The sequence below is a fragment of the Nelumbo nucifera genome, chromosome 3 (genome assembly GCF_055504915.1).
Source record: "Nelumbo nucifera cultivar China Antique chromosome 3, China Antique-T2T, whole genome shotgun sequence".
NCBI classification, from domain to species: domain Eukaryota; kingdom Viridiplantae; phylum Streptophyta; class Magnoliopsida; order Proteales; family Nelumbonaceae; genus Nelumbo; species Nelumbo nucifera.
This window is the reverse complement of record NC_142651.1, coordinates 38,740,242-38,884,420: the sequence shown is the minus strand read 5'-3', so window position 1 is coordinate 38,884,420 and position 144,179 is coordinate 38,740,242. Positions and strand designations below refer to the sequence as shown.

The 144,179-nt window shown below is 39.7% G+C and overlaps 3 protein-coding genes and 3 long non-coding RNA genes across 7 annotated transcripts; 4 read left to right on the top strand and 2 right to left on the bottom strand.

The window, feature by feature from the left end:
* Positions 1-16,140: 16,140 nt before the first annotated feature.
* LOC104604062 (uncharacterized) lies at positions 16,141-20,980 on the bottom strand. 2 transcript variants are annotated; one of them, XR_736323.3, is made up of 3 exons: positions 20,639-20,980; positions 16,688-17,766; positions 16,141-16,566 (listed from the first exon to the last, which is right to left on the bottom strand). It is a non-coding gene; the product is annotated as an uncharacterized LOC104604062 (long non-coding RNA). The 2 variants fall into 2 exon arrangements; XR_016084324.1 differs by having other exon boundaries at positions 16,688-17,803; positions 20,639-20,964.
* Positions 20,981-46,576: 25,596 nt separating this feature from the next.
* On the top strand, positions 46,577-51,535 carry LOC104604105 (luminal-binding protein 5-like). The gene is made up of 8 exons (XM_088900258.1): positions 46,577-46,828; positions 48,426-48,693; positions 48,780-48,994; positions 49,098-49,340; positions 49,650-50,129; positions 50,277-50,431; positions 50,565-50,647; positions 50,764-51,535. The coding sequence occupies exons 1-8, from the start codon at positions 46,579-46,581 to the stop codon at positions 51,263-51,265; spliced, it is 2,196 nt and encodes a 731-aa protein (XP_088756384.1). The 5' UTR covers positions 46,577-46,578; the 3' UTR covers positions 51,266-51,535.
* An 8,701-nt stretch (positions 51,536-60,236) lies between these two features.
* On the top strand, positions 60,237-112,823 carry ABCF3 (general control non-repressible 3). The gene is made up of 18 exons (XM_010268293.3): positions 60,237-60,553; positions 61,486-61,701; positions 62,054-62,246; positions 62,463-62,671; positions 62,818-62,976; positions 74,355-74,483; positions 74,580-74,681; positions 74,814-74,960; positions 75,649-75,711; positions 75,980-76,026; positions 76,175-76,234; positions 76,480-76,562; positions 77,184-77,278; positions 83,239-83,325; positions 109,818-109,905; positions 110,218-110,303; positions 112,237-112,299; positions 112,431-112,823. Exons 1-18 carry the CDS (start codon positions 60,350-60,352, stop codon positions 112,554-112,556), a joined length of 2,157 nt encoding a protein of 718 aa, XP_010266595.1. The 5' UTR covers positions 60,237-60,349; the 3' UTR covers positions 112,557-112,823.
* A 7,232-nt stretch (positions 112,824-120,055) lies between these two features.
* LOC104604106 (uncharacterized) lies at positions 120,056-124,232 on the top strand. Its single transcript, XR_016083576.1, has 2 exons — positions 120,056-120,566; positions 123,718-124,232. It is a non-coding gene; the product is annotated as an uncharacterized LOC104604106 (long non-coding RNA).
* Positions 124,233-128,425: 4,193 nt separating this feature from the next.
* On the top strand, positions 128,426-142,349 carry LOC104604064 (putative alkaline/neutral invertase F). The gene is made up of 4 exons (XM_010268296.2): positions 128,426-129,087; positions 131,316-131,753; positions 135,875-136,433; positions 142,051-142,349. The coding sequence occupies exons 1-4, from the start codon at positions 128,608-128,610 to the stop codon at positions 142,347-142,349; spliced, it is 1,776 nt and encodes a 591-aa protein (XP_010266598.2). The 5' UTR covers positions 128,426-128,607.
* On the bottom strand, positions 141,570-143,231 carry LOC148801133 (uncharacterized). Its single transcript, XR_016083503.1, has 2 exons — positions 142,457-143,231; positions 141,570-142,372 (listed from the first exon to the last, which is right to left on the bottom strand). It is a non-coding gene; the product is annotated as an uncharacterized LOC148801133 (long non-coding RNA).
* Between the last annotated feature and the right edge of the window lie 948 nt (positions 143,232-144,179).

Sequence of the window (144,179 nt, the reverse complement as noted above, 5' to 3'; positions counted from 1 at the left end):
TAAAACAAGATACCGAACTGAATTTTCAATTAAAAATCCTGTGCTATCTCATTAATGTTCTTTCGGATAAATAACTCAATATATTCATACTTGTTAAAGAATGGATACAAAAGAGAACTCTTAAAATGCTAAGTTGGAGATGAACATGTCAAATGTACAAACATTTTTTACAATTTTAAAACAAAAATAAAAACTAAAAAAACTAGAAGTATAAATGGTTATTAATTATCGGCTAAATCGCCAATACAAGGTTGAGTAAATAGGCATGGGGATGGACTGAAATGCTGTAACTGTGAGATTCGACACATAACTAAGTTGTTACTTCCCCATTTGTATCCGATCACCGGTCTACAGTACTTAAAAAACTAATGAACTCACTTTAAGTATATAGTTATAGATCTCTTTTAACACCTGCAAGAGCACATATTTAAGCCTAATGCCCCCAACTAATCGCCAAATCACTAGTCTAAGCCTAGGATATATACCCATCATAGGATACATAAACAATAGAAGGATTAATGAAACTTAAGAAAAAGTTTCATTTTTTTGTTTGTCATTCGGTCATTCCCCTGAATCAAAAAACCATAAACCATGGTGTATTCAGTCTCTCTCTCTCTCTTTCCTTCCATCCATTTTTCCCCATCACAAAATGTATAGATTACAAAATCACATTTCTTTTTGTCTGTCATCTCCATATACCCTTCCCCACCTCCACCTCCCTCCCCCTCTCTTTTCATCTCTCTCCTCCTGCCCATCCTCTTATAAACTGCATTACAAAACCATCTCCCAATCCAGCAAACTTTTTTTGAAGCACAAAGAAAAACTCCTCTTTCTCATCCCTCTCCGCATTAATTGTGAAAAATTTAGAAAAAGTAGAATAAATCCCTTATATTCAAATAAAATAAGGGAAATGTAAGAAATTAAAATAAAATAATCAACAATTGAACTTTCTTGGTAAGATATTTGAACTATTGAAGTATAAGTAATCGATTTAATGTATAGTAGCTAAAATTTCAGCTGAGTTGGTTTAGCATAACCCTTCAGATGAATTATTGTAAAAATAATAGTATAAGAAGACAAAATGGAACTATAAGAAGGCAGAATGGAACTATATTGAGAGTAGATTTGGCTTCACAAAACATGGTTTATAGATATCTATATGGGGACCACCTTGCCAAGTTAGAAGCCATTAAGCTTTGCCTCCGCCTCTAGTAACGCCGCCACCTCCGTCTACCTTCGCCTCCGCCTCTAGCAACGCTACTGAAAATGAGTGGAGAGAGAGATGGTAGTGATGGCGAGTAGAGGAATGATCACCAGCGCCGCTGCTGTCACCTTTGCCTCTGGCCACCTTCGGCAACGTTGCCGGAGGCGGAGGCAGAGGTGGGCGAAGGCGGCGGCGGGCGGCGATTCTAGTGCATAAACAGTATTTTTACCCTTTATTAATATTATTTTTAAAAATTTAATTTATTTTTGAAAATTTTTAAATATATTATTTTTATTAATATTAAATCCTAAAAATTGCCCTTATATACTATAATCTTTAGGTTATGCTTGGTTTGAAGAAAAAGTTAGGGAAAGATTAGAAAATCCATATAAAGTTTGTAAAGATTTTCTTTCTTTTCCGTACTTTTTCCTTCGAACCAAACGTAGCGTTAGGGTTTGGTTTTGAATCCCCTGCAATTTTAAGGTTTATTAATGTTTTGTTGTTCTGCTTTGTGCGAGGGTTATCAATGACAGTGGTTGTGTTCCTTTGAACAGCTGGGTGGGTGGGACAACATTTGGGTTTTCTCAGCTGCCCATTGTCTTGTTTGGTGGCTTCTTTTTTAATTTTTTTATTATTTCTGAAATCTTGTTCTTTCTACCTAGGAGAGATGGGTATGCAGTCGATGGTCGCTACAGTTGTGGTTGGGTGTGCTTTTATGGTTCCGTTTCAGTTGTGCTTTTATCGGTAGTTGTTACAGATCTATGATAGCAACCGTCGTCCGTTTTAGTTGCAGCTATGGTTCTCTCATTTTTTGTCCTTTTTTTTGCTGATTTTTCTAGAATTTCTTTTGCAGGTTCGGATTTTATTTGAGTTTGTGTTTTGCTAAGAACTATCTATAGTGGGCATTCTCAAGATCATTGTCTCTTTCTCTCTCTCTCGATTTCTCTACTCAACAGTATCGCATTTCATTTTCTCTACTCAATAGTTTCTGTTGATTTTTGTAGGGTTCTAACTGACGTTGCTTTTTTCAGGTTTGGATTTTCCTTGCTCAAGTTTTGTTAGAAGAGTTTTAGTTATTTTAAGGGCTACAAATCAATATCAATCTTCAATGAAAGGGAACGACAATGTTTTCCTCTATCTGTTGCAGGACATGATCACTGTTTTCCTTGGGTTAGCAAAGAACAAATAGGCAATGCTTTCTTTTGTTTGTTTGTTTGTCTTTCTCTTTATTTTTTATATGAGTTTAAAGATTTTTTGAAATTTCTTAGTAATAGAAAAAATCAATTAAATTCGAGGGAAGAATAAATGAAAAATGGCTTGCAAATCCTGTAATTCTCCACGGTTGTGGGCTTTCTGGTTTTATGAAAAATGCCTATTTTTTATGATTTCCATTTAATCTAATTTCTCGTTTTAAGTTTGTTAAGAGAAAATGGAAAAAAAAAAGATCAATATTAACTGTTTAATACGGTCTTCAATATCATTCCATGTTTTGTATTTGTTGTGCTTGATTTTTCTCAGTTTTTGGTTACTTTTCTTATTTTTGACGAATACGATGTTTTCATTTGTTGTTTTTATAAGGTGAAATGGGTGAAGAACCCCACCTTACGTTTTACACGTGGCTCATCTCTCTCTCAATCTCAGGCTCTCCCCCCTCTATCGCACCCCATATCTTGTTTACCGTAATCGCTACTCCCCTTCTGAATCATGATCCTTTTCGCTCTGACGTTCATTGTACGCTGGGCGAAAGTGGAGATCAATCTTCAAGAGAGGTGGGATTGAGATGGGTAGGTTGGGAGTCACGAAAACGGCAATCTTCAAGAGACGTGGCTGGTGGGCAGTGTGTTGTGAAGTTCTTACCTTCATAAATAATTTGAAAGAAATGTTTTAATAAAATATAAATAATAATATTAAAAGCAACTTTTGAACTTTAATATCAATAAAAATAAAATTTTAATAAAATATCAAAATAAGTTAATCTTTAAAACTAATATTTAATAAGGGTAAAATTACTATTCAACTTCTTCTTGTATAAGTGCTGCCGCCTCTGACAAAACCCCGCTTCTGCCCAACACCTCTCCTGACCATTCTAACGTAGCCAATACGTACGTTATAATTGTCGGAGGTTTTGGTGAACATCCAACGGCTCATGTGAAACGGTTCATTTATGCCGTCGATCATCTAATGATACACAGAAAGGCCTTAGAGAAAGCCTAGAGGGGTGGGGCTGTAGAGAATTGTATATCTGTGAAAGGGGGAGGAAAAAGACAGAAAGGCCATCGTGTAACGCATTGGAACGCCATTTTGTTTGTGCGAAAGCTTCGGCTTTGCCTTCTTGAGCTTGAAAGACCTGTCTCTGTTTCTGGATGCTAATCATCCCGTTTTTTTGTTAATGGGTCCTCGGTTTAAAGGTTGTTCCATCTCTTCTTTTCTGTTTTTTCGCAATCTTTCTTTTTCCTGTTTGCTGACTATGGTTCAGAGAAAGTTTGAATTCAAGTTGGTGGGTTTTGAGCGATGAATTGAATGATGTTTGTTTTTGAAATATTTTCTCGATGAACTCGTGTAGAAGATCTGAAGTAAGGAAAAAGATATAAAAGATGGATCTCTTGTTTTCTGTTCTTCTGTTCTTTTGCGAAAAACTTGGTATGCTTAAGCTATAAGATGGAGATTCAAAGGTTTCGGAGATGTGGCTACTGTTCTTAGACATTTGTGGATTAATGGGTGATGATGTGCAATCCGGTTGGTCCTAGCTGCCGGTCACCTTGCATTTGACAGAGCCGAAAATGCCTAAAACAAGGAAGAAATTGGAGACTTCCGGGGAGGAACCCGGTTGGAACACTCTGAAGCTCAAGTCACTGCTCTAGAGAAGGCAAGGGAAAATGACAAATTTCAAGACCAGAAAGCATACAATATCACATACCTCCTTCTTTGGGGGAAGGGGGCCTTTTATAATCACCCTGGTACACTCACTCCCATATCTCTGCCAGATCGGGCATCATCACCTCCGCCAGATCGGGTGTCATCATTTCTGTCAGACGCCAATTCGGGTGTCATAACTTCTGCAAGTTGCCAGTTCAGGTGTCATGGTCTCTGCCAGTTGCCAGTTCGGGTGTCATAATCGCCACTGTCCTCGTCAGGGCCGTATCTACCACGTCTGAGATGGTGGTGGCAGGTGGCCGTTGGAGGGCGGCTGTCATGTGTCGGACCTTTAATCAGTCAGGCGCCCCGCCTCCGTGTACGGGCTTCCTGGGCGTCAGGTACGGTTGTTCAGTCAAGCGACTTGGAGCCGAAGTGGTGTGCGAGGTGAAGTCTTGAGTTCGAATAGAAGTGTGGCTCGAACTGCCCCCGGGGTGGGTCAGCTCGGGTTTTTGCCCTTTGTGCTCCTTGTAAGCCTCAGGACCTTCAAGGGAGAGCTCGGGACTCATTTTCTCGGAGCTCGGGTTGTGGGCCCGCTACCATGCCGAGCTGGCGCTTCTGCCAGGTCACTTCTCGGTTGCTTCCACGTGTCGCGTGGCCAAGGGGTTGGGCCAAATCTCCCTCCATCAATTGCCCCCCACTCCCCGTGCCCGGGGTCTTGACCCGGCGTGGGGAGTTCACGGGATGATGGGTGGATTTGCCTCCTAACGCTTTGGCCTTGGTTTGGAGCTTTCTCCGATCTGACCTGCTTGTGTCTTTGGCCCGATCAGGGTCGGCTTGGTTCGACTAGGGGCCAATCCCGAGTTGCGCACAGCTCACGCGCGGGTGCCAAACGATTTTAAATTTTTGAACGTCGAAAACGCGCGCTAAACTGACTTCTTCCTCGGGGGGCGCGTAGCCAGTTTTGCGGGGTGTCGTTGGATGGTTTTGATCTTGGCCGTTGATGCGCGAGTACAATGGCTATAAATAGTGGGGGGCCCCTGGTCACTTTCCTTCGCCATTCTTCAGCATCCGTTTCTTGAGCTCGGTCCAAGGCTGTCATCTCGCATCATTTTTCGTAGTCCGGTAGCTTTTCCCGGTGAGTCCTCGGCCCTCTTTTTGATTCAATGTCTAGCTTGGGTAGCTTAGATAGTCTTATGGGGGGGTCAGATGCTGGTTCTACAAATCGAGCTGCTGCCCCTGACAACCTTAGTGAGTCCGAGGTGGGGCCCAAAGTAGAGCTCGAGGAAAAGCTCAAGTTCGAGCCCGTAGGCCGAGTTACCTCGGGAAGCTTGGCATCCACCTCCCGTCGAGGTCGGGTGCCAGATAAGTTCGGGCCTTCCACTATGACGCCCGAGAGACTTTGGTCCCTGGTCGCTCAGTACAACCTGCCCGGGGAGTATACTTACATTTTACCCTCGGGTGACTTCCCTTGGGAGCACGGTCCGGACGAGATCGTGATATTCTGGGAGCAGCTTCTTGCCGGGCTGCGCCTTTCCACGCTCTCATCGTCGAGGTCATGAATCACTTCGGCGTTACTGTTGGTTAGCTCCACCCGAACTCCATTCGTAACCTTGTTGGGACCATCTCCCTTTGTTGCGAACACTGCCTTCCCTTGGACCTGGAAATCTTTTCCGCCATTCTTATGCTCAAGAAACAAGCGGGTCCCCTGCTCGGGCGTAGGCGGGCCTACTACTTGTCACCTCGTCCGAGGTTCAAGCTCTTGCATGATCTTCCAAATAAGGTCCCGACATGGAAGTGGGACTACTTCGTGGTTCAAAGTGCCATGGGATGGACGTTTCCTACCGAGTGGGGATTGGCTGTTCCTGACCCCGGTGCCACATTGGATGAAGAAACGGAGAAGGGCCTCCAGGACTGGGTTCGGCTTGGACTCAAATGCGAAGTCTACCTGACGAAGGCCAAGCTTATCCAAGCCGGTCTGAGTTCGGGTAGGTTTTTTGCTTCAGAGGCTTGCTTTTGCTTTGTTTTTATTCTCGTCTATTGACACCGAGCTCTTTTTGCAGGTGTTATGGAGGCAGAGAAGACTCGAGGTGCGAACTTGTTCGATGGTATGAGGAGGAGGAAGCGAGCTGCTAAGTGGGTTCGTGCCGACCCTTCCCGGGTTGCGGAGCTCGAGGCACCGAGAATGGAGCCTCCTGGGGAGCCCGAGGTGGCCCCTCCATTTTAGGAAGCGGCAGGGGTCCCCTATGCCAAAACAACTTATACCCGAGCTGTGCCTTCAGGCTCGGGAAGTCAGGATGAGGTTGGGAGCGTGCTAACGCCGAGCAACACTCTTCGAAAAAGTAAGAAGGCTACTTGCCCTGAGGAGGTCGCGGCATGGGCCGATCTTCCTACAAATCTCATAGGCGCTCGTGCTGCATCTCACGCCATGGTGGTAAGTCGGAGTAGTGTTTTTTTTTTCTCGTTCTAGCAGGTGAACTCCTCTATCAACGCTTTGGCAATCCAGGCGGAGAGGGGCTTGAAGCGAGCACAAGCTGCCGAAGTGGCTCCCCGTGCTGCGCGAGCCGAGCTAACGAGGTCTTGGAGGAACAATGAGGCCTTAGGAATGGTGGTGAGACACATGGCGGACCTGAAGCTAGACCTGGAGGATCAAGTCGAGTACCTTCAGGATGATATTAGGGAGAAGACAGAGATCTTCACTCAGGCCGTCGAGAAGGCAAAGGTGAAGGCTGTTAATGATTATATCGCTTCGCCGCACTTTGACGACATGATGATGGGCTCGTACAGAAGGGGTTTCAAGTTGAGCCGATGGAAGATAAGGAACACGTACCCCGAGCTCGACATTAGTGACATAAGCACTTCGCGCATCACTCCAGAAATGGCTGATGTTGCTGATGATGACGCGGATTCTGAAGACGAAGCGGAACCTCTTGGTATTGTCGAAGTCCCTTCTGAAGGCGAGGAAGAGGTACCTCCGGGCCTGTGAGCTCGTTGCCGTTGTTTTTTGTTGTTTTGTTTTTGTTTTTTTTTTTTTTTGAACACTGTAAAGCAAACATTTAGCAATGAAGTACTTTTTCTGTTCAAGTGTTGTGCAAATATTCTCCTTTTGCTGCAGTGACTATATTTCCGAGCTGCATGGACATAGTAAGGCTATATGCTCGATCTGTACTCTGCCTGGGTAAAGGAAATATTAGTTCAGTAGGCCTGGCTTGGAGCGAGCTATACACCCTGGGTTTCATACCCGTGCTACCTGTTCGCTTGGTATTAACACTTAGTTTTTGTTGATGAGGCCTCGAGATCATCCTCAGCTTGGCGCTTTAGCCCTTGGGATATTTTTCTAGGTTTTTTACCCTTGCCGAAGAGGCGACTGAGTCTTGTAGTGTCGAGGTCTTTGTTACCTCAGTGTTCTGACCCTTAGGCTCTGGGAGCGGCTCACAGTTTGCCCAGTTTGGTAGCTTATAGGTAATATCGCCTTAGGTTGACGATGTTCCAAGCTCGGGGTATTTGTTTACCCTCCAGGGTCTCGAGCTCGTATGCTCCTCCGAGTGTTCTCTTTACTTGGTAGGATCCTTCCCAATTCGGCCCGAGTTTTCCAACGCCGAGCTCGGGTACCATGACCTTCCGGAGACCAAGTCATCGACGCGGAAGTTTCGTCTCTTAACTCTGGCGTTGTTGTACGGAGCTACCCTTTGCTGCTACGCCGCGGTCCTGATGTATGCGAGGTCCCTTACCTCGCCAAGTAGGTTGAGGTTGGTACGTAGCTCGTTGTTATTAGTATTGTCGTTGTATGCTTCCAACTGAAGTGAGGGGATTTCAATTTCGGCTGGGATGACTGCCTCCGTGCCATAGGTGAGGTTGAAGGGAGTTTCTCCGGTGGCGGTCTTCTCTGTAGTTCGGTATGCCCATTGGATGCTGGGCCGCTCGTCTACCCAAAACCCTTTAGCTCGGTCTAGCCTGGCCTTTAGTCCGCGGAGGATAGCTCTGTTCGGGACTTCTGCTTGACCGTTTGCTTGTGAGTGCACAACCGACGTGAAGTTTTTCCGGATCCCCATGTCCTGGCACCACCCTTGGAATTTGATGTCCTCGAACTGCTTGCCATTGTCGATGATCAGCACCTGATGTAGCCAGAAGCAGCACACTATGTTCTTCCAGAAGAAGTTCTGGACGTTTCGTGCTGTGATGGTTACGAGAGTTTCAGCTTCAACCCACTTGGTGAAGTAGTCTACTGCCACTACTAGGAACTTCCTTCCTCTTGTTGCTAGCGAGAATGGCCCGAGTAGGTCGATACCCCATTGCGCGAAGGGCCACGGGCTGGTGAGGTACTTGAGGTCGGCGGCGGGCTGGTGGTGAATATTGGCGTGCTTTTGGCACTTCTCGCACTTCCTGACTAGCCCGACGGCGTCTGCTTTCATTGTTGGCCAATAGTACCCCTGTCGTAGTGCTTTCTGAGCGAGGGCCCTGGCCCCCAGGTGTCCGCCACATAAGCCTTCATGAATGTCGTGGAGTACGAGCTCGGCTTCGGGAGGTCGCAAGCAGCGTAGGTAGGGGAGCGTGTAGGATCTTCGGTACAGTCGTCCATCTATCATGACGTACTTGGCTGCCCGGCGCTCTACCCTCCTGGCGGTGTTGCGGTCTACGGGGAGGGTTCCATGTAGCAGGAAGCTCGCAAGTGGATCAATCCAGCTCGGTTCTGCTTGGGCGACAGGAGCGACCTCCTCTGCCTCTCGGAGAATACTAGGCCGAGGTAAGTCCTCTATGTACACAAATCTCATGGTGTTGTCACTGGTGCTGGCTAGCCGGGACAGGGCGTCGGCCTCAGCGTTTTCTGACCTCGGGATTTGCTTGATGAAGTGTCACTGGAAACTAAGCAGATCCTCTTTTACCTTTGCCAAGTAAGCGATCATAGTTGGCTCGCGGTTTTCGTATTCCCCTGTAACTTGGTTTACCACGAGCTGGGAATCTTTGTAGATAACTATGTGTTTTGCCTTTACTCTTGTGCCAGGGCTAGCCCGGCTATCAACGCCTCGTATTCTGCCTCATTGTTGGATGCCGCGAACTCGAAGCAAAGCGCGTACTCCAGTTTCCTGCCACTCGAACCGTGGAGAACTACACCGGCTCTACTGCCCTGCTGATTTGAGGAGCCATCTACATGAAGGATCCAGGGCTCTTCATCCCAGTTCGCGCTTGGGCTAACCAGGAGAGATACCGAACAAGGTGCGGCCTCACAGGGCTCGGACTCAACCGACCTGGGAGCGCCGAGCTCACCCGAATTGGGAGCCTCGTGCTCAACCGAGCTGAGGACCTCGGAGCTAAATGTGCATTCTGCAACAAAATCCGCCAAGTCTTGAGCTTTGATAGTGGTTCGTGGCTTGTACTGGAGGTCGTACTCACTGAGTTCAATGGCCCACTTCGTCAATCGACCATAGACCTCGGGCCTGAGTAATTCTTGCCTCAAGGGTTTGTCGGTGAGGACGATGATGGTATGGGCTTGGAAATACGGACGGAGTTTGCGGGCCGCAATGACCAGCACATAGGCTAGCTTTTCTATCTCCGGATATCATGTTTCTGCTCCCTGCAATATTTTACTAACATAGTAGATGGGTCGTTGGACCCGATTTGCTTCCTTTACCAGTAACGAACTGACCACTTCGTCGCTTGCCGAGAGGTACAGTTCTAAAACATCGCCCTCTTTGGGTCAGGTGAACACTGGGATACTGGCAAGGTATTTTTTGAGCTCATCAAATGCGAGCTGGCATTTCGGGTTCCACTCGAACCCTTTGCCTTTTACTGCCTTGGACATGAAACGACTGCTGACTTGGACATGAAACGACTCAGAGCGGCTATTCTGCCGTTTAGCCTCTGAATCTCTTTCACTTTTCGGGGTGGTCTCATATCTAGGATGGCTTTTATTTTGTCCGGGTTGGCCTCAATACCACGCGGGTTGACGATGTACCCTAGGAACTTACCCGAGGTGACACCGAAGACACACTTGTTTGGGTTTAGTTTCATGCTAAATTGACGCAGAATTTGAAAGACATAATGCAAGTCTTGTATTAATTCCTGCGAAAACTGTCTTGACGACCATGTCGTCTACATAACATTCTATCTTTGTGCCAATTAAGGGTTGAAACAGCTTATTCACAAGCCTTTGAAAGGTTGCCCCAGCATTTTTCGGTCCGAAGGGCACAACCTTGTAGCAGTACAGGCCGAACTCGGTTATGAAGGCGGTTTTTTCCTCATCGGACGGGTCCATCCTGATTTGGTTGTAGCCCGAGTAGGCATCCAGGAAGCTTTGCAACTCGTGTCCCGAGGTCGCGTCCACTAGGCGGTCGATCCTGGGGAGGGGGAAGCAATCTTTTGGGCAAGCTCGGTTCAGGTCGGTGTAGTTGACGCACATGCGCCACTTGCCGTTTGCTTTTTTTACCAGAACGGGGTTGGCTACCCATCTTGAGTTGTGAACTTCCCTTATGAAGTCTGTTGCGAGGAGCTTCTCAACCTCCTCATCGACTGCCCTCCAGCGTTCTGGGGCTAAGTTGCGTTTCTTCTGTCTAATGGGCCTAACTATAGGGTCAGTATTCAACTTGTGAGTTATAAGGTCAGGGTTTATACCGAGCATCTCTGCCGTGGACCATGCAAAAACGTCTAAATTTTGGAGTAAGAAACTTACCAGTTCGGACCTCAAGGGTTCTTCCAGGGATGCTCCGAGATACAAATGGGAACAGTTTCCTCCATTGGTGCAGCTCGCTCTTCATTCTGTTCCACCGGTCACTCCAGTTCGGGGTCGCCGGTTACCTTTGCCTTTCCCTTGAGGGCGGCAACGTAGCACTTGCGGGACTCGAGTTGGTCGCCCCGCACTACCCCAATGCCGAAGTCCGTTGGGAACTTCATGGCCAAATAGTAAGTGGACACCACGACTTTTAAAGCGTGGGTGATCAACCGACCTACTATGGCATTGTAGGGGGAGGGGGTTGCGACCACCAAGAAATCGTGACTGAGTCTTACCGTGCTGGGCCACGTGCCGACTTCCACAGGTACTGTGACCTTTCCTAAGGGTCTGACCTCTTCTCCGTTGAAGCCGACTAGTGGGGTGTTCGCGGGCTTCAAGTCACTCTCTCGGAACTGGAGTTTGTTGAAGGCCGCTTTAAAAAAGATGTCTGCCGAACTGCCGGAGTCAACGAGTACGCGTCAGACTTCGAAGTCGTTGATCTTTACCTTTATGGCAAGTGCATCGTCATGGGGGTAGTGGACCCCGCACACATCGTCTTCGGTGAAGAATATGGGGTCTTCCGTCCTAGGCCGCTTTGGGGGATTTTGTTCTTCTCTCGCGGCCTCCCAGGTTGATGCCCGAGCTGCTGCTGAGGTGCATCCCGCTATGATCGATCCTCCAACGATCACGTGGATTGTTCCCCGAACTGGTCTTTCTTCCGGGGGCTGCTTCTGCGGTTCAGCTGGTCGGCTGCTGAACTCGGGAGCATCTCTGCTGTGCTCTCCCTGCCGACCTATCTTATTACTATTATTATTGTTATTATGCTGTACAAAATTCCTTAGGTACCCGCAACGGATAAGTTCTTCTATCTCGTCGCGGAGATTATTACAATATTCGGTGCTATGACCGTGGTCTCTATGGAAACTGCAGTACAAGTTTTTATTCCTCTCCTTTGGGTTTCCCTTCAGACGAGGTGGCCATTTCACGTACGATCTCGGCCCGCTTCGCGTTTAAGGGCGTGTAGTCCGTCCGACCTGCTAAGGGAGCTCGGAACGACTGGCTTGGCTTCGTCTCCCGAGGGGGGTCTTTCCTTTTCTTGTCATCTAGGTTGGAGGGCTCGCCTTCCCTCTTCATTTTTTCGATCCCGCTTTCAGTCCTTTGGTTGATCTCCTCCCCTGTTCTTATAAATTTGTCAGCGAGCTTGAGGAATTCAGCCCTGGTCGCGGGACTACCATGTGCCACCTGAACTCCTTATGTGTCACACCTCTCTTGGCTGCCGCGAGCTGTACTGCGGGGTCTAACCGTGGTATCTGCAAGCACGCATCATTGAACCGTTTGATATAGCCCCGGATGGACTCTCCTTCCCTCTGGACTATTCCGATGAGGCTCTCCTCGGTGCAGGGGCACCGCTTGCTAGTAATGAAGTACACGGTGAAGACTTGCACGAACTGGGTCCAGCTTCTTATTGACCCGGGGGCCAGGTTCCTGTACTAGGTGCGGGCCACTCCCCTGAAGGTGGTAGTGAAGACCACACACATGCAGGAAAAGGACCCATCATACTTGTCTCGGGGAGAGAGTTTGAAATCTTTGGGCATGGGAACCGCAAGGAGTTCCGATGACCGGGGGGAAGGGACTAAAAGAATAGGGGCAACTTTCACCTCGTCCGAGGTTGTTTCTTCTTTACCTCGGAGCTCGGGCAAGATGCGGGTGGTAGTTCGGCGACTTCGCCGACGTCTTTGTTGCTGCTTAGAATGCCTGGTATTGGCGCTGCTTGCCTCGGTGTTTCCGATCTCGCTCGGCCCGGACTGTTGTTAGTCCACTGCGAGGACGCCAAATTGGTTCTCTGCGAGCGGGAGCTCGAACTTAGAGTGCCGAGGTGCTGACTTCGGCAAGGAGGTTTCTGATCCGCCGGCGAGCTGTGTTGCGGGGGTAATTAGTCTTTCCCTCCTGCCCGGGGATGAGGCCTGGCTCCTAGAGGGGTTCTGAAGTTGGGAGGCTTCCCCTCGGTGAAGGCGCCCACCCTGAGGGGAGGGCTTGACCGGCTTCAGAGCAGGGTGCCGAGGTGGGAGCTGTGGTTGGTTCAGAGGCAGTTGGGGGAACTGCTGTTGATAGTGACACTGAGAAATGTGGTGCAGTACTTGCTGCTGATGGAGCTGATGTTGCTGGAACTGCTGCATTTGTGCTTGCATTGCCCACATGCACTGCATCAAGTCATCAAGCTGGTTCTGGCTAGTCGCCAGAGGGACAACGGTTGGTTCGGCGAAAGTTGTCTCGATAGGGGGGGGGAAGAGGAACATTCGCAGGTGCCACCGCACTCGGTGAATTGAGGCTATGGATTCCGTCCGCCGAGAGGGGGACGGTGAACTATCCGATACATATAGTGGCGGGCTGAGGGTGTTCCCCTACAACATTCAAGTCGGCGTTGTGCCTGTTGCTGCTGGAAGAAGCCATGGAAGCTAAGGTTTCAGAGAGAGAGAGAGAGAGTTAAAGGTTAGGGGAGGCTTTTTGAAGTATTCCCACAGACGGTGCCAAATGATGATGCGCAATCCTGTCGGTCCTAGCTGCCAGTCACCTTGCCTTTGACAGAGCCGAAGATGCCTGAAACAAGGAAGAAATTGGAGACTTCCGGGGAGGAACCCGGTTGGAACATCCGAAGCTCAAGTCAGTGCTCTAGAGAAGGCAAGGGAAAATGAGAGATTTCAAGACCAGAAAGCACAAAATATCACATACCTCCTTCTTTGGGGGATGGGGGCCTTTTATAATCACCCTGGTACACTCACTCCCATACCTCTACTAGATCGGGCATCATCACCTCCGCCAGATCGGGTGTCATCATTTCTGCCAGACGCCTGTTCGGGTGTCATAACCTCTGCCAGTTGCCAGTTCGGGTGTCATAACCGCCACTATCCTCGTCAGGGCCGTCTCTACCACGTCTGAGATGGCGGTGGCAAGTGGCCGTTGGAGGGCGGCTGTCATGTGTTGGACCTCTAATCAGTCAGGCACGCCGCCTCCATGTACGGGCTTCCTGGGTGTCAGGTACGGTTGTTCAGTCAGGCGACTTGGAGCCGAAGTGGTGTGCGAGGTGAAGTCTTGAGTTTGGATAGAAGTGTGGCCCAAACTGCCCCCGGGGTGGGTCAGCTCGGGTTTTTGCCCTTTGCGCTCCTTGTAAGCCTCAGGACCTCCAAGGGAGAGCTCGGGTTCTTCCTTGGGGAGCTCGGGTCGTTGGTTCCTTTCTTGGGGGAGCTCGGGATTCCTTTTCTCGGAACTCAAGTTGTGGACCCGCTACCATGCCGAGCTGACGCTTCTGCCAGGTCACTTCTCGATTGCTTCCACGTGTCGCGTGGTCAAGGGGTCAGGCCAAATCTCCCTGGGTGTTCTTTATTCAACGAGATCCGGTCCATTCTTGAAGGATTTCTTATGGGTGTTTTGAGCTTTTTCTAAGCTTTTCCTTTTCCCCACCTCTTTTTCTCGTAAGATTTTTATTGTGCTATTTTCGTTCATCTTTTATCCCTTGGTGCCTTAGTTCGTGAACAACAGAAAAAGGATACACGGATCTGAAATCATCTCTTTGCCTCTCTCTCCCACTATTTTCTTACGGCTACGGGGAGTGTTTTATTTGGGTATCTAAAATCATCTCTTTCTCGAAACCCAGAGAGAACTTCTGGAGGGTCCTAGGTGCTGGATTTGCAAAGCCTATGATATAACTTCTGGACCCTCCGGCACGTGGAATGGACTATCGGGACTTGTTGACCCGTTGAAATGGCTTGCATGAATACAAAGAAGGCAGAGGAAGACGATAAACATTAATATTCAAGGCAAAAAGTTGCCCTTATCTCATAGAAACCAAAAAATGTATAAACTCGGTTTCAATGGCTCGGATCCATCGGTGAATCGTCGATGAGTATAAAATAGTAAATACAGTGAAAATTTGGGGAATATTTGTATGTCCTGTGAGTAAAGTTAAGCCATAAAAAAAGAATCATCCTCGAGATGTTGTTATTATATCCGTACTTTTACTATGCACTCGAGTACAGAGAGAGTTTTACTTTTTAGCCAACTGAGGCAAATGTCGGTTACTAATAAATTCATGACACGTGTCGTATAAAACGATACTATTTGTCAGAATTTGCAGTAAGAAAAATTGGCATAGTCGGCAATTCCGACCACCATAATTTCGCCGTCTCAAATCTCAGTTGATAGCGTGAGTGTAGTGTTACTGTGGACTGTCCTGTCTGGGTTTTTTTAGGGCTAATAGCATGTAATTTTGGGGTTTAATATCAATAAATTATTTAAAAAATTTTAAAAATAGGTTAATTTTTTTAAAAATAATATTAATAAAAAACAAAAACAATGTTCATCTTCTTCTTTCTGCCATTTATTCATCAGAGCACCCGTCCGTTATCGCCCGCCACCGCTCACCACCACCGTCCGCTGCCGCCCGCCTTTGCCTTTGCCTTTGCCTTCGGCAACGTTGCTGAAGGTGGCCGGAGGCAGAGGTGGCGGCGGCGGCGCTGGTGGTTTTTCTGTCCAACGCCGCTATCTTTGCATCCGGCCACCTCCGGCAACGTTGCTGGAGGCGGAGGCGACAGCGGTAGCGGGTGGTGGTAGGCGGCGGCGGGCAGCGGCTACGATGAATAAATGACAAGAAGAAGGAGATGAATAGTATTTTTGCGTTTTATTGATATTATTTTTAATTTTTTTTTAAATATATTATTTTATTGAATATATGCTAGAAAAAACAAGCACACAGTCCCAATAAGCGTGAATAATGAACGGCAACAACAATCGTTGATGGACACCAGAGAACTGATGAATCAAACAAACCATCTGTTAGCGGTGAGCACAACGCGAACAAAAACGACAACCTTTGATGGACACCAAAGAACTGATGAAGTTGTGGGTACAATACGAAGAACGAAAATGGCAACCTTTGATGGATACAATGCGAAGAACGAAAACGGCACAATGCGATGAATTGCCGTGAAAGGGGGAGGAGGGTGAAGAAAGAAGATGGGAGAAAATAGAGAGAGAAAGAGATTTAACATTGAGACCATGTTCTTTTTTTAGAAATGGTGGGAAACACTTACCTGGGTAAGTGCGTTTGATTTATCCAGGTAAATGAAGTTCTTTATTTTCCCGTGTTCTTTCGCAACACCCACTTTTCTGGGTAAATTGTTATTTTTTTTCATCTCTTTTCAATTTTACCCTTTGGCCCAAATCCATGTTTTTGGACATTTTGTCTCATTAAGACATAACCTGTCCAAATAATAGGTTGAATAACCTATTCAACTATAATCCGTCCAAGTAACAAGTTCAATAACTTGTTTAACTATAACTATCCAAATAATAACTCATTCAATAACCTGTGGAGGAAGGATCAACAAGAACATGGAATAACTTGTTCAGATCTCACTACAAGGCGCTTTGAATCACTCAAAAACATCATTTAGACATCTGATATAGCAAGTTAAACATCATACCACTAATAACAAGTTAACAACCACTTCACAAAACAAGACATTAATTGATGTTCCAGATCAAAAACAATTGGGTGGATCCTAGCACTGCTTCTTGGAGCACAACCTCAGATAAGGTATACGTATATTTAGTTGACTGCAACCTCAGCCGATAAATAATTTGGATGAATAGAATCCTGTCTAGAAACTCTGGTCTTGGAGAGTTTTAGCACTTGCACTGCTTCTTCTACCTTGTCAGCCAATGACTCAGGTGACTCCAACAAAAGAAGCAGTTCTGAGTTATCCATCTCCAAAAGCATTCCAGTTATTTTTGCAGCAAGATCAGGCTGCAAACAGAACATATATACATTTTATTGAATCTATACAATATATTGTATGATAAACAAGAATATGTTCATACACCTAATCTTACCTTGTGTTTCTTGACAAGGGGATAAAGGCACTCACCATGTATATGTTTCTGGTGCTGGGGGTTGCAGAAGCAAGCATGCCGCTCGACATGTTTGATCCTTGGGATGCAGCTCCAACAAAGTTAGGACTGTAGGTCCATTGCTCACATCACGTAGCATGCATTTGGAACATACTTGGTCTGTCTAGCTCTTTGCGATTCAAAGCTCAGAGACATTATTGCAAATAATGGCAGATATATAACCCACAATTCAGGACATGAATCAGTGCTTATCTATCTATTATGGAGATAATCTACAAATCTAATGCAGAAATGCATCTCTTCATTGAAAAGGAAAATAGAAATGCATCTTCAAGAAAACAAAAACTCCTATGTCTCTTGAATTGTACAAATTTCTATATAGGTAGAAGTAAATTAAAGTTTTTTTTTGTCCCGAAGAAATTAATTTAAAGTTTTTTTTGTCCCAAAGATCTAATCTGAACCTAACACATTTACAGCCCCTTGAGCCCAACCCAACTTACCACAAGTTTTGCATGAGATGGGCTTAGATTTTGAGTCTCTAGTGTAAAAACATGGGTCTGGCAAAAACTAAGGATGGGTTTAAATTGAGGCTCAAGGGATATGAGCCCACCACTAATCGGTAAATAAGAAAACAAAAAATTCCAAGCAATGTTGCTCATCCTTCAAGTCTGAATTGCAATAAAACTAAAGATGGAAAGGAACTTCTGCAACTACTCTTTAAGTCTAAATTGCAAACAATACATTGAACAAATATGGCATCTAGAGATATGTGTGCGCACATGTGTGTGTGTGAGAGAGAGAGAGAGAGAGAGAGAGAGAGAGAGGGCGGGCAAAGCAAAGCTCAATATGAATTTGTTAAGATCCAAAAAGAACAAAAGATAGAGAAGACAAGTAGTATTTCGGACAAACATAAAAGTGTCTTAACAACTCAAACTAAACTAAATCTAACCTGCAAGTGCTTTTAACTTACTAATAACTTATCAATAAGGTCTTTAGCTTCAGCAAAGTAGTCTGGAAATCTGATATCTCCAGCTATGATTCTTTGAAAAATGAGCCATTCACTTGCATCTTTGAAGGGAGAAATTCCCGAAAGCACCTGATACAAGGGGCATCCAAGTGCCTAAAGGTCATTTCTGTTTCAACATATATACAAAAGAGCAGATGAGTCATCATATATAATTAAAAGAATGGCTATGATTCTGTTTGACTTGCAATATTTTCAACAATAAAAATAAGGTGAGAACCCTAAAGATCAATCTGAAAACCAAGGGGATTCATATAATGAGTAACAACCCCTTCCCTTTGAGAATGGTCTTCCAGTCTCTTCTTCTAGTGCAAGTAGCAAAAAATTGAGCAGAACTGAAAAAATGGATTGTGCAACAGACCATTAGAGTTCTGGTGACACAGGAGAATCCAGTTGAAACAACAGGCATTTTCAAGTTCTGTACATGAAAGCTATGATTACACTAAATTCTGCTAAAAGTGTGAGTAGAATCTAGAGTTCTGGTGACACAGCAAAGCTTTTGATTGTCTAAGGGCGTGTTTGCCAATATGTATGATTCTATTTTCAAAACAAAAACAACTATTACATCAGTACAAACAATTCTTTTTTTTTTTTTTTGAAAAACAAAATCACCTATATTGGCAAACACCCTCTAAGTAACAAATTAAGACTTAAAAATGCAGACAGAAGTTTGATGATCAATTCTGCTACTTTGGCAAGGATCACCCCATAAGAAGAAAAAGGAACTTGATTAGCAACAAAATTGAAGAGAACAATGCCTACAAGGCCATACAAATCCCATTTCAAAAGGCTCCCTTGTACTAGAACCTCATAAATTTGCATGTTACGTTTATAACCCCAAGATTTTAATCAGGTCCACCTCCTTATTCACCACCTATCCCAAGTCTTCCCTTCTCTAAACAATGTAAGTTTTGTCAATTTCCACCTCCCTCTCTAGAAGCAAACAATCTGAACCCAAATCATCCCTTTCTTTAACGCCTTCAAAAGGTTTTGAAGTGTCCTTTACACCAAGAACCTGACCGGTGTTATCCTCAATTGTCTCCCTAGCTTCAAAGACTACTTCCCCTACTTCTTGTTCAGAAGTAAGACCAAGGCTGTTGACTTGACGGTCAAGAACATTTTCAAACTCCTTCAAACAAAAGTCTTGAAACAAAGAAAGTACATAAAGAAATACTTTTTACCCCCCCATCACCCATATAATCAATACTGTTGTTTGGTGTTGGAACCATATATCATATAAGATAGTAGTGTATGGGGTAATGGGGTTATTAATGTGACCTCCCTGCTATAATTTGTAACTTGTAAGTAATACAGACAACTAGGAAAATAAAGGATAACTGGTAAGAAGCCATTGGATCCCTCCCTATCTCCCATAATAGATCTCAAAAGCCAAACTCCAAAATTCTCTTCAACTCATTTAAAAATTTGAGGTTCCTGCCTAAATAGAACCGTCTCAAACTTAAACAACTAACATGTTCTTTACACTATAGGTGGTATAGAACTCTGCTTCCCCCTCAATTCTATCTGAACATGAATATCATGGTTCTTTTAGAGTTTTTACTGTTTTCTCTTCCAAATAAGAAGCCTATCCCTTGATGTTTTCCAGGCAAGAGAAAATACACAATTTCTAACTAATACTCTAATTCACCCAGTTTTCATCTATAGAAATTTCTTCAAACTTTTAGCAGTAACAAAATCAACGCATTGATTTTTTTTTTGAATTTCTAGGATGAGATTTATGATATTTTTACATTTTCCTTATAAGTAGCAGCATTTTCATTAATAAAAATTTATGTGAAAAGGAGTGGAACAAGAAGGCATTCACTCCAAGATTATAGCCTGGTATACAATTACAGAAATTAATAAAAAACAATACATGTATATTTCAGCCTAAAATAGTAGAAATTGCAATGAGTACAGAAATTGATAGAAATAAAAAGAATGCATGTTTGAGACAAAAAATATATTTCAGACAAAAAAATAGAAGAAATTGCAGAAAATACAGGAATTGATAAAAAATCACAAAATATGTTTCAAACAAAAAATAGAGCCTTGGAAAAAAACAGAGAAATTTATTAAAAATAAAAATATTGCATTAAAAAAAACAGAAATTCAATGGAAACTAAAATCTTATTGACCAACTTTCCCTTCTTTCAAAATCTAAAAAAAAGGAATATATTCACACAACTTTTTTTTGTAGTCGACGGATCCAGGAACCTTATAAAATATGGATACTTCGGTGATCAAACAAAAAAAAATCAGATTCTCTGGTGTTTAGAATTTAAAACTAGTGAACATTCTACTGTAGCATTGGTTGCATGCAACCCCAATGAAATACAAATACATCATTGTTTAAATAAAAATTAGTTGATGTAATGTCTTAAATTTATTTAAAAAACAGGTATTGCACCATTTGAGAATGGTCACGTAATCAGGCTAAACAACAGTTTACAAGGCTTGGTAATATGTATTATGTAGTTTGAAGTCGGAGCTACTGACTACGACACATTGCTGGTTATGTTCACACAATTGCACATTAGACATCTTAGTAATGTAAAGGATTACCAATATTCGCGATGTGCGGTTAGATAAATCTAAATATCAATATTTTGTGGTCAGTAGATCCTAAATCGTTTGATGAAGAGGCCAAAATTTTTCAAAGCGAATGGTCATGTCTGTATTTTGTGAACTTTACTTGGTTCCTGATCGATTATGGTTGGAGAAAGCATCCAAGTTATCTCAAGGTAAAAACTCTATTTATATAGCATCGAATGGCACACTAGGAATTTCTCCCGTATATTGATTCTCATTCTCAGAGTTTCTACCTGCACAACATCTGGTCGGAAATTTTAAATCGTAAACCGTAAAATTAATGAAGAAAAAAACATCTGGTCAGATGAAATTGGAACGGCGGATCAACAGGAAGAGGAATAGTGATTCTTACCGTTTCGATGGAGAAAAAAACAGTGAGCAGAGACGACAAGCGAGCAGCAGCAGCAGCAGCTCAATGGTGTCGACAATAGAGTGGAGGAGGATGAACCAGCAACAATGGAGGAGAATCAATGACGGAGCCGATGACTAGATCAAGGAGAGCAGCAACTTAGAGAACCAACGGCAGCAAGATGATGGAGTGGAAGAGGAGAAACGCAGAGCCAAGAGGTGAGAGGAGAAACGCAGAGCCAAGAGAGAAAAAGAGGCAAAGAGAGAGAGGGAGAGAGGGAGAGAGAGAGTGATTTCACACGTACAGTGGACCCACACGAACAAAATGGTATCAACCGTACACCCCCAAGTGATTTAAGTATATAAAGTTAGATGACTTTCAAGCATGCAATATCATATTTCTTTTTATTCATTCAGCTACATAATGAGCTGTATCCATACCCATAACCCCAACCCTATTGGTAGTGAGATTCAATCCCAAGTCTCCATTTGAACAAGGTAGCCAGTGTACCAACCGAGCCACCCATCAATTGGTTGCTTTCAGGGGACTAGAAAAAATAATCTTGCGACCAAAATTGGGAAAAAGTTATTATTTAACTGAGAAGTAATCCAAATGAGTGCAACTATAACCCGTAGAATCAGTAATTGCAAGATAGAGTATATGAATATAATTCGTGAGTCGTAATACATTGTAAGCTCAAAGAATCAAGGTGCACACTTTAATGGAGTAACACTAGTAAATGATCTTTCTACCAATGAGCTTGTACTCCCATTTCAATCTTTTCCAATAGATTGTCTCTATCCCCTCCCCCCACTGAGTTATACCAACAAACACTAACCCTAGGTTTCCGTACCCAGATCACCCACCAACCCTCATATTCCCTACCCAATTCGTCTTCACCATTATTGCTCCTTTTTCTGAATTTGGTCAAATTCAATCTTTTATTCTGTACTATTTCGCTTGTGGCTTTCTCAAATGGCTTCCAAGAGTACTAAGGCAAGGAAGTTGTTGTGGTTGGCAATAACCCACATTATAGTGGAGACCTCAAATATCATTTTTCACATGTGGTAGTTGACAAAGAATATCCTTTGTTGCTGTCAAATATGGAGTTGAGAGTAATAACGTAATTTCCGGTGTTTGAGGCCAATTGGTCCAATCTGCTAAGAGAAAGAAGATGTAAGAGGTCTCGGGAGTTATCCCAGGAGCAAGGATTCCGATGGTCAAGTTAGCTGAGAGCTGTGAGGGGTCAGAACAAGCATGAGAGGAGATTTAGAACTTAAGTTCCAATGTGAAATTGCCTCAATGTAGGAGCCCCTTTTTATAGTCGAAATTACCTGAAAGGAGGAATAGCTATGAGCAGGTGGTGGCCATTAGCGGTGGTTGGTGATGAGTGGTCAGAATATGTCCATCCAATGCCATGTGTCAAGATCTGCAAGCCGGCCGAATACCACTATATCATCCTTCATTTGACCTAGTTGAAGAATCTATAAAGGTTACAAACCTCACATTAAAAGGGAGGATCTTTCCAAGGTAGTAAATTAGTAAAGAGACCCTTGAGAATCATGTCAAAACCTTATGCCCAGTAATAATTAACTTCATAGATGGTGGCAATATAAATTTCATTTTTTACGAAGAAAATGGAAGAGGCAACGCATTATAAGGTAGTCCATGGTTCTACAGAACTAGTTAGATTCTCCTAGAAGAATGGAAGGATTTATACACTGGCATAGTTGAACAGATATGTGCACAACAAGTTTGGTTGCAGATACACATGATCCCAAAAGGAATGGTGAAAAATTCAAGGATCTTTCCTAGCATCCTATGTGGGTAAGGTAGTTCCTAAACAAGAAAAAAATACAAATAGGTCACCTTATTCATGGCTTATATATCCACAAAAAGATAGTGGTGGATTTGTATCAACTACTATACGCTAGTCGATTAATCTTTTTTCAAGGGTAAACCTATATGTTTAAGATACTACTATGAGCAAGTACCTCGACTTTGTGCAAATTGTGGATTAATTGGAGTCTAGAGATGTTTGGACAAATGGCTAAAGGCTAGACCCATCGATCCAAGATTACATAAGACTTTTTTAGAAGATTGACCCATCAACAAGTGAATGGTTAACCGAACCGTGAGTTTTTTTTTTTAACCGAACCGTGAGGTTTTTTTGAACTGAGCTGACTTAGTCGGTTTCTTAATAATTCAAACCAAAATCAAACTGATGCAAACCGATGAACCGGTGGAACGGTTAATTGTAGTTTGGTTTTTTGGGTTTTTTTTTGTGTAGTAACCTTCCACTTAAAATTAAAAAAAAGGAAAAAAAACTTCCCTCCATCAAAATCAATTTATATATTAAAATAAATTGATTTAAATGTATACACTTTTTTTCATTTTTATTTTATTGAATATTTCAATAGGTTATAGACCTATAGTTTATGTAATTTATTCAATTCTTCTAATCTAAAAAGTGAAGATAATAAGTTGTATGTACAAAGGACATTCATCCCTGATTCTTGTATAACTCTCACTAGATGTTTGGCATGAAAATGAATGTTCTCATTTTGTAATCATCTCATAAAACATGAATAAATAAATAGGCATTGGGGCATACTAAAGTTTTGAAATGTTAAAGTTTTATTTCTGCTAAATACACTATAAATGAACAAACACACTAATATTTATGCAAAAAATAAAAAACAAAATATCTAAAATAAGCTTAAATGAAAATACAACATACTAAACTATTAATCAACATTCATTTAATAACAATCCAAAAAAAATAAAAAAAATATACACTATAAATGAACAAACACACTAATATTTAGGCAAAAAAATAAAAAGAAAATACCTAAAACAAGCAAAAATGAAAATACAACAAACTAAACTATTAACCAACATTCATTCAGTAACTGATGTAGTGTGATCCGATGACTCTCACATGTCAGATCACTTGGACGCCGAATCAGATGCTTGCCTTGTTGGTGGTTAAGCTGGGTTGGGCTGAGCTAGGGTTGGCCGAGTTATGCTATTTTGCAAGAGAAAGAGTTAGAGAGTGCGAGAGCTTAATCGCACGTACCTCTTCTGGTAGAAATGAGCCCTTTATATAGGAGTGGTGTTTAGAGAACTTCTCGTAATGGGTCTCAGGTTCTCATAGAGTCATTTTCGTTAAGTCGGGAGAGTAATGACGCCGGTTGCGTAATTTACGTGGTGGGCTAAGGTCCATCTGATTAGCTCTGATGTGCGTGATGTGGGCAGTCCAGCCTAACGGTCGACTCATTAATATTCCAGAGAACTCGGTCTGGTAACAGATTTATATGACAGCTCAGCGAGCATGCTTTGCAGGTCACCGGTAGTACTTTCTTACCTTGGTCGGTCCTTGAGGTAGGACGCTTCTTGCTTGGAGGTCCTTTAGTTCGACCAAGCCAAGGTACTTTTAGGTCGACCCCGTGAAGTGCTACTAGCCGACTTGACAGGCTGATCTGCTTACTCAGCGTTGAGGTGTCACTTGAACTCCATGTGTCACGATATCATTCAGAGGCCCATATTACCCCTCATTAGTAACAATCCAAAAACAAATGAAAAGATGCACTATAAATGAACAAACACACTAATATTTGTGCAAAAAATAAAATAAAACAAGCCGAAATGAAAATACAACAAACTAAATTATTAATCAACATTCATTTAGTAAAACAAACTAAACTATTAATCAACATTCATTCACTCATTCAGTAACAATCCCAAAAAAAATGAAAAAATACACTATAAATGAACAAGTTGAATAGAAAATTCAAGTTGAAGCCTAAAGGCCTGTATATTTATGCAAAAATAAATAAAAACACACTATATATAATATCTATGCAAAAAAATAAAAAAAAAAACTTAAACAAGTTGAAGGCTTGAAGTTGAACTTGGACAATGAACACTGAAGTGGTGGCCGATTTGTCAGTGTTGGACTGGTTGCCATCGCTTGAACCTAAAGTAAGAGGTAATGGAGAATATAGGTGTCACCGGAGAGGGAGTAGCTAGCACCTGACTTTGGTGGCTTGGTGCTTGCTAGTAATCGGTGTTGCCACTTGGCGGTTGGCACAGAGCGATGGAGAAGATGACATATGCGCATGAGGAGAGAGAGAGTGAGTGAGAGAAAGAATTCTCAATTCTAGGCCTTCTGGCATGGCCATAATAGAGAAGGGAGGGGGAGAGGATGGCTGTTGACTGACGCTGATGTCGAATGACAGAAGATGACGACCGATGCCTGAGGAAAGCAAGGGGAACTTGGGGAGGAAGACGAAAAAGAGGAAAGCAAGGGTTTTCAGTTTTGGTATTAGCCTTTACTTATCGAAGAAGGGGAAAGGGGGAAAATTCAAAAAGTCAAATGGACAAATGGCAGTGGGTTTATTTTGATTTAAAAAATAAAAATATAATGTATATTACTGTATATATATATTAGTCAGTTTAGTTAATTGCGGTTTTTTTTAAGATTAACCGAAACTTGCGGTTTTTAAGAATATCGAAACAAAACCGAACAAACCGGTTCGATTAACCAGATTTTCAGTTCAGTTTTTCAAGCTTTCTTGCTTACCCCTAGTTACATGCAGACCATTGCCCAGAAAAATACAAGATTCAGCACAGAGACCATGGCTCCAATGAAGACTCTAAAGATGGCACCAGGGGACACAAGAGGTGATGCACTGAGCAAACAAACAGTAGCTACCATTTCATGTTAGTGGGTAACTCATGCGAGTCACATACTTATCAACTTGATAAGTCAAATTGTCATGAAAAACACTCGCATGCAACTTGATACAGCTATCCAAATGGAAGAGGTGTGTGGTACACATGCATATATTTAGAAGTAAGGGGCAGATGACACTAATGTGCATATCATGTAAGAGAAACCTAGCACTCATGTACAAGCAAGATAAGAAACAAATGGCACACATGCAATTACAACTCAAACCAAGTGGTTACATGTATCAGATAATGGAGGTAAGCTTTGGGCACTTTATATCACAAGGAAATGAGGCATTGGAGCCATTAATCTACACACGTGGAAAAAGAAATCATGGTCACCCTTTCATGAGAATCCTAAACATGAATTCCAAGAATTTAGTTGTAGTAGAAAATGGTACCCTCATCAATTATCAGACCCCCCAATATGAGCTCAACAAACTTCCCATACTAGATTAGTGGAGCACTCGTTTCCCCTCCATGTGACAGTTGGCCTGGATATATGAACTACTCTTAAGTGCAGCAAATAATTCCATGGCGAGTTAAGAATTAAGGAATTTGATGGCTGGTGTATCCAACAAACATCGACCCAACCCAAAACCTCGAGATCCTTTATCCATTCCTCTTCATAACCCAAGTACAAGCATTAACATTCTACTCTTGATCTACTCATGCATTTATAATTCTCACATTGTGTTGTTTTCTTACATCTACTTTTAGTTTTCTCTACTATAAATTACAATTTTTAACCCATGTATCATTCACCATTAATATTTTGTCATGGAACATTAGAGGAGCCAACAACCCAAAAAAACTAAAACTAAGGCAATGGAAACCCTGTGTAAGCAAGAAAACCCTACATACTATTCTTGTGTAAGAACTGTATGTCCCTTACTAATAGCATAAACCTCTCAAAAAAATAAAAAATCCCAACCACACTACTTAGGAAGCCTTAGGTCAATCTAGATGTCTTTTTTGTTGTTAGCTCAACAATATCAGTAAAAAAGTCATATAGTTACAACAAAATTTCATAATCTTACGGATTGAAACCTCCATAATATCCACCCTTGGCATCTAATATTATTCTATGGTCATCCTCAAAAACACCATAGGAAACGAATATGGAGCTAAGTAGCCATCATTTTATCCTTTACCTCTCTCCCATGATTTAGTTGGTTACATTTAACTCAAGATCAAAAACAAAATTCAGAACTCGTATACCCAAACCCTCAAAGTACCAAAGGAAATTCATACAACAATTCAGTCTCATCAATCTAGATTTCATAGGACCACCATTTACCTGGAAAAATGGTAAATAGGGCACATCTAAGGTCCTTGAAGTGCTTAACTATGCCTATACACCCACCTAGCTAAAGCAATACCCTAATGCCCTTATACGACATTTCCCAATCATTGCTTCAAATCATGCACTAATCAAAATCATGACTAAACATCCAAAGGCTAGTTGGTCCTCCCATTTTCACTTCTTCCTTTTTTGGGCTGAATATCATGAGTGTCAAAGCATTATCAATACTTCATGGGAACAACCTATAGCTGACTTTCTCCATTTCCGTGTAACCACCAAACTAAAGGAAAGCAAAAAATCTCTGTTGGAATGGAACAAAAGTATCTTTTGATATTTTGTAAAGTGCAAGACTATCTCTGTAAAATTTCAAGAGAAATCTTTGAACTCGGCATAAAAAACATTTAATTTCAACTTTTGAAATCCCTCCAAACATAATATCATTTTTAGCTTGAAAAGGAAGAAGAGTTATAGAGATTGAAATCAAGAGAACTTTGGCTCAAAGCAAAAGACAAAAACTTAAAGTACTTTCATAACATGGCTACACATAAATCTATCAAAAGCAACTTCTGATGCGGCATGATCCGGACACTCTTAGCTGGCTGTTGACTGGCTCCTTGTTAGCAACGGACGGCACCTGAGAAGATGGAAAGAAGGATTCCCGGGGATTTATCAATGTGCTCGAGAAATTAGCTCGTGAGCAAACAAAGACTCAGGTTGAGTATATGAGTGCGGAAGTATTCGAAAGTCTGAGCGAGTTTCTCTTTTGCCTCAAAGGGCTTTTATAGGGGAATTACTGTCAAATCGAGTGTAACCGCCACTGGGCCCCTGTCGCAGCCGTTACCTGCCAGAGCTGCACAGGTGATCGTTGCAACGTACCTCTCGCTCGGATGAGTGACACGCCTTAAAGAGGCAGGCATGCTTCCGCCTGCTGAGAGACGTGGGTGCAAACTGTCGAAAGGATAGGGGACTGCGCCATCAGTTAAGAGACGTGGCGCAGACTGATCGGTACGGTTTGTCAGGTAGAAGCTTCCTGAGAAACGTCCGTGCCGCTTACTCGTGAGCTACTTTGTAGCGAGCTTGGGAATACTTTGGGGTTTCCCTTACTAAGGTTGCTCTCTGTGGTGACTTATTCGCTCGGGGACTGGAGTGAGCTGGTTTCCCTAGTACACGAGCTAAAGCAGTCTTTGAGTATCCCCTTCTGGGCAGCTCGGGGAACCTGGAGCTCGTGTTGTCGCAAACTTCTACAACGAACTATGATATAGCGAGCTGCTTTATGGGCTTGTTACTTAGCCGCGGTCAGACTGCGATGCTGAGCTGTTGCCCATGCTGAGTCAGGTCCATGTGTCATCATTTCATAGGTTGGGTCAAATCATCCTCCATCAATTGCCCCCCACTCCTCGAGCTAAGAGTGTTGCCTTAGCGCAAGGAGTTCATGAAGTACGATGGACTGATTTGACCAAAATTCAAACTTGATTGACTGCTCACATTAAATGCGTTCACGGGAAGCGGGAGATTTTCTGACCTTTTGTATTCCAAAAACGTGTTGGGGTGGCTTTTAACTCCGGATGTCGTGCAACCACCGTTACCTCAATCATGGGGGACGTGCAGCCAATCGCTTTTCAGTTTCAGAAGGTGTGCGGTCAGCACACCTGCGAATCGTCCGATCTGCCTTAATTCGGGCTGTTGATTCAGAGGCGCGGAGCCTATAAATAGGAGGGCCCTCTAGGTCTCTCTCTCACTTTACTTCATCCCAACCTTTTCGGTGAGTCCCGATCACTATCAGTCATGTCAGGGTACCCGTACCATAGTCGCCACCAGGGCGATGGCCAGGGTGACAATGCTCCCTCGATTTCGGGGGGAGCTTGGGAACAAGGCCCGGGGGCCCGAGAGACCTCCGGCGATGGAGCCTCCACTTCCCAGGGAAGGGAGCCCGATACTTTCGGCCCTTCCTCTATGACAGAGGGGAGCCTTAGGTCTTTAATCAGCTATTTCCACCTCCCCAGGGACCTTGTTTACTGCCTTCCCACCGGTAACTTTCCGTGGGAGCAAGGTCCCAACGAGATAGTTATCTGTCAGGAGCAGCTTGAAGCTGGCCTGCGTCTCCCCCAGCACCCCTTGGTAGTGGAAGTGCTAAACCACTTCAACGTCACTATCGATCAGCTTCATCCCAATGCCATTTGGAACAAGGTTGGGACTTTATCCTTGTGCTGTGAATACTATCTTCCTTTCAACCTCGACATTTTCTCTGCTATCCTCTATATAAAAAATGCCACACCCGGGGCTCCACCAGAGAGGCGTCTCTACTACTTCTCTCCCCGCAATGGCTACAAGCTCTTATATGAGCTTCCAAATAAAATTCCCGCATGGAAGCGGGATTATTTTTTGGTCCGCAACCTAGAGGGGTGGCCCTTCCCTACTTCTTGGAGGGGCGCCATTCAGAACTCTGGGGTCGAGTTGGACCCTGATACTCAAAAAACGGTGCTGTCTTGAGCATCAGTTGGCTTCCTCTATTCGGATTACTTGACCGAGGAGAAGCTTGTGCATGCCGGTCTGAGCCCGGGTAGGTTGCTTCTTTAGGTCACGTAGTACCTTGTCACTGTTGCGTATATACATATACTTTGTTCTTACCAAACTAATACCTTATGGTTTCTTCTTGGCAGTCATCATGTCTGGTGTTGATTCATGCCGTCTTCTGTCGAGCAACCAGAGGCGCAAAGTAAAGAGGTCGCGCCCCGATCAGACTCCCCCCTCTGGGGGTACTGATTACGGGTCTGCTGAGCCAAGCTTCACCTCTTCGCCGCCTGAAGTTCCGCCGCCTCCATCCGAAGGGTGTGCCGGCGGGGCCAGCCTCGAGGAGGGCGAGCTCCCGCAGCAAGAGGTAGCCCCCCCGGGTCCTTCTCGGTCGTTTCCCTATCCGCGGCTCCCAGTGGGGAACTGGGAGGGCGTAAACGACTTCGTCGTGGCTCATAGGAGGATCCGGAGAGCGATCTGCAACGAGGAGGTCGCTAAGTGGGGAGCGATGGAACCTGGGGATCTTGCCGCGCTTGCCGCCTCTCACTGTATGGTGGTAAGTGGTCCTTCTATCTTCCTTTGTCCTTCTTTCATTTTTTGTTGTCTTTTGACTCTCGTCTCTTATTGGCAGGTAAACACCGCCATACACGCCATGGCCCTCCAGACACATGTCCACTCCTGCGACGCTCATAACTAGAAGGTCAACATTCAGAAGCTTCAGGGCGAGCTCAACCGGACTCAGGGCGAGCTCGACCGGACTCAGGGCGAGCTCTTTCACACTCGCAAGGGGAGCGAGTCCCAAGAGCTATTCGTCCGAGACCAGGAGGCGCACATTGCCAGGCTTTCTGAAGAAAGCGCACGCTACAGGGAGGAGTCATCAAGGGTGCAGCGGAGAGGGAGCTCCTTCGCCAACAGGTTCGGGACTTGGAGTCCACTCTTCTGGACCGAACTCAGAATTTCGACAACATGGTGGAGGCCGAGCGAGAGAAGGCGGTCTGGGACTTCATAGACTCCCAGGAATATCATGACCTCCAGGTAGATTATGGCTCAAGTTCATACCACTCTGGGTTCAAGCTCTGCCGGTGGTTGGTCCGGAAGAAATTCTCTAGGCTCAACCTCGACGGCATCACTATGAAGGGTCTGTCTCCCGAGACGGCGGACCAGGTGGAGGAAGAGGAGCCTGACTCTCCGGAGGACGAGGAAGAGGAGGTGGATTCCTGAGGCTTTGGTGGCGTTTGTCTGGACTTCTGGTGGCTCCCGGGTGCCATAAACCTGGTCTTGAAAAGATCTTTTGTTGGGCAGTTGTGCCCTCTCACCTTCTGTCAGACTTTCCCGAGCTATTTAGCTCGGTTATTGCTTTGTAATTTGCTTTTTTTTTGAACCAGTAATGAATTTTCCTTTTTGCCAAAATGCTCTCATCGTTTGAAGTTACTTAAAGCTACTTACTCGAAGTAGGACCCTTCGGCCATTGTTGTCCCGAGCCGTCTTTTGACATTTTAAGGCATCCCCATGGTGCCACGCATACCCGAGCTATGTGTTTTTCGGTTCTTCCTTAGCTCATCCAACGTGCTGAGATGAGTCATGCTTCGTAGGATTTGAACTCGAGCTGCTTACGCCAATGCCATTTCGCGCTTTGCTTGCACCGCCGAAGCGGCCAAGTATTTCTTGATGCCGAGTTTTTGGTTAGCTTAGCGCCTTAGCCCTTAGGCTGAGGGGGTGGCTTGCAGTCTGTCTTTGAAGTTTACCCATGTCGCGGAGGCGACTGGGTCTTACTGCGCCGAGATCCTGTTAGCTCAAAATTTTGGCCCTTAGGCTCTGGGAGTGACTCGTGGTCTACTTAGTAGTTCTCCCGTGCAATAGAGGCGACTGGTCTTACTGCGCCGAGATCATGTTAACTCAGCATTTTGGCCCTTAGGCACTGGGAGTGACTCGTGGTCTACTCAGTTGTTACAAGTAATATTGTCTAAAGTTGACAATATTCCATGCCTGAGGTACTTGTTTCCCTTCGAGGGTCTCGAGCTCATATGTTCCTTCCCCGAGAACTCGTTTCACTCGGTAGGGTCCTTCCTAATTCGGTCTGAGCTTGCCAACGCCAGGTTCAGGTACCATAACTTTTTGAAGGACCAGGTCACCAACACTGAGGTTCCGCTTCTTGACCCTGGCGTTGTAGTACCGGGCTACTCTTTGTTGGTAGGCTGCAGTCCTAATATATGCGAGGTCCCTTACTTCGTCGAGTAAATCAAAGTTGGTACGTAGCTCGTCTCCATTTGCCTTGTCATCGTATGCTTCCAATCGTAACAAGGGAATCTCAATCTCAACTGGGACGACTGCTTCGGTGCCATAGGTGAGGTTGAAGGGAGTTTCTCCTGTGGCGGTCTTTTCTGTAGTTCAGTAGGCCCATAAAATGCTGGGTAGTTCGTCTACCCACAGTCCTTTCAATCGATCTAGGCGCACTTTCAGTCCGCGAAAAATAGCTCTGTTCGTAACCTCTGCTTGACCATTCGCTTGAGGGTGTGCGACCGAAGTGAAATTCTGCCGTATCCCAATGTCTTGGCACCAGTTCTAGAATTTTATGTCCTCAAACTGCTTGTCATTGTCAGAGATTAGCACCCGAGGTAAACCAAAGCAGCACACTATGTTCTTCCAAAAGAAGTTCTGGAAATTTTGGGTCGTGATTGTTACAAGAGGTTCGGCTTCTACCCACTTGGTGAAATAATCCACATGTACCATTAGGAACTTCCTCTGTCCTGTCGCTAGTGGGAACGGCCGAAGTAAGTTGATACCCCATTGTGCAAAAGGCCACGGGCTGGTGAGGTATTTGAGGTTGGCAGCGGGCTGATGATGGATGTTGGCGTGCTTCTAGCACTTGTCGCATTTCCTGACGAGTTCGGTGGCGCCTGCTTTCATTGTCAGCCAGTAGTACCCTTGTCGTAGTGTTTTTTGGGCGAGGGCCCTGCCCCCAAGTGTCCGCCGCATAGGCCTTCATGAGTGTCGTAGAGTACAAGCTCGGCTTCGAAAGGTCGCAGGCAGTGCAGGTAGGGGAGCATGTAGGATCTTCAGTACAACCGTTCGCCTATTATGACGTATTTGGCCGCCTGACGGTCTACCCTTCTGGCGGCATTGCGGTCCGCAGGGAGGGTCTCGTGTAGCAGAAAGCTCGCGAGCGGGTCGATCCAGCTCGGCTCTACTTGAACGACGGGAGCGACCTCTTCTTCCCCCCCGAGATAGCTAGGCCAAGGCAGGTCCTCTATATACACGGTCCTCATGGTGTTATCACTGGTGCTGGCCAACTGGGACAGGGCGTCGGCCTCAGCGTTCTCCGACCTTGGGATTTGCCTAATGAAGTATGACTGGATGTTGAGCAGAGCCTCCTGTACTTTGGCTAGGTAAGCGATCATAGTCGGTTCGCGGGCTTCATATTCGCCTGTGACTTGGTTGACTACAAGCTGGGAGTCGCTGCGGATGATGATGTGTTTGGCTTCCACTTCTTTGGCTAGGGCTAGCCCGGCTATCAGCGCTTCGTACTCCGCTTCATTGTTGGATGCCGCGAACTCAAAGCGTAGTGCGTACTCCAACTTTATGCCACTTGGGCCATGCAGAATTATCCCAGCTCCGCTGCCCTATTGGTTGGAGGAGTCATCTACGTGAAGGATCCTGGGCTCCTCATCTTAGTTCACGCTTGGCCTCATTGGGAGAGATGCCGTCCTGGTTGCTACATCACGGTGCTTGGACTCAACCGGCCTGGGAGCTTCAAGCTCGCCCAGACTGGGGGCCTCGTGCTCAACCGGCCTGGGGACTTCTTAGCTGAAAGTGCACTCCGCAACGAAATCCGCTAAGGCTTGGGCCATTATAGCAGTTCGTGGCTTATATTGGAGATCATACTCGCTAAGTTCAACGGACCACTTCGTCAGCCGAACGAAGACCTCGGGCTTGAGCAAGACCTACCTCAGAGGTTTGTTGGTGAGGACAATAACAGTATGAGCTTGGAAGTACGGGCGAAGCTTTTGGATTACGATAACCAGTGCGTGGGCCAGTTTTTCTATTTCTGGACATCACGTCTCTGCTCCCTACAACACTTTACTAACGTAGTAGATAGCCCGTTGGGCCCGGTCTACTTCCTTTATTAGTATTGAGCTGACCACTTCGTCATTGGCCGAAAGGTACAACTCTAAAGCATCGCCCTTTTCGGGCTGGGTTAAAACCGGAATACTGGCGAGGTACCTTTTGAGCTCGTCAAACGCGATCTGGCAGTCTTGGGTCCATTCGAACTCTTTGCTTTTCATTGCCTTAAAGAAAGGCAGGCAGCGGTCTGCCGATTTGGACATGAAGCGGCCCAGAGCGGCTATCCTGCCATTCAACCTCTGAACCTCCTTTACTTTCCGAGGTGGTCTCATGTCTAAGATGGCCTTTATCTTATCCAGATTAGCCTCGATGCCACGCCGGTTCACTATATACTCTAAGAATTTGCCTAAGGCGACTCTAAAGGCACACTTGTTCGGGTTCAACTTCATATTAAATTTACGCAGAATCTCAAAAACTAAATTCAAGTCTTGTATTAAATCACAAGAAAGTTGGGTTTTGACAACCATATCGTCTACATAACATTCCACCTTTAGGCCAATTAATGGCTCGAACAGTTTATTTACAAGTCTTTGGAAGGTCGCCCCGGCATTTTTTAACCCAAAGGGCATGACCTTGTAACAGTACAGGCCGAGCTCGGTTATGAAAGTAGTTTTCTCCTCGTCTACTGGGTCCATCCTGATCTGATTGTAGCCCGAGTAGGCGTCTAGAAAGCTCAACAACTCATGCCTCGAGGACGCGTCCACTACGCGGTCAATCCTGGGGAGTGGGAAGTAGTCCTTTGGGCAAGCTCGGTTCAGGTCGGTGTAGTCGACGCACATGCGTCATTTACCATTAGAATTTTTCACCATAACGGGGTTGGCCACCCAGCTCGGGTAATAGACTTCCCTGATAAAATCGGTTGCGATGAACTTCCCGACCTCCTCATCGACTGCCCTTCGCCGCTCTAGGGCTAGGTTTCGTTTCTTTTGCTTAACGGGCCTAACTACAGGATCAGTATTGAGCTTATGAGTTATAATGCTGGGGTCTATACCGGGCATTTCTATCACGGACCAAGTGAAAACATCTAAATTCATAAGTAAAAAATGAACCAGTTCGGGCCGCAGGGGCTCCTCGACGGAGGCGCCGATCTGAAGCGTTCGGGTAGGGTCCTCTGTCGAGGTCAGAATGGAGACAATCTCCTCTGTGGGCGCAGCTCATTCCTCGCTCTACTCCACAGGTCGCTCGAGCTCGAGGCCGTCGGCCACCTTAGCTTTTCCCTTGAGGGCGGCAACATAGCACTTAAGGGACTCAAGATGGTCTCCCCTCGCTACCCCGATACTGAAGTCCGTAGGGAACTTCACGGCCAAGTAGTAGGTGGACACCACAGCTCGTAAGGCATGGGTAATCGGTCAACCTACTATGGCATTGTATGGGGAGGGGGTCCCGACCACCAAGAAGTCATGGTTGAGCCTTACAACACTAGGCCAGGTGCCGACTTCCACAGGTACTATCACTCTTCCTAGGGGCCGAACTCCTCTCCGCAGAAGCCAACCAGGGGAGTGTTTGGGCTTTAGGTCGCTCTCCTGAAGTTGGAGTTTGTCGAAGGCCGCTTTGAAGAGGATATCTGCCGAACTGCCTGAATCAACAAGGACTCGCTTGACTTTGAAGTCGTTGACCCTCATCTTTATGACGAGTGCGTCGTCATGAGGGTAGTGGACCCCGTGCGCATCGTCCTGTGTGAAGAAGATGGGGTCTTCTGTCCTTGGTCATTTTGGAGGGTTCTACTCTTCCCTGCTGGATTCACAAGCTGACGCGCGAGCTGCTGCTGAAGTGCAACCCGTGACAATCGATCCTCCGACTATGACGTGGATGATCCCCCGAACTGGTCTCTCTTCGGGAGGCTGCTTCTGTAGTTGCTCCGCTTGTCGGCTGGATTCGGGGGCGTCTCTGCCTTGCTCCCCCTGTCGACCTGCTTTATTATTATTACTACTATTATTATTTTGTACAAAATTTCGTAAATATCCACGATGGATGAGCTCTTCTATCTCATCGCGGAGGTTTTTACAACTCTCGATACTATGACCATGATCTTTATGAAAACTACAATACAAATTCTTATTCCGGGTGCTAGGGTCTGCCTTCAGCCGAGGTGGCCACTTCACATACGGGGCGTCCTTGATCGCCATGAGGATCTCGGCCCGTTTGGTGTTGAGGGGTGTGTAGTCCCTTTCTACTAGCGGGACCCGGGTGGGCTGAACCGACCTTGCCCCCCGAGCTACATCCTTCTTCTTCTTCTTGTCACTTTTGGATGGGGGCGACTCCCTCTTTCTTTTTTCTGGGGCCTACTCGCCCCTCTGGTTGATCTCTTCCTCTGTCCCAATGAACCAGTCCGCGAGTTTAAGGAACTCGATCACGGTTTTGGGTTGGTTGACAACCACGTGCCATTTGAACTCCTTATGGGTGATACCTCGCTTGGCTGCCGTGAGGCGAATTGCAGGGTCCAGGTCGGGTATCTGCAAACAAGCATCATTGAACCGCTTGATGTGGCTCCGAATGGATTCCCCTTCTTTCTGCACTATGCTAAGGAGGCTCTCTTGGGTTCGCGGGCACCTCTTGCTGGTGACGAAGTGAGAGACGAAGACCTGCACGAACTGTACCCAACTTCTTATCGACCCTGGCGTATGGTTCCGGTACCAGGTGCGGGCGACTCCCTTGAAGGTGGTGGAGAAGGCCACACACATGCAGGACTCGATGGCTCTGGCCAAGTGCATCTGGGACTGGAAGGCATCCACATGGTCGTTTGGATCGAAAGACCCATCATACTTATCTAGAGGAGGGAGCTTGAAGTCCCTTGGCATGGGGACAACAAGGAGTTCAGAAGATAGTGGGGAAGAAACTGAGAGGAGGGGGGCACCTCTTACTTCACCAAAGCATACCTCCTCTTTCCTTCTGAGCTCGGGAGAGGCTCTGGACGCGGTGCGGCGGGCTCACCGGCATCTTCGCTGCTGCTGCTTTGTCGGTTTGGCGTTAGCGCTTGATGCTTCAGTGTCTTCAAGCTCGATGGGCTCGGACTGTCGGCGATGACTTTGGACTGAAGGGCCTTGTCTGGGATCCGTGGCCAAGACCTCGAATGGATTCTTTGTGAGCGGGAGCTCGAATTGTGAGGGTTGTGGCGACGCGGGCCTAGTTGGCTCGGAGGCCCCGGTCCTGCCCATAGGCCGGGAGGCGGGGGCTGTCAGGCTTTCCTTCTTTCTACAGGAAGAGGATTGGCTTTTGGCAGGATCTTGAACCTGGGACACCTCTCCCCTACGAGATCGCTCACCTCGGCGGGACGGCTTGGCCTGCTTTGCGGCTGGGTGCAGGGGAGGAAGCGGCTGCTGGGCCTGAGGTAGAGAGGGAAATTGCTGCTAGTACTGGTACTGGGAGACCTGGTGCAGCACTTGCTGCTGGTAAAGCTGGAACTATTGAAACTGTTGCATTTGAGCCTCCATTGCCCGCATGCACTGCACCAAGTCCTCCAATTGGTTCGGGTTGGCCGTCAGGGGCACAACCATGGGTTCAGTAGGGGTTGCTCCTACAGTAGAAAGGAGCGGAGCAATGGCGGGTGCCACTGTAAGAGGCACATTCAGGCTGGGGACTTCGTCTGCTGGGAGGGGGACAGTAAACTGCCCGATACAGACAGTAGGAAACTGGGGCTTTTCCCCGGCGACGTTTTGGCTGGCGTCACATCCGGCATTACTGGAAGAAGCCATGAAGAATGCTAAGTTTTTTTTTTGGAAAAGAAGTGTTGTAAAAGCTTGGAGGATGGCTTTTAGAAGCGGTTACCACAGACGGCGCCAAATGATGCGGCACGATTTGGGCACTCCTAGCTGGTTGTTGACTGGCTCCTTGTTGGCAACGGACGGCACCTGAGAAGATGGAAAGAAGGATTCCCGAGGATTTACCCGGTGGGAATATTCCGAAGCTTAAGTCAAAACGTTGGGGAAGGAGAAAAAGAGAGTGCAAAAGCTAGGAGTCTAGGTCGCGCTTTATCAATGTGCCCGAGAGATTAGCTCGCGAGCAAACAAAGACTCAGGTTGAGTATATGAGTGCGGAAGTATTCAAAAGTCTGAGAGAGTTTCTCTTTTGCCTCATGGGATTTTATAGGGGAATTACTGTCAAATCGAGTGTAACCGCCACTGGGCCCCTGCCGCAACCGTTACCTGCCAGGGCTGCATAGGTGATCGTTGCAACGTACCTCTCGCTCGGATGAGTGACACGTCTTAAAGAGGCAGGCACACTTCTGCCTGCTGAGAGACATGGGTGCAGTCTGTCGAAAGGACAGGGGACTGCGCTGTCAGTTAAGAGACGTGGCACAGATTGATCGGTACGGTTTGTCAGGTAGAAGCTTCCTGAGAAATGTCCGCGCCGCTTACTCGCGAGCTACTTTGTAGCGAGCTTGGGAATACTTCGGGGTTTCCCTTACTAAGGTTGTTCTCTGTGGTGACTTATTTGCTTGGGGACTGGAGTGAGCTGGTTTCCCTAGTACGCGAGCTAAAGCAGTCTTGGAGTATCCCCTTCTGGGCAGATCGGGGAACCCAGAGCTCGTGTTGTCGCGAACTTCTACAGCGAACTATGATATAGCGAGCTGCTTTATGGGCTTGTTACTTAGCCGCGGTCAGGCTACGATGCTGAGTTGTTGCCCATGCTGAGTCAGGTCCATGTGTCATCATTTCATAGGTCGGGTCAAATCATCCTCCATCAACTTCCAATGGATAAAGCTCCCCACAGGGAAATGGACCTCTAACAAGGAGCATATAGCCAATCTCTTCGTCAGGTCTATGCAAGACATATATGAGATTCAATGAGAACATCAAAATGACCCTTCATTCCCATATCTGCCTCCCAAACATCACGAACCAACAAAAGGATATCCTCTTACAAGTGCCTACTTATGATGAGATTTCAATGGGAGTTAACTAAATGCACCTTCACAGTCCAGAAAGATTCACTCGGTTTTTTTTTTTTTCTATCAACAATATTGGGACATTTTTGGCCAAGACATTTATCAGATGGTTCTTCACTTTTTTCTATACCATACACCTTCATAAAGATATCAATAGCATTAACCTTGTCTTCATTCCCAAAATCGGAAGAATACATCCCATTATAGGCCCATTAGTCTATGCAATGTCCTTTATAAGATCATTTCATAATGGATGGTATCGAGGATGCAACCTATTTTAGAAGATCTCATCTCCCCCTTTCAATTTGACTTCCTTAAAAATAGATAGATCATAGACAATATCATTTTGACAAAGGAAATCTTACATTCCGTGAGGAAACAAAAGAAGTGGAAAGGAACCATAGCCCTCAAACAATACATGACTAAAGCTTTTGGCCCTGTGGAATTGCTATCTCTTAGAGAGGATAAATAAAAAATGAATTTTCCTCTAAAATGGATAAACCTTATTTACTAATGCATATCCACTCCCACTTTCTTAGTCAAAATTGGGGGAGACTATGGTCACTTCAAACTAAAAAGGGGACTTAGACAAAGAGATCCTCTATTTCCATATTTGTTCATCATTGGTGTGGAAGTGTTTACCCAAATGTCAGTAATTGGTGAAAATGAAGGATTAATTAAGAAGGCATGTTGTGAGCTTCAAGAAACTCATGGCCAATTTAAAGAAAGGGAGTTACCACCCATTTTTCAAAAGAAACGGGCCCACGTTTCCAACTTTGAAAATCGACTTCGCTTTCTACATAATAAATCTATTATTCACCTAAAATGGCACATAATCAAGAGATTCCAGGTTCCAAAGGATTGGGAGAGGGAAGGTATTAGGCACCCCTCTCTCTAAGTTATTGTACTAGCCCAAAATTGGAATGGTTTAGGCTTAATTTCTAATGAAAACCAATAAAAATGATTGATAGAATTTTAAAATTTGGAGTAAAATACTCTCACTCCTCTTGAAACTGATTTCGAGGTGATGTTTTAGGGCCTTAGGTACTAATTTTCCTAAGACCCTCACCTCTTTACCTCTTTTCTCAGTTTAGAAGAAGTTGGAAATGCAAGTTCTCCAAGATCTCAGAACTTCAAGCAACTTAAAACTGAACTAAAAAATTGAGATTTTGAATATAGGGGAAGGGGAAGAAAAGAGATCGGGGGAGAGAAAGAGAGAGAAATGTGAAGGAATCTGAAGTAGAGGGGGGTGGAGGGGATTACAGCCGCTGTTGTTCGTGCATAGTGAAATTGGGGAAGATGAACAGTGTTTTTCTCCCAATTGTTTACTACAAGGGTACTATGGGGATTAAAAAATATTGCAATGGCGGACTTCAACAGAAGACTAACAGAAGTACGGGGGGTCTTTGTCGCAAAACAAAGTACAAGGGGGTCTTTGTAATTTACCCAAATAATATTATATAATATTATGTAATAATAACATTATTAGCAAAAATGCATTATATAATATAGTGGCCCAAACTCGAAGTTTTTTTACCAAGACCAACTTGAAGTTCGAAAACTCAAGCTCAGCTTGTACAAAAGCTTTGGTTGAGTTGGGTAGGACTCAGGTTGGGCTCTCCCAAGTTGCACCCCTGTCTCTTTTTGCTTTAAATTCTTTTAACAAAACCCATGCATCGCACGGGTCTCCGCTAATATATAATATATTATTAATAATGTATAACTAATATATTATAAAATATCTACCCAAATTAGGCTCAAATTTAAGATTTAGGCTTGATGGTCGGGCCATGCTTGAGCTCGAGCTTGGTCATTTTCTATATATAAAGAGGCAAATCCCAACTTGACACCAGCTCAACTTGGCCCATGAATAGGCCTAATGATGATCATCATATGTAAAAATAAGTTGCTCTGCAAAAAAGCAAGCCCAATTCTATGATTCTATATGAGTATATAGTGGTGATTGGCGGTGGCATAAGAGTAAATGAATCTGATTCATATCAAATCTAGTTACATCTACATTTGCTTCCAATTATGATGTCAAATTTTTGATTGGATTCAGATTTAATTCACAACCATCGTATTGTATTTAAAATGACCCAAAAAAAAATAAAAAAAGTTTTAAAAAATTAATTATTTTTAGTTTATATACGTATAATAAATGTATAAATATAAAATATTTAATTTATCAATTATAAATTTTGTAATATAATTATATTACATAATAATAGTGATAATATTTTTTATCAAACTTTATTTTAATCGAATTAGATAGGATTAAATTGGATTATTAATTGAGAGAAGTTCTAACATCTAAATCTAGACGATTTTAAAGTCGAGTCGATTTATCGAAATTTTGGAATTCATTGCATTATTTAAATTTTTTCTCTCTCCTCTCCTTTATATATATATATATATAGAGAGAGAGAGAGAGAGAGAGAGAGAGAGATTTATATATATGCTTGCCATATCAACAGTCCTCTATTTGCTTCGTTACCCAAATCGAGCAATTCTAGAGGGGTGCAAGATTCCCACTAAAAGCACTATGAGTTGCCACCTAACATGGCTTATCTCCCTTTTTTTCCTCTCCTAATTCCAAGTTCTCTTAAATTATCCTAATTCCTATTTCTCCTCTCCCCCACTTTTCATCTATATCTATCTAAAGAAAGTTTAAATTAAAACATTTAACAATTATTTAAATATTATTATAAAATTCTATTATTAACTTTAAAATAATTATTAAAAGCATAAAAAAATAATTTTAATAGGTTTAATAATATTCAAATTATTAGTAATTTTTTATTTTTTGAGATTCATGATGAAATTATGTAATAAATATATAAATTATAATTTTATGGATTATTCAATTAATTTAATAGATAAATAATATTTTAAAAATATAAATAAAAATATTTAAACAACGAAATATTAAAAATAGCTAAATAATTGTGTAAAAATTTTGTAAAATTACATAATAACTTTAAAGAAATAAAATTTAAATGACAAAAAAAGATTAAGTATTTTATATATTATTTAGATATTTAACATAGCTAAATTTTAAACAGTTAAAATTATGTAATAACAATATAAATTATAATTTTATGGATTATTTAATTCAATAACTAAATAATTATTTAAATAACAAGATACATTAATTAATAATAAATAATTTAGGCTTAAAAAGTAAATAATTTACACCAATTCACATTAATTTATTGTTATTGTAAATAACGAATTTACTATATATTTTGTAAATAACTAATTTACTATACATTTTTGCTAATCAACAACAATTTTAATAATTTTTGAAAATTATCATAAAATATTATAATTTATTGTTAGTTAATTAGTTATAAAAAATTATTAGAATTGTATGGATGGCAATTTTCCCCATAAAACTAAGGCCTTGCCTTGCCCCTCCCCAAATGGGGCAAATTTTCTTGAATTTTAAATAGGAATGAGGAAAATATTTTTGCTCCAAATCAAGAATGGGGAAGGGACGGGGATATAATTCCCCAAACCCGATGGTAAATTAGTAAAATATCAATAGATTTAATATTGATTTTTAATGTATCTCTAAGTTTTCATCATATTCTTATAATCCTAAGATCCCACAATTTCATTTATAAGATACACCCCAAATTGTCATAATCAAATTCATAAAATACCCCCAAATTCCCATAATCATATTTGTAAAATATTCATAAATTAGATTATTTAAAAGGGTAAATCTCTTAAACTACCTCTACTATTCATGAAATTGACAAATTGTACCCTTACTGTTTACATATTGTTTTAAGTTCCCCTTAAGTTTTGACAATTGTCTAAAACCTCCCTTACTGTTAATTTTTCATCACATTCCGTTTATATGTGACTTATGTGAGTGTTAAGTATTTTAAATTCCTAAAATACCCTTATTGTTCATCACCACTGTTGAAAGTAATGGTGATTTTGATTCTATTATCACGGGCGACAGGCCACTGCAACTTCAGAACGACAAAAGTTTGATGGGAAGCTGAGCCTCCTAAGTTTTGTTCTGAGTCCGATGACGAATTCAACACTGGAATTCACAAATGCATGAATCACCTGAGGATTTGCATCGTAAAACTTCATTTTATAATAGAGCAGTGGAAGAACATTTGTGATTTGAATATATACGTTTTTGTCTTATTTAATGAGAATATGAAGCCAGGGCCGAGCCAGAGAGAAACTATGGACGAAACAGGAGAGAGAGAATAAAAGGGATGAAAAAATTGCTTTCAGTTTCTTTCCTGATTTTGTGTCCCATCACCAAAACTGCTCGAGCATCCACCACTGTATCTTCTTTTTTCGGTTCCGAAGGCAGGAGACTACTCACTAGTAACGAAAACATACCGAGAAACAATTAATTTCCCCACTTTCTTCGCCAGTATTACTTAGAAGATGTAGACCAATCGCACCACAACCATCGAACCACCGCCCATTTCTCCTTCGGTTATTCTCATCATTGTCATTTCAGTTCTTCGACTTTGTAGTCAGATCCCAATGATTTTCTCTTTCCCACCATTACACTTCATTAGCCCCTCCATTTGTCCAAGCCTGAAAATAACTTAATTCTCAAACTATGTTAACAATGTATTTAACGTAAAAGAATAAACCGACTTGCTAAAAACACAGAGAGAGATTCTGTAACTACAAAACCTACAAGGCTTTTGGGGTTTGGAATGGAGGGAGTTGTACAGATTGGCAAGCAGGGTGCTTATACTCTGGGAAATTTCTTAAATTAAACGGCAATCGTTGTACAGATTGGCAACTGACGATGTCGTAAAAAGATCATGCATTCGACAGGCCCCTTGGTGAGCTTGTCTTTAATTTACTGTACAAGCTGCAGCACATTCAATTCCTTGGGTGCATGATTCTTCTCTTTCCTCTCCATATGAGAAGGGTATTTTAAGAATAAGGGTCGCCTGCCACAACGAATTTTTAGGAATAAGAGTACTTTGCACAAAGCTGAGAGCTGAGTTCTGTACAAGCTTTTGTAAAGAACTAACGGTGTGGAAGAACAGCAACGGTGGCATCTGGACGAGACTTAACACCGGAATTTGCAAATGAACCAGTATATACAGTCAGTTGGGTTTTATTTTGAGCAAATTTGATATTTCATTTTTTTTTCTGTTAGTGTTTAAGGGAGTGTCAATTGTTATAAGACTTAAGGGTATCTTAAGACAATATGTAAACAGTAAGGGTACAGTTTGTTAATTTCGTGAATAGTAGGTATAGTTTAAGAGATTTATCCTATTTAAAAATATTTGATAATTGATATTTTGTATGTTAAATAGAGATTAGTAAAGATTTACAGGAGATTAAAAATTTTAATCCTACGGTCTTAGATCTTACCAAATTCTAATCTAGTATTTAATGAAATATAAAAATTACTAAACACTAATCTTTTTGTCTCTCTCTCTCTCACCAATTTCACAAAACCACCGTCGTGCCCAATTTTTGGGTAAAATTGAAACCATTTTCAATATTTTATTACTTATTTATTTATATTAGTTTGAACTATTTTTTCTTACTTTGCTAATATAGTTTTTATTTGTAGGAATTGAATGGAAGATGGAGCCCCTTATATAGATGTTTAAAGTTGTTTTGTGGATATTACATGACAATGGATAGCTATTTTTTGATAGATATTATAGGTTCTAGGTTGATTTTTTGTTGATAGAAGAATTGGTTTGTTAAAATTATCATTTTTAGCATACTAATGACCAATTGAAATTTACAAATTACAAGGTATAATTATTTATTTATTTTTATGTTAGAAGCTTTTATCTTGATATTAAGTTTAAAGTTTCTTACAAGTTACTATAGTCTCCACGACAATAAGTGAAAAAAAAGTACAATTGTTTAATTTTGGAACTGAAATACAATAGTTAGGCCCAAAATCTTAGCCCAGCCTAGGCCTAGCCTAAGCCCATTGTTATGAAGGCAAAGCCCGGCCTAGCCCAGCCCATGATCACCCCTAGAATGGGTGCCTCTACTCGAACCCACCCCACCATCGAGGACAGGGCAAGGATGGGGTGGAGTGTCTTAACTATAAGGGCAAGGGACAAGGAGGAGTACCCCATCCCGTGCATCGCATCGTGCCCCGCTAGTATATATATAGCAAGATGGTCCATGTCACCTTGCTTCTCCTTGCTCCATTACCCCAACCCTGCAATCTTCTTGACTCTCTCTCTCCTCTCCCCCTTCCCACCACTCTTGTTTTGCCATATTTTAGCACCCTCTCTTCATTCCTCTCCCTTACCATTAGGTCCTCCCCCGCCCCCTCTCCCACAACTCACGTTTCTTACTTTCTATAACAACTTAACTTTTCTCCTTAATTAGCTCAGTATATGTTTTATCCTCTCCTTCACTCCATTTTATTCTATTTAATTTCCCATAAAAATAGGGACATAATTTATTAAGATTTGGTTTTCCTTTATAGAATTGATTTCAAGCAAAGAGAGGGGAATAAGGGGAATTCGATGTTTCCTATATATTCATGGCATCTTCTATTATTGTTAAATAATCTATTTTTAAATAAAAATTCATTATTAAATAATCCATTAGTTATGAAAATTATTAAAAAATTTTGGAAAATATTCTACAAAAAATTATGAAATAATTATGTCAGAAATAATCCATTATTTTACAAATATTAAATAATTTAATAATCTGCCAAAAATTAATAACCAATCCATTGTTTAATAATTTTTTGTTATAAATAAACGTTCAAAATTTCAATGGTTAACATAAATTACATTAATCATTGTAATTTAATAAAATTTCATTAAATTTTTACAATAATAATTTGTTGATAAAAGACATTACTAATTAATGTAAGTTACTAATTTATATAAAATCAATAATTATAGTTAACAATTATCAAATAATTTAGGGAAACTCTTTAACTAATAATCCTTTATTATTATTCGACTAAATAATTATTAAAAATAGGAAATTAATCTATGAGAAATTGTTTATAATTATTAAATAACAATATGTTATTACTATTTCAATAAATAATTATCAAATAATTTAGGAAAATTATTAAGTCTATCATAATTACATTAATTTACTATAATTACACTTACTTTGATTAATAGTAAATAAATTAGACTTAAAAAGTAAATAATTTTCATTAATTTATCATTATTGTAAATAATTAATTTATTATACATTACTACTAATCAATACACTTTTCAATATTTTTTGGAAATTATCATAAAATATTATTATTTAATTTATTGTTAGTTAATTAGTTATAGAAAATTACTAGAAAATTTTCTCTGTAAAATTGGGGCTCTATCCCCCCCCCTCCCCCCCCCCGAAAGGGCAAGTTTTTTCAAATCTTAAATAGGGCAGGACAGAGACAAGGTGACAAGGAAAATATTTTTGCCCCAAATTAGGGATGGGGTTTGTATATATTTCCCCGAACCCGATGGTAAACTAGTAAAATATTTATTTTTGCTCTAAATTAAAGATGAGGTTTGCATATAATTCTCCGAACCCGGTGGTAAATTAGTAAAATATCTGTAGATTTAATATTGATTTTTAAAATATTTGTAAGTTTTTCTTATATTCTTATAATCCTAAGGTCCCATAATTTTATTTATAAAATACCCCAACCTATTATAATCCAAATTTTAAAATATCCTCAAATTCTTATGATTCTATTTATATCTATAAATTAATTTTTTTTTAAATAATTATCATGAAAAATATTTAAGGATTTCACATCTCCGACAAAAAATTGGATGCTTCAACCCGAAGCTATTCCGTCATTGAAATCAGAGTGAAGATGGAGTACAGGTCTTGACAACAAGGAGGGGTGTCTCATCGTATCGCACGGGCCTGCTAGTATACAATATTTATGTACTACCTTATGTTATAAAAATGGTATGGTATCTGAAAACCTTTAAACAAAACTCAGGTGAATTTGGATCTATTATTTTTTTTACTTATATTTGGATCAATTTTATTTTACCCTTCTTTTATATTAAATCACTCGTTTGCCCCTATTGGTGGTGAGAGCCGATAGAGCGCTTCGAAACCGCATCTGGCCTACCCAAGTTACGTGCCAACCGAGCCACCGGCCCACCGCTCAGTTGGCGGATCAATTGCAGTTGATTGCTTTATTTGTTAGCGCTTCGATAAATTCCGATTGATTGATTTATCATTTAACCAGGTCTAGGTGCTGTACCTTTTCGGTACCACAATGTGGGGCTATTTCGATTAAACATGTTCCATCGTCGATGACCGTCGAGATTTTGGAATTAACGGCTAGAATTATCCCAACGCAAGATTTCTTCTCATTGGAGGAGATATAGTTCCTCGATATTTCATTGGTCCACGTCAACACCGATGACACGTTCATCGGTACCTTGCTTTCATTTTTGCTTTAAGGCCCAGTCGACTCTCCCAGTTCTTCAACTGCGGCAAAACATTGAAACGACTCGAACACAGAGCGAGCAAGAGAATCACTTCTTAGATCTGCTCACATTCTTGGTCGTCTGGCTCGAAGTTTCGAACCGTGAGACCCTAGGCTTTCAAGCCATGGACGGTGCGTGGAGAAAACGTGGGTCTTTGATCGTCTTAGGAATTGTCCTGTTCGGTAAGAGCTGCTCTCTATCTAATCTGATGATTCATTTTCTTCTTTTTCTTCTTCTTCCCCTTCATTGGAATTACAGTTGCCAGGTATTGTCCTTTTTATGTTTTTATTTAGGGAAAATTGCAGCTAGAATGCTCTACTTAGTCGTTGTAGCCATCACGATTTCATGAATGTTTTTTTTTCTCAACACAAAATTTGCTTATTTATTTTGATTTCTACTGGTTTAAAATCACTAACCGAAGTTTCCGTTGGATCGGTAGATCAATACAGTAACTCTGGACTTTGAATGAATGGCTGATAGCTTCTTTATCTGCTTTTATTATCTGGTTGGAGTGTTAGATTAGATCTGATGCGATTTCACCTTTTTCTGTCTTGATCTCGATATATGAACTCGTAAATGCGTAAAATGTAGAAAATAGCAATATCTGAATGCTTTTGATGGGAGAATATATAGATCTGCTTGCATTTATTGATTTTTGTTGTGTGTTTATGGGGTAAGTAAATTTGAGTGTTTCTTTAGTATTTAACTCCATCTCTGATAAATTTTTTAGAACGTCATTCTCCCTCTGTTGGAACATAGTTGAAAGAGTATTGGTGCAGTAGAATGGACAGCTATATGAAGATTTAGTGTTTCAAACTCATAGCTCTATTTTTTTCCTGCAATATTCAATCACTTGATTAAAACTTACACTACGAAGCTGTGTCACAGGAACCAAAACTCTTTAGGAGTAGAAACTAATGTTAGTCCCAGAGACTTCGATCACTTTGGCCCTGTTTGGGCGTCATGTGGATTGGAATCATTTTTTTCTCAGTTTTACATGATACGTTGGTCCATACGGTGGTTTTCAGAGTTGGGTTCATTTCGGTCTGTTACGTAAAGTTTACTTTTGATAATTGGGCTGTTATGTGAAGTTATAAAGGAGTTTGTTTTCAAGAAAAGCTAACATTCCTTATGATATTTCCTTACCAACACGGCTGCATTCTGGTTGTTAAACTTCTCCAAAGTTTGTAGGAACTGAAACACAATGGAATTATTTCATTTCAAGGGGCATCTAAACCGAACATTAGTCTTTAAACATTTTAGGCGATTCTCCTAGTAACAACTTCTAAAAGATTGGAACACGGCATTAGTCTTGCGACATTTTAGGTCATTTATTTTGGCTTTCAGGTTGGTCTTGCGGCATTGGTCTTGTGCCATGCACCAGGCTTTTGACTCGGTCCAGAGTTTTTATTGAGTTTGCCATCTCTGAACCACATTCTGGAAGCTATTGCACAGATAAATCAATATTGAAGGAATTGACTAATTATATCGACGCTTTCGTTTCTTGGTCCCTTGTTGCTAGCCTGCTTGGTTAAGAATAAATTAAGTCGTTAATAACTGATCTCTTTGCCAAACTCATTTAAGAGGTAGCAAGCATTCTATTTTTATGTAATAAAATATTCAACCTTGTACTTTATCTTCCTCTATAGTTGGGCCTGCATGTTACAACTGAACTTTGGGTGGTTGTATTTTGTTTCACTTTCTTGATTTGTTCAGACCGAACATTGCAATTTATATTTCTAAAAGCATGGATTAATGTTCCAAAGAATTTATTTACAGGATGCCTGTCAGCCTTTGCTATAGCAAAAGAAGAAGCTACCAAATTAGGAACAGTCATTGGGATAGACCTTGGTACAACCTACTCTTGTGTTGGTGTCTACAAGAATGGTCATGTGGAAATCATAGCCAATGACCAAGGAAACCGTATCACTCCATCTTGGGTTGCGTTCACTGACAGTGAGAGATTGATCGGTGAGGCAGCAAAGAATCAGGCGGCTGTGAATGCCGAGAGGACCATCTTTGACGTCAAAAGACTCATTGGAAGAAAGTAAATCTTTTTCTCTAGTTCATTCTTTAATTTTCCAATTTTGTGGGAAAATATGCTTCTGGAGGCACTAATCTATCTATTGGCAGGTTTGAAGACAAAGAGGTTCAGAAGGACATGAAGCTTGTTCCATATAAGATTGTGAACAAGGATGGGAAACCTTACATACAAGTCATGATCAAGGATGGGGAAACGAAGGTCTTCAGTCCTGAGGAGATCAGTGCTATGGTTCTTGTTAAAATGAAGGAGACAGCTGAAGCATTCCTTGGAAAGAAGATCAAGGATGCAGTTGTTACCGTTCCGGGTAAGGTTCTATTCTAGCTGTGGATTCTTCCACCATTAAGAAAACACGTGTAGTTGATGCTTCTTGGAATTTGAACTCTTTTATGGTTTTATGCACTTTGCAGCATACTTCAATGATGCCCAAAGGCAGGCTACAAAGGATGCTGGTATTATTGCTGGACTCAATGTTGCAAGAATAATCAACGAACCAACCGCGGCAGCCATTGCCTATGGCTTGGACAAGAAGGGTGGAGAGAAGAACATCCTTGTGTTTGACCTTGGTGGTGGGACATTTGATGTCAGTATTTTGACAATTGACAATGGTGTCTTTGAGGTTCTCGCCACAAATGGAGACACTCACCTTGGAGGTTAGAACTCTGCTGCTTCATACCCAGTAGTAGTACTAGTAGTTTGCATTCCCCAACAGTTTTAGTATTTAAAACGTTATCTTTTCCTAATAGATGGGGGACTATATAGGAAAGATAACAGTCGACAATGTAAATTGTATCATGCACATCCATTCCAAAGAAAAAAGAACGTAAATATTTTGAATAAAATTTTGATACTAAACTCATTTTTATTTTTTATGTTAATTAATTTTATTACTAAGCACCATTTATTTCATGCATATCAATATATTGTGATAATCAACTTTTTTTTTGGTTTACCATCTTCAGGTGAGGATTTTGACCAGAGAATTATGGAATATTTCATCAAATTGATCAAGAAGAAGCATAACAAAGACATCAGCAAAGACAACAGGGCTCTTGGGAAGCTGAGGAGGGAGTGTGAACGTGCCAAGAGAGCTTTGAGTAGTCAGCACCAGGTCCGAGTGGAGATTGAATCTCTCTATGAAGGCTTGGATTTCTCAGAACCCTTGACCCGAGCTCGGTTTGAAGAACTGAACAATGATCTCTTCAGAAAGACCATGGGCCCTGTGAAGAAGGCAATGGAAGATGCTGGATTGGAGAAGCACCAAATTGATGAAATTGTTCTTGTTGGTGGTAGTACCAGGATTCCTAAGGTCCAGCAGCTTCTAAAGGATTACTTCGATGGTAAGGAGCCTAATAAGGGTGTGAACCCAGATGAAGCTGTTGCCTTTGGTGCTGCCGTACAGGGAAGCATCTTGAGTGGAGAGGGTGGTGACGAGACTAAAGGTATTGTCTCTGTTCATGCTTTTCATTTGGATATTTGTCTTATTTTCATTAAATTAGTTATCAAATTTGTCACTGGTAGGATAAAGGTATGTTTCAATTCATTGCCCTTTGTCAATTATGAAATGCTTTACGGCCTCTTTGATGCAGATATTCTTCTCTTGGATGTTGCTCCTCTTACTCTTGGTATTGAAACTGTGGGTGGAGTGATGACAAAGTTAATTCCCAGGAACACTGTTATCCCAACTAAGAAATCTCAAGTTTTCACTACATATCAGGATCAACAGACCACGGTCTCTATTCAGGTAACCGAAATATTCATGGTGAAATCTTTCCATCAGCTGGGAAATATGCCTAGTAATTGACCATTATTAGTCCTTAGTCACGACCTATTCGGTTATATTGTGTTATAACTTGCATTATTTGATTTATTTTCAGGTTTTTGAAGGTGAAAGGAGTCTTACCAAGGACTGCAGAATGCTAGGGAAGTTTGATTTATCTGGCATTCCTCCTGCACCAAGGTTGGTTTATTATTCTATTTTTTTGTTCTCCCATAAGTCTCTTGTTAAGGATTTCCCTTTTTCTACAATTGCATTGCACCGACATGATTAAAGAGTCCATCTACTTGCTTGAACAGGGGTACTCCTCAGATTGAAGTTACATTTGAGGTTGATGCCAATGGTATCCTAAACGTCAAGGCTGAAGACAAGGGAACAGGCCGCTCTGAGAAGATTACCATCACCAATGACAAGGGTAGGCTGAGCCAGGAAGAGATTGAACGGATGGTCCGAGAGGCAGAGGAATTCGCGGAGGAAGACAAGAAGGTGAAGGAGAAGATTGATGCCCGTAACAGCTTGGAGACTTACATATATAACTTGAAGAACCAGATCAGCGACAAGGACAAGCTCGCTGACAAGCTGGAGTCCGAGGAGAAGGACAAGATCGAGACAGCAGTGAAGGAGGCCCTTGAGTGGCTGGATGACAATCAGAGCGCCGAGAAGGAGGATTATGATGAAAAGCTTAAAGAGGTGGAGGCTGTGTGCAACCCAATCATCGCGGCTGTCTACCAGAGAACTGGTGGAGCCCCTGGTGGTGCATCAGATGGAGGGGATGATGATGACTCACATGATGAGCTTTAAAACTGATTTTATTTTGTTTTACTTGCATAGATACTGTAGGAAACCTAGAATGAGAGGAGAGCTATTATAATTTTCGAACGGAGGGTCGGTGTACGGTGATGATAGACCGTAGAGGGGGGGAGGAAGGGAATCCTTTATTCTCCTTTGATCATTTGTAATTTTGTTCTAGGGTCCCTTTTTCACTATTGTATTTCATATCGTACGATTATGGTCCTGTTGATTAACATGAGAACCAACTCATTCCTTTGTTGTGTGGACAACTTATTCAAATTGCGTCTTTGTCTCCTGTCCTTGAATGGACTACTTGCTTTCAATCTGCCGTTTTGTTACGGTTCAGCACAGGCTTAGCCTTGCCTACGCTTGGCAGGCTTACGTTAGGGACATGCCCGTTATTTTCACCTGTAAGATTTTTGGGAGAACTGATGTCATTTTCAGGCAGACCACCAGAAGCTTAACGTACTCTTTGAGGAGGGGTGGTCGACCTCCTTGGGTGCCTAACCTTGGCACTCCTAGACCTTCATCCCCTTGCGGGGCGGCTCTGGTTAACGGCTAGCATGGCTACCAGGGTTCCTCATGGGCGCACACTTGCTCATGGGGACAGTGTTGGACCGGCACTGCGCTATCGATACTCAAGGGAGGCTTGGCATGCGGGCCTGGCTCAAGCATGTCCCTTCACTTCGCCAGCCCCTTGCCCAAGCTGAGTGAGCTACCCCGTTGCCCTTAGCGCACAGGTGTGTTCCGGCCCAAGCGGTTGCCTATTATCAGGGCACACAGGTGCCTGTCATCATCGGCATACAGGAGACCCTTCACATCGGTGCCAAGTCACCTTATCGGCGCATGGTCGCCTTCCATGATGGTTGTCCCCCTTTAGCACGTAAGCGGCGCCTCCCATGGACCGGTCTGAGCCAGGAGAGTGCCCCGGCCATTGGACTTGAGGTCATGATCCAGTGCTACTGACGTTGGTGGAGCCATCCCATCGGGCAACTCCTAGCCTCTACGCGCAGAAAGGCTTGTCCTGGCCGGCCTTGGCCAGGACGCCGCACGGGTTTCTTCCGCTGCAGAACTACCCCCGTGACAGTTGGTATCAGAGCAAGTTGGCTAATTGCAACAGCAGTTGGTTTTCAGCAGATTAGCCCAGAGCCAGTTGAAGCGGTCATTTCGACAAGCAGCATTTTGTGGGGTGCGGTCCCTAGTCACCTCCACCCAGGATCGAGCAGAATTCAAATCAGGCCTGGCAAGAGGCCATTTCATAGTTCGTGTCCCCATTCCAATGACACTAAAACAGCTTCCCTTGCGGTTGCAGACGCTTTGGTTGTTGTCCTCATGCGGTGGCAGACGCGTGAGCCTTGATAGGAATGTGGGTACACTACCTGAGCAGAATTCAGATCAGGCCTATCAAGAGGCCATTCAATGTTCGCGTTCCCATTCCAATGACCCTAAAACAGCTTCCCTTGCGGGTGCAGACGCATTGGTTGTTGTCCTCATGCGGGGGCAGACGCGTGGGCCTTGTTAGGAATGCGGTTACGCTAGCCGTTGGAGCATGGCGGCCCTACACCGGCAAAGTATCAGGTGGACATGCTCAGTTTTCAGGTGGAACACTTGCAGCAGTAGAAGCTTATCTCAAGGCGAGTGCATGTTCGGCAACTCATGGGTAAAAGTTGCCACTCTCGCGTTTGAAGCGGTCAGGTCTCCTTGAGGCAGCAGCAGTGGGGCCCCCTCGGAGTGAAGATGTAGCCCGAGTCGGCGTGGCGAAGCGTAGTTTCGAGGGCCCAGAGAGCATAAGCCATGGCTAGGTTTGAGTAACCCGCGCAGGGCGAGGTGAAGTCGGCAGGCCAGCATGGTGAAAGGGTACCCGTGTCATCGCCAACATGAGGAGTAGACCTATCAACGTGTTCGGTAGCATCACAGAAAAGTTACCATGAAGACGGTTGAGCCTTGAGGTAAGATGATACATGGGGCGGACCTCCGCGAAGCACCACACACATTTCTTCGAGGGCCCTTCTTTCACAGTCAACGGCATAGCCATTGCGCGGTTTGAGTAACCTCGACACAAGGGGTGAAGTCCAGGCAGGCCGGCATGGTGAAATGGTTCCGTCCCCATAAATGGACACCAATATAGGCAAGACCCGGGTTGGCCAAGCGAGCCCCGAACTGGCAGAAGAGTGGATGGCGCGGGACTCAAACGCCCATTCACGGAAGGAGTCATTGTCGAGGACGACAATGAATTGAGTGGGGGAGCCTGTTACGGTTCAGCACAGGCTTAGCCTTGCCTACGCTTGGTAGGCTTACGTTAGGGACATGCCCGTCATTTTCGCCTGTAAGATTTTTGGGAGAACTGATGTCATCTTCAGGCAGACCACCAGAAGCTTAACGTACTCTTTGAGGAGGGGTGGTCGACCTCCTTGGGTGCCTAACCTTGGCACTCCTAGACCTTCATCCCCTTGCGGGGCGGCCCTGGTTAACGGCTAGCATGGCTACCAGGGTTCCTCATGGGCGCACACTTGCTCATGGGGACAGTGTTGGACCGGCACTGCGCTACCGATACTCAAGGGAGGCTTGGCATGCGGGCCTGGCTCAAGCATGTCCCTTCACTTCGCCAGCCCCTTGCCCAAGCTGAGTGAGCTACCCCGTTGCCCTTAGCGCACAGGTGTGTTCCGGCCCAAGCGGTTGCCTATTATCAGGGCACACAGGTGCCTGTCATCATCGGCATACAGGAGACCCTTCACATCGGTGCCAAGTCACCTTATCGGCGCATGGTCGCCTTCCATGATGGTTGTCCCCCTTTAGCACGTAAGCGGCGCCTCCCATGGACCGGTCTGAGCCAGGAGAGTGCCCCGGCCATTGGACTTGAGGTCATGATCCAGTGCTACTGATGTTGGTGGAGCCATCCCATCGGGCAACTCCTAGCCTCTACGCGCAGAAAGGCTTGTCCTGGCCGGCCTTGGCCAGGACGCCGCACGGGTTTCTTCCGCTGCAGAACTACCCCCGTGACAGTTTCCCGTTTAACAAGGGATGGCAGATTCGGGCAGGGTTTTATTTTTATTTTAATAAATTTTAGACCCTCCCTCTCTCTCCAAACCTCCCAATCCATCCGCAGTAGGTTTGATTTATGCAAAAGCTCTTTCGACCCTATCCTCCTCTCATTTGAGGGTTGGGTGGGTGGGGCTGTAGAAACCATATCTTTGTTATTTCATGATATATAAATAAGAATACAAGAGTCAACAAAATGTGTAGGGATGGTGGGTTATCTCAGGCCCGGGTTGACTCCCTCCCCGATATTATTGTTTCTGTTCTTGGTGATTTTAATGCTTAAATCTGATTCGTTGCAGAGATATATATATATATATATATATATATATATATATATATATATATATATATAATATGTAAAAAATACACAAGTTATTAATTATTCTTCATAAAACATTCAAAACATTATTAAATTCAACATAATACTTAAGTTTATGTCTTGCAACAATATTTTAATTGTAAGTATTAAAGGTATTATATTACAAGGTTAGAGTATGGATACATCCCAATACCATGCGAACGGGTGTATCAATGGGTGTGTCCTTACTTTGAACAGGTGTATCCATTTTTTAGGTTTTTTTTTTAATGGGTAAAGCCTGAAACACCTATATTTCTCATGTCAGTCACCCATTAATACGATGCGTATGGGCCGATGCGGGGCTGATATAAAATTTTGAATCTTGTTTTAGTATTTACAATGTGGTTTTGGGAAGGTTTAGTTTAGCCTAATGTTATATTTTATTCATAACTGTACGAGTTGGAAATTGCCATGCCTACTAGTTATGCTTAAACTCATCCCCAAGTTACCTACTTGACTTCTATCCATATGAGTTTGTGCATCCCACATGGATTTATAGTTGTGCCTGAATATCTTTTTCTAAGTTATTTTTTACTAATAAATATTATTAATTATATCTATGTCAATATTTTTTACAATATAAATCTATATATTTTAAAGCTGATTCAAAAAATAAAACCACTCTTTATCCAAGTGGTGGCTAAATAATTTAACCATACAAATCAAATTAATCAACCTATGAAATCATAGTTATGTAAAAGTTTTTGAAATAGAAATTAATATAGTAAATTACAAAAAAAATTAGACACATTTATGACATTTTTATTAACCAAATTAAAAAAAAAGTATAATAAACAAGAATTATTTTTATTGACAATGAAAATGAAATACATAATTTAGAACTAACCAAAAATGAAATATAAAAGTTAATAATAAATAGTTTAATTTTTGAGTTAAATGTGTTAACCTTTAATGTCATAAATAAATAATAAAATTAATAAAATATAAAAATAAAAAATAAAAAAATACATAAATTTTGCAAAAAAAAGCATTCAAACACATGTACAATATCATATATTTATTATATTAAACAAAAAGTAAGTGTGACATATCAAAATTATGTTACACACAAAAATACAAAAAAAAATAATAGAAAAAATTGAACATATTTATAATTCCATATTTATACTATTATTAAAAATATGAATAAGATTATGAAAGTTTGTTTTGATTAAAATTATGGTTTTAAAAATTGACCCAGAAACGAAACTACTTGGGCTTCTGGTTTTCGGGTCTGCGATTCAACCGTCTAATTTTAGTGGGTTAAACCAGTAAGATGTAAAATATAATGCAACTTTTTATTTTGACCGCTAAATTATGATTAAGTTAAAGTCCACTGTATATGTACATTATTATGAGAGGGGATATTGAGACTTTGAGAAGGAGGTTGTTGGTTGGAGTTGAGAAGTGAAGAAGAAGAATGAGGAGGAAGAGAAGCACCACTAGAGGTGGTTGTCACCATATTTACTGTTCGTTGTTGCAAAATTGTTTGCCCTAAGAAGAAGAAGAAGAAGAAGAAGAAGGAACTGTCGTTGCCGACTATCTCCATGTTCATCATCACCATCACTATAGCATCGTTTTCCCTTTTCTTACATCCCTATCATCTCTTTAAATCTCTCTTAAATCCCATGTCATTTGCTTCATTAGTGTATCTCAGATTTTTAATACAAGATTGGTGTTTAATCTCGTATCTCTTGCATCGAATTTTCAATTTCTTCATTGGAGTTTCATTTTTTTTTGTTTGCTATTACAATTTAAAAAGAATCACAAAAATGAGAATACTCAAAATCAAAATGGAAAAACTAAAAACCTTCATTGGAGTTTCATTTTTTTTGTTTGAAAGCAACCCAAGAACCATTAATCGGGTCAAACATTTTAACGATTATACCGTTCGGGTCTGTTGTTCTCTAGCCACTTCAATGGCTTTTTGAAAAAATAGCGGTTCAGGGCCAAAACATAACCAGTGACCTAACTGGTTCTTGGGCCAAACGGTTCAAAATACTCATTTTTGAATACTCACCACTTAGATAAAGAAGGGTTCAGGGCCAAACGAGCCAACTGTTGACCTTAAGGTTCCCAGGCCAAACGAGCCAAATGGTTCAGGGCTAAAATAGCGCTTCTTGTTCGGTTTTTAAAATAATGACTAAAATACTCATTTTTGAATTTAGTCCCTATTTAATTGTAAGGTTTAAATTGTAATTTGAACTACTACTTTGCACCTCATTCAATTTCCTCTATTTAAACCTTACACATTTTTTGATAAATGATCAAAAGAAAAATGATACACCAAAATGACAAAACACTACAAAAAGAATAGTCTAACCAAGTAGATAGGCCTGTCAATGATATTTGGAACTTAACAACTCGATCTGATTATTACGTATTTGGATGAGGTGTTTATGTAATCAGATTTGAATTTTGCAATCTACATAATAATAATAATAATAATAATAATAATGATGATGATGATGATGATGATGATGATGATAATAATAATAATAATAAACCAAAAAATAAAATATAATTTGCCGCATGCAAGCATGTGTACACTTTATCAGGCTCAAGCTCAGTTCAATTATCAAATGAACCTATATATTAGGCTTGGGTTCAGATCAAAGCTCAGTTTAGATAAAGTCGAATTGAGATTTCCACAAGCCAATTCATGAAAAGCTTGATTTGTGTCCACCCAAACCCCTACTGATGACCTAGTAAGTGACTTGGTTACACGTCTCTCCTTGAAGTGACAAATGGATGGGCTGGGTTGGGTAGGATATAAGTGAAGGCCAACCCATTCATCAACAACTAACATCTCTAATGCCTAAATGTTTTTTTTTTAGTACGTAAATGGGTTGCAACCCAATTTAACCCATCCATGTTGATCTCTTAGAGGAAAAAACTTCCGATTTCTCTTATAGTGTTACATGTCATGGTCTAATTGGTTTGATCCAAACAAAATGATGGATTTTATCAAATGGATAGATAGATGAAATAAAGGAGGGATAAGACACATAAACCAATAGGAGAAACAAATGTAGGAAAGAGAATGAAGATAGAAACATGAAACAATGGGAGATAGGAGAGAAAAGGTAGGAAAGAAACATGGGAGAGGAGGGAGAAAAGAGATAGGGGGGGAAGAGAGAGAGAGAGAAGGGTGCAAGGTTGGATCGGGTTTTAGCTTAACCAGGCTCAGCCCTAAGAATTAGGCCTAAAGCTTGAGGTCGAGGTCAAGCCCTAACTATCCAACCTGAACCTAACCCACTTAAATTTGATGCACTCAAGTTATATGACATATATTTTTGTGTGTATGTATGCATATATGCATTAAATATGGTTTATAAAAAAAAGTTATGCATATATGCATGTATGCATGCAAATATGTGTATATGCATATATACATGTATATATCGGGGGCAGGCTTGAGTTGGGATGAAATCGAGCCGAGTTCAGACTACCTAAGGGGTAGGCCCGAGCTCAATCTAAAAAATAAAAAAAGCCTTAACTTTTGGGCCCACCTCAACCCATTGATTGAAAATCCAAGCCAAACTCATGTAAAATTGCAGTCTGGATCAGATTAGGCTCGAGTTGGGCCTGCCCAAGTTGCACCCCTATAGAAAATCTATACTACTATAGAAAGCGAGAATAGCTCCTCATGGCTAATGAACTTTTTATCGACTAAAATATCCCTCTACCCAAAATTGGACCCTCTCTATTACGATGGCAAAAATTGTAATTTGAATACTATCATTCTATTCATTTTCTTCCCTCTCATTAAGTTTCATATTTAAAGTATTAGGTATTAATTCTCATTTTTCTAAGCAAATCCTATATTTAAGGTATCTTTGTTTCTCAATATTATATTTGATTGATTAAAACAGTGAACAATAATTTTAAAAGTATAAAAACTTGTTTTTAAAATTAACATGAAAATGAAACCATTTTTACCATGTGGTGGGTAAGTAGTTCAATCTTTTGGGTCAAATAGAGGTAATTCATGATGCCTTAATTAAATAATAAAATTTTTAAATAAATAAAAACATGAAAAGTGATGAAATTTTATATAAATTTATGGACACATATCTAATATTATATATTCATCATAAGTATCACAAAAGAGGAGTAGTTTTACTAAAGATGGAAATCAAATACAAAAACTCAAAAAATGAATCATTTCCCATTTGAGTGGTGGGTCAATGTTTCATTTAGTTCAAAACCTATGATGTTATAGTCAAATAAGCAATTATAAAACTAAAAACATACAAAGAATTATTGAAAAAAATATAAGAAATAGGAATGACATAGACACATCTATGGGATTATATATTAATCATATTAAACAAATACAAGTGTGATAAAACAATAATTATTTTTTTTAATGAGGTAAATGAAGCCAAGATTTAAAACTATATAAAAAAATGAAACCATTTTCCTATTTATGTAGCATATCAATAGTCCAATCTTTTTGACCAAATGAACTATCCCATGATGTCATAATTAAATAAAAAACATTTAAAAAGATAAAGACACAAATAAATATGACAAGTACATAATTATAGAAATTTTGAACACATCTTTAGTATTATGTGTTCATCATATTAAACAAAAAATAAGTGTGAAAAATAAGATACCTTCTCAATTTTTACTAATAGTGAGAATGGAATACAAATTTAAAATTGAGATAAAAGCAAAATGATGTTTTCCATGTGGTGGGTAATCTACATGGCCTCACTTGATTGCAGTATAATTTCATTCACTAATGCAAAGGCATGGGAGTGTAAATGATGTCAGTGCAGGTTCCATTTTTTTTTCTCGTTTCATATTTTGCCTTGTTTTATTTGTTTTTATCGAAGATGAAATAATAAAACCTGAAATTAAATCTAAAGGTTCCAATTGGGAAGACTGTAAATTCCAGTTCAGTGCATATTTGCATTTTGGCTCAATTTTACTAGTGTTTGGTAAGACTACATTTATCCTGAAAATGACAATAAACTCAATTTTAACATTGAAGACATATTGTGCATTCAAAATGTGAGCAAAATTTGTATTCAAAAAGATATATTTCATTCATGGGATTCATGTCACAACTAATGCCGTGTTTGGGAATACATATTTGAAAAATAGGGGTAATATAAATATTTTCAAAATGATATAGCAGGCCAAGATACACTATAAAGGAAAACAAACACTTAAAAATAAGCTGAAATTTTGGGCTTATTAAATAAATACTTATTTCGGGCTTATTTCCCAAATGCCAAATAAGTATTTATTGGTGTAGACGGTGTGGTCCTCGCCTAAAATATGTGCTTATATGAATAATCACTCTTAAACTTGGCATAAAATTCATTCGACAGGATTACAAAATTATCTTTACAAAACAAAACAAACTTTGCATTTTCATGAACCGTACATATTTGCATTTGTATCGATCATTTTTGTATTTGTAGTTTGTACTATTATCAAACGGAACCAAGTAAGAATGGAATAGTATTTGCGTTTTTCTCATTTGCACTTCAATTTTGTACTAGTGCAAATGTAATTGCATTGCAAATTGCAAACAAACAGAGCACGCAATTCAGAACCCGAGTTCCAGCTTTGATAGACTGTAAGAAACCTCTTTTAACTCCCATTCCCATCGACGAAGCCTAAAGGGCCGTCTTCACCCGGCTGCCACTCCTGAACTCCAAAACTTGGTGGCGAAGATGGTCGAAGTGGCGAGCTCTGTTGTTTACGACGTTTTGGGCCAAAGAGCTCAAGATGTGGACAAGCCTATCATAGATTACATCATTAACGTCCTTGCTGACGAAGATTTCGACTGGGGCGCCGAAGGAGAAGGCGCCTTCGAGGCCCTTGGGGAGTTGCTTATTGATTCCGGATGCGTTACCGATTACTCCGAATGTCGATCTGTGAGTACATTTCTTTTGTTCAGTTTATTTTGTAGTCTTCCGATTGTTGAAAATTCATGAAGCAGTTATAATTTGTCCATTGTAGGATCTTACGTAGATTATGCTTTCTTTAATTTGTCGCACATATCGTTGGGCGTTCATACCCTTTCGAATATTTTCAGCTATTCGTAATTATTTTCGACTATGTGCACTTTTGGCTTGTGTATTTGCTTGTAACTTGTTTCTTATGCCTTTCTTTATTTATACTCTTAGGAAAAACGATTTTCTAATCTTCAATTTATTTGAAAAGGTCAAACTCTGGGTCTCAGTTCCAGCAAACAGTCACAGAGAAACAGTGAAAAATTATGATGCATCTGTGCAAAAACCCTTCAATACTTATTAAAGACTCTTGAATGTTAATATAAGCTCAAATTTTAAAAGGGTTATAAGTTATAACAAACATAAATATGCCGGACATAACGAATGGAAGTAAATGTACAAAGTCAGAAGTATAAAAGATTGATGCTTCAGTCAGTTAAGAATCCTATTTTGATTAATGTACGAGAAACACATCCTCAGCACAATGAATATCAAGGAGTCTGGCACGTTCCTTATGCTTCTGAGGCATGATCCTCAATATTGGTCCTCAAGCCAATTTTCCTAGTTACTCGCTAACCTCAAAGCGTGCATCAAGCCATCAACGGATAAGCTCCAGATGCCTTCTATAACACTAGCCTTATCTGTAATTGATTCTTTTCAACTACTTCTTTCACAAAAAACTTAGCATGGGTGGCCATCTATGTCCAAAATTTAGTGGAAGTGATAATGCAATTGCTCTAACAAGTGACAATTTGCATGCTTTATTGTGCTCAGGAGAATACTTTCATAGGAAAAGATTTGGTCTCTATACTGAGGTGGCTGATCTGATGTTCAATCACTTGTTAAACATGTAGGTTTGTAGAAGACTCTCTGAAAAATTTGGAAATCATGGGTTGGTTAAACAGAAACAGGCTGTACGAAGCCTTGCAACACCCTTACGGATGTTTGATGGAATGGACGAAGAGGAAGCTCCAAAGAAAAAGCCTCAAGAATTGGATGGTCCTGTGTTATCTGAACGAGACAGGTTAAAGCTTGAAAGACGAAAGAGGAAAGAAGAGCGCCAGAGAGAGGTATGTCTACATAAAACTATAAAATGTGTGTTTCTTTATATATCTTCCCTTTCATGTCCAAAAGATCATTTCACTAAAAAGAATGGTAAGAGTTGGTTTAGTCCCACTTGCAGTACCAAGTCCATATGCTTTGGTTTTGCTTCTTCTTTGTTAGTTTGAATTGATGTATGAGAAGAGTTAATGGATGTGCTAGGTTTACCCTAAGCATGTCTTCATACTTCACTATCATATTGAGTCCAAATTTGTCCATGTGCTAGAGTTTCTCATGAAGTATGAGTTGACTTATAAGCTGATGAATTCATCATTGACTTTTTTTTTTTTTTCGTTTTTTGTTTATTGGGCAACCAAACAGGCACAGTACCAAATGCATTTAGCAGAGATGGAAGCAGTTAAAGCAGGAATGCCTGTGGTATGTGTAAATCATGATAGCGGGGCAGGTGGTCCTGCTGTCAAGGATATCCATATGGAGAACTTCAATGTCTCTGTTGGTGGCCGTGATCTCATTATAGATGGCTCAGTCACCCTTTCTTTTGGAAGGCACTATGGTGGGTTTATACTTCATAGTTGTGTTGTATAAATACATTCCCTGCATGGTTTCTGTTCTATGCTCTTTGTTCTTGTTGGTCAAAGAAATAATATCCTAGCTTCATATTATATTTCAATCTAGATTGTTTGAAACTCATGCATAGGTGTGACTATTCACTGGTTCTCCATATGGCACCGGATTTCTACTGAATTTTTATACCCTGATATTTGTACAGGTCTTGTTGGCAGAAATGGGACAGGGAAAACTACTTTTCTTAGACATATGGCCTTGCATGCAATTGATGGTATACCTAAGAACTGTCAAATATTACATGTGGAACAAGAAGTTGTAGGTGATGATACATCAGCCTTGCAATGTGTTCTTAACTCTGATGTTGAAAGAACCCAATTACTGGAAGAAGAAGCCCGTCTACTTGCACTGCAGGTTCAAATAGCGTTTGTTTGAAACTGAACTAGATATAGTTGTTTCTAGTGTTTGGATTTGTTTACTTTTCATGTTCCTTTTTGTGGAAATGCTCTCTTTTTTCATGATTTACCAAACCTACTAAAGTTATCTTACTTGTCCTGAAGAGAGAGATGGAGTTCGAAGGTGCAACAGGAAAGAGTAACAAGAACATTAATGGGGGAACCAACAAAGATAACGTGTCACAGAGGCTTGAAGAGATATACAAAAGGCTTGAGTTCATTGATGCATATTCTGCAGAGTCGCGTGCTGCTTCAATTCTGGCGGTCAGTTCTCAAAGCATCTGTATTCAGCATTCCTGAACTCCTAAATTATCTTAGTCTAGACAATATTCCAGTGGCATTATATTTTTGGTTCTGCATTAGAATCAAACCATTTCTCATGCACCTTTTTGAATTACCTATAAATTCAAAGGTCTAAGCAGCACAGGTCCCTGTTTTTGGCATGCTATAGCTGTTATAACTTATAAAAGTTATTTTGAAAATTGTTTTGTGTTGCCAGTATCAGACATGCTTACATAAAAAAAAAGGGTAGAAATGTCTTATATGTTCCTAAAAGAGTAAGATTTAGCGTTTAACAGAAAAGTATTCCATCATTCAATCAGTGGAAGATATTCGAGTTGGTTTAAGGTTCTTTCTACAAACTATAGGGTTTAAGATTTGACATAGAGCTATGAGTCTTATCTTTGGGTTATAATCAGCTAAGGGACAATAAAGTGAACAAATGCTTATTGGGAAGAAATTGGGCATGGAGTTGCCAAATAGGTGCACTTTGAATGACAAGTGGTTGAAATATGCCATTTAGATCCTAGAAAAGGTGAAAATTGGGGTCTTAGCAAAGAACAATCTGAATTCCCTTAGCTGCTTCTCTGAATCAAATTTAAAAGTGGATGAACAATGAAATGTCAAATGTTCAACAAAAAACAGTGTCGTCACTCAGACCAGACCAGACTGGATGGTTTGACCATCAGAGAGATATGGGAACTTGCAGCCAAAATTGTTTTAGGCTGCTTGGTTCTTTGAAATATGTACATGGTAAAACCTGCCTCAAATATAAGTATTTCTATATGTTATAATCTGTAATCAATGTTTTTGAACTGTGGTCAAAATGGTGGGTAGGATTGGTTGAACCATCAATTGGCCATATTTCCTGGTCTGTTTCATCCCTGTTCACCTGCAAAAAGCCATTAACTTGGTCAATAATCTAATGACTCAGCTGGTTGAACTGCTGAACTGTTTTATGCTGTTAGTGGGTTATAAGTCTTTGTTTTTCCTGTTTTTTGGTATTTTTAGCCATTTGCATCACTAATAACAATAATTCTCATTTATCATACTTATTTTTTATATATATTATATGATGAATATATAATATTAGAGACATGCCTTTATTTTGCAATTTTTTTTGTAATTTTCTAGATTTTCTGTATATTTATTTATTTTTAGATTTTTGTTATTCAATTTATGACATCAGTGGATGACCTATTTGACCTGGATGGGTGAACTGCTGACCCACCTAGATGGAGAAGCTGTTCCGTCTGTTGGTTGGTTCTCAAAACACTGCCTGTAATATCCACTGTTTAAGCTTATTTTGATATTAAATCATTTCTTATTACTTCTGCCCAAGTCGATTTTGGTCTGCCCCTAGCCCTTCTAGCCTCTTAAACTTGCAACATATTACTTTTTCTAACAGGTTCTGTAGATAGTCTTCTATGCATGTGAATAAAATCAAAAACCATCTCAATCTACTTTCTCTCATTTTATCACCTATTGGAGCTATTCTTAGGTTCCTTTGTATGACTTCATTTCTTTTCCTCATGTCTTTCTAGTTTTACCACTCATCCATTTGAGCATTTGCATTTCTGCCACAGTCATTTTTTGGATGTGCTCTTAACTACCCAACATTCTGCTCCATTTATCATAGCTGGCCTAAGCCTTACAATCATTTTGTAGAAATATGCAAAGATATTTTGTAAAATGATAAAAGAAGCATTAATACATATTTCTAGACTAATATCTTATTCCCAACCATTATATAAAGCTAAGAAACTAAGATCAATAACAAATTAGTAAATGGCGATTTACTGATTTATTTTGCATTTTGATGTTTTTACAAGGTTATCTGATATTTTATTTTCTTATTTTTAATTCTGATTTATTATAAATTCTAATATATTTATTTCACACTAGTAAATAGAAATACATTTATTCTGATTTTTTAAACATTGAAGTTATAATGCATTATGTTTAATTACAAATTTAATAAACCGATTCTCCTTTTTTGTAGAATTAAGATTATGATAAATTCTGATTTCTTATAAAACTTAATGAATTTATTATGATTTTTAATACTAAATTTATAATAAATTATGATTTAGTATAAAATTTATTCTGATTTTTTATATTAAATGTAGAATATGGTTTATTACAAAATTTAATAAACATTTTCTGATTTTAATAAATATTTTAAAAAATACTAACTAGTTAATATTTTATTACTTGAAAAATATTTTATGTTTTATATTATAAAGTAATTAATTTATTTTTTTGTTTTTATATTTTGTTAATCTTTTTATAATTTTTTTTGAAATATTAAATGGAAATTATTAATGGAATAATCTATATTAATATACTGTATTATATTAATATAATATACTAATATATTATATTTTTAATGTACATTAGTCGGCATCCTGTCGACCTTAGTTGACATCTTGTCGACATAATAGGAAAAACTGTATTTTTTTGGTTATTTGGACCGATTTGGTCGACATTTCCGAAATATAGGAAATGTCGACTGACATAATGTAATTTTTATATTACCATCCATTTTCATGTCGGTGAGCCTTGACATTGACATATGTTGGGCGACATTAGCGACATTTGAAACCATGATTCTAAATCTATGGGCAACATCCTTCTTAATCTCTCATTTGTTATGAATTGTTGAATCAAGGTAACGAAAGAAGTCACATTGAGTTATCTCTTGATCTCCAATCCTAAGTCTACCCTAGTTTGCACTCTTGTTGTTATTAAATTTACATTGCATTTATTCTGTTTTGGTCCTACTTATTTTAAAACCTCTTGTTTCTAATCCAGTTGTCCATAAACCTAATTTTGCATTTAAACCTTTGCTAGTTTCACTAATTAATACTATGTCATCAGCAAGCAATAGTCACCATGGGACCTTCTTTTGAATTTGTTTAGTCGATTCGTCTATGACTAATATTAATAAATAAGGACCAAGTTTTGAACCTTGGTGAAGACACATTGTAATTGTAAAATCTGATGCTTCTCCCACGAGTGTTCTAACATTGTTTTTTGCACCCTCATACATATCCTTAATTAGACTCACATACCTATTTAGAATTCCTTTTTCAAAACCCACCGTATTACCTTTTTAGAGACTCTATCATATGCTTTCTCTAGATCAATAAAAACCATATGAAGATCTTTCTTTTCTCTAAGCTTTTCTATCATCGTAACAAAATGATGGTTTTCATGGTTGATCTCCCCAACATAAATCAAATTGGTTTTTTAAAATATTTGTTTCTTATTGTAACCTTTGCTCAATTATTCTTTCTCAAAGTTTCTTATTGTGTCTTACGAGTTAAATTCCATGATAATTATTATAACTTTGTATTTCTCCTTTGTTTTTGAATATAGGCACCATAATACTCTTTCTCCATTCACTAAACATTTTCTTTGTTTTCATTATTTTGTTAAATACTTTAGTTTGTCTTTATAAAAAAATTAGTTTGCCTAGTGTTTTAAAAGCACAGGGTGCAAAGGGCATTTTGAAGCAATGTGCAAGGTGTGGCATGCACCTTTTTGAAGCAATGTGGAAAATTAATGACAATAAAAAATTGCAAAAATGTAAAATATTTGAAATAAATAAAGAAAATATTAAAAATAATATTAATTAAAAAATAAGAAAGAAAGAGAGAAGAAGAAGAGAAAGAAAGGGTTCGGCCGGAGAGAAAAATCATCTACTCTCAGTTGACCCACCTTGTATTTATAGCTTATGCATTAGGATTCAAAAGACAACTATGTCCCTCATTAAGTATGGGAGACACAACTTAAACACAGATAAAATAGACAACTCACTTCTAATTATATGACAAAATGACCAAACTATTCCATATTCTGCTGACTCTAACACTCCTTGTCAAGTTGGTGAGTTTATATCATATAATCCTAGCTTGTTACATATGTAATCCACTTTCCCACGACTCAACCCTTTAGTAAACAGATCTGCCCATTGATTTCCTGAACTTACATGTGTTGCACTTATCACTCCATTGATAAACTTTTCTCTTACAAAGTGGCAATCAACTTCAATATGCTTTGTTCTCTCATGAAAGATTGGATTAGAAGAGACATGGATTGCGGCTTGGTTATTACAATACAACTTCATAGGCTGGTCAACTGAGAACCCCGTTTCCTGCAAAAGATTTTTCAGCCACACTAGTTCACATGTAGTATGTGCCATGGCCCTGTATTCAGCTTCAACACTGTTTCTTGCTACTACATTTTGTTTTTTGCTCTTCCAAGTCACTAAATTTCCCCCAAGGAAGGTACAATACCTCGTAGTGGATCTTTTGTTAGAAACAGACTGGGCCCAATCAGCATTTGTGTACCCCACTATCTCAAGATTTCCTCCACTCTTGTATAACAATTAACGGCCTGGAGCTCCCTTCAAGTATTTAACAATCCTCAGAATTGTATCCCAATGTAGAACCCGAGGATGCTGCATAAATTGACTCACCACACTCACTGCAAATGATATGTTTCGCCGAGTAATAGTCAGGTAATTTAACTTACCCACCAACCTTCTGTACCTTCTAGGATCTTCAAACTCTTCACTTGCATTAGTACTCAACTTGACATTTGGTTCCATAGGTGTTTCAACTGGTTTAGCACATAGTAACCCTGTCTCTTCAAGCAAATCGAGGACATACTTTCTTTGACACAAATTAATACCATGTCTTGATCTTGCAACTTCTATGATGACAATGCCATCTATATACACCACTAACAAAATCTTTCCAGTCTTTGATTCATAGATGAACACAGAATGGTCAATTTGGTAGTGTTTCATGCCAAAGTCCCTTACACTTCACTAAATTTTCCAAACCACGCGCATGGAGATTGTTCATGCCCATAGATCGCCTTTTTAAGTCTGCAAACCTTATCATCCTCCCCCTGAGCAACAAACCTTGGTGATTGGTCCATATATACTTCTTCAAGGAGATCACCATGTACGAAGGCATTTTTAGTGTCAAATTAAAAGAGAGACCAATCATACATTGCTGCTAAAGAAATCAACACCCGAATTGAACCAATCTTTGCCACGGGAGAGAAAGTTTCTGTGTAGTCAACACCATACAACTTGAGAGTGTCCTTTTGCCACCAATCTAGTCTTCAACCTTTCAGCATTGCCATCTGAAGATATTTCATTGTATACGCCCACTTACATCCGACAACATGTTTACTAGGAGGGAGAGTGATAGGCTCCCACATGTGATTGCATGTCAACGTAGACAATTCCTCTTCTATTGCTTGGCGTCACCCTAGAGAGGTAATGGTTTCCTGGACATTCTTACGAATGGAAATAAAGGATAACAAAGATATAGATTGTCAATGGGGAGATGAAAGGTGAGCAACAAAAACATAATGGGGAATAGGATGAAAAGTACAACTACATTTATTTTTCCGTAGTGCATTTGGGAAGATCAAGATCAGAAGGAGGGGGCATAACTTTTGGATCCGTCAACGAGGAATGAATTGGAGGAGTCGGTGGTTGGTGCTCTTCTGTGAATATACACTTGCGTGATTGGTGGTCTTTCAGTAGTAACCTACATTGGAGAAGATGATGATGGAGAAACAACATGAATTGTAAGAATGAGGTCCTCAACTAGAACAGGAAGAGGAAACGTAGGAGTAGGAACATCAACACTAGAGAAGAAGGGATAGACTCAAACAAAGTAACATCCGAACACATATAATGAACGATGAGGGCTAGGGTTGTAACACTTATACCCTTTTTGGGTTCTGGAATAGCCAAGAAAGATACATTTTGTAGCACATCCATCTAACTTATCTAGTCTAGGCCCTAGATTATGAACAAAACAAACACAACCAAAAACTCTGGGAGTAAGAGGAAATGGAAATAGAGTAGGAAACAAAATTGAGAAAGGTGATTGACTTCCAAGGATAGACATGGGCATCCGGTTGATGAGAAAACATGATGTAAGAACAACATCACTCCATAATCGCTTGGGAACATTCATATCATGCATAACGGACTTAGCAATTTCAAGTGTTGGTTCTTCCGTTCAGCCACACCATTCTATTGTGGGGTATAAGAACAAGAAGTTTGGTGAATTACCTTGTGTTGTTCTAAATATTGTTAAAATGGTGTTGACTTATATTCTTTTGCATTATCCGAATGAAGAGTCTTAATATGAACACCAAATTGGGTATGCATTTCAGCATGGAATTTTTGGAAAATAGAGAGCAATTCACTTTTGTCTTTCATATGATAAAGCCATGTCATCATTGAATAATTATCAACAAAAATTACAAAGTGCTTATAGCCATTATTTGACACTACTTTATTTGGACCCTAAACATTTGAATGAACTAATGAAAAAGGACTCAAAACACGACAATCAACCTTAGGATTGAAAGAGACTCTATGGTGTTTTCTAATCTAACACAACTCACAATCCAAAGAAGAAATGATGGAACAAGTAACTTCAGGGCCTTGGGTGACGGATGACCAAGTTTGTAGTGCCATTGGGGAGGAGTAAGAGAAGAATGAAATGCTACTTTCGGACCACCACCATCAAGGTAATACAATCCACCTGCTTCTTGCCCTCCACCAATACCGTCTTGTGATCTTGAAACACACAAGAAGAGGGATAAACGGTTATAGAACAATTAAGAGATTTAGTCAATCTACTAACATACATGAGGTTAAAAGGAAATTTGGGTACATATAAAATAGAGGATAAAGATAAAAAGTGAGGTCAACATTACGAAAACCACAAATGGGAGAAGTAGAACCATTAACAAGTGTCACTGTTTGAGATGTGGAAGATTGGGAAAGAGATTAGAGGCTCCATTGTCAATAATCCAATGTGAAGGTTTGGATGCCAAGCAAGCCATACCTGAATGAGCGCAAGAGTGGCTATATTTTGTTGAGAGCATGTCTAAAGAGATACGCGGGACACTCACCATTTCCCTCCCAGAAGCACCTGTAGATGTGGAGGCTGTTTGATCAGCCTATTAGTTTTCAATAACTGCGCCAACACCACTAGTCACAACTCACAACATGATTGGCCCAAGTATTGGGTAGATCGTGTAAGTCATAACAGAAGATAATAGTATGTCCTTCTAATCCACAATATGTACACCTTCTAGGACCATTACTTCGTTCTCTACCATGACCTCCCCTTGAATCTCGACCTCAACCAAGTGATTTAAAAGGCGCGCCTAGGCGCACAAGCGATGCACATTTTAGGGTATCCGCCTTGCCCAGGCCCTAGGCACACCCCTTTCAAAAGGCGCACGCTTGGTGCGCCTAGGCGTGCGCCTGATGTGCCTTGTGCCTCAACCCAAGTGTGCACCTTTTTAAAATTCTGCGCTTTTTGCTTTTTTTTTTTGTTTTGAGCGTAACGGCTCTGAGAACCCCCTATTTGCTAATGTTGTTCATTCATTCATTCCAATAAAATATATTCTTAAAAGGCAATTAAAATTATAAAAGCATTAGTTTTTATGTGAGAAATAAGAATTTAAGACCCTAACATGGACTTCTTCGGGCTTGCCTCGAGAGGCATGGTACAAAGGTGACTTGCAGAATCAACAATGCAATATGTTTTACATCACATTAAGTACTTGAAGTAATGAATGTGCTTTACATGTTATGTTTATGTATTTTATTTTTAGATAATAGGTTTTTTAAAACATTTCTTTTAAAATTTAAGTTTATATTTTTATTAATATTATGTTTAATATTTTTGTGATTTTTTTTTTGCATTTTTAAAAAAAATTTGGCGTTGTTTTTGAAATTTTTTGACTTTTTTTTTTGATTTTTTAGCTTTTTTTTTTTCTGTATTTTTGTGCCTTGCTTCAAAAAGGCGCGTGCCTCACCTTGTGCCTCAGGCGCAAATGGCCCTTGTGCTTTTAAAGCACTACCTCCACCTTGACCACCAGTATGGTTAAACATAGGACCGCCTCAGTTCCTTGGAAATCCATGTCCACCTCCACCATCTCTATTTTCACGACATCCCCCTCTCGCCACCACAAAAACAGACATATCCGAGAGAGTGGAATGTCCTGAAGGTTTAATAGAAATCCTTCGGAGTCGGGCAAACACCTCCTCAAGAGAAGGAAAAACAGACCCGCTTAGTATTTGTGCCCTAACAAGTTCATATTCAGGTTTCAATCCCACCAAAAATCTTGTCATATTAAGCTGTTCTCGTTGTTGCTGAATTTTAACATTGGAAGTCAATGGGTGATACACATTAAGCTCATTATGAAGGTTTCTCATACTAGCACAATACTCCTCTAGGCTCTAATTTTCCTGCTTCAAGTTAAAGTACTCCTGATACAGTTGGTATACTCTAGTGGTGTTATCTTGGCCAGAATAAAGTTTCTTAGAAACTTTAAGTTTCCAAGAACATAAAGTTCACACTGATTTTCGGTTCCATGCTATTCCGCAACCAGGTCATAATTTGTGCATTTTCCTGTTCTCAATCGCTATACCCTTGAGAGTCAGATGAGGGTTTCTCCTCCTGGCTCCTTCACATGTTTCACCTTATTCTTGGCTCTTAGAAACACTTCCACCGACTTAGCCCATGGCACATAGTTCTCATCATTTAATTTGATGGAGGTCATTTGTATATTTAGGTAACCAGGGGAAATCATTACACCCGTTTTATTATCACTGCCCTCTCCGATTGTGGCCATTATAAAAAAAATAATTACAAAGAAATCACCCTTCACCATTCAGCCCTCACTACACCACACGCCACACCACAATTAAGCAACTGTTGCTGAAACACTCACTGTCATAGGGTTCAGCACTAAAATCCTACTGCTGTCACACACATTCAGATATAAGTAGGAACCAAAAACAGTCCCTACACATACCTATCATTCAGCACTGCTACATAGTTCAAATCCCGTCCAAAAGAGAGAGAAAACACCATGCAATTAGCTGACCATAGACTTCTGTTCACACCTGTTCACGAACCAGCCCTCTCTGAGTCGTTGAGTAGAGGGTTTCTAGTACACCACCAAGACGAACACCACCATGATAACTGGAGGTATAGTTACCTCCTAGAAGGAAAAACAATCACTCCTTTTTCACTCCTTATCAATCCTCCAACTGATTGATGAGAAATTCAGAAAAACCCAAATCTGATATGACGATCCAAGGAGAAAAGAAAGGAAGCAAGCTGATTTCTGGACTGATTTCTAGTGCTTTGATACCATGTTTGTGGGTCGATTGACACTAGTTCAGTCCTAGTTCAGAAATAAGAAAGAAAGAGAGAAGAAGAAGAAGAAGAGAAAGAAGAGAGGAGAGAAAGAAAGGGTTCGGCCGGAGAGAAAAATCATCTACCAGCTGACCCACCTTGTATTTATAACTTATGCATTAGGATACAAAAGACAACTATGTCCCTCATTAAGTATGAGACACAACTTAAACACAGATAAAATAGACAACTCACTTCTAATTTTATGACAAAATGACCAAACTACCCCTTATTCTGCCAACTCTAACACAAACAATAAAATCAAATATAGCATATAAAACATATTCAAATATGTCAAACTTTCAATTTCTTTATTTTTTTTTTCTAATTACACTATTTCAAAAAGATAATATGATCAAGGTTTAAAGTATCGGAAATGTAAGGTGTATCGGTTAGATAATTTTAAGAGACGTATTGGGATACACTTTGGATATGTATAAATACGGACGAAAAATCAAGATACGCATAAATATGCTAAAAAACTCAAATAAATCCTAAAAATATATTAATAACGATAGTTACAAGTTTTATATGATTGTAAATAAGTTATTTAAAAGTAAAAAAACTGTAATTTAATGGTCTATATAAAATTCAAGATATCGGGACACACTTAGTAACTATTCGCAAATGATGGAATAACTAAAACGTGAAAAAACAAAAAAACTAAAATGTATAAACAATCAATATAATTTATCTTTATATTTATTAATACATAAATTTTAAGAATACACTAAGAAAAAGAGAAAATTTATTTAAAAATAAAAATGCATAAACCTATAACAAGCAAATGGGTGTGGCTTAGTGGTGAACCTCTAGTTGTTAAAGCCTAATGTCTAAAGTTCGAATCTTGCTATTGCTAAGTTTGTAGTTTTATACTAACAAATGCTATTTTTTTATCAGTATTCTTATATGCTATTATTGCTATTCCATTGCTATTATTCACTTCTCCAGTGTACCATAGCTTGTAGCCATCAATTTGTTTAGCTTTTTTCCCATTCATTTAGTTTCCTAAAACCATGCAATACTAATTATTCTCCTCTTCATTGTGTCTACTAGTTCCATAGTCTTTCTTGATGCTCTTACATTCCAAGTGGCTAAACAAAGTTGTATTTTTTGGACTATTTTTTACCTGCCCTCGTCCAAAAGGATGAGGGAACCCTTGCCTATTTAATACCATGGCTTAGTGTTATTGTGGGGTGTGACTTCTAGGGACCACCCTAGCATGTCCTTGCCCACTTAACACTTGCTCGGGTTAAGGTTTATAGCGTGTTGCTTATAAGGAATGCCCTAGCATGAACATGGAAAGACAAATCAGGATCTACAATCATGAGAGTTCGGAAAAAGTTTTAGTGTTGGCTGCCAACCTGATGAAACCCTCCTTTATCTGGGCTTGGGACTGGTGTAAGACAAGCTCATGCTGATGGAGATAGCTTTAAAACATATTATGAATCTATTTTCTATCTTTTAAAATTTTTCTTTTTTGAAAATTTGTATTTGAGTGATCTAATGGTTGAATTGGGTGATTTGTGATCCAGTCAACAAAATGGTTGTGTCCAGTCTGAGTCTGACAATGCTGAAAGAGAATACCTGGGTAGAAAACAAAGGAACTTGACTGATCAAGAATATCATTTCATGGTTATAAACATACGTTCTTGAATAAAAATATTTGCAGGGCATCATAAGGAACTCTTAACTCAAAATAGCTTGAGGGAAGCTTTCTCAAATCACGTGCATTTCTGTTCAATTTAATATTAGTTCCACTACTAAGGTCATTGGTTGTGACACATATCCATTAGGCAAAAAAAGATTCCCACTCCTAGGTCAACTTATAATTCCTAGTTCTACACAAACCAAAAATAAGAGAAACCTTAGACAAAGGTGCACTAACCAATGACTGCTTCAACAAGAGAACTTTCTAATGGTAAGTTTAAATAAAAGATTAGCTTGGTTTTTGATCTCCAAAAAATCAAAAAAATATAGGCTCAAAGAGAAATCCAGCATGCTTGCTTACAATCTTCTTGTTCTCAATTCAATTACTGCATTTTAATGGAAATTACTCTTACATGTGATCAATATTCTGCTGCCTCTTTTTTTCTTCTTCAGGGTCTTAGTTTTACTCCAGAAATGCAGAAGAAGGCAACAAAAACTTTTTCTGGAGGATGGAGAATGCGAATAGCTCTTGCACGTGCATTATTTATAGAGCCTGATTTGTTGCTACTTGATGAACCCACAGTAAAAAAATACTCTAGCACTTTCATTGTATTCATGAAATGTCTTCTAACCTTGGTTTAAAAGAATTATGTAAAACTTGCATTTCTTTTTTTGCAGAATCATCTGGATCTTCATGCTGTTCTATGGTTGGAATCATATCTTGTGAAATGGCCAAAGACATTTATAGTTGTTTCTCATGCTAGAGAATTCTTGAACACGGTATTACTTTTCTTACATTTGAACTTTTTTGAGTGAGAATGGAGGATTGGTGGTTCATTTTTTATGCTATTTCTTTTTTCTTCTTCTGTTTTAATGTTTTATAGGATGGCTTCTATTCTGACATTTCCCTAGGTTGTTATGGATATTATCCATTTACATGGACAAAAGTTGACTACTTACAAAGGGGACTATGATACATTTGAAAGGACAAAGGAGGAACAACTTAAGAATCAACAGAAAGCCTTTGAGTCAAGTGAACGGACAAAAGCTCATATGCAGGTTTTCTTCTGTGGAGATTTGTACTAGAACAATGCTGCAGCATTTCTTCTTCTTTTTTTTTTTGTGCGAGGACCAAGTGAACAGTTATTTTGCTCCCATTATTTTGTGTCATTGAGATTGATAAAAACTTTTAGGTCAGTTGTGATATAGGTATTTCTAGGATGTGGAGAACCATGGTTTTGGACCTTTAGGTTACTAGATCTAGATCTCAGATGCCCAACCCTCCAATACTTCAGAGACAAGATCCTATGCTTTTCACAACCAAAACTTTATGACCATCTTTCTGAAGAAAAAAATAGTTAATAAGAATTGTTTAATCTCAACAAAATCTGGCTGTTGAATTATCATAAAAAAACAAAATCTGGCTGTTGTACTGTTGTAGAGGTAGTAAATGGCTAAGCAGTTTTAAGTCTTAACAATGTACTGTCCATGCCTCCTGTTGTACAGCACGCCTATTTTTCAGTTTTATACTATGTTTGTTGAACAAACAACCATGAAATATTTTAGATGGCTAGTGCAATGGATCGTTTTGTTTAATAGGATGTCTTTGCTAGCAAGTAGCAACATTACTTGTGATACATAAGTAATTAAGTAGGTGGATAGATACTAAAGGTGGTATATTTTTAAACTTGGATGTTCTGGTTCCACTTAGTTGTTTGATACATGGATATTTCTCTTTGTGATGCAGGCTTTTATTGATAAGTTCCGTTACAATGCAAAACGGGCATCTCTTGTTCAATCGAGAATTAAGGTGCTTAGAGAGAACATTTGAAATCTTTGCTAAGTTGATTTGGTGCAATTTAGGCTTCAATTTCTCGTTCTTTTCATTGACTTGATTCAGATTGATCTTTATAATCTCATATTTGAGCCTGAAGCCGTTTACATTGCATTTAATTGTGTATTTAGTTTTATTTTTTGATCCATAAAGCCTTTCCAGTCATGGGCATTTTTCTATTCTGCATCAAGGGTCATGATGCAGGAAATAATTTTATTACTACTTACCTTTTGAAACTGAGCAGGCATTGGAGCGAATGGGTCACGTGGATGAAGTCGTCAATGACCCTGAGTATGCAGCCTTTCTATTGATTGGTTTCCCTTTGATGATATCCCCGACTTCCTCTATAGTCTATACTTTAATACATTATGCAAAATCACCTGCTTTTTGTTTCAATTTTCACCTTTAATTAAGTTCTCCATGTTTTCTTCCTTTACAGTTATAAATTCGAGTTCCCAACACCTGATGACAGGCCAGGGCCTCCCATAATTAGTTTCAGGTCTGTTTGGCAGTGCATCTAACAGAGCTTTTGTGATATTTACAAAGGAGTAGTTAATTTTATCAACTTTATCCCAAGTGACTATGTCAATCAATTTCCTTCCATTGTTACCATAAACTCTGATTCATGTTCAGTTTGAGTGCCCACTGGAACTGGAGTGTTTTTAATATTTATTGCCATTGGATTTTGAATTATGCTTGGTTTAGTTTCCTTTGAAATATTCTTGACATTACATTTGATTGCAGTGATGCGTCATTTGGTTATCCCGGGGGTCCAATATTGTTCAAGAATTTGAATTTTGGTATAGATCTTGACAGCCGCATAGCAAGTAAGGACAGATGAATTATTTTCGTTCTCTGTTTTTGGATGATGTTACTTTGGGTGGAAAACACTCAACTACATGCTCGTTAGCACACAACATAGATTTCCCTTTTCTAGTGCCTGATCTGTTTCTAATTATAAGTTATGTATTTTTGTCTATTTTCAATTTATAATACTGTTTATAGCTTTTGCATGTAAGCTAATATTATGTGGTATCATGTATTTTAGTATTTTTGTAGAATCATGCACATGTCTCATCTTTTGCTAATAAAAACCCTTGTCATGTAACTTGGTCTTTTGTTTTGATAATTCATTTCTCTGGCTGAGGCTGAGAAAGACAAGCCTATCCTAATTAACATAACTAAAAAAATAGATTAATGCATTTGCCCCTTCCACTGGTTATTTAAGTTCTAGTTATTATCTTTTTCGTTTTGATAAATAAGTAAGATTTTATTAATCCAGCAAATAAGTTTTAGTTATTATCTTTTTTTGCATTTCTTTGATTTGTCTTGTTGGTGTTTTTCATTTAATTTTTCCTTTTTCTCTTTTTTTTTTTGGAAACTAGTACTTCCTTTTACTTCTCCATTTTTCTCTACATTCTGACATTGGCTAATCAATTTTTTCATAGTGGTTGGTCCAAATGGCATTGGCAAATCAACCATACTCAAATTAATAGCAGGAGAGCTTCAGCCAAGTTCTGGAACAGTTTACCGTTCAGCTAAGGTATCTTTTGTTCTCTCTTGATAGCCAATAGGTTAGCAGATGGATCCTAGAATTAGGGTAAGCTAAAGTTTTAGGGTTGAATTTACTAATTTTAAGGAATGATTGGAAATGTATTTAGCTTGCTGTTCTAGCATAGGGATGCTTGAACTAAGAAGCTTAAGGGTTAGGGGATGAGAGAATTAGGGTTTTCTTGAAGATAAATTAAGAAAGAAGAAAATTTTATTACTTGTGAATAAAAGGATACAACTAACACAGGTCACAAGGGGTCACCCCAACAAAAACAACAAGAAGCAGAATATACGAGTCTCACAAAACTAAAAACAGAGTACATAAACCTAGCCAAAATCTTAGCCACTCAAAGTATGCCAAAAGTCAGAACCAAAGTTTTCTTTCTTTAGTCCTTCAAATTCTGGAAGCACCAACACCCAACCAACAACTAAAGAACAGAGTCCTGCCCCAACTTCTTCCAAGCTTTTCATTTTCCCTTCAAAGATCGTCTTGTTTCTCTCCTTCCAAACTTCCCAGCAGACAGCAAAAGGAATACAGCTCCACATAATTATTTCTTTACAACTAACTAGAACTCTTGGCCAGTCACCAAATTCCAGCAGAGTCCACTGGTGCCCAACCAGCCACCTTAAAGAGCTTGAAGAAGAAGGACCAGACCCCTTTCACAAAATTGCATTGTACCATCAAGTGCATAATATTCTCCTCTTCAGCAAAACAGCATAACACACATCTGTTTGGAAACTGATAGCCTCTTTTCTTCAACATATCCTGTGTAAGAATGCAGCCCATTGAAATCAACCATGCAAAAGGTTCCACTCTTGAGGGAACTGGTTTCCCCCAAATGCCTCTAATTGAATCAGCCTCTACCTGGTTCCTGATCAAAGCATTATACATGGATTTGACCATGAATCTCCCATCTTTACACTCTTTCCACCATTTGACATCTGATGATGAGGGGTCAATTTTCCACCTCTTGAAACTTAGCCAGCAGCTCCACACACTCCAACTCCCAATCAAATAAAGGTCTTCTAAATTTAGGGCACCAGACTACAGAACCATTACTCACCTCATAGCAATGAGAAATAGGCACACCCTTCTCACTCAAATTATACAATCTTGGACAAATTTCACACAACTTTCCAATTCCAGTCCAATCATCCTCAAACCTTATTCTATATCCGCTCCCCACCTTCCAAGAGAAAAAAAAGAAGCAGCAGTGAGTTGAACTTCATGATCCCCTTCCAAATACTTACCCCATAAGATGACCTCACCTCCCTCACATCCCACCCAAAGTTCACCACCCCATACTTACAGGCCACCACTCTTCTCCAAATGGCTTCCCTCTCCCTCCCAAATCTCCAAACCCACTTTCCCAACAAAGCTTTTTTAAATACACCCACTCTTCCCACTCCCAAACCCCCATCTTTTTTAGGTCTACACACCAAGTCCCACTTAACCAAATTAAACTTCTTTTTTTTCACCCTGACATTCCAGTGAAAATTGCATTCTCTCAATCTCTCCCACCACTGAAGAATATCCCCCCCCCCAAAAAAAAAAAAAAAACAGAAATTCCCTCCTTTACCCTGCCAACCTTTGATCAATTCTATCTAGGACAAGTTGCCAAGTGGAAGAAGCAACCGCCCTAGCCCCAGTTGGGAGACTCAAATAAGAAAAAGGAAATTCCCCTATCAAACACCCCAAAGCTCTTAACACATTCCTCCAAAACATCTTGCTGAATTTCTCCCACCCCAATCACAATACTTTTACCAAGATTAATCTTCAGGCCTGACAGCAATTGAAAGCATTTAAGAATACTGCTTAAATTATAAACCTGCACCACAGAAGTATCCAAGAAAATCGTATCATTAGCATATTGGAGATGAAAATGACCATTCTATCTCTCTGAACTTTGAAACCAGCAACCAACTCCACCTTTCTTCTTTTCTCAATCAACTTACTTGATACCTCCACAACAAGAACAATGAGCATTGGGGAGAGAGGATCTCCTTGTGTCAATCCCCTCGTGGCATTGAAGAATTCAGTAGAAACCCCATTCATTAACATTGAAAAAGAGACCGAAGAGATACATGCAAAAGTCCAACTTCTCCATCTTTTCCCAAAACCCATCCTCTGCATCACTTCTTCTAAAAAACCTCATTCAACATGATCATATGCCTTCTCTAAGTCAAATTTTCGGATCATCCCCGCTTCTCCACTTGCAATCAAAACCCCATCAAGAATTTGCCTCCTTTGGACAAATGCCATTTGAGTCAAACCCACCACCAAATGCAACACCATCTTCAGTCTCCCAGATAACACCTATAGGTCACTAGAAACTAGGCTAATCGGCCTGAAATCCTTAACTCTAACAGCTCCATCTACTTTTGGGATGAGAGAAATGAAGGTTGCATTGGCAACCTTATTCAGTTTTTTCTCCCCCCATAATTTCTTCAACATATCCATCCTTGATAATGTTCCAGCTCATTTTGTAGAAACCAATGTTAAAACCATCTGGCCCTGGGGCCTTATCCCCCTTTATCTTTCTGACAGCATTTCATACTTCTTCCTCCTAAAATTCTCTCTCCAGCCACTCCATCCCACTCTCCAAATGAGCAAATTCCGGCTCCCCCAAATGACATTTCCTATTAGGTATAGCTTTCTACAAATTTATTCAAAAATTGCGGATCTCCTCAACAATGGCTTGCTGGTCAGCAATAATTCTTTCTCGCTCCTCCAACCTCAAAATTGTGTTCCTTTTTCTTCCCCTCACCATGGCTTGAAAAAATGTAGTGTTCCTATCACCCTCTTTGAGCCACAACACCCTAGCTTTTTGCCTCCATGAAACCTTCTCAAAATAGATTAATTTTTTATCCATGCTATCGTGCCTTTGTTCCTTGTTAGAATAACTAGTATTTTATAGTATTTTATGTTCTGTAAGTGCCGCAAGGGCATAGGAGTCTTTTTGTCTTTAAGTGTTACCCTATATATAATAAAAAATCTGGCGCTGCCAGAACAGATTTCATTCTCTCAATTTTTTTCTCTTCCCTTCTCCCTTCTCTCTCTCTTTTCTTTTTCTTCCATATTTCTTCTACTTTTTCTGTTAATATGGTATCGGAGCAGTTCTACTGGGCTTGAGTACAGATCAAACAAGTTTTCTTTCACCTTCATCTTGCTGTCTTCTCCAGTCTGAGATTAGAAGAATAGACTGATACAGCAGTTTTTTATTTTTTTCTTCCCTCTTGGGTGTATATCAAGAAAAAAAAACCTATGAATTTAGGTGGCTGAATGCTGTGAGAAAGTGTTGTGAGTTCATACTATTTTTCTATGGATTGTGTGATCCTTGTACCTGAGAAAGTGAGAATGGAACTTTTGTAGGTCACAGATGACCCAGTGTTTTAAAAGTGCAAGGCGCAAAAAAAGCGCAAGGGCCAATTTGTGCCTGAGGCGCAAGGCGAGGCACACACCTTTTTAATCAAGGCGCAAAATTACAAAAAAAAGCTAAAAAATAAAAAAGTCAGAAAATAAAAAAAAAATAAAAAAATATTAAACATAATGTTAATAAAAGAAAATAAACTTAAAATTTAAAATAAATGTTTTAAAAAACCTATTATCCAAAATTAAAATACATAAACATAACTTGTAAAGCGTATTCAAATGAAAATTTAAAAATAAAAGCAAACATATAAAGCATTTTCAAATATGTAAAGCCCATAATCTCTTTTTCTCCTTAATTGCATTGCTTCAAGTAGCTAATGTGATGTAAAACATATTGCATTCTTGATTCTATGAGTTGCCTTTGTACCGACATTAGCAAATAGGGGGTTCTTGGAGCCCCTGGCTCAGCCGTTAGACTAAAAAAAAAGCAAAAAGGCGCAAAACTTTAAAAAGGTGCACGCCTGGGCTAAGGGACAAGCCTAGGCGCACCAGGCGTGCGCCTTTTGACAGGTGTGTGCCTAGGACCTGGGTATGCGCCTTGCTTGTGTGCCTAGGCACAGTGATTTAAAAGGTGCACCTAGGCGCATAGGCGAGGCGCATTTTGGGGTATGCGCCTCACCCAGGTCCTAGGCGCACGCCTAGTGCGCCTAGGTGTGCACCTGATGTGCCTTGCCTTAGCCCAGGCGTGCGCCTTTTTAAAATTTTGCGCTTTTTGCTTTTTTTTTTGAGTCTAATGGCTGGGCCGGGGGCTCTAGGACCCCCGGCCATGCCTCTTGAGGCAAGCCCGAACAAGTCTATGTTCGGGTCTGAAATTCTTATTTCTCACATAAAATATAATGATTTTACAACTTTCATTGCCTTTTAAGAAGATATTTTATTGCAATGAATGAATGAACAACATCAGCAAATAAGAATTTCAAACCCTAACATAGACTTGTTTGGGCTTGCCTCGAGGGGTGTGCTACAAAGGCGACTCATAGAATCAAGAATGCAATATGTTTTACATCACATTAACTACTTGAAGCAATGCAATTAAGGGAAAAAAGAGATTGTGGGTTTTACATGCTTGAAAATGCTTTATATGTTTGCTTTTATTTTTAAATTTTCATTTGAATACACTTTACATGTTATGTTTATGTATTTTAATTTTAGATAATAGGGTTTTTAAATCATTTATTTTAAAATTTAAGTTTATATTTTTATTAACATTATGTTTAATATTTTTAAAATTTTTTGCATTATTTAAATTTTTTTGGCATTTTTGGAAATTTCTGACCTTTTTTTTATTTATTTATTTTTGTAATTTTGCACCTTTCTTAAAAAGGCACACGCCTTGCCTTGCACCTCAGGCGCAAATTGGCCCTTGCACTTTTAAAACACTGCCTAGGCGTGCCTTTTAAATCATTGGGACGACCTGTCTTTGCCTTTTTTTGGTGTGACAACACTGTTTGTGGTCTCTCCTGGTAGTTGGTGCGATTATATGGTCTAAAAGTGTGGTGGACTGTGACTGTTAAGTCTATTCAGCACTGAAATCAACCTGGATTTTTTTTTGAGGAATATTGGAGCTGGTCTGTGTTCAGATTGTGTCCAGGCTGTAGTGTGTGCATGTGGGCTGCAGTTCTAGTGTGTTTCTAGGACTGTTTTGTGTCAGGAGGGATCCTAGGGTGTGTGTTTAAAGCTGAATAGTGAGCTGAATCATGTCCTGAAAATTCTGCAACTTCTGGGGTTTCTGTTAGGTCAAAACGGAATGAGTGGGGGGGGGGGGTTAGATATGAGTTTCCTTTGACTGTAATTCCCTTTGATGGACTGAATTACCTTGAATTGTGTAGGGGATTTAAACTCTACATTACTGCTAGTAATGTAGTATGTTGATGACAGTTGGGATCAAGAGAATAGTATGTTGATGTTGTGGCTCTTGGTTTTCATGCTGCCACAAGTGAGAAAGACATTTATGTGGGCTGCAACAGTTTGTGAAACTAGTCAAGACTAACAGCATTGCCTAGGGAGGCCAAAATGACTACTCATTGCTTCACCACATGACAATATTGGCCAGAATAACTTGACCTACCAAGCATAGGCTACAAGAAAAGTAACAAATCTACAACCTCAACTTCTTTAAATTATAAAGGGAGCTCTTTACTAAGACCATTTGAACTACATTGGCTCTAGATTAATTGATAAATTCCTACAACAATCACAAACAAGATTATCAAAAAAAAAAAAAGAAAAATACAAACTAGAAAATAACACAAAATCACAAAATTTAGCACAGGAGATCAGAGATGTATATTGATTGTAACCAAGTGAGGTAAAAGAAGATTTTAATCTTGTCTAATAGAGGTCTTTATTTGAATCAGTTATTTCTCAACTTTGTTAAAGTGATGCTCTTGTCTCTTTATTTCCATATTAAAAATGCAATAGATTTGTCAAGTTTAGTTCTATCTTTACTAGTGCTGGGGGGAATTTAGTAATTCTATTCCAACCCCGATCTACTGGAACTGATATATTGGATTTTACAGGTCCGTATTGCTGTATTTAGTCAGCACCATGTCGATGGGCTAGACTTATCCTCAAATCCCCTTTTATATATGATGCGCTGTTTCCCAGTGAGTTTCTAATTCTTTCACATACATGATTACATTCTTAACATATGTCTGAGATAAAAGGTTTTTATTTATTTATTTATTTATGTAAAATAATGATTCCACTTCTGTGCTTGAGATGCTCTCTTAAGACACCATTTACTATTATCTTCTATGTCCATATCTTGGAAAATAGAGAAATGTTACACGCTACAAACCAGGAGACCTAATTTATTGGAAATGATGCATATATTTGTCTTATCATAAGAGCGCTATGAAATGGATTTTGTCCTCCATAACCAAACCTGGCCATGGAGGAGGAATGGCTATACATCTAAGATTAAGGCTCAGTTTGTTTGCAATGTGAATTTCATTTGCACTGGGGTAAAAGCATGGGAGTGCAAATAGGCTGAGTGTAAATTCCGATTTATTTTTTGCTTCAGATTTGACTTATTTATTCATGAGAAATAAAATAGAAAGTAATATGAAGTGGTCCTCACTTTAGTTGAAAGAGAATGGAGATAGGAGGTGGGTTGTCTGTTTGGGAGTGTGGTAGGAAGCAAGATAATGTGGTCCCCACTTTATATGAGATAAAATTGAGGTATGAGGAAGGTGGTGCAAATTTTGCATATCAGTTTTATGGATGCAAAACTTACACTGTCAATGAGTGCAAATGAGACAAAAAAAATTACAAATTTTGTATCATGCAAGAGTGCAATCCATGATTATAAACAAATGGATGCATAACTAAACTGGGTGCAAAATTTGTATTCAGTTCGGATTTGCACTGCAAACAAATAGAGCCTAAAGAGAAAACACCAATGTAAAACAAGAGATGGTGCATTGGGGAACTTAAAAAAGGGTCACCGAGCAGAGATTGTTACAAAAACCAGAAAGTTATAAGGTCTTTTGTTGAAGATTAGTTAGTTTTGTTTGTTTTTAGAGTAGTTGTGTTATGTTAGTTGTTAGATAAGAAGTGGAGACCACAGCTGTTATGTGAGTCCAAATTTTATTAGTGTTTTGAGTCCTTTATATACTGTTTTATATTTTGCCGCCCTATAAGGGCATAGTAGGAATTGTACACCTCTTATATTTTTAATATAAATAATAACTGAAGGGGGCGGCCAGATTATTGCTCTCTTTTCTTCTAAAAATCTCTTCTTCTCCTTCTCTCTTCTCTCTTCTCTCTTCAAGAAAACATTCCTTTCTTTCATATTTTTTATTTCAGCAGATTTCTACTTGGTATCAGAGCAATCGGCTAGGGTTCTTGAAGCATTCTCATGCAGCCATAGATCGGCCGACTGCATGAAGTAACAAAGGGCTGATCGATCTGCTATAGACTGCCCAGTTCTTGGATATTTTGGTGAGATCTAGTCATCAGGAAGGTGATCTTTGTTTTGGCATCAAAATCAGGAAGAACTGGAGTACAGGGAAGAGTCCTAGAAAACTGGACTCTTTGTTTTTGATCTGATCTTGGGCGCACAGGTATCGTTGGACTTCTTTTATTTTTCTGTAGGGGGCGGTTAGTTTTCTGGACCTTTTTGAGCCTCCTGGAGTGGGTGATTCACTCTTCTCTCTCCGGACCAGGGATCCATCCAAAACTTCAGTTTGTTTCCATTTCCTAAATTGTATTTGATACCTTTCCTAAAATAAGGATATGCTTTATAAATCCCTCTCTAAACACTGCATCCATAAGGTTGCGAGGGGGTGTTCGAATACCAGCCATTTTCCTGAAAACCATACTTTTCAGAAATTAGTTTTCTCTATAACCAATTAGGTTTTGAATTGAAACTCCAGAACCATCTCTATAACAAAGCTATGTTGAACTTTTTGATCTTCCTTACACCTAAACCTCCACTTGCTGAAGGTGGGCAGGTCCCAATTTACCAAATGGGATGTAGCATTCAAACTCCTTTCCATGCCACCATTTGAGTAGAATTCCTTCATTACTTTCATTATGTCACCTTTTTTTTTTTGTTTTTTTTTTTTTTTTTTTTTTTTGCATTATGTCACCTTTGATTGCAGTCCAATACCTCTCTCCAACTATGCCCAAAACATTTGTTCTCTCGCCACCCCTTGTGGCTAAAGCATCAGCCATACAATTTACTTCCCTTTGCACCCAATGAAGTTTTACTTCCATGCCCCTAGTTAGCCACTGGAATGTTTTCATTTCATTCCTATAATCCAGAAGTCCCCTTCTCTGTTCTGCAGCCACCCTATTACAAATTGTGAGTCCCCTTCAATCAGCAATTTGTTGATGTTCATATCCCTTGCTCTTTGTGCTCCCTCCAGTGTAGCCATTATCTCAGCTCTTAGTGAGTCACCTGCTCTGTTGTAACCTGTATTCAAGTATCCCGAAGGCTAAGAAACAAGGAAAGTTTGGTGCTTCTTCCTAAACCTAGGCCATGTTTGGGAGTGCTTAAAAATAAGTGCTTATTTTGGCCGGGACCACACCATTAAGCACTTATTGGTGTGTGGGAAATAAGCCTGGAATAAGTGCTTATTTTAAAAATAAGGGCTTATTTTTTAAACCCAAATTTCCAGCTTTTTTGAAGTGCTTATCTTATTCAATTTTTTTTTTCTTCCAAAATTATCTCTAGTTGAATTTTAAAATACCACTTGTAAAATTATCCCTAGTTGAATTTTATAAAAGTACTTTCATAAAAGTGCTTTCATAAGAGTACTTTCATAAGAGTACTTGCGTAAAAGTGCTTTTGTTAAAGTGCTTTCATAAAAGTACTTTCGTAAAAGTGCCTTCATAAAAGTACTTTCGTAAAAGTGCCTTCATAAAAGTACTTTCGTAAAAGTGCTTTCATAAAAGTAATTTTCATAAAAGTGCTTTCATAAGTGCTTTCATAAAAGTGCCTTCATAAAAGTACTTTCATAAAAGTGATTTAATAAAAGTACTTTCATAAGGGTATATTTTGAAAATTTGAAAGAAAATGAGGGATAAAATTGTCACAAATGCTTATTTAATTGCTTATTGGAGAAAAAACTACTAAACGCCCAATATGAAATCAGTGCTTATTTTTTAAAATAATCACTTGAAAAAGTTGGGTGCCAAATGCAAATAAGTGCTTATTTGAATAAGCATGTGTTTTTAAGCACTTATTCAATAAGCACTCCCAAACATGACCTCCCTAGTAGGGTACAGTTGGGTCTTTCCTGAACACCTTGAAGACCTTCTTTGGCAATGGAAAGAAGATGCCTTGGAAAAAGGGGAAAAGTTTATTGGTGTATTGTGGTTCAAGCAGTTATGTGGGGGGTGTGGGAGGAGAGAAACAACCGAATCTTCAACAATAAAGCTAGAACTATGGGTGAACTGTTATCTTACATATTCCACTTGTGCAACATTTGGGCGCTGAACTCAGAGGAGTTCAAAGGTGCTTCTTCGAATGATCTTCAAAGAAGCATGGTGGAGATCTTGCTTTCTTCTCCAGCTTCTCTAAAAGCAACAAGCATCCCTCAGCCAAGATTAGAAGAGGAGGTGACCCTGAACTTTGATCGAAGTGCCCTTGGGAGCCCTGGTTTTGCAGGGATGGGGGTGTGTTTAAGGGAAGGGATGGGAATTTACTGCATGCTAACAGTGGTGCAATCGGGATGGAAGACTCTACAAAGGCTGAAGTGTTAGCAGTGCTAACTGGACTCCGGATTGCAAGAGACCTTGGCTTGTCTTCTCTTGTCATCAAAGGAGATTCGAACAACACCATTGGATGGCTCAGGGAGAAGAATGGAGGGCCATGGAGGCTAGCTCATTATTTGGACGAGGCTCGGAATCTTCAGGACTCTTTGGATTCCTATCTGTTCTGGATTCCTAGAGAGTTATGTTGGTTCGGCTGTCTTAATATGTTTATTTATCTCTGTTGGGTCTTTAGTCTTTTGTTATTGGGCCTAATCTTATTTAGTGTTTTTTATTTGTCTAGGTGTTCCATCACTAATCAGGGGCATTCTAGTCTATTTGTGTAACATTATGTAATACACTTATTAATAATAGAGTAGGGCCGACTGAGAGATTGTTGCCGCCATTCTCAACTCTCCTTCTTCTTCTTCTTCTTCTTCTTCTCTTCTCCTTTGGCAGCTTCATTCCAGCAAACATGGTATCAGAGCTCTAATCTTTCACCTGGTTACAGCCGCCGCTTCATCTTCTACTCGTATCCAACTCTCTTTCTTCCTCTTTTCTTTCTTGGTTGTTGCAAAGAAACCCTAGGGTTGGTCGTAGAACACAGCAGGACCTACATCTAGGGTTTCCCTTGGTTGTAGGGCCCAAGGGGAGTTAGTCCCAGAAGCTGATGCCCTAATAGACTCAGTACAGCAGATTGTAGCCATTCGGCTAAGAGAGATCTGTGTGGAACAGATCTAGGTGGGAGGACTGATCTCGGCAGTCCTAGAACTGGTCGTGGCAGAGATTATAGGCTGCGACAACAGTGATTAGAGCACAGCAGAAGTCTGGACTGATTACAGTCTGCGACAGCAGTAATTAGAGCATAGTGCAGCAGTGTGGTGCTCGTGGTTTCAGCTCTGTTACGGGTTCTCAGGGCAGAGTTTGCAGTGCAGCAAGTTCCGTAAGTCTGAAACAGTTCTCTGTATATTGTGTTTACAGTTTGATCTTTGCAAGTAGGAGAAGATGTCTTCTATATCCGGGGAAGTGTCTTCTAGAGATGTTAGGACTAGTGGGAGGTCCCCTAATCTGGAGAATCCAAATCTGCACAGCCTGCAGATTACTAATGTGTTGTTGGATGAGTATAACTTCAGAGAATGGTCTGTTTCAGCCATGCTCTTCATCACATCCCGGGGTGTTGATTATGCAGTTTGGCGTAAGGAGAATGCTTTATGTCCTGGCTACTTGCTTCAATGACTCCAAGGGTAGCTAGGACTGTTCAACATTTCTCCACTGCTGCCAAGATATGGGAGAAAGTGTCTAAAACTTCTGGGCAGAGAAAAAATAATGCCAGAATTTATAGATTGAATCAAGACATTGCTGCCTTGAGGCAAGGGGATATGACTGTTGCAACATATTTTGCTACCTTAGAAGGATTATGGGAAGAGCTAGATCATCACCTCATTCTTGATTGGGAGAATGCCAGAGAGAAGGAAAGGCATGACAGACAAATTGAAGAGGGGCATTTAAATTTTTGGCTGGCCTAGATCCAATATATGAGAGAATAAGGTCCCAAATTCTGGGAAGGGATGAAATGCCAGACTTACATCATGTCTACTACCTCGTGAGGAATGAAGAGGTTAGAAGAAAAGAGATGCAAGTTGATACTCAAACTAAGCTAGCTGAACAGTCTGTGGAACATTCGGCCCTAATTTCTACAAATCAAAAGGGGAATAAGTACTCGGACAAATTCATCAAAAAAAAAAAAGAATAAGTACTCGGACAAGAGACATCTAAAGTGCACCCACTGTGGAGGAGAAAGGCATGTGAAAGAGACTTGTTGGGTTCTCTATCCACATCTGGAACCAGCTGCTTTGAAGAAAGATAAGAAGCATCAGAAGGGTCAAGCTGCAAGTGGGAATCTGGTTGCCAGTCACAGTGGAGATGGCTCAAAACACTCATCCACAGTTGCTTCCCCTTCCATGGGACATATTGCTAATTCCCCCGGACACGGGTCCTTGGGTTTCACTGCCAATGAGGTAGAGGTACTTAGCCGGGCACTAGCCCGTCTAAGGACCAATTCTCTTGCTTCCACCTCCCTTGCCAGATCAGGTTCTGCCTATGCTTTTAGTGCAACTAGTTCTATTGATCCTGCTTCTTGGATTATTGATTCCAGTGCAACTGACCACATGACACATATGTCTTCTCTATTTTCTTCCTATCATTTATTGTCTGGCCAAGATAAGATGAGGGTTGCTGATGGTTCCCTCTCTACCATCTCTGGGAAAGGGGTGGTTGACCTAAGCAAGGACCTCTCACTCAAATCTGTCCTACATGTTCCCAATCTTTCTTCAAATCTCTTATCTGTTTCAAAGCTTACCAAGAATTTGAATTGTAGCATAACTTTTTTTCCTACTCGTTGTGTCTTTCAGGACAAATTAATGAAGAGAACGATTGGGAGCGGTCATGAGTGTGGAGGCCTCTACTACCTTGATGCAGACATCAGTTCGGCCTTACAAACATCTGCTACTAGTAGGCAGTCCAATGTGGAGTCAATAGGTAGGTTACATTTGTGGCATGCTAGGCTAGGTCATTTACCTTTCTCATCATTAGAAGTGTTGTTTCCGGAATTATTCAAAGGTGTTTCAAGTCAAAATTTAGTTTGTGAAGTCTGTCAGTTATCAAAACAATGTAGAACTGTTTATCCAATTTCTAGTAATGAAATTCAAACTTCTTTTGATTTAGTCCACTCTGATGTTTGGGGCCCTTCACCCATTATTTCTGTTGATGGCTTTCGGTACTTTATCAGTTTTATTGATCACTACTCTCGATGCACATGGATCTACTTGTTAAAAGGACGCGATGAAGTGCCACGGGTAACCATGGCGTTTTACAAAATGATTAAAACACAATTTGGCAAGAAAATTAAACAATTCAGGTCTGATAATGCAACTGAATACTTTGAAAGGTCCTTGAATCTATTTATGGAGGATGCTGGAATGATCCATCAGTCATCTTGTGCTAGTACCCCCCAACAGAATGGGGTTGCTGAGCACAAGAATAGACACCTATTGGAGACTGCTCGAGCCTTGCTATTTCAGCACAAGGTTCCCCAAAACTATTGGTCTCTAGCAGTCCTTACTGCATCATATCTGATAAATCGAATGCCATCAAAGGTATTGGGGATGAAAACTCCTTTCTCTGTCCTTTGCCCTCATCTTCCAGACTTTTCTCTTCCACCGAGAGTCTTCGGTTGTGTATGCTTTATACATGTAAAGGATCCAAAGAAGACCAAACTGGATCCTAGGGCTACGAAAGGAATCTTTTTGGGGTACTCTCCTACAAAGAAGGGTTACAAGTGTTATGATTCAGTCACCAAGAAAAAATGTCACAAAGGATGTGGTTTTTTTTGAGTCTCAATCCTATTTTCATTCTTCCCAGAATCCTCTTTAGGGGGAGACTAGTGGGATGGAAGAGGATTCTTCTGTTCCCTCCTTCTTTGTGCCTCTTTCTGCCTCGGACCTTCCACCTTTTCCTCCTGATCCTCCTAGTTGTGGTATCCCGGGTGAATCTAGTGAGGCTCCCATTACACCAACTACTACTAGTGATGTTGCAGATGTTACTGAAGACTTCAGAAGGCAGCAGAAAGATATAAGAATCACCTACAATAGAAGGAAAAAGGGTCCTCCAACTCATGAGAGCAACCAATTGGACTCGGATCAACCTGTCTTAGCAACCCCAGGTAATCCTATCACACATCCCTCTGACTTGGATCTTCCTATTGCCCTTCGTAAGCCTACCCGTTCTTGTACTATCCGACACCCCATTGTTGATTTTGTGTCTTACTCACATTTGTCTCCCCGTTATTGTTCTTTTGTGTCTGCTCTCTCTTCTGTGCATGTTCCTACTAGGTATTCAGAGGCAGTATCCAACCCAAGATGGAAAGAGGCTATGGACAAAGAAATGAAAGTCTTAATGAAAGCAAGGACTTGGGAATTAGTGGATCTACTGGAAGGGAAAAGCACTGTTGGATGCAAGTGGGTGTTCATTGTAAAGCATAGGGAGGACAGGTCCATTGAAAGGTACAAGGCCAGACTTGTAGCAAAAGGGTTTACTCAAAAAGAAGGGATTGACTACAAAGAAACCTTTGTTCCAGTAGCAAAACTCAATACAATCCGAGTTCTATTGTCATTAGCTACAAATTTCTCATTGGAGCTACATCAGTTGGACGTGAAGAATGCCTTCCTAAATGGCTACCTACATGAAGAGGTATTCATGGATCCTCCAGGTTATGGGTTTGGCAGGAAGGTGTGCAGACTGAGAAAAGCACTATATGGTCTTAAGCAGTCTCCTCGAGCTTGGTTTGAGAAGCTTTGTGGGGCCATGAAGAAAGGTGGTTATACTCAAAGTGGGGCAGATCATACCTTGTTCATAAGGAAGAGAAATGGAAAACTTACAACACTTATTGTCTATGTGGATGATATGGTGATTACAGGGGATGATCAGGAAGAGATTAAAAGACTAAAGGAGTTATTGGCTGCTGAATTTGAGATCAAAGACCTGGGTCAGCTGAGATACTTCCTTGGGATTGAAGTTGCTAGATCAAAAGAGGGCATCTACATATGTCAGCGGAAATATGTCCTTGATCTTCTACAAGAGATAGACATGATGGGGTGTAGGCCAGCAAATACTCCAATAGAACAGAACCATGGCCTGCAGGAATCAGTAGGAGAGGACTACCTTGATAAGGAAAGATATCAAAAGCTGGTGGGGAAGTTGATCTATCTGTCCCTCACTCGCCCTGACATTGCTTATTCTATACATGTTGTCAGTTAGTTCATGCACACTCCTAAAATCCCTCACATGAAAGCTGTGGAAAGGATTCTCAGATATTTGAAGTCTTGCCCGGGGAAAGGGATTCTGTTCAGAAAACACAATAAGATTGAAGTTGAAGCATATACTGATGCAAATTGGGCTGGCTCTATTGGGGATAGGAAGTCCACTTCCGAGTACTGCACCTTTGTTGGAGGAAATCTAATTACATGGAGGAGTAAAAAACAAAATGTGGTTGCTAGATCAAGTGCAGAGGCTGAATATCGAGCTATGGCTCATGGTGTTGCTGAACTTCTGTGGCTTAAGATCCTTCTTGGTGAACTTGGAATAAAGATCGAGTGCCCTCTCAGGTTGTACTGTAACAACAAGGCTGCCATCAACATTGCAAATAACCCGGTGCAACATGATAGAACGAAACATATTGAGATAGATTGCCACTTTGTCAGAGAAAGAATAGTCTCAGGAGAACTATGCATTCCTTATACTCCCTCCGAGATGCAGATCGCAAATGTTTTAACTAAAGGGCTAGCTACAGTAAAATTCTTGGACTTACTTGGCAAGGTAAACATGATTGGCATCCATGCTTAGCTTGAGGGGGAGTGTTGGTTCAGCTGTCTTAATATGTTTATTTATCTCTGTTGGGTCTTTAGTCTTTTGTTATTGGGCCTAATCTTATTTAGTGTTTTTCATTTGTCTAGGTGTCCCATCACTAATCAGGGGCATTCTAGTCTATTTGTGTAACATTATGTAATACACTTATTAATAATAGAGTAGGGCCGGCTGAGAGATTGTTGCCGCCATTCTCAACTCTCCTTCTTCTTCTTCTTCTTCTTCTTCTCTTCTCCTTCGGCAGCTTCATTCCAGCAAACAAGTTAAACTCTGTAGCAGATTTGTTGGCTAAATTGGGAGCCCACAGGGAACTTTTACATAGTGAGAGAGTTTATGCCTTTGTAATCTGTGTGTGTGTTTCTCCCTGTTGTACATATTCTTATGTACCCCTTTCTAGCTTAATGAAATCTTTTAACTTTCATAAAAAAACTCCTGAAGGTGCTGGGTTCCCCTACTACTGCCATCAAAGTTGAGTTTTATGAACCCCTCCTCTGGTGGCAACCATCTTCTGCATATTACATTTTTGCTGATGAAGAGTCTGCCGCTTCCTTCAAATTTCCAATGATAACATTCAAAGAGAAAGGTGAGAAGAGCTCTAGAGTTTTTAGCCAATGAGCTGCTCTAAATTCTCCACCTCTTCCTCCAAAAAGGATTCCTCCAACGTATCCACCTGGTCCATGAATAAAGAGTGAAATCGGAGCTCATCTAGCTTTGTCCTTCATGGAACCCCTTCCTTATATAATTCAGAATAATAATGAGTGATTTCTACTTTATTTCTAGTCTCTTTATCCACCAATTCCCCATGAATTAGTAGCTTCTTAATTAATTTTTCTCTCTTCCTGCATTGGTAGTCCCTTAATCTTGTTTATCTGTCCCTCTCCTTATTTTCTCAGCTTACCCTCATCCTCCATCATATCAACCTTTGCTATACTGTCCAGGCACTCTTTCGTTCTTCTTCTACTCCTTGATCTTTTCTTTTAAGGCTTTCGACTTCTAAGAAAAGACATGACCAGCAAAATCTTCTAAGTTGAAATCACCCCACCATGTTTGTAATCTTCACAAAACCTTCAAAGTTTGAACCACTCTACCACAGTCCAATAGTATTGGAGTATGATTGGACAAGGGTTTGGGCAGGGGCCGCACGGCTTCTAAAGACAAATGTGAAATTGTGTATACCTGGCCTCCAATTCAGAAGACACCATGAACCTGTCCATGTTTATCATGGTTGCTTCCTCCCTCCTCTTGATTATTTGATCATGTATAATTCCCACTGACGCATAGATAAAACCCCTGCTGCCTAAAGTGTTTGCTACTACTTCCTTTCTTTTCTTATGCTCACCCAAGGTCCCCCCCTCTTCCCAATATCTCTAAAATTGTCAAGCTGCTCCCATAATAATACTACACTAAGGTTGTCATCATTTGGACCACAAATTGTGAATAGATTCCACTCCCAACCATCTTCAATGAAACAACAAAAGAACTGTGGATACAGAGAATTGCCTCACTACCCTCTTGGCTGTAACCACATTAATGTCTACTCATCAAAATTCCTCCTGCCATCCCTAATGATGGCCTAAATTCCTACTCACACTTCCTGTCTCCCCATTAGCTATGAATAATCCTTGAATCCATAGTAGGGGTGAGCATGGGTCGGTTTGGTTCAGTTCCATGGCAGAACCTAGAACCTACCCTATAGGGGTTGGTTCCAGGTTTTTGGAACTGACCCTGTGAAGGTCAGTTCCAAGGTCGGTTCTAGCCTTGGTGGTTCTGGGGTCGGTTCCAAGGTCTACCCGTGCCGTGGAACCTGTTCTTTGTTTACTCTCCCCCTTTAAAAACATGTTCTTTAAGAAACTTGATTTTCAATAAATATAGTTTAAAACTTATATTATCTTTATTGATTAAATTGAGTAAGATTTTATGTAGACTATCATTATATGGTTCAAAATTTATAATTTAAATTTAAATTTTGTAAATATTATCTTTTACATTACTTGTTATACACATTCAAATACTGACATGAAAACAAATGATCAAATCACTTAAAGTAACTCAGTGGTCAAGTGAGACCATGGCCTTTGTAATTATGAGTGCATGGGTTCAAATCTTCACGTCCCCAAAAGTATTATGGGGTTTATTTCAAGGCAAGTTCGGTTCCAAGGCAGGTTCCACCAAGGCCGGTTCATCGGATCGGTTCGGTTAGGGTAAACCCCTAGACCCTGGAACCGGCCTGGGTAGGGGTCGGTTCCAAGAATTTGGAACCAGACCCTACCCTGACACAGATCGTGTAGGGTCGGTTCAAGGCCGGTTCAAGTTTGGTTCCATTCGGTTCCGGGTAGAACCTACCCATTTGCTCACCCCTAATCCACAGCTTGCAATTTCATTACTTGTAAGCACAAAATATCTTGCCTTCCAACTTTTAATGAAAGCTCCTACAACCATTCTTCTCTCAGAATTTAAACCACTCAAATTCCATGACAACTCCAATTTCCTTCCTCCTCTCCCAGACCTTGCTGAGTTATCTTCCCTCTCATTTGGTCTCCAAGATAGGTGAAACAACTCCCTGTCTGTCTTCTCCTCTCCACCCTTTTATGTTTTCACCTGCTTTCTGATTGCAGTTAGTAATTCCACGGTCTCAGCTTCCGTTCCTTTTATTAATAACCCTGAGAATCCAAAGCTCAACAACTATGAGAGCACCTATGGAGATAAAACCATTGTCGATGAACATACTTGTACTTGACACCACCAGAGCCTGCCTGATCTCAGTGATCCAAGCTCTATATGTTTTGCCACCAGCAGAGCAATCTCCAAGGTCTTCATTATCCCCATCAATGTCTGGACCCATTTAATGGATCACAACCTCTTTGTATCCATTGAATGCATCTTCAGCCTCCACAGTTTCCCTTTCTTGTGACACAGAATTCAGTCCCATACAATCCAGCACTCTTGTACCACAGTTCTGTCCCTCCATCACTGCTTTCCCTTTCCTAGGTTCAGCCTGAACTCCTTTGACCTATTTGTTAGTTGTATGCCCTAAAGCCAATTATGTGACACTAGTAAAGGGCCCATAGTTATTCATATTTACATTTTTTTAGTTTCATATGAATAGCCCATAGTTTCTTTGTCAAGTAAACATAGTCCTAAGTGTGTTAGAAATTTTGAGATATGTTTTACCTAATACAAAGAGGGCTTTGATGGTCCGGATAGATTAGCACATATTATGCTTGCCTTATGGGGTGATTAACCCCGAGTCACTTGTGTGGAGACATAAAGCAAATATGTGGGTGCCTGTTAGAGAACAGGTTCACTGAATATGACCCAGAATAGAATAGTTACATGGAGTCACTAGTCAATAACTCTTTCTAACATCTTAGTCATATAGATAAGCCTCAGACCTGAGGCATCATGTGTATGGGGCATTATGGTTTGATGGTTCAAATACTTATGCCCTAACCATGGGATTTAAGCATGCACATATCGGCTATAGTGTCTTATGCATGTGATATGTGAATGCACAACATGGAATCTATCACTCTCCATGAGGAGAGAGAATGTCCTATGCGGCTGAAGTTGATGAGACTTAGGAAGTTCTTGGCCAAGGTAGTATGGTATATGGAAAGAGTTCCAAGTGTCACCATATGAGTCATCATCAGCTCAATGGGGCATATGACTAAGGTTGTAGGGTTTGACTTATTTACCATGACCCTTTGCTCTCTCGGGACATTGTATGATGGAAGGATTCAACTGTATGGTAACTGGAGAAGGAAAGGTTCAAACTGCCAAATTCAGGCTGTTAGGGTAACTATGACATACTGCTAGGTGTCACTCATGGTTTGTGGAACAGTATTCACATTCAAGGGAGAAATAAGAGTTTTAGTTCGATTCAGCTAGGAGTTTTATTTGGGATGTTGAAGGAGTTCGACATCATTTGCCACTGCCTAATATCATTGAACCTAAGAGGTCACACACATTAAGGGGCAAAGCGTAGACAAAGTATGGAGGAGGGTGTGCTCACTAAGAGGAGTCTTAGTAGAGGGATCTAATTGTAATAATTGAGGACCTGTTCATAATTAGGAGGATTTATTGGATAAATCCTCTCCTAATCAGAAAAAGAGCACAACCTGTACGAGATATTAGAAAGGGGTGACCCTAGGGTTAGAGAATACATTCTTTCTGAAAAACTCTAGCCACCAAAGGATTGCTAGCACAATCTTGGAGCCTCCCAACCCTCCCTTTTTTTTTTGGATTGTGATCTACATAGAGAATAGGGAGCTTTGTCTCCTGCTGCTTTGTGCGGATCAATCTTGGAGGCCAGACACTTGCGAGGCTGCAGTTAGAATCAAAATCTGCTGACAATCTGATGTAGGACCAGCTCAGTTCTAGTCCTTAGAGAATGTTGAATGGTCTCTTGGATCAGAATTTTATGGCTGTTGATGGCTGTAATGGCTTCTTCAAGGAATACGAGAGAAAATAGAGAGAGAAAGAAGAGAGAAAATACCTGGAATCACTCACAGGGTGCATAGGATCATTCTAGGGCATGGGAATCACTCACCATAGCTTTGTGTAAAGCGTCCATACATATTTATACACTCTAACTCATTATAATCCTAGGAGTCAAATTGTTAGACTCAATAATCCTAGGACTCAAACTAAGCTGTCATATCCTATTTCAATTCAAAGAAGACCTAATAACTCTAATCCTACTTATGCAATGACTTTGGAATTTTAAACATAAACAAACTATAACTAGACAAATTAAACCCTATCAATGGACTCCATAGGAAATTGCAAATGACAAGAATACCCCCATGTCCAAAAATAGAGAAACACATAAAATTTCATAAAATTTCAATTTTGACTCTTCAGTTCCTGCATCACAATCTCCATAAAGGGGTGCATAACAGCTGTGCAATGATGTTAATAGTTTTAGGGTTTTTGTCACCATGTGCGTGATCTTGGTTGTTCAAGATTATTGTTTGCATTTAATCTCCGCTGCAATAAAATAAGCAACCACAAGAAAATCTTTCACTATTAATATCTTAAAGATGGTGTTAAAATAGAATTGTGCGAAACACACCTACTTTGTCTATCATCTACCCCCTCCCTTCTGAATTTTACTTTTTGCAAGTCATCCAGGGGAATCAGGCCCCAATCCAATTGATTTCTGGTTCCTCGGCTAACCACTGATCAACTATACTGTTGGCTGATCTTGGTTTCCTGTTATGATTTATTCTCAAGTCCATAGCCAATTATTTTACCTCCCTCATGACCTGGTTATATTTCCCAAGAGCCTACGTTGTTATTTCTAAGCTATTTCCCAATTACTTGAGAGTCCTCTTCCACCACAAAATCCTTATAATGTGGGGATTTGGCCAACCCATCCCTTGGGCTGCCATCAGTTCAGCTTGTCTTGAATTACCATGACCAATGGGTTCTGAGTACAAGGGCTAGTGTATCTCCATAACAATTTTTGAATGCTCTTCCTATTTCTGCTGGTGGGTTTGAGGGCTGCTAAGCCCTTATTGGCTACTTTTGCTATTGAAGGTGATTCTAGGGATGCTATTGGATCTTCCAGTTTGGACCAGGGCCCCTGGAGGCTGGCTCACCTTATTCATGACATCTGTGACATTTCAACTTCTTTGAATTGCTCTTTCAGATGGACCCCAAGAGTTTTGAACTCTATGGCAGATACTTTAGCTAAACCAGGGCTGGATAGGGATTTTTTGTATAGTGCAGATTCATTACCTGTGTAAATCAGTTTGTCTTTAGAGGCTTTTTGGTTGTACATGCCTTGCAATTGAAGTTACTTATTCTCAAAAAGGAAAAAGTTAGTTAGTAACATTTTTTGCAGGTATAATGTTAGAATTAAAAAATCTGAATTGTTTTACAAGTATATACTTTTCTATAGACATGTCCGAGTCCATCTTTTCTCATCTTGCCAAGTCAGACCCTTTGACACATGTTGGATTTTGACTCCCATCTGACCCAAAATTTGGCATTTTAGCATTGTAAAACAATCTTATTCAGTTCAGATTTGAAGTATGAGAAGAAGAAGAAGAAGGGTTCGGCAGTAGTGCCAAAGTCTCCCACTCTAGCCGACCCACTTTGTATTTATAGTAAATGGTTGAGTTACAAAAAAGACAGTATTGTCCCTTATAAGTGATGGGACACATAACTTAAATTTGAATAAAGAAGACCTTTCACTTTCAACTAGACCCAAAATATCCCTGTACTATTGACACTAACACTCCCCCTCAAGCTGAAGAGTATATGTCATATAGTCCCAGCTTGTCACATATGTAATCTACTCTGCCCCGAGATAGTCCCTTTGTAAAGAGATCTGCCCACTGGTTTCCTGAGCTCACATGAGATGTAGTTATCACTCCACTAATCACTTTTTCTCTTACAAACTGGAAATCGACTCCAATATGCTTTGTTCTCTCATGGAAGACTGGATTAGAAGAGATGTGTACAGCAGCTTGATTATCATAGTATAATCCCATGGGTTTGTCAACTAAGAATCCCATCTCTTGTAGCAAGTTATTCAACCATACTAGTTCACATGTAGTATGAGCCATAGCCCTGTACTTAGCTTCAACACTGCTCCTTGCCACCACTGTTTGGTTCTTACTCTTCCAAGTTACCAGATTGCCACCAAGGAAAGTATAATATCCTATAGTTGATCTCTTGTCTGATATAAAACCAGCCCAATCAACATCTGTATGTCCTTCTATCTTAAGAGTTCCTCCACTCTTGTATAGTAGATCACGACCTGGAGCACCCTTCAAATACCTAACAATTCTTAGAACTGCTTCCCAACGAGGAATCCGAGGATGTTGCATAAACTGACTCACCATACTTACAACAAATAATATATCTAGCTGTGTGATAGTCAGATAATTCAGTTGTCCCACCAACCTCCTATACCTTCTAGGATCATCAAATTCCTCACTTGCATCCACACTCAACTTAGCATTTGGTTCCATAGGTGTCTCGGCTGGTTTAGCACTTAACAGCCCTGTTTCTTCAAGTAGGTCAATGACATACTTCCTTTGACATAGGTTAATTCCATGCCTTGACCTTGCAACTTCTATTCCCAGGAAGTACTTCAGCTTACCCATATCTTTTCTGTTGAAGTGATCCTAAAGGAAGTTCTTCAACTTGTCAATCCCATTACTGTCACTCCCAGTTATGACAATATCGTCCACATAGACCACTAGCAAGATTTTCCCATCTTTTGAGTCATGGTTGAACACGGAATGATCTACCTGACACTATTTCATCCCAAAGTTCTTCACTACTTCACTGAAATCTACCAAACAATGCATATGGCGATTGTTTCAGCCCATAAATTGCCTTTTTAAGTATAAAAACCTTACCATCCTCCCCCTGAGCAACAAACCCTGGTGGTTGCTCCATTTATACCTCCTCAACTAGATTACCATGCAGGAAGGCATTCCTGATGTCTAGTTGCAAGAGAGACTAGTCATACATTGCTGCTAATGAAATCAATACCCGAATTGAGCCAATTTTAGCCACAGGAGAAAATGTCTCCATATAGTCCTCACGATACAACTGAGAATAGCCCTTGGTCACTAACCTGGCCTTTAATTGTTCCACACTGCCATTCGGAAGATACTTCACTGTGTAGACCCACTTACATCCAACAACATCCTTACGAGGAGGGAGAGTAGTAAGTTCCCACGTGTTATTCTGTTGTAAAGCAGACAATTCCTCTTCCATAGCTTGTCGCCACCCTAGAGAGGTAAGAGCTTCCTGGATAGTTTTGGGAGTGGAAACAGAGGATTGCAAGGATATAAAATGGCGATGGGAAGTAGAAAGGTGAGCAACTGAAACATAGTGAGAGATAGGATGAGATGTACAACTACGCTTACCTTTCCACAAAGCAATAGGAAGATCAAGGTCTGAAGGAGGAGGTACAACCACAGGATCTGTCAACGAGGAATGAATTGGAGGCGGGGTCGGTGCTCTCCTGTGAGTATACACTTGCCAGATTGGTGGCCGCTCAGTAGTAACCTATACGGGAGAGGAAGGTGAAGGAATGAGAACTGAAGGAGGGGCATCTGCCATTAGAACAGGAGCCGTGGGGAGGGGGTCCCCAACAGGAACAGGAAGGGGAACTACGAGGGAAGGAGGAGGGACCTCAATACTCGAGAAAAATGAAACTGATTCAAAGAAAATGACATCTGAACACACAAATGACTTTTGAGAGGTAGGGTTATAACATTTATACCCTTTTTGAGTCCTGGAATATCCAAGGAAGATGCATTTAGTAGCACGTGCATCTAATTTGTCTAAGCCAAGCCCCAAATTTTAAACAAAACAAATGCACCCAAAGACTCTTGGAATAAGAGGAAACATAGATAAAGTGGGAAACAAAACTGAGAAAGAGGATTGACTTACAAGGATAGACATGGGCATCCGATTGATGAGGAAACATGAGGTTAGGACAGCATCACTCCAAAAACGCTTTGGAACATTCATATCAAGTATAATGGACCGAGCAGTTTCAAGCAGATGTTGGCTTTTGCATTTAGCCACACTGTTTTGTTGTGGGGTGTAGGAACAAGAAGTTTGATGAATTATTCCATGATGCTCTAAGTATTGCTGGAATGGTGTCGAGGTGTACTCTTTTGCATTATCGGAGCAAAGAATTTTAATATGAACTCCAAATTGATTATGAATTTCAGCATAAAATTTTTGAAAAATAGAGAACAATTCACTGCATTCTTTCATAAGATATAGCCATGTCATCCTTGAAAAGTCATTGACAAAAATTACAAAATACTTATAACCATTGTAGGACACTACTCTATTTGGATCCCAAACATCAGAATGAACTAAAGACACCACTATCAATTCTTGGACTAAAAGAGATTCTATGGTGTTTCCCAAGCTGACACAACTCACAATCCAACGATGAAAGATGACTTAAGGACGAAACCAACAACTTTAGAGCCTTGAGAGATGGATGACCAAGTCTGCAATGCCATTGAAGAGGAGTAAGAGACGATTGAAGTGCTACTAGCGGGCTACCACCATTAAGGTAATACAATTCACTTGCCTCATGCCCTCCACCAATCTTCATCCCCGTCTTGAGATCCTGAAACACACAAGAAGAGGGATAAAAGGTTATAGAACAATTAAGTGACTTGGTTAATCTATTAACAGACATAAGGTTAAATGGGAACTTGGGAACATATAAAATAGATGATAAAGATAAGGAGGTAAGATCAACATCCCCAACATCACAAATGGGAGATGTAGAACCATTAGCAAGAGTAACTGTTTGGGATGTGGAAGACTGAGAAAGAGAAGAAAATACATTTGGAGTCCCAGTCATATGATCTGAGGCTCCAGAGTCAATGATCCAGTGTGAAGGTTTGGAAGCCAAGCAAGCCATACTTGAATGGGCAAGAGTAGTTGTGTTTTGCTGAGAGGATGTCTGAAGGAATTTCTCATATACCTCACGTGGTACACTCACTGTCTCCTTCCCAGAAGCTCCAGTAGATGTGGAGGGAGTCTGATCAGTTTGCTGATTTTCACTAACTGTACCATTGCCACTAGTCACAGCATGGTTAGCCCAAGTGTTGGGGCAGAAATTAACAATGTGCCCCTCTAATCCACAGTATGTGCATTTTCTAGGTGCATTGCTCCTTCCTCTACCACGACCTCCCCCCGACTCTCGACCACCACTACGGCCACCAGAACGATTAAATATAGAACCATCTCGGTTTCTTGGAAACCCACGGCCACCACCTCCACCTTTATTTCCACGATTTCCCCCTCTACTCACCACAAAACCAGATCTGTCCAAGAGAGAAGAAGACTTTGTAGACTCAATAGATATCCAACGGAGACGGGCAAACACTTCTTCAAGTGAGGGAAGAGCTGATCCCCCAATATTTGTTCCCGAACAAGTTCATATTCAGCCTTCAGACCCACTAGGAACCTTGTCACATCAAGTTGCTCTCGCTGTTGTTGCTGAACTTGACATCCAGAGTTAGAGGATGATATACATTAAGCTTGTTGTAAGGCTTATTTAATTGTTACTTTGTAGTTGCTATTAGTAGGCTGACTTCTTAAGATACTGTCAGCTAGTTACTTTTCTTTTTTTTTTTTCTTATTAGTTTGGTTCTAGGGTGTGTCACCAGGGGCATACTTGTAATTTCTATTATTTTTATTAAGTTAATATAAATAGAGAACTGGCGGCAGCCAGTGGTGGTTTTTGTTCTTTTCCTCTCAATCGTATCTCCCTTTTCTTCTCTTTCTCTCTCTCTCGTCTCCCACTCTCCATGAATGATTACATGGTATCAGAGCAAGGTTTTCTGGGCTGTAAAAGACCTTCGATCCCTCCTGTTTTGAACCTGCTTCGTCTTTTCTTCCTTCTTTAAATTCTTGGACGTGGAAGACAGAGAAACCCTAGCAGATTACTGGCGGCACCTCCTGTGGTTTTTTCCTTGGCCGTAATATCAAGGAAACCCTAGTCGGAGAAGGGCGATGCTGATAGAGATTCTCTTCCTTCTCTGTTTGATGCTGTGAAGTCGATTTCAGGTTGGCACCTTCGTACAGGTGCTGGACAGGTGTGTTCTTGTTTTTGTCTTTTTTGGCCAATTCCTTGGTTCTATATATTTGTTTGGATGCTGGACTGTTAGACTGTATGAGTTGCAGTCAGACTGATAGTAATGTCTGCCTTGGCTGTGTTGGACTGATTACTGGGCTGGTTTAATGACTAAACCATCTCAGAGTTGATTTCAGCAGTGTCTTGTTCTCTTCCTCACATCCTAGAAGTAAATTCCTTGAGGGTCGGTATTCTGCTTGTGGCTGTTGTGTAGTTGTGTGGTGTTTGGACTGTTTTCAGCAGTGTCCTATGGCAAATTATGAATCAACTTCATCGGGGGTTACACCGACCCGCAACACAGCTGGTATGGGAGGTGAAAACATGATGTTTCCCATGCCAATTACCCCTTTAAATGGTCTGAACTACCTGGAGTGGGCTAAAAACGTAAAACTCTATGTAACGGCAAGGGGTAAAGCTGGTTACATAAATGGAAGGGTGAAAGAACCCAAGGGTGAGATAGCTGAACATGATAGGTGGGACCAAGAAAACAGTATGGTGATGTCTTGGCTCCTCGCAGCCATGGAACCTGATGTGAAGAACTTTATGTGGGCAAACACCGCTAGTGAGATCTGGGAACAGGCCAAAACTACCTATTCTGAGCAAAGGCATTATGCTAAGGTTTACCAGTTACAAGCTGAATCTTCAACCTGTAAACAGGGAAACCGTAGTTTGTCTTCATATTATTCAGCCCTACCTCCATATGGAAAGAATTGGATCATTATTAGGCTATAGAGTGGAAACATGATGATGATGCTAAGGCCTACAGGAAGCTGGTCTCTCAGCAACGTGTATTTGCCTTCTTGTTGGGACTGAACCCTACATATGGACTGTTGAGGGTTCAGATCTTAGGAAGCAAAGAGTTGCCGTCGGTTCATGAGGTATACTCCCTTGTTCAATCGAAAGAAAGCAGGCGGAGTGTGATGGTTACAGCTGAGGGGGACCGACAAGTTGCTTTGGTTGCAATGAATAATAACTCCACAGGGAAGAAAAGTGACACTAAGAAGACTGATGATAAAGATAAGTTGTTCTGTACCCACTGTCGGCGTTCACGACATACACGTGACACTTGTTGGGACATCCACGAGAAACCCAAGTGGGCAGTGAAGAATCAAGAATAGGGTAAAGGTCAAGGTCAGAAGATGAACACAACAAAGAATGCAGCACATGTGGCAACCCAAGATACTCAGGTTGCCGGTAGTACCCGGGACCACCTTAATAATTCTGACCCCAAGGAAGATATAATGAATTCCTTCAGAGAACACCTGGAATCTTATGGTAGGGCTTTGCGACAAATGGATAGCTCAGTCACTGATACTCCCTCTACTTCATTTGCATCTACTTCAGGTAATACGACTTCTGCATTCCATGTCACTCCCACGGATTCCCCTTGGATCATTGACTCAGGGGCCTCCAACCACATGACCGGTATGCCAAACTTGTTTCAGACTTATAGCCTTTTGTCAGGAAGGGATAGAGTGAGACTTGCAGATGGCTCTTTTTCCTCCATTGCAAGCCAATGATCAATATCTCTTCCCCATGGCCTTAACCTGAATTGTGTATTGCATGTCCCTCAACTTCCTATAAATTTGCTTTCAATTAGTAGTATTACAAGCTTTTTAAATTGTAGTGTAGCCTTTTTTGCTGACTCGTGTTTTTCAGGACCTAACTTCTGGGAGGACGATTAGTAGAGGGAGACTAGTGGATGGTCTCTACATTCTCGACAACAAAGCTGGTCTCTCGGTGTCATCCTCAGAGTCACATAGTCAGTCAAATAAGAGTCAATTTTTTGTGGCATAGTCGTTTAGGTCATGCTTCTTTTGAAATAATAAAGTCTTTGTTTCCGGTTTTATTTAAGTCATGTTCAGTGTCAGAGTTCCAGTGTCAAACGTGTCAGTTGAGCAAACAATGTAGAACAACTTTTCACTCAAGTAATAAAAGATCAAATGTTCCTTTTCATGTTGTGTATTCTGATGTATAGGGACCTACTAATGTAATCTCTGAGGGCGGATATAAGTACTTTATCACATTGATCGATGATTACTCTCGCTATACATGGGTAATTCCTATGCGTAGTAGAGACGAAGTTCCAAAGATTGTTAAAGACTTCAAGAGGATGGTATTTACGCAGTTCCATGTTGAAATACAGATCTTCCAATCCGACAATTCTAAAGAATACTTCCATGGGGAGCTCAATGAGTTCTTTGTCTCCCACGGATCTATTCATAGGAGCTCATGCGCCAGAACACCACAACAAAATGGTGTTGCAGAGAGAAAAAACAGACACCTCCTTGAGGTGGCTTGTGGGATGATGCTACACATGAATGTTCCAAAAAGGTTTTGGGTGGATGCTATACTTGCAACTGCTTATGTTATCAATTGCATGCCCTCCAAAGTGCTGAACTACATGGCCCCTCATCAGTTATTGTACCCTCAGTCTCCTTTATTTTTCATTCCCATGAGTCTTTGGTTGTCGTGCCTTTGTCCATGATTTGTCTCCATCTCGAGGTAAGTTAGACCCTCGGTCCATTCCTTGTATCTTTCTGGGGTATCCCTCCTCTCAAAAAGGGTATCGGTGATTTGATCTCGTTAGTCGTAAGTTTTTTGTGTCTATGGATGTGTCATTCTTTGAGTCTAAGCCATTCTTCCCTGCTTCTCCTCAGGGGGAGAGTAGTAATGTGGAAGAGGAGAAGCAGGTTTAGGTATTTCTTCCTTCTATTCCAGACCTTGCTCCCTTTCGTGTCTTCCAACGTACACGCTATAGAGATCAGCGATGTGATAGAGATGTGGAGCAGCCAAACACTGAGCAACCGACACCGTTAGACTCCCAGGAGGTAAGTCCACTCCCTAACCCTACTCCTACTGTGGATGACCTTGACATTCCTATTGCTCAACGAAAGGGAGTCAGGTCATGCACTACCAAACACCCCATTACCCATTTTGTCTCCTATGATCACATTTCCCCCACATACCGAGCCTTCCTATCTACAGTTGATTGCATCCCTGTTCCCAGAAATGTTGCAGAAGCCTTAAAATGCCCTGAATGGACATATGCCATGAAGGAGGAGATTAATGCTCTTCACAAAAATCAAACTTGGGAATTGGTGGATCTTCCAAAGGGGAAAGACCCCGTGGGGTGTAAATGGGTGTTCATGGTTAAACACAAGGCAGACGGAACAGTTGAAAGGTACAAAGCAAGATTAGTAGCCAAAGGGTACACACAAATATACGGGGTTGACTATAATGAGACTTTTGCTGCAGTAGCTAAGATGAAATCAATTAGGGTTCTCCTGTCCTTAGCTGCTAATCTTGATTGGGAATTGCATCAACTGGACATAAAGAATGCTTTTCTGAATGGTGACTTAGAGGAGGAAGTATACATGGTTTAACCCCCTGGATTTTTTGCAAAGAGATGTGAAAATAAGGTGGGCAAGCTGCGAAAGTCTCTTTATGGCTTAAAACAATCTCCTAGAGCCTGGTTCAATAAGTTTCACATGGCAGTTCAGCAGATGGGCTTCAAACAATGACAGTCTGATCATACACTTTTTGTGAAGAGATGTCAGGAACAGGTTGCTGTATTGATAGTGTATGTGGATGATATCATCATTACAGGAAGTTGGAGTTCAAAGATACAAAAATTGAAACAATTCCTTGCATCTAAATTTGAAGTGAAAGATCTAGGTCCCCTGAAGTATTTCCTTGGGATTGAAGTTGCCCGTTTAGAAAATGGTATCTTTATCTGTCAAAGGAAATACACCCTTGATCTATTACAGGACACAGGCAAATTAGGTGCAAGGCCGACAGATACTCCCATGGATGTTGACCACAAGTTAGGTGGCTGTGATGGTGAACCTCTGAAAGATGTGAAACAGTTCCAAAGGTTAGTTGGAAAGCTGATTTATTTGTCCATGACCCGTCCAGACATTGCCTATTCCGTTGGGGTCCTAAGCCAATTCATGCACTTTCCTAAGAAACCACACATGGAGGCAATAGAGAGAGTTCTTAGGTACTTGAAAAAATATCCTGGAACATGTCTACTATTCAATAAACACAATCACCTAAAGGTGGAAGTCTTTACAGATGCTGATTGGGCAGGTGTTGTGGATGACAGAAAGTCCACAAGTGGGTATTGCACATTTGTGGGAGGAAATCTAGTGACTTGGAAAAGCAAGAAGCAAAGTGTGGTAGCAAGGTCAAGCACTGAAGTTGAATATAGAGCTATGGCACATGGGGTGGCTGATGCCCTTTGGCTAAAGAATCTTCTAGGGGAGTTTGGAGTTGTTATTCATAGTCCTATGTCTCTTTACTGTGACAACAAGGCTGCAATAAACATTGCCAACAACCTTGTCCTACATGAGAGGACCAAGCACATTGAGGTGGACAAACACTTCATAAGGGAAAAATTGGAAAAAAGGGAAATTTGCATCCCTTATGTCAACTCCAAGGAACAACTTGCTGATGTCCTCACAAAGGGGCTTTCATACTCGCGGCACAATGAGTTATGTGACAAGCTGGGCATGATAGACATTTTCAGCCCAACTTGAGGGGGAGTGTTGTAAGTCTTATTTAATTGTTACTTTGTAGTTGTTGTTAGTAGGCTGACTTCTTAAGATACTGTCAGTTAGTTACTTTTCTTTTTTTTCTTATTAGTTTGGTTCTAGGGTATGCCGCCAGGGGCATACTTGTAATTTTTATTCTTTTTATTAAGTTGATATAAATAGAGAACTGGCGGCAGCCAGTGGTGGTTTTTGTTCTTTTCCTCTCAATCGTATCTCCCTTTTCTTCTCTTTCTCTCTCTCTCTCTCGTCTCCCACTCTCCATGAATGATTACAAAGCTCATTTCTGATATTCCTCATGCTTGCATAGTATTTCTCTAAGCTTTAGTTACCTTGCTTTAGATTAAAGTAATCTTGGCACAACTGATATATCCTAGTAGTATTATCTTGGCCGGAGTAAAGTTTCTTAACATGGTCCCAGATTTCTTTAGTTGTATCTAGGAACATAAAATTCACACTGATTTTAGGTTCCATGCCATTCCACAACCAAGCCATGATTTGTGCATCCTCTTGTTCCCAATCACTGAATCCTAGAGAATCAGAGGAGGGTTTCTCCTCTCTCACATGTTTTACCTTTTTCTTGGCTTTTAAAAACACCTTCACAGATTTGGCCCATGGCACATAATTCTCACCATTTAACTTAATAGATGTCATTTGAACATTTAGGTAATCTGGAGAAATCACAACACCTGTTTTATTGTCATTCCCATCTCCAGTTGATGCCATCTTAACTAATTCACCTCACTTCACAAAGAAATCACTGTTATAAACAAGGTATTCACCTTTGACTATTCAGTACAACTCCATGCACCACCGCAAAACCCTAACTCACTTTCAACACCACTGACTTCTTCAAATACACATCACACACCTAATACAAGAGCTGTAATCAATCAGCCATCAAATCAAACACCTGTACTGCACACTACAGAACCAACCTGTACCCGGCTGAACACTACTCCACCCGAACCTGCTCTCTTCGTACCATCGAATAGAGAGCTTCCTACCAATCACCACAAACAACCACTGCACCACAAAGCGGAGGCATGAAGGCCTCCTACAGAGAAAAACGATCACTCCTTTGCAGCCTTTCCTTTAATCTCCCAGTGATTCTTGAGAAATCTGTGAAACCCTAGAGAAAAGGGCGATAAAAAAACTGGGTAAATCAGAAAAAAAAGAGCAGGTCTGAACTTGTTATATTTGCTCTTATACCATGTAAAACAATCTTATTCAGTTCAGAAGAAGAAGAAGAAGAAGAAGAAGAAAGAAAGAAAGAAAGAAAGAAAAGAAGGGTTCGGCAGTAGTGTCAAAGTCTCCCACTCTAGCCGACCCACTTTGTATTTGTAGTAAATGGTTGAGTTACAAGAAAGACAGTATTGTCCCTTATAAGTGATGGGACACATAACTTAAACTTGAATAAAGAAGACCTTTCACTTTCAACTAGATAAGCCAAAAGACCAAAGTACCCCTGTACTGTTGACACTAACAAGCATAAAGTGACCATTCTCATGAGCCAAATCTGCATTTTCACAGTTGTCAGCCCAGCATCTTACCATTGCTCCAAGTAATGGACCCTTGGCATCCTACCATTATGAACTAAAATGGAAATTGTGCTAGTTAGTATTCTACTAGTCAATACAATATCAACCTTTGTAAGACTCAGACCAGACACAACCGGAATGATTGCCAGGTTGTGGGTCAAACGGTTTGACCGTGAGTCACATAATTGCTATATATATAAATATATATATGTTTTATAAATTATATCACGTCTGAACGTGCTGTCTGGGTGGTTAGTTCTTGTTTTTGGCCCCAAATGTCCATGTATTTAACAAGTAACGAATTTGACTCTTCCCATCAACATTTTATGTTTCTGAGCATTTACTGACCTGGGTGGGCCATTGAAACAGGTTGGGGCGTTAAACCCAGCCGGTTTTCAATGGTTCTGCCTGGTTTTGACCGTTCCACTAGTTTTCCAGAAAATTGAAAACCGGGGTTTTAAAAAATTGGAATGGCCTCCCGGGTCTAATGGTCCAACCATCTGGTCTGGTTTGAGTCTAAAACACCACTTAAAAACATGCACATTCTACTTGTTAGTACCCCCGGAACTGGACTACTTTCAAAATGCTGCTCTTAATTCTTTGTCCATTTGTGGAGAGGTTCTAATTGGAGTGGCTTACTCTATTAACTGATGAATATTTTAGCAAGTGATCTTATGTTTGCACGAAACATGAGCAGAGTGATTATTGTATCAGAATTTGTTAAGATAGTTTGGCCCTTGCAGGGAGTGCCAGAGCAGAAGCTCCGAGCTCACTTGGGTTCCTTCGGTGTAACAGGCAATCTTGCTCTTCAACCAATGTATACTTTGTCAGGTACCTAAATCTTGCTCTTCAGCCAATGTATATTGTCAGGTACCTAAATCTTATAATCTTCATGCATGTTAGATGTGCCTGTAGAGTGGAAACTTGCATTAATAACCATGGTTCAAGCTTAAAACGGAGGGAGTTTAATTTAAAATTGATTCAGATGAGTCAGTGTCCAACTTCTTGATTTATTAATCTTACTAAAATCTGAGTTTTGCAATCCAAATTCCATAAGCAAATTCTGTTTGTATAGCGATTCTTTGAACATTGAAATTTTGGGTTCCATAATGACCCTAGTACTGATCTAAAATGTTATTTCAGGTGGTCAGAAAAGCAGAGTTGCATTTGCAAAGATAACTTTCAAAAAACCACATATCATTCTGCTTGATGAGCCATCGAACCATCTTGTGAGTTGTAGCTTGCCTTTCTTGCTGTATTTTGTTGTTTCTCCTTTATTAAAGGATTATGGAACTTGAGACTTGGCTTTTGACTTGGTGCTTATGTCAGTTTTATAGAGCTGATTTCTCAGTACTTTTCCCTAGCAGAAAAGAACTTGATGTTATATAGCTCCTATTTTGTATTTTCCAAACAATTGTCTAGTCTTGGTTTTCCATGAAATGTCATTATCCCTATACCTTAAACTCTTTTTACAGTGCAATTTCATTTCACTAGTTCAAATGTACGAGAATGCAAATTCTGGTTGACTTTTTCTTTGTGTTTTACTTAACTTTACTTCATTCAGGTTTTGTTTTGCTTTGTCTACATTACAATCAGACAGTGAAATCTCAAGCAAGAAAAAAAAAATAATGTACACTCAAATCATTTGCATTCCCATACTTTTGTACTAGTGCAAATGAAATTGCATTGCAAACAAACCAGGCCTTTGGTACTGGACATGATACAGTTCAGGGTTCTTGCAAAGATGAGTGCTAAGAAATGAAGTATGGTTGATTCAACTTCTGACTTGGTTATTCTGTAACCAAAAGTTATCAGTGAGTAACCTCCTATAATTTGAATGGAGATGACATTTGCCATAGATGTATTTACTGTGTTTGTACTGGTACTGGTTGTACCATTTTTGGACAACCTGCATTTATGACCTGGCAGAGATGTATCTTATATTTTGTACTTTTACTGATTATTTCATTTTTGGGAAATACCCAACATAGAGTCCTGCCTGCCCTTTGCACATTATATGTTTTAACTTACACTTGCATTTGTAAATGTTTCTACTGGGTCCAGACGATCCAGTCAAGTGTTGCTATCTAGGAGTTAAGTAGACGAAAAACTGCTCTTGTTTATATGATTTTTTTCATATTGCCTAGATGATTGGTTGGTTGCCATAATGTTATGATTTAGGCGATGCTTGAAAACAGCTGATGTGCTGAAAGAGGATTGCAGAAAAGATTCCTATTAAAGAATGCTCCTTTAGCCATTTGAGTAACTTGTCCTCTAATTATTTTCATTATTATACTTCTAAAACATTTTAACATACACTAACATTACCCCTGGATTTAAGTCCTTTTTAGTTGGAACCTTTTTCAAATTGTACTTTCAGTGCCTACTAATCCAGTTATCAAATACCATATTGGTGTAATCCATTGTTGTCAATGTGTCACCTAGGGACCTTGGAGGTACAGACTTGCAATTAGGGAAACAAAAGAGATTATGTTTATAAAAAAAAATAAAAGAAATTATGAATGAGCTAAGAGCAAGTGTTACATGACTGCCATCATCCTTCTTAGAACAAGCTAGGTTGTATGTGGTTCATTTTCGTTGTATTTTTTTTTTCTTTTTTGGGTGGGCCTGAGATGGTGGAGTGCTTTGTATTCTTGGTATTAGGGGCAAGGTGGGATATGTGCTCCCTTATTTTTGTAGATTTTTGTTTTGAAAATGGTTAATAAAATTTTAAGGTGGCTGCCCCTCGAGTAAAGTTTGGGACTAAAAAAGTGGGTGTCATGATCCGCCAATGGATTTGCAAAAGGGCAGCGAGAAATCAGATGTCCTAAGGGGGGAGGAATGTAATGAATCTTTGAAGAGGTGGTTAACCGAGGCTAGCCACTATGGGGGTTTAGCTGATTTTACGAAGCATATTGTACTAATTACTCTTTTTCATTGTTATTTTAATAAAATTTAGAATAGTTATCAATAATTTTTTGACATGCAATTGTTTTGTTAAATACTTAAATACACGTCTTTGTATTTAGTTGGCACACTTTTTCTGGGTGGAGGGTAGTACACTGTAAAAGCTTCGTGTGGGTTCACACTCTTTGTAAAGTTGTACTCTTGTAAATTAAAATTTTGACTGCTCATTAGATAAGTTTTTATTTCCGTATACAGGATTTGGATGCTGTAGAAGCACTCATTCAAGGTCTGGTTCTCTTCCAAGGCGGTGTACTCATGGTATTATGCTTTTGCTTTATATATTCACCCCTTCTATTGTTTTGTTACTTTGTCTAACCATTGGGAAAAAAGTGTACATTCATTCTGTTCATTTTTACACCCTTCACTAAGATTTAGTTTCCCCTTTCCAGGTTAGCCACGATGAGCATTTAATATCCGAGAGTGTGGAAGAACTGTGGGTAGTATCACAAGGCAAGGTCGCACCGTTCAAAGGGAATTTCCATGATTACAAGAAGCTACTCAAGTCCTCGTCTTAGGCTAAAGGTATTTGGATTTTCTCTGTTAACAATCACGGTGTCATTGTTGCAAAGTTGTTGCTCATGGGCTACGTGGAACAGCAATGCATAATATAGCTGGGCCCTGTTATTGTACACGAGGAAAATTTTCATTGGGATATTTTGGAGTTTTATAGGACTAAAACAAAATATATAATATGTAAATTTAATAGTAATAGGATTGTAAAATCAAGTTGCACTTGATATTGGAAACGAAGAGATAATTTAATGTGATTTTTCTTGGTACAATGGTTCAATGATGCATAACTAGGGAGAGATTGTGGGGAATATTGCCCATAGAATTAGAGCAGCAGGATGAGCAAAATGTAAGGGTGTATTCAGATTATGTGATAGATGAGTATAATTTGGATCAAAAGGAAATTTCTATAAAATAGTTGCAAGGCCAACTATGTTGTATGGAGTAGAGTTGGGTGGTAAAAAAAATGACTGGCAGAAGTGCGAATGATAGATGAGTGGAAGTAAGGTTCAAAGTATTGATATTGGCCGATACGTAGCATTCCGGGACCCCTCTGATATGCCCCTGTAGTGGGTGTATCGGGGGTCTGACCGGTTCAAGGGGTGGAGGAGCCCTAAACTGCCCCCCTGAATCGGTTTCAGAAAAAAATAGAAAAAATAGTATCGATTTGCCCGATACGCCCCTACCAGCGTATCAGACGTATCAATATTTTGAACCTTAACTAAAAGTATAGGATCAGAAGTGTAATCAAAGTAACCTAAGAACAGCTCTAATAGGTTATAAAATGATAGGAAGTAGATTAAGATGGTTTGGAAATGCAGATAGAAGGTCATTAACAATACCCGTGAGAAATGATTTGTTTCAAGTTGAAGAGATTGGAAGGGCTAGAGGTAGACCAAAAAGGGCATTGATGGTAGGAAGAAATGATTTAAGCATCAATAATTTAACTATGGCTATGACATTAAACAGAAATGGCATGATTCGTGCAGCTAAGCCTGTATGGTTGGAATAAGGCTGGAATGATATTTTTTGGGATTTACTCCTCACACTGATCTCACAGCCACATCCTACTGTAACATCTCCCATGAATATAACATCCAAATATGAGAGATATTCCGGACTGAGGAGCACTTTGGGAGGATCAGATCCCAACTCCTGATGCACAAATTGCTTTTTTACAAAACATAAACAAGAAAGGTATGCCTGCACATTCTTGCCAAATTTAAACTTGATTGTAAATGCAATTAACAATTTAGACAAAACAAAAAATATTGAGGCCCTGTTAACTTTTGGTTAGTTGGGTAAGGTAGTTATGTAGATAAGTTTTTTCTGGGAAACACTTACCCGGGTAAGTGCATTTACTCATTTCTTTAATTTCTCATTTAAATAAGGTAATGACCATTTTAACCATAAAAATTTATTATTAAAAGGGGTATTTTTGTCTTATTTAAGTGTTAGCAACTTCCCCCTAGGTGGGAAGGTTATTTACCCACCTAGGAGGGTAAGTGATACTTAGGAAAATAAACTTTCCCTAGTCCCCACATAAATCTGAAAAAAAGAATATGAGATTCTTAGTCAATGGGAACTAAAATCCCATTGACCAACTTTCCCCCTTTCAAAATACAAAAAAAAGAACACCCCCTTATAGTTTATTGAAGGTTAGAAGCTCTTACTCTTTCTCATTCTTGCTTTGCCTCCTTGAGAGAGGAACCAGAAACTATCTCAAGTCTCAACTATCTACGCATCTTGAGGACCTCTGAACCTCCGGTAACTATTAAAGGCTGTTATAATGTAGCTGTCGACAGTCTACCCACGTAATCGCTTGAAGCATAACCTTCGTTGACGAGAGAGAACCCAGAATATATGGATGCTGTTTAAAATTTAAAATTTTGGTAGATTTAGAAAGGTCGCAGTAGGATGTGAGGGGAAGGGAGTTAGAGCTACGAACATAAGAACATAAATGATTCCATATCTCATTCATAAAAATGGATCCTATACGCTTTCAGATATAAAAATAATGATTTCAGCGAGTGGAGGGACCCCATTTAGATGAGGGTCGCGATTCTAACTTCTCAGGTGAATTTATTATACATATTTGCAAGGCTGATGAACAATCCAGCAGTTTCAGGCTTTCATTGAACAGTATTGTATATCGATGATAGTAAGATCAAGGTTTTAAAAAAGATCTGTAATTAGAACAGTTTTGGCCACCGGTTTTTAGACAGTTTGACTGTTCGGTTCAAATGAATGGTCCCGTTCCAATTTAAAAATAAAAACTGTTGAACGGGTCAAATAGATTGACGGTTCAACTGCTTTCGTCAGTGGGTCGCTGACTAAATCAATAGTTTTTGACTAAGAATTGGGTTAAGGGTGAAATGGAACTGGTTGTCTAAATGATTTCTGGATTAAACAGTCCAACTGTCGAAGTCAATGATGACCGGAAAACACGAGTAAGATGCATTAGATTTCAATCTTTAATTAATATGATACGCCAGATATTGTATCAAAATTTTGAACTTTGATTTGTCTTGTACGATAGGCATAAATTGTGTTATTGCGGTAATCATAAGATGTATGGTCTACGAGAGTGATGTGGTTCATTATGAACAGTCCCATTCACAATATCTCATGGACAGGGATTGTCTATACAGCAATTTATTGTCTCCACATTTATCTCATGTATGGGGACTACTGACAGTGACCCAACCTAGTTTTTATGGTTTGATGAATCACATTTTTACCCTAAACCCTAATTTTTTACCATTGTGAAGTCATAGTACACTCTCTTGTTCTCTGTTAAAATAGGAACCTTCCTGTCTCCTCCACTGTTTTATGCCACCAAAACGTTGTTGATAAACCCACTCCTCCGTCAAGTTCTCTAGTTGATCTGGAACAAGTATGTGGGCTGTGCCATCTCTTTTGCTTCCATTGGAAAACCAAATTGAAGCTTGTTTTCTCTTCCACAATAGCTCACTCTGCCAGCCTCTTCTGTCGATTAACCACCACTGTACCGCCCCATTGCCTTTCTCAACTGTCAACTCTCAACCAAAAATTTCAAGTTTGTTTTCTCTTCCACAAGTATGTGTATTGATAGTTTCCCTATGTTATTAGCTTGGAAAGTTTAATGTTTCTTACTATCATTAGATTGATAATTTTTGTGTTTATATGACAGACTATTAGATAACTCCACTAGTATGAGTTTGTCTTACATTGTCGGTCCCAATCCTGAATAAAAGAGGAAATTATTATAATGAAATTTTTGTATTCATATGATAGATTATTAGATACTCATGAATATGTATTCTGATTTGTTCTTTTGTGTTCATGCTAAGGAGTTCTCTAGAAACGACGCATTGCACACCCTAACTTGAGTGTAGTGTTTAATGGACAAGGATTTGTTAGGGTCGTCTTCATAAGTAACCTGCCATGACAACACCTGACTGTAATGTTAAATAGGCAAGGGTTCCCACATCATTCTAGATGGGAACAGGTAAAGAAGAAATCCAAGAAATACAACTTCGTTTAGCCACTTGGAATTAATGTAGAAGCATTAATAGGAAAAACTATAGAATAAATAGACACTTTGAAGAGGGGATTGATTAATATTGTATGCCTACAAGAAACCAAATAGAAGAGTAAAAAAACTAAAGAATTTAAGTGAGGAAATCATTAACATAATTAATGTTTATGCACCTTAAGTGGATTTAGAAGGAAACATTAAAAGATAATTTTAGTAAAACTTAGAATGATTAATCCAAAAAATTCCAAATGGAGAGAGAATTATTATAAGATGAAACTTGAATAAGCTTGTAGGGAAAAGAAATGTAAAATATCATATGATATATGAAGGATTTGGATTTGGGGATAGGAATGAATCAAGAGGTACAATATCATTTATAGCAGTTTATGATATGGCAATTTTAAATACCTATCCAAAAGAAGGATGAACACTTAATAACATTTAAAAGTGAATCAAACATAAATCAAATGAATATTTTTTCCTTACTAGGAGAATAGAATGAATGATATGTAAAGATTGCAAAGTTATTCCAAGTGAAAGCTTAATAACATAACATAGATTAGTGGTAGTAAATGTACACATCAGGAAAATAAGGAAGAAAATAGATATCTATGAAATAGGTAGAAAAAACTAGAAGGAAAAAACCTAGCTCAATTTAGAAACAAGTTGATAATAGAAGGAAATTGGAATTTAGATGGAAAGATTAACGATTTTTGGCTTGAAATAGCAAACAACATATAGAAAGTAGAAAAAGAGGTTTTAGGAGAATTTAAAGGAAAATGAAAAGTAATAAAAAAACTTGATAGTGAAATGAGGAGATTCAAAATATAATCAGATTAAAAGAAGCATGTTACAAAGAATGTCAAAAGGCTAAACATGTAAAAAAAGGAAAAATATAAAGCCATAAGAAAGGAAGTTAAAAAGAATGTGAATAAAGGTAAATTTGAGGCTTATGATGAGCTTTGCCAAAAATTAGGCATTAGAAAGGGAGAAAAAAGAAAGTATACACTAGCAAAGTTGAGAGAAATGAAAGGGCTTTAAACTATGTCAGCTACATAATTGAAAATCAAAGTCCTGATAAAACATGTGAAAATCAAATAATATGGAAAACTATTTTTAAAAATTATTAAATGAACAATAAAGAGAGTGTTAATGAAGGAGAACTAATGCTATTCATGTTAAAAATAATGCATACCTACACTAAATAAGATGAATAAGAAAAATATCATTAGGACCTAATGGAATTCCATCAGAAGTATGGAAAATTATGGGAGAAGTAGGTTGTTATGACTAACTAGGCTATTTAGTAAGATAGTAAAGGATGTTTGATGATTGGAGAAATAGTAGTATGGTGCCTATATTTAAAAATAAAGATGATGTACAAAGTTGTAATAACTACTGAAGGATTAAACTCATGAGCCATACTATGAAATTTTTGGGAGAAAATAATTAAACAAAGATTATGACTTGAAACAAGTGTATTAGAAAACCATTATGGTTTTATATTAGGGAGATCAACCATGGAAAATATATTTCTTTTGAGACAATTGATAGGAAAATTCAGAAAGAAAAAGAAAGATCTCCATACAATGTTCATTGATTTAGAAAAGACTTGTGATAGAGTTCCTAGAGAGGTAATATGGTGGGTCTTGAAAAAAAAAGCGGAGTTTAAAATAAGTATATAAACCTAATTAAGGATATATATATATGAGGGGACACCAACCAATGCTAGAACATTGATGGGAGAGATTTCAGGTTTTATAGTTATGATGGGTCTTCATACCAAGGTTTAACACCGAGCCCTTATCTATTTGCACAGATCATAGATGAATTGACTAAATATATTTAGGAAGAAGCTCTATGGTGCATGTTGTTTGTGGATGGCATTGTTTTAATGTTCAAATTCAGTTGTTTAAATTGATTAAATATATTCACTTGTTTAAATTCTTTTAATCTCCAAACTACCCTTTTCTTATTTATTTGAACGGTTTATGATTTGATTAGTTTTCTAAATATAACATTGAAGTTCTCACAGTTGCTCCAATAGATCCTTGCATATTTCTGGCTAGATTCAATGTTCAAATGAAGTGGTCAGTAAAATGAATCAAGAATTAAACAAATTTTTTTTTCTGCGCCAATGAAATGATTCTTGTTATTTTAACCAGTTTTGTTTGGAGAAAATGGTAGTATTTTTGGGGGTAATAGACTTAAACCTCCTTAGAGTTTAAGATAAATACTAGTACCTCCCTTATAATTTCTAATAGGACTTAAACCTCCTCTGTCAAAATAAGATTCTATTAAATTTGACAGAAAAATAAGAAAAAGACTCTTTTATCCTTTATTGCTTTTTAAGTTTAAGAAAACCACCCAAACTGGGAAATAAAGGATTTCCTCTCTAGAAGGATAAAATTATGCATTAAACCCAAAGTAAATTATATCAAGAGGGACTAAAACCTATTCAAGACAAAAATTTGACTCTCTAACTAAGGCCAACATATGACTCAATTTATTTGTATCACAACTAATATGATGAAGGGATGGCTGCATAAAAATAGCGAAATACTAAAGAACTGATAAGAGATTTAGAATAACAAAAAAAAAAAAAGGCAATTCGACCATAATATGAATGTTCGAGCTTGTTCTATATGAAACCTGATAACAATAGAATTTTTGCTACTCATTAGAATGCACTTATCCTCAAACTTCCACACACCTTGAAGAGTTTTATACACTCTATATGCCTCAACTACTTCCACATCAGCAATAGGAACAGGATGCACCCCAACTTCCAAAAACTTCATCTAACAACCAACAATCACCCGTGCAGTTGTAGCTAGCTTCACTGAATCATCATAGTTAATTGTTATATCGGTATGATGTACAAACCCACTTCTTAACCTTTTGCCCATCATTCAAATTCTCAATCCTAGAACGTTTAACCCGTTGATGATTTAACCACAAACTTATTTATTTATTTTGGGTAATGATTCAATCACTGACATAGAAACCCTCTGGATTGTGTGAGTAGCATTAGGGGAATCCTCATGCAATACTACTCTATTTCTGACATTCCAAATAGTCCACAAAATGAAGTACTAAGATTAAGAAATCAGTCCAAGCAACCCACAAAATAGTGTTGTGCAACCATTCTATCATCAATCCAAATGCAATCATGTCTGGCCAATAGCCAAGGCTCAATCCAATTGAGCAAAGTGGCAATACCAAAATAAATAGTGTGATCTGTGATGATGTTGCTGGTGAGAGACAGTCGTTTGTGGATGGAGATATTAGTTGTTGGGTGGTACAGGGAGTGAAGACCTCTATCACATTTTTGGGTACACGACACACTGAGAACAGAGCAATGGGCAATAATGGGCAGAATTGAGCTTTAGGAAAAAAATAACTCCCACATGATGTCTCATTCTAACAAATAACTCCCATATTGTTTTAATAAAAAAGGGGGAATGTTTCAATATTTAGGATAAAAGTGGAGGGATGTTTAAGTCTTTTACCCTATTTTTGATCAATTAGGGTTTAAGAGAGGGTGAGGAAATGAAAATAAAAAATGATCATATGTGCATTTTAACAATTTAATGCATTCCATCATTTGACTTAAGAGGATTATTGTTCTAAAGTGGATTAAATTTCAAGGATATTTATCAATAACCCTTAAAGGGGGTCTTTGTAATTTACCCAAAAAAATGCATGAAAGATTTAATACATATTCCAGAGCTAATTCAGATCAACTGAATGTGATGGCTGATGGCTGCTCAACTTGCTGTAGAATCGATGATAATATTTCACGTCAGTAATAAATTTATGGATTCCACACTAAGATGTGCGAGTTCGGATCTTCTCCTCACAATGCGCCTCAGACGACCTCACCGTATGTTTAGCCGTGCATCTAAAACATCTTCGCATTTGAAAATATTTATTCATGGGAAGATGTTTCTAACGCATGGCTGAAACGTAATGTTAGGCCAGTATGAGGCATAGGGTGTTAAGCGACCGGTTTCGGGTTGGACACCGTCCGAATCGGAAGTAATATGGACGGATCGGACGGTCCTAAAAAATGATAAGGACGCGGACCGGTCCGAACATAAATCGTCCATTCATAGAATGGACCGAAAGTGGACAAAGCCACTAGTTGGAATGGTCCGTTCATTTTTGTAAGCGTCAAGCATAGAAGCTTTCGAAGAGTCGAAGCTGGAAGGCTAGGGTTCAACGCCTCTGCGCCTCCATCGCTCCATCCTCAGTCTCACCAGCGGACGGTGGTATTTCGTTTGAAGCTTTGGACGAACTCCAGCCGTATTTCCCTTTCTCCGGCGATCTTCCTTTTACCCTCTCACTTTCTCCAACAACAGAGCTTCTTCTTCTCTCAACGCCTCCTCACCTTCTCTAGTGACAACAGTACAACACTCTCTCTTCTCTCAATGCCCTCTCACTTTCTCCAGCGGCAACAACACTCCCTCTTCACTCAGGCAATCATATTTTGGTGATTTTTTTTCTCTTGCATCTTGCTCTCAAGTGATAGTCTCCTTTGACCTCTACGATTTGTTCATTGTGGTATCCTTTGTCATTAGATACTCTCCTAATTTTAATTGTAGACAAGAATACATGGTTCTGTTTGAATATTTGTTTGCTATAATCTAAATATTTCTTGAAATATCTTGAATATTTATGTTTGAATATTCAATGGTTCTGTTTGGATATTTCTTGGAATGCCAATGGTTCAGTTTGAATATTTCTTGAATATTTGTTTGCTACAGAGTTTGGTAGAACCTAGCACAGAGTTTGCTACAGTCTGAATATTTGTTTGCTACAGCCCGAGATTTGAATTTTGAATTTATAATTTTGTGCCATTAAATATTTTTATCATAAATATAACCTTGCAATTGATGAGATTTGAACTTAAGTCACCCAAACACAACCCAAATAAATAATAGTATATTTATGTTTAACTAAAAATTAAAAATAATAATCTTCAAAATCAATGTTTATAAACATTAGCAGAATGGATAAATCTATCAAATGTCATATTTATGTATCTTATAAATTCTAATAGATTAGATATATTTTTAAATTAAAATTAAATATTTTTTCCTTGGGGAAAATCCATGCTATCGGAAAGACATGATACTGGAAGAGCTTTGACCAATCAAACCCTCCCATGAATTTTGATAAATATCATCTGATTGAATACCAGTTTTATGATATTGGTTGATTGGTGATTTGGTTTTAGGTTTCTTTTTTTCGGTATCATAGAACAATCCAATAAGACAGTGGATTGGACCAGTCCAATCCGGTCTAAGTTGAACAGTCCAATAAGACAATGGATTGGACTAGTCCAATCCGGTCCAAGTTGAACAGTCTGGTAAGACAGTGGATTGGACTAGTCCAATCCGGTCCAGGTTGATTAGTCCAATAAGACAATAGATTGGACCAATCCAATCCGGTCCAGTTTACTAGGCAATATCATCCTCATCGCAGCACTCGTTATCTTCATCATCACTGTCATCAGTATCTTCATAATCTGCACCACACTAATCCACCTACTTTATATTTTAACCTTAGGTACTCATTAAACTATGAGCCCTTTAATCATCTCTTGCAACTTCAACCTGTCACAGTGTCACTTACTAACATTCCCAAGATTCAGAATTGTTTGTCTATGCTTTGCTACCAACAAACAATGACATTCCCTTTATTTACTCTTGTATTAAATATGCTATATATAGAGAGATATATATTACAAACCCAAGAAAGAAAACAATGAGATTTATTGGATTGGTAATTAGGATGCTCAACACTCTTTATTTTTTTTTTTACAATTACATTTGATAGGTAACTTAAAAATTAAGTTCAATTGAAAAAAAAAATCAGACATACAAAAACAGTTTGGTGAGCCTCATTTAATAAAGCATGAGAAAAAAAGTGCTTTTGTGAGAAGTGGATATTAAACATGCATGGTTGTGAAATTGGGACATCATTTATTGATTTAGAGGAGGCAACCGAATTGAAAGAGAAAGTATTGTAGGTAAAAAGGAAGGAGCCATGCTTGGAAGTTGAAACTCTTTCCCAGGCACTTGATGGAGTGTATGCTGTGTTAGTTGATCTTTGAGAGACAACCCAAATTAATTATATATTTTGTGGTCCAAAACTCTTGCTTTTTTGGCATACTTATTACTAGCAGATTATGAGGAAGGTCAATGGCCTAGGCTCAAGCTGCCAAGAGAGTGCAAACTGATCTTACTTAATTTTTGGCATACTTATTACTTATTACTTTGAGAGACTCTCATGCTATGATTTATTTATTGTTTAAGTAGAAAACTAGAAATTACTGTATGTACTATGAGTCTATGACTTTATATTTGATTTATCTTACTTAATTAATGGGAAATGAATCAATACCATTTATATTGGATTGGACTAGTCCAATTTGGTCCAGGTTGGAAAGTCCAATAGTACAGTGGATTGGATATTTGGATTGAAGTTCTCTTAATCTTTTTTTTTTCCTGTGACATGCTCTCTCTGTTATGAGTTTGAGAATCTTGGTGATATTTCCAATTTTCTCACATGAAATTTCGTTTCAGTTTGAAAATGCATCAATTTATTTAGTGGGCCAAGCATTTACTTTTTACATGAAATTTGTATTGTAGTCTTGTTATGAGTGGTGGAGCTTACAAATATTGATTCTCATGTTAAAATTTCTATGCATATTATCTGAAATAAGGTGACAGAACTGCATGAGCTGAAGTAATATAATAGATATGCTTCTGTGTGCCGTGTCTTAAATGTTTAAAGTTTTAGTTTTCTGTATGCCAAATGGCTTCTGTATGCAAAATATTAGTTACTTTGCTATTGGCCCAAACAACTAGCACCACTGGCATGCCTGAGAGGCTGAGAGTGGGTTTATGGGACCAATCAAAAGGTTTTTGACTCCAAACACTGGATGGTGGGGGAGTTAATGTGCTACATCTTTGTCTCCTGTATCATTAAAATGTTTTGTCTTCTATTTCTCATACATGGTAGTTGTTCACAATTTAATGTCTTTTCGAGCATAGCTTGATAACATTTATATTGGATCTCATGAGAAAAATTATGATCAATATCCACCCCTTCTTCCCCTGTGATTGGTATTCATGCTTCTAGCCTTGTTGTGTAGCCCCAAGTCGAACAGTCATTTTTTGTTCTTTCTGTCTTTAACCTTGCTATGGTGCAAATTCCATTTCATTGCCTTCCAAAGTTTTGTACTGAATAACCATTAGGAATTCTGTTCTTAATATTGCCTTATAGACAACTCTACAAACAGTGAATTGTTTCTACCCTTTTCTGATGTGTCTAATTGAAGGAAAGTTAGTGAATCAACACCTTTTTTATTTTTCTGCTTTCTGGAGTAGCTAGATGCTGCAATTTTATCATATCTAAGGGGTTGGAAAATCACAGCCAAAAGGTGAAAACTTCTTACCTACCTCACTACCTGGGCCAAGTAAGAGAAAGCAAAAGACCATTTATCAGAACCGGATCAGAAGTCAAGTAAAATCAATCAGAAAGCTCACTAGATCACACTCTTGTTTTAACTTTGAAAGCTACATTAATTTGTTCTGTAATGCATGTTTGTAACCTAACAAATCTGCTATTCTTAGGTATTTGCTCAACCTCTATTCAGGTTTGTGGAAAACCGGTGCATCACCCACTGGCTGACAAATGGATCCATAACATCGGAACATGCCATAAGAATTCCTTTATATGGAAAATACTACATCAATTTCTTTCGGGTGGTTTGGAGAATGGTTTATGTGGTTTCAGAATTTTTATTCTCTGGTTGCAGCTGTTCATCCATCCTCTTGATGGTACTTGATCAAATGGCTAAGCTGGTGAAGTCCACCAAGTGTTGCACCAGGAATATGGTCTTGCTAATATGAACAATTTCTTTAGGAAATGATATTTTCTTGGTGTTTGATTGCAGATGGAGATGGAAACCATTTTGTTTATTTTCTGAGGAATTAGGGAAATAATTAATTCCTTATTGAGTATTATTTTCGGAGGAAAACATTTTGTTTCCCTTCATCATTTTAGTTATAACCAAAACTAGAATAGTGTAACTCATTGTTTGCTGATTCAGAAAGGAGAATTTTCTTAGTGAAGTAATTCACAATCATCTTCTACTCGTTGAAATTGATTCTGAATCAGCATATGTATCTATTTAAGTGTTTTTTAATTACCACTAGTTACTATCAAATTCTAGTTTTTATCTTTTTGAATGATAGTGTGTAGTGTTCACCAAAACTACATTCACATAACCATACATCAATTATTCATATGCATGTATCATGCATTCTTATGATTCAAAACTTACCAAATGTACGACCCTTGGTAAAGTAGAATAGAAAAATAGGATTCATGTGGTGGATGGCATTTATCTGGGATAATGCTTAGTTTTAATTGTTTAAACATTTTCATTATATTATGATTTACAGTTTTTCATTTAGTGTTTTTAAATTCCATTCTACACCTGGAGTCAATAAATTGACCAGTCATTCTCTAGAGCAGATTATTGGCCCTTGCTTCATGCTTGCCATTGACAACATTTTGGATCTTTTTTGTTCATTCCTATAAGAAGCTTGCTTTCCATTAAAGAGTTCTCCTCATCATATCATTCATTAACAAATTTCATTTTACTTGTTTTTGGATCTATAATGTGGCTTTGGCCCCCATTGGGGATATTGCTAGACCTGTAACTAGCACGTTAGTGTTAGCAGGAACTCAGGTGGGGATATTGCAGGGTGCACATCAGGTCCACTGGCCATACCATGGAGAGCCTGCAATTCTGCAGGGTCAATCCCATGCTTCCATTTGGGGAGTGATGCCCAGTGACCACCTCAAAAGGAATTGTTTTTCAATCTTTAATATGCTAGAAGACCTTTCATTCAATCTTTAATATGCCCAGTGACCACCTCAAAATGTTGGGAAAGGATAAGAAAATGAGGGCATTTGAGTGAAGTTGTAATGTCAGGAGAAGAAAATTCGTGTTTCATTTAATTTATAAAGTTTCATTTAATTTGGATTGGATTGGGTCCAATCTGGTCCATTTGCATTTCAATTGGACTGGATTAGATCTGGTTTGTATGGGATTTGGATTGGAATCGGTCCAGTCCATTTGTAAATGGACCAATGTTGGACTGGATCGGATTGGACCAAATCCAGTCCAATTGACAATCCTAATGAGGCATGCTTAGTGATAGGGCTGCAAGTTGGGCCGGGTTGAGGCCAACCCTAACCTTAACCCAACCCGAACTACCCAACCCTAACCCTAACTAAATTCCTTCAACCCTAACCTTAATCCAACCCAATCCAAAGTCAACTTTGGGTTGGGTTGGGCTCGGATTGGGCCCAACCCAACCTTCTTCCCATCCCTTATAATCTTGTAGAACTTCTTAATCTCATATCTTAAATCAACTTTTAGTACATATATTAATCCTATGTTTTATAAGTATTTGCTTAATGATGTTTTTATTGGCTCTTCAAGTACAAAATTCAGAAAAAAGGTGTTTGAAATGACTATAATTTATTATGAGTTGTGACTTATAATAGATCTTTGAGTAAATCTCTCAAACTACTCCTGATCATGAAATTGATAAATTGTACCCTTATTGTTTACATATTGTCTTAAACTACCCTTACTGTTTCTAAAAATTGACATGTCGTTAAGTGCTAACAGAAAGAAACAAAATGTTGAATTTGCCCTCCATTATTCCTCAAATAAAACCTAACTGAAACAAACAAAGTGATGTCTTGGAGATGGATCAAATTGGTCTCCAACTGAACTGCAAACCCCAAAACTAAAAATTCTACCATTTTGTGTCCTCGTTGATTGGTTTCAAAACTAGATGGGTAATCTGAAAGGCCAATGATGATGAGGGCTGCACTTGTTGTCAGTATCGCCCATCATAGACACCGTTCTTTGGCATAGAGAGGGGAGGAAACTAATATCCGACAAAACCTTCTCTTCCTACAATTGGCTATTAATGGTTTCTGGAGAGAACGCAACGGCGATGATGTGCTCTCTGAAATAGGGGAGGCGAGATCGATGGGCTTACTATTGACAACACTATAGAGCTTTGCCTTCTCCGTGGCCTCACCCATTGTTCCAATAGATAAAACTGCAGAATTCCCCTTGCCAGTGGACTCTGAGCTCAAAGCCAAGGCCTTGCATTGGTGGTAGTGTCATATTTCTCTTTCTTTCTCCATTCTCTGACCTCCCCCACCCCATATTTTCATGTTTCTTCTTTTTCCATCTATTCAGGGTCCCTTCTTCAAGTGTATACCTCTGGCATCGCCTCTTCTACTAAGGGAGTGATCCACTGCCACCGCAAGTTTTTCATAATCACCCTTGATGATGTTCTGTCTACTTGTAGACCTTACCAATGTTCCACTCCAACAGCTAAAGCTACCCGTGGGGCATGGAAGCTATGGGTGGGACCAACATTTGTCTCCGCTAAAGCAACCCAGCCATATTTTAACAACAGGGCACCACCTCCTGTAGTGGTGTTGTTCTAGACCAAGTCAATTAGGTTTATAGTGAGTCATGGGTATAGATTAACAGAGATTTCAAGACTTGTATAATGTGCTTGGAAGTCGTAGTGGAATCTCTTCCCTACAACTGAGTGAGCAACGTTAAAGGTTAGACAAGGAGTGAAGACTATTGGGATGGTGGAGATGAACATGATAGATCCTGAGTTAGGCATTGGTGTGAACGAGATGGGTCATCCCTCTCTCTCTCTCTATCTATCTCTCCTGACCGAAACAAAATATGGACTATACAACTAGTTGTAAGCAATAAAGGCGTTTGATCACCGACAAGAACCCCACCATTAGAGTACTTTGTAAGACTTGGTTTTCATCAGAATTTAAGCCTCCAATCACGGGAACTTCAAGCATGACAACAAAAACAGACCACTATGCATTTCTTGGTGTTTTAGTGTGCTTTCCGTGTTGTCTCAGAAAGTGAGGTTCATCTTCAATTTTTGACCGTAAAGGATTCAATCTGGGTGGAACCACTGCAATGAACACAGAGGTGAACAAAGACGACATGTTCTGGGTGCCAAGGTACTTAACATGAGCACATGTCGTCGAAAACTTGGGTGTCTCTAGTGTATCCAATCCTTATGCCAGTTCTTTTTTTCTTTCGAGAAATCTGGCGAGAAACGATTGGAATGGTTGTTATTACAGTTGAGGAAGAAGAAGAATAAGAATAAGAAAGGAGAGAGAGAGAGAGAGAGAGAGAGAGAGAGAGAGAGAGAGTGGGGGCTCAGGGCGAGGGTAATATTGGGTTTTGAAAAAATTTTATAGGTCACATGGGGTCACATGTGCATAAATCGTGACAGAGCATTAACACATGCTAATGGTAGGGATAGAGTTGGAAACAGTAGGGATAACGTTAGACAATATGTAAATAGTAAGGGTATAGTTTGTTAATTTTGTGATCGGTAGGGGTTGTTTAAGAGATTTATCTTTTATGAGCATCAAGCTATGGGTGGTAAAACAACAAAGAGGAGATAAAGAATAAAATATTCAAAAACATAAAATATGTTATTAAGGTTTTAATATTTCTAATTAGGATTAAGTGAAGTGGTTATCTTAAAAGAAATAAATGATAGTATGCGGTGAGGGCTATACAATTATCGTGCATATAAACAGATCAATATATCATATATATAATATATATATGATATGTACTATAGAGTCGGGTTCGAGTTGGATCGGATTACCTGAGGGGTTAGCCCTAACTCAACCTAAAATAAATTTGGATTCATAAATTTCAACCCTAACCCTAATTCAAGCATCAATCCGACTTTTTCGAGTTGGATTCGGGCCTATACCCGGTCCAAGTTGCAGCCTTACTCAATGAGGAGCAGATCCAATTGCAAGAGGTGTGGGTTCATGGCGTGTAAATTATCATGTTTCCACAGTCCTTTGAACAACCATGGCATTCGGTTAATAAATCGATTTGGTCGAATTGGGATGACCCTGGTCGGATCAGATGGAGCCTATTTATAAATATATTATTTATATTATATTTTTATAAATTTATTATATTATTTATTCTTTTATAAAAAACATGTATATATAGGTTAGCTAGCGCATCACACTAGAACTCATACTCCAAGCCACGGACAGCACGATGGAGAGTCGGGACAATAACTATTTCCGAAATCCGAAATAACCCAAATACGAAACCGGATTTGGTCTCATCAATTTGTGTTCACACCGTTTTCAGTCTTTTTAAGCCGTGTATTGGGAGACCTCTATGAATAAAAAGATACAAGTTGAAGATGTTCTTACTGTATGGCTGAAAAGGGCTATGAGAACGGCGTCTCTACAAATTTATGAGCATCAAATCTGCTTTCCCCAAATACCTTCTCTAAATCCATGGCAGGTGCCAAGTGGCTACTTTTCAGTAAGGGTATTTCAGTAATATCAAGTACAAGGTAATGTTCTTCCCTGATTCGCTTTAACGGCCAACCGTACATGATATGATCTTAATTGTGGGCATTACATTTCCTCGACACTTTACAAACTGCGCTTCCCTCTCCCCCCTTCGTCTCTCTCTCTCTCTCGTGAGTCGTGAAATGGCTTCGTCTTCCCCAACTTCACTCACCGGCTCGGATCATTCGGATGCAGACCACGTTTCACTCGAAATATCTCATCTCCCGGACGGGGAATCAGAAAGGCAGAATGAGCCTGTGATCACGTTAAACTCCGAAGAGTGCTTGGATGATCAGAAGCTCACCAGGATCCCGTCATTGAAGCCATCGCCCAGCGTTCACATCACCATGGACAGCCACCTGTCACCGGGAAACCGGACTAATGCCTCGCAGGTGAATGCGGAGAATACTTGCTTAGTGGATGAAGCGTGGGAGAATCTGACGAAATCGGTTGTTTTTTACAAGGGAAAGCCGATTGGAACTCTCGCCGCTCTAGACCCTAGCGCCGACGCGTTGAACTATAACCAGGTATATACTACCACACCTCTCTCTCTCTCTCTCATGTCATTGAATTCAAAGTTGCATAGTTTATTGTGACGTCTTATTGATCACTTGTTGATCTCGGGTTAGTATCGGTTCAGCACGAGGTCACTTCTGCTGTATTCATGTGTGGATTAGTTTCTCTATTGGATATTTTTTGTCTCTGCCTGTATTCGTCTAAATAGTTAAAGATCTGCTTCGTTTGTTAATAAATCTGTAAAGATGAGATTAAAGATCTGCTTCGCGCCATTGTCTCTGCTTGTAAATAGTTAAAGATCTGCTTCGCGCCATTGTCGTTTTTGCTTTGAAGGCGCTATCGTCCTACTTTTTAATAACATTCATTACTAGAAACAACAAAACAAACAGCCAAAGAAACACAGAAACTAAACACCAACAAAACAAAGCAACAAAAGGAAAACCATAAAAACCACCATTACTGAGGATGAAGACCCCCTGCTAATAGATTTATAGCGAGTCTTATACCAAGTACCAACCCGATGTAAATCATGCTTACAAAAAAAAAATGTAAATCATTAAATCAATGACAATTGCATTGTTTTTGTTTTTTTCGTAAATCAGTTGTATGGATTTCAAAACTAATTTCTTTGTTGTTTGCATCAAGGCTTTCTAAAATTTTATTAAATTCAGTTTGGAGAGTCTGGATCACCTGCCAATAAAATACGTTTCAACACACTTTCAACATCATCTGACACTACACATCTGATCAGGGCGGATCCCACTTTTATGGTCGTCTCAGTCTCATGGTGAGATGTGTGGTGTTGGACCATATTAGAAAGGTGTTGGAACATGCTTTCATGTTTTGTTGGTAGGTGATCCCAAGTTTAGAAGAGCACAAATACAACTGTGTAAATATATATAAGATAATACAAAATACAAGATTTTGCACTCTACATTTTTTTTGATTGTGCACTCTACATATTTCTATTTATACTCCTCTCAAAATACAAAACTGTGAGCATGACTACTGTCTAATAAGTAGCGAAATTGCTTGAAAATGAAACATATAGGTGGATAAACACTAAGCCGGGCCGAATTCACACAACCCAGCCTTGCTTAGGTGGATTTGGGCTGGGCCTAAAAACTCTAGGTTTAGCCATGTCTAATGCGGTTTAAATACAAGATTAAGATCCAATTACATTCTGCTTTTGCCTTGTTGGTGACTCCAGATCTCCTACCCAGAAAAATTCTAACTACCCCTACCCACAAAGACATTACCTTAGTGCATTAGAAATATCTCCCCATGCATAATAATATGTAAGAGGATGAGATGTTCCTTATATGTAATTGTTATGAATAGGTGTAGACAGAATTGTTGTCGTGGGTAGAAAATTCAGACTAGATTACAGTTCGATCGCTTGATGAAAAACTGGGAATTGATATTTGGAGCTAATCTTTGCAAGCTTATAAAACCCACCACTCACAAGTCACAGCCCGTGGCCTTCTATGAGCGAACAAGAGATGAAAATGGTAAAAAAAATTAGAATTTCTTCTTCAAATTGGCCAGGTTCGGAGGTTTTTTTTTTGTATCGATAAGTTTCACCAGGAATTTTCAATTCAACAGCTTTAGCTTTAGTTCAACCTCCTCTCTGTTAGGGTTGCAAATGGTATCCATTTAAATCCAGCAGTACTTATATCTAAGTATTTACTAGTAAAATGAAGATATATTTATTAGTAAAGTAGCGGGGCATCTGTAATTCTGACCAGTTTTAGAATGATTTATGAGTGGTGTGCAATATCTGAAACCGGTTCGATTTGAACCCAAATATTATCCACGCATATCCAATTTGAACCTGATCAGTTTGCAGGTCCAGACTGTGCTCCAGAGAGGACCCCTTAGGCTGTGTTTGGCTGTAATGTAAATAAATTGCACTGGTGCAAAATTATGACAGTACAAATGGTTCAAGTGTAAATTCTGATTTATTTTTGTTTTAAATTTTAGCTTATTTTGTTTGATTGCAGAGTAAATGAAATAAATTAAGATATGGAGCAGAATAAAATAAAATCCAAAACAAAATTAAAAATGAGAATTTACATTTTTTTATTTGTACTTTCATGCATTTATACTAGTGCAAATAAAATTACACTGCAACTAAACACAGCCTTAGTTTTATAATGTAATGCTTCTAAGTTCTAAGGTACAAAAGCTAATGAAGTACAACAATCTATTTACAACTGGCCATTTTATTTTTCGGCAGGTGTTCGTGAGAGATTTTGTGCCTAGTGGATTAGCCTACCTAATGAAACCGCAGCCAGAGCCAGAGATCGTGAAGAACTTCTTGTTGAAAACCCTCTACCTCCAAGGTTGGGAAAAGAGGATCGACAACTTCACTCTTGGTGAAGGTGTTATGCCTGCTAGTTTCAAGATCCAGTATGACTCACACCGTGGGAAAGACACTTTGGAAGCGGATTTTGGGGGGAGTGCGATTGGGAGAGTGGCACCTGTTGATTCAGGGTTCTGGTGGATTATTCTTCTCATGTCGTATACCAAGTGCACAAGGGATCGTACGCTGTCTGAGATGGCCGAGATGCAAAGGGGGATGAGGTTAATACTGAACCTTTGCCTTGCTGATGGTTTCCACACCTTTCCAACTCTACTATGCGCGGATGGCTGTAGCATGATAGACAGAAGGATGGTAAGCTTTCTTCTCTTCACTCCCATAGTCCCCTATCCCCTCCACCTCCCTCTTTTAATTATTTATATTTTATATCTAATATTTTTTATCAAATGGGCTAGGTATCGTTTTGTGTAATATCCATAGGCCGACAGAGCTCACCTTTGCCCTTAATCGCCCAATTTAGTTTTGCCCTTAATCGCCCAGATATTTGAAGCCCAATTTAGTGCCAGTTTCGGAGGGCTTTTGGATGCGGCTTCTGGTGTTTTGAGCTGGCCTCGTACAGAAATGCCAGAAGCTATTTTTGACAAAAATCTGGAAAATCAATCACTGTGCTCCGGATACAAAAAAACACAATTGAAATAGAAAGTTACTTCAGGTAGTTCCTCTGGAACATGGGTGCTCAACCACCACAATTGAATCAACGCACCTTGCCTCCAATGCAGAAGCCCTAGCCTCCTAAATGGCTCAATGTTATGGCCTTATGAGTGTATCTTAAATCTGGGACACATGATAGGTATACAAGTCTGGGCCTCATAGGTTGCTACATGCCTTATTTCTTCAAGAAAACAGCAGATAGATAATACATGGGTCCCAAGTCTCAACTATGGTTACAACAGTAGCAAAATCAGTCTTTACATCACTGATTGGTTCAGCTGATGTATGTAATACCCATCTGATGGTGCATTTCAATGCCCCGACACTGTTCTGTGTATCCCAGACCCATAAGTCTCATGTCCCCAGACTCAAGTTTTAGTCAAATCCTCTCTTCCCGGACCCATATGGGGACACAGGATCCATTTATGACTGCAGGGGATAAATAAAGTTGTGACCTATCCCATGTTCCGATGATCGATAATAGAGGTGCCAATGGACTTGTTTTTGGATTGGACCCTTCCAAATCAAAATCAATTTGGATGGATTGGACGAACTAATAAGACATTGAATTTGACCAGTTTGGACTTAATGGTCCAAAGTATTTACTAGATTGGATTGTACTTGGTTCATTCATTATAAATTTATATTGAATTGAGTTGGATTAAGCCAATATCTGATCCATTGATAAAAATTAAAATTTAGGTGTCAATGGACTAGATTTGGATTAGAATTAATTTAGTTAAAATCAATTTAAACAGATTGAACGGTCTAAACATTAAATTAGACAGATCCAAAATGGGCCAAAATATTCATTAAATTGGATTGAACCTGATCCATTTGTAATGGACTCACATTAGATTGAATCGAATTAGACCAAATCCAGTCTAATTGACACCCTAATCGATAGTAAAGATCTATCATTAGGAACAGTCCGACCCATTAAAATTATTCCATGTCACTAAGTCCTATCTAGTGTAACGATTGACTAATGCCTTAATTAATCCTTCCGTTAGATACTATTTTAAAGAAATACCTATTTTTATGCATTAATTAAATATTTCTAAAAATAAAAATATAATAATTTTGGGTGGTCCGTAACTCTTTTTCTGATGCATGAATTTGCTTTACTAGGCTTAGAGAATTAATTTGCATATAATTAAAGAGAGAATGGGAAATTTGCATATAATTAAAATAGATATTTTTATTTTTATTTCTTTTCTAAGCCTAGTAAAGCAAATTCATGCATGGAAAAAGAGTTACAGATAGGGGTGAGCAAAAAAAACTGAAAAACCGAACTGATCGAAAAAATCGATCGAAACCGAACAAAAAATCGGTTAATCGAATCGGTTGGTTCGGTGTTTTTAAAAAACTAAAGGTACCGGTTTGGTTTCGGTTAGCCAATTTAAAAAACCGGCAGTTAACTGAACCGACCGGTATACATGTTTTTCTATATATTTATGTATACTATATATATATTATAAATTAATAAATATGCATTATATATTTATAATATATAATATATTATTTATTTTTTAAAATATAATATTTTATATATATTTATAATATTTATATATACTTTTAATAAATATTATAAAGTCAAAAAACCGATGAACCGAATCGATCAACTGGTTAGCCATCTAGTTTCGGTTCAATTCCAATTACCGATTTTCCAGAAGCTGATACTACTGATCGGTTCACAAAAAAAGCCCACGGTTCGGATAAACCATGAGCACTCCTAGTTACAGACCACCCAAAATTATTATATTTTTATTTTTAAAAATATTTAATTAATGCATAAAAATAGGTATTTCTTTAAAATAATAACTAACGGAGGAATTAATTAAGACATTAGTCAATCGTTACATTGCTGGAATAATTTTAATGGATTAGTAGAGAGGGGAATAGAGGGAAGTTAGTAGGAAATCCGGACTGCATTAGGAATGTTCTGCTTAGAAGGATTATAACAAAAAAAAAAAAGAAAGTTATGTCTCTGCATGTAAATCGATGATATGAAATAACTCCTTTGAAGTATATAAATAAATGTGCATATAATGATGATTACCATATTTCTAATTGGGATGATTTAAGGGTGTTTGTCATTGTACCTGGGGTTGATAAACATAAAAAGCATGTTTTGAATATGTGAGAGGCACTTTGTGCAAAAAATGTCAAAGATAGTACACCCTCCGGCCCTCCCAGCACTCCCGGTAGCTGGAACCAATATTGAAGATTTGAAGAGAGTGCTTTTTCATATGCATGATTTTGTATTTTAAAACAAAAGCATTGTCAAACCATCAAAAACAATTTGACTCTTCTGATGTGATCATTGTTTTTTTATATTATTCTGAAAAGCAAATTTACAACACTCCCTCAATAGTTGAGTCTTGGAGCTTACTAATAGGAGGAGGAGAAAGAAAGAAAGGAAGTTTTTATTCTTCGTATAGTTGGCAAGCTCCAGAACCACGAATCTCCCATTTGGTCTGGTATCTTGGACACCAAAATATTGTTAGATGTTTTTTTTCCTTTTTTTTTTAAACCCAAGATTTTGGTCTAAATACAGTGGGAGACAGGTTGCTAGTCAGGGTGACTTAATAAGTCCATGCTCACTCAGGACTCGGGAGGTGTTCGCCAAACGCCAATATAAATGATTTTATTTTTGAAAACAAAAACAACTTACCATATCATACAAAAATAATATAAGTTTGCTGATGTGTTAGTTATTTTTTGGATAAAATATGAAAACCTCCCTCTGTACGATCGTAATAACCTTTCCTAAGATTTTATTTTAACAAAAATCCTCTCCTATAGTTTTACAAAAACTTGCAATTACCTTCTTTTATCTTTGTCTCAATCAAGGTTCAAAAAATCGATATATATCCGCCGATATATATTCTATCAGGAGTTTCTAGATATACCCCTACAGAGGGTGTATTGGGGTTTTAAATGGTTCAGGGGGTGGATGGACCTTAAACCGGCCCCTCTGAATCGGATTTGAAAAAAAAAATTATAAAAAAAACAACTGATATGCCTCTACTTGCGTATCGAACATATTGATATTTTGAATCTTGGTCTCAATAATGAATACTTCAAAGTTACAAAATCATCCCTACAATTTATTAGGACATCTTTCAATATAATTCAAAATGCTAGATTTGCCCTTTTAGACTTCACTAGACCTAAAGTTTTGGTGAAGTAAAATTACTTTATTCTTTTCATCTAACTTGGGGAATTTTTTAATGAAAAGTAAAAAGAATTTTTTGGAGGTATTTTAATAAATTTCATATGAATTGATTGATATAAGGGTAAAATGATTATTATAAACTTAATGCATTTGGCCAACATTTTTCGTCCAAGACACACGAGGGAGGTGATTGTAGGTTTTTAATACTATGGAGGAGGTTTTTGTAAAAATGAAAACTTAGGGGAATTTTTGTATTTTACCCTATTATTTTTAATGAACAAATGTGCCCTCAGTTTGGATTTCCAAGAAGTTCCCTTTGTTATTATTCTACTGACACCCTTAGATCATGGAAAAGATTTTGTCTTGAAAGACCTAGCTAGGATGACAATTTTTTCTATTTCCCTAATCCTTGTGGGAAAATCGATCATAGAAAACAAAAATTCTACCATTTCATTTCTAACTAATGACTAATGATGGCAAAATCGATCGTAGTTGAAGTTTGTAATTCCAAAATAAACAAATGCTGTGTTGAAGATTTTTTTTTCCCAGACAGTTTACTGTTGGAATTCGGAACGTGAAACAGGGCATTTATGGGTACTCAATAGAGATCCAGGCCCTATTCTTCTTTGCACTTAGGTGCGCAAGGCAGATGCTAAAGCCCGAGAGTGGCGGCAAGGAATTGATAGAGAGGATCGACAAGCGGGTCACAGCCCTGAGCTACCACATCCGCACCTACTTCTGGCTTGACTTCACCCAACTAAACAACATCTACCGTTACCGCACCGAGGAGTACTCCCACACTGCTGTCAACAAATTCAACGTCATCCCCGACTCCATTCCTGACTGGGTGTTCGATTTTATGCCTTTACGAGGTGGGTATTTCGTTGGTAATGTCAGCCCAGCTCGCATGGACTTCCGATGGTTCTTGGTCGGCAATTGCATTGCGATCTTGAGCTCTTTGGCCACACCGCAGCAGGCCACAGCCATTATGGATCTGCTTGAGGAGCGGTGGGAGGACTTGATAGGAGAGATGCCCTTGAAGATCGTGTATCCAGCGCTGGAGGGTCACCAGTGGAGGATCGTCACCGGCTGTGATCCGAAGAACACACGATGGAGTTACCATAACGGCGGGTCTTGGCCAGGTAAGTCATGAATGTACTATGTAATTCTACAGCCTCTCCTATGTCGTTGAAACTTGTTTCATTGTAGATGATTGGTATAGAACTGGAGGGTCTAAAACAAAGGACCGCATCAGGAAATATCAATGCCGCTAGTGATCTCAACCATCCATCTGGATTTGTAGGCTAAAGGGGAGGGGTAACCCATCCCCATCCCCTAAACCCTCCAAACCTGCTGGCAGTGGGATCTAATCCCGTATCTCTACAATGGGTGGCTAGAGAACCTATCAATTCAACCACCAAATGTTACCTGACAGCTCAACGATGCCAAGTTATTTTTCAATATATCATTATTTTTATTTATATCGATCAATACACGGCGGAAAATGTGTTGGGGGGCGTTGTGGGGCGGCCTCTCGTGGGGAGGAGTTGGGGAGGAGATGTAAACTCCTCCCCACGGGAGCTGGTGGAGCAACGCATTTCCAAGGACGGGTGGCCAGACATCTCCTCCCCATAAGGACCCGCCCCACAGTACATCTCGGCCATGTATTGAGAATATTTCCTGATGATAGTGATGACAAGAAATGTTTTCAATACAGGGCGAAAATGTGTTGTGGGGCGTTGTGGGGCAGCCTCTCCTCGGATATGTGAACTCTCAATAGGAGACCTTACCAATTACCTTATAAAGCTAATATTTTTAAGGGTAAATTTCAAAGACCCCCTTTATTATGGGGTCTGTGACAAAGACCTCCGTACTTTGTTTTGCGACAAAACCCCCCCTATACTATGACTGTAAGATAAAACCCCCTTTCATTAGTTTTTCTTGAAATCTATCGTTACAATATTTTTTAATCCCCATATTACTCTTATAGACAATTGAGAGAAAAACATTGTTCATCTTCTCCAACTCATAGTACACAAACAGCATCAACAATAATCCACATTTCTCTCTCTCCCTTTCTCCCCCGATCTCTCTTCTTCCTTCTATAGGGAGTGCTCCAAAACCCAAATGCAGCAGATTCTACAGAGTCTTGTTCTCTCCTTTTCCCCAAATTTTAACAGTTATTCCTTCAAATCCCTCCCCCAGAGGTTTCTTACTATGCGAATCGAGATCCTTCATGATGATTTTACAACTTCAATCTCCAAACAATGGCCTGGTGGATATAGTCACATGAGATACGCATAAAGAGCATACGCATTGGGCTCATTCAAGCTACTCCAGAACTTCACCAGATCCCTGAAGCTCCTAAAACAGATTTTCGCAAAATACACAAAATCTTCCCTACTGTAACAATAAGCACCAACAAAATCAAAATCCCATTTTCTATTTCCATTCAAACTCTATCTCTTCATAACAAGATTTGTGACAGTGAGAAACAAACACACTTCCCCATAAATTTGTGTTTTATATTTCATAAAATCTAAACGAGATTCAGATAGGAGAAACCAAATGTTCAAGGCTTACTGTAGGGGCTCAGCCATCCCCCATATCTGTCCTCTAGTTCTTGTGGCAGGTCGTGATGATACAAGGTCACAAACGGTTCGATCCTTGCAAACACGTACAAGCCTTTGTTACAGACGATAAGAGGAAATGGGGTCACTGTAACTTTGGAGGAGAAGCTCTGAGGCGCGTCTGAAGACACTATCTTTAGAACGTTATTTGCCCCCACTCAGTTTCACTGAGTTTGTTGTTGGGTTACAAGTAAATCCATTCCCGGGATACAACAGAGCCTTGGGCGAGAATCTACAACCAACAAAGTTGAAGAATTTCCGAAGAAACATTCTGTGAGACTGCGCGTGTGTATGGCACAATGAGGCGCTTTAGAGGTGCACTTTGCTTGCACCCGCGTGGCTCGCGAAGGGCAGCTTTGGTTTTGATGCGATGATCACCATTGATCATCGTTGATGAGATCAACGGTCACGATTCAATCTGGTGTGATCACGAGATACAATTCAAAGTTAACAATCATTAACTGTTAACTACTTTTTAAGTAGTCACAATGTTTGAAACTGTGATTGTTCAAGTTGCATTCTTTGAAGTGGCACCTACCTTTTCTTCATAGCTCTTCATAAACTATTTAAGGAGCATGAATCGGACTTCAAAAATACACAATTTCAAAATCCACTTTCTCTCTCTCTCTCTCTCTTAGTCCGGTCTGTTGCGCGTTGCACGGTATCAAACCCCTATACTCTCCTTTACTATTTCTAAGGAGTGTAAATTAGCTTTTATTAAAATACTGAAAACAAAGCTTATAATTTTCTAATGTGGGACAAGTTCAAAATTGGGTTTTGTAAGAGAAAAGCTAATTTTTCAGTCAACTGTGCAGGTACAATTTCTCATATAATTGACCAATCAAACCCATCGGATTTAATCTCTCATGAGATTAAAATCCAACAGTTGCCTCTGTAGATGTTGTGTCTATCACCCAAGTGAACGAAATCAAAATTAATTTCCAAAATTCCAAACAAAGATGGAGAGAGAGAGAGAGGGAGAGAGGCCGGTGGTGGATTCGCCACCGCTGAGTTTGAATTCGCCGTTGCAATCAGTTGCAGCGGTGAAAGTCGATGACGGGTTTGAAGGCGGAGGCGACAATGGAAGTGGAGGAGGAGGGGTTGCTCTTCTGGTTGCTATAGGGGAGGAGAGAAAGGGAGATCGACAACCTCTCAGAATAAGCCATGTCTATGTCCAGGCCCTCTTCGAAGACTTGACAATTCCGCGCGAGACGAAGTGATTCACTCCTGTAAACATGTCAAGGACAAAATCGGATATGATGCTGAGGAAAAATACAGAGATGCGATGAACAAAGTGAGGGGAAAATATTGCTGAGGTAGAGAACAATTGCGGCAATAATCCTTGATCTCTCTTTCTCTCTCCTTATCGCCATTGTTGTTCGTGTATTCGAGGTTAGGGAAGATGAATAGTATTTTTCTTATTACAAGGGTAATATGGAGATTAAAAAAATACTGTAATAACAAATTTCAACGGAAAGTTAATGGAAGAGGGTTTTTATCTCACGGTCATAATATAGGGGGACTTTGCCACAAAACAAAACTAGAGGGGGTCTTTCTAATTTACCCTATTTTTAATAAGGCACAAGGTTTGACATAATATTTTGTCTTTTTGACTGAGCTTTAGATATTCAAAAATCACTGGAATCGTTTTTTTTTTTTTTGAGAAAAAAAAATTGGTACTTTTAGGTGAGGTGGCAGATAATATTTTGCGAAGTTTTTGCTCCTACGGTCATATGACAAGGTTAGGCCTAAAACTTTGGCTCCTCTTATAAAAGACTAAACAGTTGTCACGGTAAATGTAATTTTATCCTTGTTTTTCAAAAATTTGGTACTTATTGGATGGTTTTTTATGGGAGAATGACGGTTCAGCCTAAGGTCAAAATTTTTAGGCCCAAAGTACAGTTGGGGTAGGTGCTAGTTCGGAATTGATGTTAATTTACAGGCGGACATTGGTGTATAAAGTGGGAGTATTTGACACTTTGAATGTTTATTGGTCTGCAGTGGAATTCAAAAATCTGCAGTGGGTCTACTTTTCTGTTTTTCATTGAGATTAGGGCCCTAATATCAATAAAAATAAACCTTTTAATATAATTTTTAAAATAGGTTAACTTTTTAAAAAATACATCAAAGAATGGCAAAAACACTGTTCATTTTCTTCCTCCTCCAAACCACTTCCGCCCCCTCCAAACCATTGTTAAACTCTCTCGGGTTCATCAAAGAAGCTGAGAGGATGCACATGGTGGCTCTAGCCAAGCTCAACCTTCTCGTCGGAGCCCATGGCACTGGTACTACTTTGGTCATTGCCCAACTGTTTTGGCCCTTCATTCTCAAGCACCCTTTCAGTAGATACGTGGGCATAGGCTATACTGATTTGGTCGCCACTTTCACCTTCTTGTTCTGACTATGGCCAATAGTTTTTGGAGAAGATCATGATACAAGCAATGGTCGGAGATGGGAGCAAGCTCTTCGATTGTTCTACCAGAGGGCGACTACGACACGCACTGTCCAACTTGATGAAGAAAGCCTCCATGTTTTTGCTCTAGAGTTTTGGCATCTCTAGTTGTTTCTCTCTCCCAATCTCCGATCTCCTTCACCGTCGATATTTACTTGTATGGTCTTTGGTCTCCTTCTTAATGCTCTCACTGATATTTGCAAAGCAAAAGTAGTGTTTGTTTGTTTGTTTCTATATTTGCTTGCCATTGGCATTGAAGAATATCATCATATTATCGAGAGCATTGTAAAAATGTTAGACGAGTTGAAGTTATCGTGGGACTGGGGCGGAGGTCGATTTGGAGATTTTCATCTTCTTGGTCATCGAAGCAGACGGAGGTGGGCGGAAGTAGGCGAGGCAGAGGCGAAGGTGGGCAGTAGATTTACATTGCCAAAGGTGGGCGGAGGCGGCGATGGATTAGTGTTACCGGAGGTGTTCATCTTCTTATTTCTCTCTCTTTCTCTTTCTCTCTCTCTCTCTCCCACACAACACTAAAGGCGGAAGTGGTTTGGTGGAAGAAGAAAATGAAATGTTTTTTCCCTTCTTTATATCTTTTTTAAAAAGTTAATCTATTTAAGAAATTATATTAAAAGATTTATTTTTATTGATATTAAGGCCCAAAATTACCTTATTATCCCTTTTTCATTTTACAACATTTTACACATTAGGCTGGGTACCCCACCACCTATTCCTAAAACCCCCACTTACCGTGGCCATAATGGGAATATATCCCAGGTATAGCTGCTGTACCGATACCCTAGTGAATTTTGATGATTTTCATTGGTTAGTGTCGATACCCCCCAGTGAATTTTGATGATTTTCATTGGTTAGTGTACTCTTAGTACAAGGCCGCAAGAGTAAGAGATCCAATTTGCCGCAAAACGCCTCAGTACAAGGTCCTAAGTGTAGATTCGAACTGCAGCAAAACAAAACGAGTTTGAATCAGGTAGATATTTTGAATTGGTAGTTAGGAAATTTTGTGACACCTGTGGCCTGTCATTAAGAGTTGTGAATTTTGTCCCAGCATGCCACTACAGCGGGATGTTAGGAACATCTCCATTGTTCCTTCGTGGTGAGATGTTCTTAATTTACGGCTGTAGTGCCTTGTTGGTGACACTTGTGACGCTATGATGGGACTTGATCCGGACTATTTTGATTTACATATACTCATATTATTCTTGAAATCATTTAAACAAAATTTGAATACAGCTGTCAAAAATATTTACAGAATAATTACTGTGTGTTCACAATTACCTTTTAATCCGATTTCGGATATCTCCGGATCTGCTACCGATTACTTCGTTCCCACATTTATACCCACAGAACACTGCCACCGTGTATTGGGAACATTTTCCTACGAATGAAAAGAGTCTTATGTCCTGTGGGTAGGGATGTGAGAACTAGTTGGTACTTGATAGCAGATTTTTTTTTTCTTGGGGGAAGGGGGATATTGGCCAGAGAAAAAAGAAGGTCGGGGGAAGAAAAGCCAAAAATGTTTCTCTCGAACATAATAGTGAAGCTATTAACTAGCCGCCCGCCGGCTCCCCTTATTGGTTTAGAATGGGGGTTGAGAATAAAGAACTGTTGATATATATATATATATAATATGATGTATTGATGCATTGTAGTGGGGTGCAGTTCTGTTATGGCTACTGACGGCGGCGTGTATCAAGTGCGGTAGGCCACAGATAGCCAAGAGAGCCATAGAGCTGGTGGAGCAACGCATTTCCAAGGACGGGTGGCCAGAGTACTACGACGGTAAGACTGGGCGGTACATTGGAAAACAAGCTAGAAAATACCAGACGTGGAGCATCGCCGGCTATCTGGTAGCAAAGATGATGATAGAAAACCCTTCAAATCTCCTTATGATCTCTCTCGAGGATGACAAGAAAATTGCCAAACCTAGGCTTACCCGGTCTCTTTCCTGGACATGTTGATCTCTGCGTGTCACGACCCTGCACTGCACAGAAATGAAACGTGATTGATGCTTGAAAGAGAATATATATAAAAAGAACACAACAGGTTGAAGGCTTGTTGGGGTTACATTCTAACCATACGCCAGTTGGCAGTAGCACACAGGTTGAGGGCTTGAATATTGATTGGGGAAGTTCACCTTCACCGATATGCTCCTCTACTTCTCAGAAATTTCTCCTTTATTCTATCGTACTGCTCCTGGCTCCATACAAGCAGAGCTCCCCAACATACTGAAACTCTTCTATAAAGATTTTACTATGACTTCATTTCTTTTACTACGAAATATTTGTTTTAGTTTGACCGGTAGATAACACACAGAGAGAGGGAGAGAGAGAGAGAGAGAGAGAGCTTATCTGGTGCTTCATCCATAGAGAAAATCAGGCTAAGCATGTTTTTGAAAGAGGTAGAAGGATAAATTACCTCCAGTTTAACGTTGCTTGCTCAGATGAGTATCGCAGTACCAGGTCTAGCAGATAGCTAGAAATATAATGCGAAAAGTGGCATTATAAGCATCGGAGAGAAGTGGCAGTTGGAATACTCATTTGAGCAAGAAACATTAAAAGGAGGGGAAGCAAATTAACACCTTAATCCGATTCTGCAGTCTGAACCCCCTTCTCAAGCAGTTGCACCTCCCCTTCTCAGCAGCCGTGATTCTCTCTAGCTAGTCTCTGCTGAGATCAATGCTCACCCTAAATATGAAGATAAAAGATATATATAGGGAGAGAAAACAAAGCGGACCCCCATATAATGGACTATTGTTACCAAAATACCCCCATCCGAAGGCCCGAGGTTAACAACCGGTGCGGTGAACGGTGGACCCAAGAAAGACGGTTCAGCGTGTTCGATCTACAACGAGAATAGTTGCTGCATTGTGATCGTGACTGTCTACCTTTTCCGGTCAATTACTAATATGACCTTCATTTTTTAAACTTATTTTGATTTACAAAAAGAATTCATTTTCATTAAGAAATAGCATAATGCCACTGATTACAGAATACTGTCTCAGCTGTTTCCGTCCTTCGATGAGCCCGATTAGAAATTTTGAATAGGTTGTGCATCCCAAGTCACCATACATTCACTTATTTGTTTAACAGGGTACGTTGGTCAACAACTCCAAATCCAATTTGAATCAGGTGGGTGCTTGACTGGATGGCCGTGACTCAGATAGACCCCTTTTGTAGTATCACTCTAATTCTATTTCTCGATCTCTTCTATCAAAAAGAAAAAAAAAAAAAACTGTTCTTCTCTAATATAATTTTTCGTTTACCAGAAAAAAAAAATAAAGTCCAATTTTCAATTAGAGGGCTCATTCCGGTTCAATTGTATCTTCTCCCTGACGTCCTAACGGGAGATTTCTATGCTTCAGCGACGTCGAGATATTTTTATCGTCCAGGTCCAGCCAATCTAAACCATTGATCTCATGGGTTCTCCACTGAGGTGGATTCAAGCCGAGTCAAACTGAATACTTGGTTATTTGAGTTACGTTCATTGAAATTGAGTTAGGTTCGAGTTCGATTCGAGTTACAAACTTGAGCTCGAGCTCGGCTCGGCTCATAGATCGCAAGTTCGAGTTCAACTCGGCTCGAGCTCGACTGCAAGTCAACTTTTTTCTAAAAAAAAATAAAAAAATATACATATAAAAATATTTTTTATTTTACATACAAAAAATTAAGAATTATACAAATTATTTATTATATATATAATAAAAAATATAAATATAAAAATATATTTATTTTACATACAAAAAATAAGGATTATAAAAATTATTTATTATACATAAAAAATAAAAATTA

What these genes read in the sequence shown, in the direction of transcription:
- LOC104604105 (XM_088900258.1), top strand. Translation starts at nt 46,579, where the DNA reads ATGACACGTTCATCGGTACCTTGCTTTCATTTTTGCTTTAAGGCCCAG. An exon ending in TGCAGTTGTTACCGTTCCGG is followed by an intron (nt 48,995 to 49,097) that starts GTAAGGTTCTAT and finishes TGCACTTTGCAG; the next exon opens with CATACTTCAATGATGCCCAA. An exon ending in GGCATTCCTCCTGCACCAAG is followed by an intron (nt 50,648 to 50,763) that starts GTTGGTTTATTA and finishes TTGCTTGAACAG; the next exon opens with GGGTACTCCTCAGATTGAAG.
- ABCF3 (XM_010268293.3), top strand. Translation starts at nt 60,350, where the DNA reads ATGGTCGAAGTGGCGAGCTCTGTTGTTTACGACGTTTTGGGCCAAAGA. An exon ending in GGACAAAAGCTCATATGCAG is followed by an intron (nt 74,961 to 75,648) that starts GTTTTCTTCTGT and finishes TTTGTGATGCAG; the next exon opens with GCTTTTATTGATAAGTTCCG. An exon ending in TCTTGACAGCCGCATAGCAA is followed by an intron (nt 76,563 to 77,183) that starts GTAAGGACAGAT and finishes ATTTTTTCATAG; the next exon opens with TGGTTGGTCCAAATGGCATT.
- LOC104604064 (XM_010268296.2), top strand. Translation starts at nt 128,608, where the DNA reads ATGATCTTAATTGTGGGCATTACATTTCCTCGACACTTTACAAACTGC. An exon ending in ACGCGTTGAACTATAACCAG is followed by an intron (nt 129,088 to 131,315) that starts GTATATACTACC and finishes ATTTTTCGGCAG; the next exon opens with GTGTTCGTGAGAGATTTTGT. An exon ending in TAACGGCGGGTCTTGGCCAG is followed by an intron (nt 136,434 to 142,050) that starts GTAAGTCATGAA and finishes AGTGGGGTGCAG; the next exon opens with TTCTGTTATGGCTACTGACG.